The 121,896-nt window shown below is 54.0% G+C and overlaps 2 protein-coding genes and 3 long non-coding RNA genes across 10 annotated transcripts; 4 read left to right on the plus strand and 1 right to left on the minus strand.

Moving 5' to 3' along the window:
- Positions 1–5,360: 5,360 nt before the first annotated feature.
- LOC130157263 (uncharacterized) lies at positions 5,361–13,179 on the plus strand. 2 transcript variants are annotated; one of them, XR_008824758.1, is made up of 4 exons: positions 5,361–5,823; positions 6,036–6,126; positions 6,546–6,709; positions 11,591–13,179. It is a non-coding gene; the product is annotated as an uncharacterized LOC130157263 (long non-coding RNA). The 2 variants fall into 2 exon arrangements; XR_008824759.1 differs by lacking the exon at positions 11,591–13,179 and adding an exon at positions 7,537–8,352.
- Positions 13,180–18,639: 5,460 nt separating this feature from the next.
- Positions 18,640–25,227, plus strand: LOC130157235 (uncharacterized). Of its 3 annotated transcripts, XR_008824743.1 has the most exons (4): positions 18,640–18,816; positions 19,419–19,802; positions 21,468–21,631; positions 24,001–25,227. It is a non-coding gene; the product is annotated as an uncharacterized LOC130157235 (long non-coding RNA). The 3 variants fall into 3 exon arrangements; XR_008824741.1 differs by having other exon boundaries at positions 19,419–21,631; XR_008824742.1 differs by having other exon boundaries at positions 19,672–21,631.
- Positions 25,228–32,408: 7,181 nt separating this feature from the next.
- Positions 32,409–34,902, plus strand: LOC130157180 (uncharacterized). The gene is made up of 3 exons (XR_008824719.1): positions 32,409–32,509; positions 32,654–32,774; positions 34,344–34,902. It is a non-coding gene; the product is annotated as an uncharacterized LOC130157180 (long non-coding RNA).
- A 13,294-nt stretch (positions 34,903–48,196) lies between these two features.
- BRINP2 (BMP/retinoic acid inducible neural specific 2) lies at positions 48,197–63,095 on the minus strand. Its single transcript, XM_056356540.1, has 8 exons — positions 62,909–63,095; positions 55,555–55,922; positions 53,536–53,726; positions 53,198–53,388; positions 52,707–52,812; positions 52,126–52,362; positions 51,705–51,927; positions 48,197–51,358 (listed from the first exon to the last, which is right to left on the minus strand). The coding sequence occupies exons 2-8, from the start codon at positions 55,854–55,856 to the stop codon at positions 50,242–50,244; spliced, it is 2,367 nt and encodes a 788-aa protein (XP_056212515.1). The 5' UTR covers positions 55,857–55,922; positions 62,909–63,095; the 3' UTR covers positions 48,197–50,241.
- Positions 63,096–65,648: 2,553 nt separating this feature from the next.
- On the plus strand, positions 65,649–121,214 carry ASTN1 (astrotactin 1). 3 transcript variants are annotated; one of them, XR_008824734.1, is made up of 24 exons: positions 65,649–65,976; positions 86,487–86,674; positions 89,762–90,155; positions 90,976–91,122; positions 91,577–91,684; positions 92,750–92,899; positions 93,931–94,098; positions 94,300–94,384; positions 102,095–102,169; positions 102,664–102,801; positions 103,190–103,340; positions 104,061–104,227; positions 104,424–104,618; positions 104,943–105,070; positions 107,162–107,266; positions 107,439–107,627; positions 110,852–111,120; positions 111,373–111,506; positions 112,180–112,331; positions 112,678–112,813; positions 112,930–113,030; positions 113,675–113,858; positions 118,847–120,895; positions 121,002–121,214. XR_008824734.1 is itself a non-coding variant. In XM_056356564.1 (23 exons), exons 1-23 carry the CDS (start codon positions 65,694–65,696, stop codon positions 119,079–119,081), a joined length of 3,882 nt encoding a protein of 1,293 aa, XP_056212539.1. In that variant the 5' UTR covers positions 65,649–65,693; the 3' UTR covers positions 119,082–121,214. The 3 variants fall into 3 exon arrangements, 2 of the variants coding, with proteins under 2 accessions (XP_056212539.1, XP_056212540.1); XM_056356564.1 differs by having other exon boundaries at positions 118,847–121,214; XM_056356565.1 differs by lacking the exon at positions 91,577–91,684 and having other exon boundaries at positions 118,847–121,214.
- Positions 121,215–121,896: the final 682 nt, after the last annotated feature.

Below are 121,896 nucleotides of genomic sequence, written 5' to 3' on the forward strand. Positions count from 1 at the left end.
AGCTGGAGGCAGAAGGGAGGGCAGGTCCAGCCAGCAGCTGGAAAAGATGAGTAGGAGTCCTCAACCTCCTGAGGGAAGGAGGGACTGAGATCCTCCAGTTGTTCTCCTCCTCCTGTTCAGGACTGGGCCCAAACTAGAGCGTGGTTCTGACAAACCCTGAAGGCCTTACGGCACTCTAGCAGCAAGGATGGAAATGCAGATTTGTTGTGATGCACTGGCGCAACTCCTCAGGTGCTGCTTGTGTGAGCACCAGATGTGCTGCCTTTGATGTAACCTCTGCTTCGGTGGAAATGACCAAAGAAGAACCTGCAAAATCCCTAATGTTTCTCAGGAGTTTACCCCCAGATGTGAAAATAAATGCGTGTAACTGGCTTGTCTGACCTTTAACAGAGTGTTTTAGGTAATCATCTGTTTCTGGCTTCACGTGGATGCTGTTTGCACTCCAAATACTGACAAGCTCTGTGGGACAGCCCCATCTCCACCTCAAGCTCATCTCCTGGAGTCAGGCGATTAGATGAGACTCTCTTTCATCTAAGTGCTTTTTTTATCTTTCTGATTTGCAGAGGGACGCTGGCAGATAGCATCTTTAAAGGTAAGGAAAATGGAGCCAACATTTTGTGTTTCAGAAATCTCATTATTTTCCAACTAATATGCTGATTTTGGATGCTGGGCTTTGCCAGTGACACAAGGGTCATTGCTGAACAAAGCAGAAGCAGGTCCCTCCTGAAGAAGCCTGCGCAGGTAAAATAGGCATTTTCTATGGGTGGAAAACATGAATTATCTGGGTCATGTCAAGGAGTGAGGCACTGTGGGTAATTTCCCTTCGACTCTGACTTGATGGTAGCTTTCACAGGAGGAAAAAGTGTGTTTTAAGAACTTACTTGATACTGATCTGTCCGGAGTGCTTTTCCCAGGCTGGATTTGGGGAGGGATTATCTCAGATTTTCATTTAGTTCTGAAATCCTGCGTATTGGTTTTATAAACTAAAACCTCTTCGCAGCAGGTTACTGCTTCTGTCTTGTTGTTTTAGCTTGATGCATAGGAAGGAATTTAAATTTTCTGGACGGAGGGGGCCCGTACCTCACCAGGGTAAACTGGTATCGTTCAAATATTTAAAGGCAGGTGCATCAATACTGGCAGCTGAGGATCTGGCTGGCTTTGATTAAAATCTGATCAAGATTACTCAGCCTTACCAAGGGACTCAGATTACCAGTCTATAAAAAGAAGAGGAGAGGACATTAAATATAAAAATAATCCAATGAAGGACACGAAGCTAAACTCATTGCAAATTGAACAATAATGAAAACATCCTCCTTAAACAGGTGGAGGGCAGCAGGGCTTGCAGGTGAGCACTGGGCTTGGAGCTACGGCTCAGGCAGAAATATTGCTGTCGGGTTTCTTGTGGCTGTGGCCTTGTCTTTTAAAAGCAATTTTTTTTTTTTTTTTCAAAGGAGAGCCTTGCTCATTAGAAAATCCCCAAGGAAGTATTGCGGGAGGAGATGTGGGTGACAAATCCTTTGGAAAATCCTTGTCTCTGCTTCCTCAGGAGGCCTGGGCTACTGCCAAATCTCACTAGCAAAGAGGCGATTGAAGCTGAGGAACAGAAAATCAACTCTTACGGATTTCAAGATGTGAAATGTGCGTTTGTCTTTAGGGTTTCTTAGAGTGGTTGAACTTCAGCTCTCCCCTTCCATCACAGTATGTTTTCCCCTTGGTTCTTCATTCTTTTTTAAATATAAAGCATATTTAAGGAATACTATTATGCCATGTGATCAGACTTTATGGCTGACGACTGCTAGGGACACTGCAGCAAGCCCTTTGCTTGCTGAGTGGTCAGCAGTGGTGGCCTTTTCCAGGAGTCTGTCAAACCACTCGGCACTTGTCTAGCTTTCCCAAGATTCCTTACACATGCGGTCCCTAAACTGGGTGAAATCTGGTCTTCCCTGTGCTGCTTTGAGGTAGCTGTGTAGCTGCTGGTAGGGTAGGTAGACCCCCAAACCCTACTGAGGGCAGCAGATGTCTGTCTCCTCTTTGTGGAGCACACTGGCTTGCTCAGTGGGCTGCCTTGGATGGGAAGTACATCCCTTGCTGTTCCCCGTTGGAGACATGTGGAAGGAGATCTGTGGGGACTGCAGGGCTCGTGAGCAGTGTGTCCTTTTGTATCCAAGACAGGCAACGCTGAACAAGATGCATGGTGAGCTAGCTGGTCTGGGAGTCCTCTGGGGTGACTGGGAGATGCTTTGACTATGTGAGAGGACTCTGGAAGCCTGGAGAGTGAGACTGAGCGGACTTAAAAATACTGGTGGCTTAAACTGATGCATCTTAAGATGCCAGAGGAAAGGCAAGGGGCTGGTTGTGGGACCTCCTGGGCAATTATATACATGAATGGTCAGCGATATCGCCTGAATGCACCAGCAGCCTGTCCAGCTTTCTTTACTCGGAATTAGGGTCAGATGAGGATAAGATTGTGTTTTAATAAATATTTGCTAGCAAGAGCTTTCCCTTTCCCCCTCCCCCCTAATATTGTTAATTTTCCTTGCAGTAACATGTGCATTGTTCAGCTTCTGTTGCTCCATGTGTCGTGCTCCGTTACTCCATCTCACTCGCAGCCGCAGAGCGGGGGGAACGCTGCCAAGGCTTTTTCTGGGAATTTGCTCTGGTCCTGCTACTTCCCTGGGTGTGCTCAACTGATGTGTTTTATCTGCAGGGGAATAAAATGCTCAACTGTCAGCTTCTGAACGGACTATCAGAGACTAAGGCAGGGACCAGCTGCTCCTTCCTCTCTGTGCGTGGGTGCCCACATACACATCATGGCCATGGCAAGTTTGGGGTGGTGACTTTTTGGGAGAGAAAAAAGTTGCTAAGCAGTAAACGTGACCTTCTTGCCCTATTTTAAAAGATGTGAGACTTTGCTTAAACAGCCTTAAGATAAAGGTGCTTCCCCCACCTCAGTCCTTTCCTGGGTACAAAAATGGGGGCTACAAGCAGCTGTGATACCCTGTGGAAGGGCACCCCATTCTCTGAGATGTCTGAGATGCAGTTGTATTTTCACTTGGGCTGGGTGTGAAGAGCGTTTAAAAACATGGTTAATTGAAATGCATTGGTGAACTTTTAAAACACCTGCTTGCTTGTTGGAGACACGATTACACTTGCCCAGACTAAACCGCTGCAGGAAAGGTGGGGATGCAGTGCTCTCTGTGGCTGGCTGGGCTGTTCCTTTGTTAGCATGGGGCTGGATTTCTGATGACTCAGAAGGGAGCTCAGCTGCCTCTCGGTTATTTGCAGATCTGAAGATCAGTGATACTGTGGTTACGAAGCAGGACTCTGAGCATTGCATTGAGCAGAACAGGGACCAAAAGCCACCTCAGTCTCAAAGTGCGTAGAAAAACAAGCAGCTGAGGGTTCCCAAGTGTCAGGTTTGCACAGGGCACTCGCAGCCAAGTCCTAGAAAAATAATAAAATGGATGCTAGATATGGGATTGTTGCTGCTTGCCTCAATTTCTTTCAGGCCATGGGAGAGAGCAGGGGGAATTAAACATGTGAAGCTTCTGTTTGAACCATCTGAAATAGGTAGGAATAAGAGATTAATATTGTGCAAAAACAGGGGCTTGACTACCTGCAGGAGCTGGTGATACTGAGTATCTTATACTTTCTGCTTTGTAAATCTTTCATCGTGTGGAATCTTCTGTCAAATACCTTTGTACCTAAAGCCTGAGGAATATTTGACGGGAAAGCCCCTTTTCTTGTGGGACATGCCTGCGAGCCTTTTCTACTGTCTAACAACAACTGCAGAGCTCTTGGCCACCAGAGCGGGCCAGAGTTACACTGGCATAGGACTGATAAGCAGTGGTCACTAGTTTGAGTTGCTCCATGACCCCCTATGCCTGCAGCACCCAGGGTTGCAGAGCCTGTGTGCGCTCACTCACGATGTTGAACCTCAGCTCTGGGTGCTGTAGGTATCTCCAGGCCATGCTTTGAGCTCTGCAACTATCTTTGACCCTCTGTCCTCCCTGGGTTTCCTCTCTGAGGTCTCTAAGAGGTGGACAGGTCAGATGCCCACACCCAGCTGTAACACCCTTCCTTCTTGCCTTTCGTTTGCTTCCCTGAGAAAACAGCTTTAATGTGGTTTTGGCTCCTTTCTTGCCCACCCCTAATAACTTTCCGGCCTGATGGCTGATTGCAGCTGTACGTGCCAGAGATTTTAAAGATAACGAGTTCCTACCAGCTTGATATAAATAGAGGGCCAGGGAGAAGACTTCATCTTTGCCCCTCTCTGCCAAGGGAGTTCAATCCTTATCAGTCCAAGAGCATCTGTGTGTGAGAGAGCAAGGAAGAAAGAGATGTTGTGAATGCCTGTGGGGAAAACTGCTTGGAGCCGGTATCCTACCGCACCCTGGAGAATCCCTCCGTGATGTGTAACTCCATGGGAAATGGAAGTATTGCTGGCCCTGCTACAGGCTGAGCACTGTGTGAGACTTTCTGTTGCTTGCTTTCACCGCAGCCTTTCATCGGAGGCTGGAAGCAGCGATGTGTGTGGTATTGCTGGCCTGACTCGGAGCAGAATGCTCAGGAACAGGAGCCTGGCACTGAAGCAGAGGGTTGCAGCCTGCTTCCCAGGGGGATGTGGCTGTTTTAGGCTCTGGCTGGTTGTCGGGGCAGCTTTCCCCTGCAACAGCACTTGCTTTTTCTGTGCAATAGCTACCGTTTCTAGGGTGGTTCTCTGGCTCATCACCCAGCTCCTTTCCTGCCCTCTTTGGCTTCTGCAGAAAGCTGTTTAATCAAGGGTGTATCAAAATCCATCTGTCTACACTGGTGTCAACAACTTAGCTTCAGGGACATTTTAAATAATTTTCTTTCCACGCTTTATAATGGATTTCATTGCTGAGGGGATGGAGAGCAGGGCAGAAAAGGTATTTTAATTACATCTGTTTGTGGCATCTTGCAGGCTTGCCCTGTCGGTTGCTCCGGCACGGCACGGCACCATTTAGAGTCCACTTTTGCCAGCGCAGTCGTGTTAGCTGGGGGTTTACTGATCACAGAGGAAAATACTGATATTTTACTCCTGACATCACCTTGGGGCTGTGTCTTCTTTCTCTGCCTTGCTTTTGTGGCATCAGCTTCTTCCACGTTAGAGGATTCCAGTCCTTCCATATCATGTCACTTAGAAGCAGGAAAACACAGTCACCTGCCCTATAGTGTGGGACTCGTATGGGCAGAGCAGAGGTGCTTTCCTTGCTCTTACGAGAACCGGCCTTACTGCAAGGGAAGTGTTCCTTGGAACGCTTTCCCTAGCTCACATCTTGGTTTCACAGCCTGACAACATAAAAACAGCTTCCCTTTTTCTCATTTAAGCAGGGGAAGAATGAAACTCTGTCTCCAGCCAGACTATTTGGTGGAAGAAGGAGGGAGTGAGACAGGGGAAGCTGTTGGTCTTGCTGTGCTGAAACACCCTGACCAGACCCATGAGGCTGGATCAGCACGTGCAGTTAAGTCCTGGGACAGGCAGGAGGGCGGCAGGTGCACTACAGCACGTGTTTGGAAGCGCCTGCTCACCAAAGAAGAGGAACTCCAGCTGGGTGTGCATTGAAATGCCAATAACTATTGTACCTTTACATGGCTTCAGGTGTATTTTCACCAGCGCTAAGGGCTAGTGGTATCTGCAATGCTGCCTGCACGTTTTCTGGAGCATTCAGCCGGGAGCAGCTCCCAGTGCCCATACTCTGACCCATCTCCTTTTCAAACTGTTTAGCACGCAAGAGGCAGAAGCTGTTCAAATCTGGCCTGGGGTTTGGAAGAAGGAGAGTCCAATGAGGAGGAGGGCAGGTAATTTTTTTTCTGTGACTGATAATATGTGTTTCCATTCTTGCAAAAGCTTTTGGTTCTGATTTAATAGGAAACTTAATCCTCCATATCGACAATTTTTCAATGTTGGAATGTGTTTGTGTTCCTAACAGCACTCATCTGTGTCATTTCCTCCTCTTAATAGATATAACCTCAGCTGCAGATTAGCGAAGTGTTTTGTTTGTGATTCCTAGGTGCTCTACACTTGATGCATTGTCTTCCTACAGACGCAGGGCAAACTCTGCTCCTCCCTTCTGGCTTGGGTTGCAATGATGGATTAAGTAGGTAAGTAATAGAGTGGTAATGAGATAACCACTGACATCAAGCATTAACGTGGGAATAAATGAAGTTACCATCCAGAACTAATGGCCTGAACTATCACTGGGTTGTAATTAATGAATGTGGTGGCTGAGATTTACAAGGATATTTTAGGATGCTGCCTGCATGCAGCTTTGGGTTTTATGGCTTGGTTGGAGAGAAATCAGTTAATGCCAAGAACTTAATGAATGGGCAGAAGCTGTTCTTTGTCAGTTTGTAGTGCCCCTTTCGTGCAAGAGGCTAGACTGGCACATGTGGAGTATCTGCCTTTTCTTTACTTCAGCGGGTGGAAGAAGTTAGGATGCTGTGGCCTCTGACTAACTCTTTAGTGCCTAGTAGAGGTGTTGCAAGGTATCTTGAAGGTCTTGTTTCTTCTGTTTTATTAGGGCAGGGTAGCAGGTGTCTTGGTGGAAACAGTACATTTGAAATGAACCCTCACAGCAGGCTGACAAGCTTGTTTCTACATAGAGGAGACTGTGGGTGGTGGGGATTCTCCAGCCAGGACCTCTGAACTGTGCGATGACAAGCTGCCCTGTTCTGTCCCATGAAGGTAGGGAATCTAGTTCCTACTTCAGGTCTTCTCCTCCCTGCAGCAGTGGCTCCATCACCTGCATGTCACCCCCTCCCTCGCCCTGCGGTATCACTGTGGTGTCCCGTGTGGTCCGATGGCTGCCTGCACCCAGCGTGTGAGCCTCCTGGAGCAGGAGTGGAGATGTCCAAGCTGCATACGTGCAGTGTGCCCAAGCTCAAGGGGCCTTGTCTGGAGAGGTATCCCTCGCTCCTCACATCGCTTACTACACATGTGACCCTGCTAAACACTTCTCAGATGTGTGAATAACACTTTTTGTGGTGGTTGCTAGGCTCTTGCAGAAAACACAGCAGAGCAGTCAAAATTCTTCATGTTAATTAGAAGGAATACTCCAGCCATCTCACTGCTGCCTTCCTCATCTTTCCATGGCAACACTCTCGCTACAGCAGCCCAGGTGCTTGTGGTTGGATATAGTGGGATTTTTTGAGTCCTCTGTCTTCCAAATTGCCCCTTGGAGCATGGAAGGAACATCTGTATGTTTAAAGTATGGGCATCATGTGATACATCAAATAGCTTCCCTTGGTGTAACCATATTCCTTTTTTATGCTGTCAGGGACAGAAAACTTTGGAAACGTGCCTGAATCAAACCCTTGCAATTTCTTTGGTGGGAAGAGCTGTTGCCCTGTTTTTTTAATGGGAGAGAAAGGCGCTGAAAGAATCCTGAGTGTTTCTCTTCCTTCCCATTGGCCTGAGCCATCACACTTTCCTGTGAGCTGGAGAAAGAAGAGGGATCACAGGTCACAGCATCTGGTGAGCAACGGAAAGGACAATCTTTATTTCTCCTGCAGAGCCCAGCCTGGATGGAGCTGTGATGTCTCCTGAAAGAAGCCAAAGATGGTGGCTGGAAGGAGCTGGAGGTGAGAAGAGGGAGAGTGGACAGGAGAGGGAAAGCTCAGGCATTGCATCGTCCTCACCTCTGCTCCCTGCTGCGAAGGAAGGTGTGCGGGACACGTGAGACAGCACAAGTGGGGCCACTGCCTGCTGGGCGATGCTCAGCTCCCGGCAAGGGATGCGGTGTGCATCGCAGAGCAGAGGGCTGGCGTGGAGGCCAAGGTATTCTCTCTTCCTGCTCCCCACCTCTCCGAAACATTCTCCCTGTGTATTCTGGCACTGTTATTTCTTTCAGGACCTGTTGTACAGGCATTTTGAATGATTCTGGGGGAAAATGAGGCTCAGATGTCCAGTGATGAACCCAGCCCAAAGCTGCTCAGACACGGGGTTGCCGCTTTGCCTGGAATCGTTACGTTTCCTTGGCTCAGGCTCGGTAGTTCCCTTCGGAGCTGAACAGGAGGAAGAAATTTCCACCTGCTGGATCAGCGCAAACCAAGACCCAAACTGAACAAAGAAAGGACAGTGTGTTCAGGGATATGTAAATCCTCCTCCCCCAGCTTTGGGAAGTTTATTGCCCTCAACAAAGTACACAGTGTGGCTGTCATTCCTGAGGAGCCCAGGTGGGCCGTTATGTGACAAGGGAAAATTACCCAGGCTGTTCTGCAGAAGGCAAGTGAGCAGGAATTTTCCTCTGACCGGTTCAGGACAAAGTTAATGTAGGGGAAGCCATTAAAATTAATGCTGGTAAACAAGAATAAAAACCAGCAGGGTTGTAACAAAATTTGGACCAGATTGGGTTTCCCAGCTGTCGTGCTGCACGCCATCTTAAAGGCAGCAGGCGGAGGGAGTGGGAAAGCCGAGCTCAGAAAGCTTTTGTTGGAGGGGGCTGTGAGGTAGTGTTGGGGACGTCTGGGCTCTGGTGGCACCAGCTTTGTGGTCCAGTCTTTTTCTGGGAAGCAGTGATGCCATTTTGTGTGATGGTCATTACGTTTTGTATCTATTCACCTAATGGTTACCTGCTGTCCTCCAGAGGCTGCCCTCAACGTTCAAGCCCTGCTCCTGGCCCCTGGGAACGTGCCCGCGTGCGGCTGCTGGCTGCCGGTGTTTTGTGTGAGGATCTCTGGGAGCATACCCTGGGCTGTGACTCGCGCCAAGGAGCTGATCCTGAGGTCAGCAGGGAAAGGTGCAAAGGGGCACGGGGATTCCCCTCTCCGTTTCATCTGCCCCAGTGTGAATGGGAGCACGCTCAGGCTGGGCAGAGTGAGGGTTACTGGGGACATCGGTCCTCTGTACTGGGAGGAAGGCTCAGGTTTGTTGCCTTGCCTCGTCCTGGTGGTGGGTATGGGCTAAATGGGACCCGGAGCATCCCAGGGAAAATACCTTGGCACAGGAGCTGTGTGTTACTGCAGTTTTCTAAATAAATGGCTTTTTCCAACCCCACACATACTAACACAAGCCAGTCAACTTCTCCAAACCTCCTAGCACCAGGTAGTCATCTGACTTGATGCTTTTGAATAGGTCAAACCTAGTATAACCAAACCAAAATTTCTAGCCCTGGAATTGAAGTAATGGCTCATATTTTCAAGTGACCACTGATTTGATGGTGGTGGCAAGAAGGGAGAGGTCCAAAAGCAGTTAGCTGCTTTCTTGCAGTGCCTGAGAGACCTGGATAGTATGATTGAAAAGAAAGAAGGCAACAGCCTCATCTCTGAGCACAGCCACCTTCAGCACAGAGGAGCAATGTCAATGCCAACAGCTATAGAAAACTCCTGTCAGTGTAAACAGCAGCAGAAAGATCCTCTGGTTCCTCAAGAGGCATCATATACCTTGTATCTCCCTAGTGAGGCTGTGTTTGCTCAGATGTCAGTGGTTTTGATGGCCCTGACCTGGATGGTCAGGTTTTGCAGGATGGGTTCAGTGCTGGTGGATTCCCGGTGCAGCAACTTGCAAAACGAAGCTGCTGAGGTAAAGGTCTGTGGTACCTCCAGCCAAGTGCAGGGAACTAGGGCTGGATGTCTGAAGTCTTCCTCATCAAAGAGATGAAGAAAAGTCTGGGCAGGTCAAGACTAATGCTGGAATGGAAGGCAGCGTGGAGAGAGGCCCAACACACAAGTCTTCTTTTGGAACCCTCATCCCTGGGGGAATCCGCAGGCTGTCTCTATGGGGAGACATCAGCCCTTTTCTCCACTCAGCTGGCAGGTTGCTGTCTCAGAGGTGCTGTAGGTGAAGTGGGCAGAGATGGAGAGATTGCTTTTGTTTTTTGTGAGGCATCACCAAAGAATCAAGGTGACAGAATTATTTTTGTGGAAGTGACTATGAAATATTTTTTCATTTTGATTATTTGAAAACTGAAACTGTTCATGGGTTTTAAAATTCATGTCCCCTCCGGGTTGCTTTGTTTTGTTTTGTTTCTTATTCCCTCCGCCTTGCTCCTCAGAGGGAACCATCCAAACCTACACAGTGTGTTATTTCTTGAGGAAATGCAATCGTTTGCCAGTCAAACCTAAGCTGCAAGTGCTTCTGGTGATTAATTTGTCTGAGAAATTTAAAAAAGCTTAGATGGAACAGAAACCACGCTGGTTCAGGGAGAGCTTTCTTGTGTTTGAAGACCCACTTGAGTGGGGGAGTTGTTTCAAAAGCTTTTTATTTGAAAAAGAAAATTTTTATAGGCTTTGTTTGGGAGTCTTGGGCTCCAGCCATTCTTCTGTTGCAGCTTCTTGTAGGATACCAAGATCTGGAGCCTGGCCATCCTGGTTCCAGCTTCCCATGCCTGCCTCGTTGCACTGCATTGCTTCACTCTCTCACAGAGTCCTACGTCTGGAGTCCTTTGCTCTCTAGAGACATCACTTCTGCAGACTGGGATGGAGGTGATGCCGTCTTTGCCTTGACTATACTTTGTACCAAGTCTTCCTGAAGAGCGAGGGTCGTATGGGTGCAGAGCTGTGTCTCTCAAGTGCAGCAGGGACCTCCTGCTATCGCACAGTGAGGGGTCCAAGTCCCCCTATAACGTTCATCATTGTAGTCTGCTCAAGCTCCTCACCACCAAGAACCTCTTTCTGAGGTTTCCCAACATCCAGCAAGGTTCAGGGCCAGGCACCAGAAAGGCCGATTCAGTAGTAACCACCACAAAGTCCCCTGCAGAATCTCTCCTTTGACCTTTGGTTTCCCTGTCTATAAAACAAGAATGTTTTAATGGTGGTGTGCTCTTGGAAACATGGCTTTCTTTTCCTTCATACGACAAGGACTTGTGGAAAACCACCAGGCAATGACTGAAATCAGATGAGCTGATCTGCCACATCCCAAGAATAATCCTGGGTTTCAGGGCTATTATCTCCATGGATGGCCCAGAGAGCTAGCTTGATTTTGGAGGCAACATGCCCCATGGAAACAGGACTGTGCTGGAGAGGCTTGGGCAACGGGGATGCTTCACGTGGGACGGGAGCCGTGGCAAGTGCCTGTGGGTTTGGAAATAGAGCAAGAAGGGGGCCGGATAGAGGAGCCTACCTACTCCTGTTGCTGACTGCTCTGTGAGCTGCTGGCTCTGCTGCCTGGCGCCGGCCAGATCCACAGCGTAACTGCTCATCTCCAGTTCCTGCCTCCTCTGTGCCCCACGTGCTGCTTCTCCTATAAATAGCCCGGCGGGAAGCAGAGCACAGAGCCACCGCAGATGGCCCCCAGTTCCACGTGCAGTCGGGTGTGAGATCCCAGACAGGGGCTGTCAATTCCTTGCCTTGAGCCACCCATGAAACCTCATTAAAAATGGTGTCCTCTTCCTTAACCCCCGTCACCCTCCGTTCCCACTTCAACTTGCCTGCATTCAAGCACCCTTATTAAACATGCACTTCTAAGCAAGGAGCGCTGACTTTCCCTTAATTGAGGCATAATAATTAGAGCATTAACACATTAGGAGGGTGAGACAGCATGTTTAGCTTTTGTGATTAATTATCTGAGGATTGTAATAAGTTGTTAAGACATTAATTACTCTGGCATGTTTATTGCTCTTTATTGCAGAACAGACACTTGGTAGCAGCAAGTGTGGGTTCGTCTGGAAATACAGCGAGAAGCGGGCTGGAGGAGGGAGCCCACCTACTCATCCACGGAACAGGGAGCTGCTGGTGGTGGGGACATCTTCCTGGGTGGACCTTGGTGACCAACTAGGTTTATTTTACGTCCATCTCCAGGAGGCCGCAGATGGATAGAAAAGGTATCTGAGTCCCTTAGGACAATCTAGGATTTGGAAGGTCCTTTCTGATCTTTTCACCTAGATTTTTCTCCTCTTTCAAATGAAGTGCTTCCCTCCTGATGGTTTGAGCTCCTCCTCGTTTGCATTTTTGCATTTCCAAGTCTGGTCAGTGCGGCTCAGTCTCTGTTTGGAGCTTACCAGGAAAGTTGTCTGTAATAAAGACAGGCTGAAGTTCAGCATGTCAGCAGGGGTCAAGAAATGAACCAGGGCTCCAGTGCCCTCCCTTACCCCTCCACTGGATAAATTTTCTTCTGGAGAATTGGGACTTAGGTTAGGGAGGGGTGTTGCTCCAGTGGCAGGAGAGGTTTGGGCTGCCATAGCCTGCTCTTTACACCACAAGCTGCTCTGTGGCCCCTAGACAACTCCACGCTGGTGGGTCACATTGGGTCTAATGGCAAAATTCAGGCCTGGAGCGTGGGTAGGTCTTGTATGCTCCTGAAATTCTGAAATAGAAAAAGCAGCCAAATCAGTAGGAGGACATGGTGGGCCTGTTCCCAGCCTTCTGCTGTTCCCCTGAAATATGCATGGTGCCAGACCCTCCTTGCCCTAGCCTCCCTCTGCAGTTATCTGGGCAGGGGACAGCACAGGAGACATGCTGGCAGCCCCACCTACTGTCATGGATAAATCTGGGAAGGTGATGAAAGACAAGAAGGTGGGGAAGCTGCGGGTGTGGTACGTTGATACAGATTTCCTTTGGGACCCCTTGGACCTGATGTTCCTGGTTTTCTAGGCTGTCGCTTTGTCCTGTTACTGCAACACATGCTGTCTTGGGACAGCAGCTGATGGATGCAAGGGGCAAGGAGGGGGTCTTCTCTGTTGCCTTTTGTTAGAGTTAAAACACGTAGTGACAGTCTTTGCCTCCCAGGACTGACCCAGTGGTCTCTTTCCCTGTGGCTTCCACCAGCTTGAGCACCCGGTGTCACTGTCACTCAGTTGTCTGGGTGGCTGGGGAGGAAAAACCCCTTCCCTGTGTACAGGCTGGGATCCGTCTTGTGTCAGCTGAAGGCAATCTGCTGCCTTCAGCCCTCTGAAGCCCCTGCCTGCCTCTCACTCGCACAGCCTGGATTTGGCATTTGCTGTCAGGTACCTGCTTTCGGCATTCAGAGTATGGAAAGTGTCAGCCCAGCATTTCCCACTCAGCTCCTAGGGACAAAGCAGGTCATGACTTATGTGTTTTATCATTAAAAAGATAATTTCCTTTAGATGTGTGCAATAAGACAATGGCACTGACCTGTGATCTTGGCATTGTGCAGAATTAATGGTTTCCCTTTGCAGGTAATAAGCAGCAAATGTACACATTTTGGGGATATCTGAGTTGGCGCTTTTTTTTTTCCCTTTTAAGACTGCTGTCGTCTTAGGCCAGACTTAATTAGCAGACCTCATTATTTCCTGAAATGTAACTTGACTTCCATTGAATGAGAATTGTTCAGTGGATGGGGAGCAGCAGAGCGGTGCTGCAATATTCATATTGTTTTAATTGCAACATTAACATTTCATGCCGCTCTTGGCATACTTTCATGTGCGGCCCTTTAGCTCAATGCAACACTGAAAGGTTGGATCAGAACGATTAGGATAGAGTGACTGGATTTCTGGATTTTCTTTTATTTTTTTTTTTTTTTTAATGAACGCAAGCCTGGATTCAATCCCTATTACTCCTTTTGTGGGGCAGAGCAGGGAGTCAAGCACCCCTGAAGTGTAAATCCTTTTTTTGGAATAAAAGATGTGCTGTAGTGCATGTTTAAATTCTCTTTTTGTAGAGCTGAAGCCCCGCAGGTACGAGCGATATGTGATCCACCAGGCTGATGGCACCTCCTGGGACTTGACCTTTACCGGGTGAATCAGAGAAGTCCTAAAATGCGTCTGGCCAGCTGAGCCAGTGTCACGTTATGAGCTGGAGGGAAAAAGACTATTTCCCACTTCTCAGTTACTTCCAGGGCTCTGGAATGCCTGAGGCTGGAAATGACACGGTAAACAGATAATGACTGGGTCAGTGCAGATCCTAAATGAGCACAGGGATTATACCCTGCCCTGTCCCCAGAATGCGGCGTCAGAAAACACTGAAGTGCTGGGCTCAGCCTCAGCAAGCGCCGCTCCCCTTCGCTGCCTTGCTGTGCACCATTCTGTGCCATACGCTTGCCGCTATTCGTTCCAGTACCAGAGAGTGGTGATGAGTGATGGGAGTTCCTGTCGAGGGCAACTCCAGGTTTCACCCTGGAACAGCCCAATGAGGGTCTCCTAATCGGGTCACTGAAAGGAGGTGAGGAAGGAAGACCAGCCAGCAACTCTAGTAAATGGCTTCTTGGTGTTGCTCTCCAGAAGCTGTATCACACTGCACGACGTGGGCACTGCTTGATTGTCTTTAAAGGAGAACCAAGAGGCTGTTGTGTCCCCTTCAGCCTTTAGGAGGAAGAGGAAGGATCACTGGGGCTTCCTCTGTCCTGCCGGGGGAAGGCTGAGCTTTGCACCCATCCTGCTGCTTGCCAGCCCTGTGCTGGCACCAGCTTGCAGGTCTGTGCTGAGCTGGTGAGTGGCTCTGGTCTGCAGCGAGGACCTGTGTGCAGAGGAAGAGGCCCCCTCTCACTCACAATAACAAGTACCACTAATCAGTCAACCTGCTAATGAGTAGCTTGATGTCTAAGTGATGCTGCTGTGAGCTCCCTGGACTCTGGGCTGCCTTCCTGGTGGTTGCTGGCAGCAGCCCGTGGATGAAACATCTGGCTGGAAGGTGAAATCTCTGTGTGGTGCAAAGGCAATGGGAGGGTTGTGGGGGTGAGGGAGCTGCTCTGCCCATCAGTGCTTCCCCTCGGAGCTGGGCATGTCTCTTCCATGTCAGGGAATGTCTGAACTCATCCGCAAGCCTGAGATGGCAATTCATGCTGGACACGCAGTGGGACCTCAGCTTGGTCACGGGAAGAATGGCAAGGGAAGAGCACACAGCCTGTTTCCAAGGGCTTTCCCAAAGGCTAATGTGCCATCTTGGCTGGCTGGCTCTCCTATCAGCCAAGCAGGCTTGAAACCTTCTCCCAGTAGGACTGTGTGCAGTGGGTACATAGCTTGGGTTTGGGTTCTCTGGTGTCTAGTAAGCTGCTTGTGCTGAATGGAGCATCTCCCTTTAACGGGATATTTATAGCATCTCTCTTTCCCCCACGCAGATTGTCTGATGTCTAATAAGGGATGATACACTACAGTTGGGAAGGTGCTAATAATGTCTCTCCTCTGTTTGACAGTCTGTTTGCATGAAATTTATAGACTCTGACTGTCTCCAAGACCTCTGTCTGTCAGATCGGGTTGAAATCTGTTCGCGGTGTCAGAAGTTGCTGGGGAGTGGGCAGAGGACAGACTGATGCAGCGGGACTACATATGCTTTGCACTTAGGAAATTAGGCTGAAAACGTGCCCTGCTCTGTTTCCTGCAGATCTCGGGGGGGCAGTTGTGGCTCAGATCACCAAATTGTGAGTTTGGGAAAGCAAGCTGGTTGTGTGGGAGGAAGGCGATGAGCTCAGGGACTATCTGGGAGACCAAGTGCTCTGCCCCCAGCTGCCTTGTGCGGGCTGCTATGCTGCGGGCGCTTCAGGCACGTTCGAGCTGCCTGGGGTGACAAGCGCCAGTGCAGAGCGTGGCCTCTTGTGGAAAACAGCCCCTGAGGACAATAAACGAGCCAGCCCAGAGCTCCTGGCTGGTGTGAAGAATTGCCCGGCTAAAGGATAATGAATGCCACGGCAGGAGACAGAGCATTTCTCTGAGGCCATTCATCCCCTTTATCACCCCGCTAACAAGCCCCAGAGCAGCTTCAGAGAGACTTCTCCGGAGCAGCACCATCCCTCAGCTGTGCTGATGGCTGGGTGCTGGGGTCAGGAGTATGTCGGGTGGCAGGAGCGCTTAGCTGGAGCCACAGCCCACCCCCCACATACCAGCCCCGAGTTTGGGTGCCAGCGGCAGGGACTGTGCAGTGGCTCTGGCTTTGCTGGCGTGGAGGTCATGCCCTCCTTCGGGCCGTGTGTGGTGCCACCTGAGAGAAACAGACATAGAAGCCAAGCATCCATCTTTTTTAAACTACTTTTGGGCAGCAAGAGCCCTGCAGCACCCTTAGCAGGATTGCTAGATCCTGACTCCCAGCTTGTCTAAGGTTTAAGATTTATAAGATTTATACAAGACCCAACAGGAGTCTGGGGCCGCTGGCACGGAGGTGAGTTGGTTCTGCTTCACTTGCAGCACAGCTGAGTCTGTGCATGAGTCTTATGCGAGGAGGAGAGGGCAGGAGTGATGTGCTCTTCACAAGAGCTAATAAAAGCTAATTCATCCCTTTGCTCCGAGACAGTAGGAAGCATTAGCGGCTGGCTGAGTGCCTCCTCCACTGCGGCAGCGTGCTGGGTGCCTCCGCCTTCCCTGGCTGGGAGCAAAGCATGTCCTCCCGTGGAGGCGAAGGCGGCTCAGTCAGCAAGAGCTGCGCCATCTGCGACTGTCTCAACAGGCAGCCCATGGTGCTATCTGTAGCTGGCATCCCTCCTGGGGAGAAAAACTGGCCAGATAACCTGGGCAGGTGAGGCTGGGAACGAGGATGATGGACATCCCTTGGACAATCACCCACGCTAGGATTCAGCTCTGAGCGAGTACCTTCGCCCCAGGGCAAAGCTCCTGGGAGCAGAGTGTAGCACTGTCCCTGGTCTGACTGGGCTACAGGAGGCCCCCAGATTGTGGCCGTTTGTGCCCAGATAGGCTGGAATACCTTCAGAAGCACCCTGTGTGCTCACTGGTGCACTGTGTGTGCAGGTACGTGCTGTGCTGCCCAGCATGCTCACCTGCCGGAGCGGTTTGTGTCTGGGGCACAGTGCACAGTGGGTGAGCATTAAGTAGAGCTGATTGCCAGTAATTGGAAGATTTTTCTTTTTCCTCCTGTTTTCTTCATTTCTCCTCCTCCTCCAGGTTTAGCTGTAGGAGGATGCATTTTGTGTGGTTTATGGTAAGCATCCCACATCCAGTGCCGGTGGCAGGCAGGGCATGGGAGAAGGGAGGGAGAGGGGGAGGAGGAGAAGAGAAAGCAAACAAGGAGAGCCTGTGTTGCGTTTGGGAGTCCTCAACTAATGCTGGTGATTTGGTAGAGGCAAAGAAGGAAGAGAAAAGCTGCAAAGCTTTGCAGGTGGAGGGTGCAGAGAGTGCCATGATGGGTAATTGGGTTGTTCCAGCAAGGGCAGAAACAGCAGGAGAGCAAACAGCTGGCAGGGTTGGTTTGGAGTGTGTTTGCAGAGCAGTGGCTCTGGAGCAGAGGAGGGAGATTGGTGTGACATGGAGCCAGGCGTCCCCTTGAGTGTGAGCAGCACAGCAGCAAGAGGATTATCATCCTAATTTTTTCTCTCCGTTCTTAGTTGGTAGGTCTCTAGGCATTTAAAAGGAAGCTAATACCGCAGATTGGAAAACTTCACACCTCAGGGCTTCAGAGATTAGCTCAGAGCCAGCCCAAGGAGCCAAGGCCACCGCCTGTGAGTGCTGAGCCCCCGTCTCATGCTGTCCTCCTGGTCCCAAACAGGCTGCGCTGCGGACCTTGGCCTTTCTCCCAGGCCCATACGCTGGCCAGACTGATGCTGGGGAGCTCGTTGGAGGCCAGTCATGTCCCATAGGGTGGTGGCAGGACACGTTGCCTCCTGTGGCCACATGTGAGCAGCTGGACTGCTTCTGGGAGGCACGCACCATGGCAGGTGAAATGGCCCTTCGAAGCGGGGTTGAATTTACAGGGGTGTGCTCTGGTCCCAGGCTGGGAGGTCTGGCGCCTGCCGTGACCTCTCTCTGCGTTACGGGAGGAGTTCACTTACAATCTAGAAACATCTGGTGCTTTTTCTTCTTTTCCCAGCACCATTAAATGTCGAGTTGAAGGGAAACACAATACATCACCTTCTTCATGGGCTGCCATTCAGCCAAGAGTAGCAGAGATTAGCCTTCAATCACACGGGGGCTGGAGCTGAAGGAAACCTTCCCAAAGACACACTGGAGAAACATTTTCATTAGCGGAGGAGAATCTGACAGAGCTGAAGTGCCCCTTCAACCTCAGCTGCCGGACCTCTCCCCTGCCTGGCGTTAACAGGATAAGGAGATGCTAACTGAGGAGCTGGTGCCAGCTGCAACACTTTAAGTGCTGTCTGCATCCAGATGTGAGAAACAGCTGTGACAGCAAAGCTTTTATAGCCTGGTGGGAGTGGCTCTGGTTTTTCTCCTGCCTGTCCATGAGCACTCACTGCTGAAAGCAAGCTGGTGCTCTCCATGCTGTCAGTTGAATGGAGGATGTGGGTGTGCTAGATTTTGAGCCACTTACCTGAATGGGTACCCTAGCCAGAAAAAGATGTGCTTGGGTGACGAGATCCATAGGTCCAAGAGGCTCTGCCTCCTGCAATAAGTTTTGCAAATTTAACAGGGCTGCCTCTCTGGTAGTGGAGGCTTTAACTGCTTCGAGGAGAACTGTTCCACAGCCCACTGTTGCAGGCATCTGCTCTTAGTCAGCATCCCTCCAGGGCAGTCTCGATGCCCAGGATTCGCTTCTGCTATTGATGCCTCCTTTTCGTGGGAGAAACACACCCTGCACCCCAGCTGGGTGCCTGGCACAGATCTGTCTGTCCGAGTTACTGGGAATTAACCAGTAGCATCCCTGCAGTGGCGTCTGCCATCCCCCACCTCGCCTCCCTGGGGCTGGCAGTGCTCCTGACAGAGGCAGGCTCTGTCTCTTTCACTCACAGCTGAAGGATGCCTTGCCTGGTCCTATCTCCCAGGTTGGAGGGAAATCGTTTTAATTTGTGTGGCACACTCCTTTAGGGGGTGGGGCGGCGGGGGAAAAAAACCCAACAGAAACTGGCCATTCTGGGTATTTTTAGCTCTTTGCAAAAGACCACTAACATCTCTTTCTCTCTCCCTTTTGTTTTGTTTTGTTTTGTTTAACTCCCTGAAGACTGTCTGCTCTTTGGGGCTGCCTTCGATACTGCATCATTAGCATCACATCTCTGCAGTGAAGGTAAGCCAGTGCTCAGCACTCCCCAGGACTCTGACTCACAGGGAGACTCATCTCCTCTCCTTGCTCTCTGGGTGCCCAGCCCTCTGAGAAGAGACTCCCTGGCTGGGAGGGTGACGGGCTTAGAGATGTTCACATGTCCTGGGATGGGTTTTATCAGGAAAGGAATTTGAGCTTCCTGAGATGGAGGTGACACAGCCTGGCAGTAGGGCGTTGGTTTGGGACACAAAATTGGGTGGCTTCTGGTTTTGGAGCGTTCTCACAGTATGGTACCTCTCATTTCCCCCCTCCTCCCTTTCAGAATTGAGAACAGTCAAAATTAGAGGAAAACCTGGCTCCTGAGCATTTTTCCCCTCCGGTCCCTTCACCTGGCTTGTTTTTCTTGTTCTCCTACAATTTCAGCTGGCTGAGTTTCAGTGCCAGCCTATTGAAAGGAAAGGCACGTGCTAGCTTATGGAGGGAGAGAGACCCGAGACAGGATAAATCTGGAGGCAATGAGATTGGGGGGAGGCAAGTCAGCTGCTCTGACACTTTTATTATGGAGCCAGGCTGCTTGGGAATGAATCTTTGTTGAAGCATGTGTTGCTGGATGACATTTCTACCAGGTCTCGGCAGTAACCTTCGCCAAGCCTCACTGCCCAGCCCTGCGTTCGCCTGTTCCTGAGACGAGGGGAGCAATTGTCAGCTGGAAATGCCACAGGCAGCAGGGCTCGATGGTGCTCGATGTACCTCTGATGAGTCTGAAAGCACCTGGACTTTGGCACCGCAAACTCTTCAGGCTTTGGTGACTTCAGCTTACAGATACATATGTTGTTTTGCAAAGGAGGTGTTGGCTTCTGCATGTGTTTCTCATTTCAGAAATGGCAAGGATACAGCAGAGACCAAAATGAAATCCTCCTTATTGTCCAGAAGGATGGATAACTGCAAGGAAAGATTATTCCACAGCGCTGGAAAAAGAAGATCTACTTGCTCAGTGACCTGGTGGTGAGGTACTGGCTCTGCTTCATACAGAGGCTGGAAGCCAGGGAGATTTTGGGTTACAAAGAGGGCTGGGCAGCGTTTGCTGCCCTCCCTGCTCCATTCCTGTATCACTGTCAGCTTAGATTCCATATCAAGAGGGTGATGTTGTGGCTGGCGGCGACAATAGCAGAATGTCACTGGCGGAGGTGAAATCTTTCCCTCCATGAAGGTACTTTTTCCTTTCCCTTCCCCATGGCTTACACCAAGAGCCGCTGGCTCCCAGTGCCAAGCGGGACATGTACACGTGCTTCTCAAGGGACAGGGTATACTGTCCTGAGCATCACTTTTCTTGCTGCGTCGGCAAGCCGTTCTGTGTCATCGATGCCTCTTTGTGCGGTGACCTGGCACAGAGGGAAACCCCTCGTTACTGTCTGAGATAAACCGGGAGCATTGGGAGCTGCCGTGTCTGCCATCACGGCAGCATTGCACAGAGCGGCCCTTTGCCATGCTGGTGCTCTTGTGCCAGCGGGAGGTCTGCCAGGGGTGTCCCTTCAGAGGCCCAGGGGCCATCTGTGCTCTTCAGGGGCCAGGCCTGAACTAAGGCAGGGTCCGAGGGGCAGGCAAACGTGCTGATGGTTCCTATTCTCTGCAGGCTGTCTCTCACCTCCTCTGAACAGGAGCTAATCTTGTAGAAGAGCGCCTGTGCCCACACCCTTCCAGCAGCTCCTCTGCCAGCCTGCTGTCCTCAAGGGCTGGTTCAGCAAAGCCTTAGTGCTGTTCTGGGTCCAGCTTTCATTTTCCAGCGGGTTACGGAGGAAAGAATGAAGGTAGCTGCCGCTGCCAGGCCATGCTAGAAAACAGAGGCAGGGGAGACAGGCCTCTGTGCACTTAAAGATCCAAGAGCTTAATCTGAATCTGGTTCTCTATTAGACCTGATCCTGTCTTGCATCTTTTCCAGCTGATGCCTGAGCCTGTCTTTGGCTTGGTGTTTGTTTTTTTTTTTTTTCTCCTTTCCCCCTTTTTTCCTCACCTTATGAAAAATGGCTTTGCCATCTGCATCTGTCAGGAGTCCGCTGAGCTGGGTGTACGGCTCAGTGAATATACAAATGTGTGGTTGGATCACGGCCCTCCCTGACAGGCCAGAGATGAATACCAAACGTGCAGGGAGAAGAGTGCGTTCCCTTCCTCTGCTGCTGCCGCCTCTGATGGTTGTTTTTCTTATCCCAAGGAGGCGTAAGAATCGCCTTTGGGAGCAGTGCTTCCTTCTGCTCCTGTTCCGCCTTGCCAAGGATCAGTTCTCTGCCATCCGTCATCAGATGAGTCCTCTCCTTGCTCTCACATCTCAGCTGCTGATGGGAATGCCAGGGAAGGGGTAACTGGTTTACCCTGATTGATTTTTCCTACCACCTTCTTCCCTCTCCCTTTTGCATTCCACCACCTAGGCCGGTTACAAGGCCATCAGCAGGCTGGGGCTTGAGGACACTTGCCTTTGCTTGCTGGTCCAGGTGCTTTTTAAGAGAGATAAGGATGAGGTAGAGGGGAGGGGATTGTTCAGCTTTACCCATGTGGCTTAAAATGTAATTTTGAATGGGAGTGTTCAGCAGCGTCATGCATGACTCCACGTAAGATGTGCTGAGAGCACCCAAGCACTCCTGCATGCCTGGGCTTCACGGTGGCCCCTTTCCCTGCTGTAGGTGACCAGCGTGGTGGGGCTCTGCAAGGAGGAATGCTCCAGCTGTGAGATCAGCAGTTGCCGTCACTCTGCAGGCTCACTCAGGTACCCAAAGGGAGCTGACAACCTGCCTTGACCCCTGTGGATTTGCTCAGCTCCTCCTGCTTCTTGGATTTCTGCAGTCTGGTACGTGAGCTGCTTCTCTGGCCTTGATGTACTAAGCAGCTTTCAGCCAGGTGGGCTCAGAGGAGCGGGCAAGCAGAAAATGCAATGAGTCTCTCCATGCTCGTGCCACAGCTATCTGGTCAAGGAGGGGAAGTTTCAGGGAGGGCATACCCCTGCTTTGGCAGAAGGAGGTAGCAGGCAGCTTGAGCTGAGCTGGTTTTTTGACAAGCAGATGGATGTTCAGCAGGGGCCCAAGAAAACCCTTTTGCTTCAGGCTAGCTGTGCGCCCTCCAAACCACAGCATTGTGCTGATGCGAAAAAAAGCATCGCTCCGTTGACGCTCAGCCTGAATTACCTCTTCCGGCACCTGATTCAGGACTCGGCGACTGTCCCCTCCAGCCACCGGCTCCCAGCAGGAGCCTGTTGCAAGCCTGCAACCAGGCAAGGATGCAGCAGGAGCCGGTGAGCAGTGAGGAAGGCGAGTGATAGCAGATTCCTCTGGTGTCTCCACACCGCGGGGCTCTTGGCGAGTGAGCGCTCGGCTGCTTTGAAAGCTCTTAGTGCTCCTGCAGGTGGGAGCCAATTTGTCTGCTTTCCTGCCCAGGTGCCATCTGCTTGTAGGATTGCCTGCACGGTGGATGAGCGCGACGGGGATGGCAAAGGGAAGGGGCTGCTGGGGTGGGAGAGATGAGCGTAAAACTTTGCCTGGGTAACTTCAGCACTTCTGGCTGCCGTTGGGCCCCCTCCCCTGCATCGCGGCGGGGAAATCACAGCCTGTCATTTGCTGTTCCTGGAGCGTGATGGGGAGCTGAGGCACCGCTAATAGCAAGTTATCATTTTAATGCTAATTTCCTACCCTTAGCTCAGGCTGGGGGAGGCTCAGCCTGGGCGAAGGGAAACCGTTAGCAGATGGAGAAGCGGGGGCATGTGTGGGGATTGTTCTGCACCCCCAGAAGGGACTTCCAGCGGTCAGATGATTAACCACCACTGGGAAAACTGGTAGGCAGGTGCTGAGGTCAGTCATGTGGATAAGGGAGGGGAGCAGGGAGAGGGATGCTTTTTTCCAAATTTCTTGTAGGGATTTCTCTAGTGCTTTAGTCTTTGGCTTGAATTTGGTCTTTGCTGCTTGTTGCCAGCCATCAGTCCAGTGTGACCCAGGGGATACTCGGGCGCTGGCTGGGCTGCAGCTGGTGGCGTGGTTGCCCTTTTAACAGAGGAGCCGAGCAGGGGTGGGTTTAGCTACTGCCTTTTTGTGAGGAGCTCCCCAGTTCAGGAGCCTGGACATATGTGCTGGGCAACGGGCTTCAAAGCAGGGTAATTTTGAAGCCATTCTTGAGATACCCAAGAGCAAAAAAAAAACCAACTTACCTTTTTGCCATGGGAACAAGGTCTGCTGCCCCAAGCTGGAGAGCTGGCAGGAGAAACCAGTGGCTGAGTTTGGGGTCAGAGAGGAAACTGAACCATTTCCCAACCCTTCCCAGAGGTGGGAATTCCCACATCCAACCTCCTGTTCAGTCTCCTCTAGCCATGCTCACCAAGTGGAAGAGCCTGTGCTGCTCCCCAGGCTGGTGTAGTTGCCTGGGAGCTTCTGGGGAGTTTGAAGAGAGGTGACTGGTTGCAGTAGGAGTGTGGGGCTTGTTTGGGATTGTGTTGGCAGGAGTCAGGGAGGTTCTTCTACCATTTCTAGACCTGCTTGGACACCTTAGGACTAAAGGGACATGAGCTCAGATGCTGTGCCCGTCTGGGAAGAAACTGGTTGCCTGCTGCTGAGGGACAGCGTTGTTTTAAGGTAAGGGCCCAGTAGTCTCCTGGTCTGTGGTGTGACACATCTCCTGAAGACCCACCAGCCTGTGCTGATCTAGACCATTGGCTTCATAATTTCCTCTGAAAGGAATATGTGGATTTTTAAAAAACCCTTTCAAGACCATTTTAAAACTCTTTTGGCATCTGGTAGAGAGGCAATGGAGCGACAAAAGCAGCCATGATAAAGGGAAGGAAAACCAGCAACTGGTTAAATGGTGAAGGGATGGGAAGCCAGGAGGGGACCATCCTGCCAGGAGGACACTAAGGCAAGGCTGTGTTAGCAGAGCAGCATTGCTCGCTGTGGTTACCAACTATCAGATTGTGGGGTGGAGCATGACTCACTTTTTAAAGGAGTTATTTCCATCTGAAAAAATGGCTCCTATCTTTCTTAGAGCCTCTCCCCTGCCTTGAGTGAGGAGAGAAAGGAGAAAGCAAAGGGCTCCTTTTTCTTAGCTGAGGAGAATCAAACAAACTTTCCTGCGAGTAGCTCAGCAAGGAAATCAGTGCCTTACGTTTTGCCAAGAATAATACAGCCAAGTAGTGTGTGTGTGTGGGGGGAATAATATAAATTGTGTTGCTTTTCCCAGTTCAACACTCTGAATAATGAGCCTGCGAGCCAGAGGGAGAGCTCCCGGGAGAGGCGCCTGTGTTGCAGAAGGACACAACAGGTGTCTCGGATGGGCCAATATCTGAAGCGATTTCTCTCTAATTTTCTACATCAGTGAGAACACAGCACGGTGCCATCAATCATAGTCAACCTCCCCTCGGAAAGCCACCTCCTGCCTCACCGTACTGCAGCGTCCCCTCTCCTCTTCTGCCCCTGGTTGGGGGACCACAGGTGTCCTGGCCAGCAGTGCCTGGCAGGCGTCTTCTCTCCCGGGGTGGAGGGTTCTTTTTTGTTGTGTTTGACCCTGCTTGCGTTTCTGCCGTTCTCCTTCCTCCACCCCTGGCACGTATTCCTAGCCAGTGCTTTACTTCCAGGCTGTATCTCCCCTTCCTGGAGTCAGAAAAGGCCAAATACCCCTTTTATCCACAATGAGGAGAAGGTGTGGAGCTGCTTCTCCTGGGAGAAGCACTTCTCCTGCTGGAGAAGTGATGGGGGGTGGTTTTGGTGCCTGTACTGCTCATCTGGGGACGGGTCGGTTGGGCTTTACAGCTCCCCTGAGGCTGCTCCTGCAAGTAGTGACCATCAAGGCATGTTCTGGGATTGCTGGTGCCTGGCTTCTTCACCCCAGCCCCAGCTCTGGGCGTGGAACACCAAAGAGAGCCATCTTTCGTGTTGGACTGGTGGTGCGATGCAGCAGCTCTCGGTCTCTTGGTTTCTCCTTTTGTGAAGTCCTCTGCTCCTTCCAGGCCTGGCCATTTTTCCAGCCGGCCCAGGGGCACCACTTTGGCAGCAGTACTGGTGGTGGATGTCCTCCTGAGCAGGCCCGGGCCAGATGCGCTCTGCAGCTGGCCAGAAGGCTGGTGGGCCGTGGATCTGCGCTCGTGGCTTGCTCTTCTACTGGAGCATGGACATAGCTGATGGATTTAATGGCTCTTGCTTCTTCATCTCTCATGTGCTAGACTGGGTGCTCTTGTTCAATTGTGGTGGCTCTTGAACTTACCAAAACCTGGCTAACTGATGCCAGCTGTCATGACACAAAAGTGGTTTGCAAGTCCCGTTTCTGGCTCCGTGGGTTCAAGCACCAGCTAGAACCAAGAACGGTGCTTCTTTCTTGAGCAGAGCCCTAGACAGAAGCATCTTCTGAATAAAGCCATGCGTTGCCACCTGCCTCTCAGCCTCTTAAACTGGCTTCTGAGAGCTGCCAAGGATGCTTTCCTTGGATCCTTGGAAACCTCTCTTTCAGGCACGGTTTCCTGCATGTTTCAACCCTGCTCTGGTGCTGTGGAGCTGTTGCTGTCTTCTGTAATAGCTACTTTGTTTGCTTCCTGATTGCCTGCCCTTTCTGTAACGAGCTGTAATTCATCCTGGTTTATACGGTGCTCGGAGATACCTGGAGCAGGGAAGGTGTACCATTAAACCACCTTCTAGGCTGCTCTCTGGGCCAGGGTTGCTGATCTTCTGGAGATGTAAAACTGGGGGGACAAGGGGGACTGGATTGAAACGGGGAATAATTACCTAGCAGGGTAAAAGGGGCTGACTGGGCTGGAAGCTACTGGGAGCTGACACACAGGTGCAGATGAATGGCTATGGCAGGCAGGCAGGGCAGAGGGATGAAAGTCGATTTTTTAAAGCGTCTGCTTTCCCCTCTTCCTCTGCTTTATAACCTGTTTTTATAGAGACTGTATGAGGAACACATTTTTTTATTAGCAGCTTGGGAGTGGAGAGTAATAAAGATTAATTTTTTTAAATAATTCCTTGCATTATCTTTTAATTTCCTGTGGCAGGGTTTGACTTTTAAATCTCAAACAGAGTGAACTGCTAACGTGCTCATCAGTTTGGAAGCAGCAGCCAAAGGAGCTCGTGACTCAGTGAAGGTGGGAGAGGTCCGAGTTGAGCCTGGAGTCCTGGCCTCTCCGGGGCTGGCCACAGTCCATCCCCTGGCCAAAAGGATCTGTTCAGGTCTGCAGTGCCGGGCTGGATCTCCGTCCCAGGAAAACTTCAGGAGATCTAATCCATACTGCAGCTCATAGTGTCCATCTTGCTTCCTTCTGCTGATGGTAATGATGAAGGTCCCCGGTGGAGGAAGGAGGGAAATGTGATGGTCCTGCTGTGGGCGATGCATCCTTGCTGGCCTCCGCCCAGGACAGCGTGTGCTGCTGGGACCTGTGCTGAGCTGCGCGGGGCGGTGGGCCTGGGGGTCCTCCAGACCAGCTGGGATCCTTGGTGGTCTTGCTGGCATTCAGGGGGAGGTGGCTGCAGGACTGGTGGGGGAGGATTAGGAAGAAGTAACAAGGGAGCTGCTGGAGGAGAAGGGGGTGAGGTGAGAGAGAAGAGTGACAACACTTGTGACAGAAGAGGGCTCTCTGCCCCCTGCATCAACACTCTCCGTGAGCACAGAAGAACTGATGCTCTGCTGGGCTTTAGTCTACTCAAAGGACTGGCTGACAGTGGAGCTGGACTACCTTCACCGACCCAGGGGAGCTCTCACATGCCCCGTACCCATAGCCACGGTAGCACTGAATGTGGGCAGAAGTGGTGTCCAGCACGCAGACGCCCCAGCCCCAGCTTGCTTTGACCACTGACGACCTTTCCATAGCTTGTTCTTTTTCATATGGCCGTGCTGGCCACTCGAGTTTGCTCTGAACTGGTCTCTCTGGAGAGCAAGTGGTGGAGGCAGAGAGCGGCCGTTACGGAGAGGCAGCCGGTGTGGGCACGAGCGTTTTGGCTCACGCAGGTATGAAAGCAGCTGTAGCTCAAGTGCCTGGTGTGGGCTTTGGGAAGGCAGGGGGGGAAGCTGAGTGAAGAGGGGAGCACAGTGGCAGTATTGAAAAGTGTCCTGAAAAGGCATTTTACTGGATTACCTCACTCCTGTGTTGGAATCGGGACTGGGATGAGGGTACTTGGAGATGTCTGGGGATGGGGAAGAGCCAAATGGTGCGTGAGGAGCGCTGTGACCCAGACAGCTCCTGGCTCCCTCTGACAGATGCCATCTGGAGCAGGCTTAGTGCGTGCCTGGGCGTCTGTGCTTGTCCTGGTTCTGGCAGCCTTCTGATGGCCAGCTCCGCTGAGCCGGTGTGAGAAGACTGTGCTCCCCCTCCTCAGAGTGCTTCTCTCCATGGTTGGAAGGTCACCTCTGCATCATGGTCGAGGGGTTCCAGGCTTGATCCAGCCTCGCTTCTGCTCTCCCACATCTCCCCTTGCTGGTGGGGAGAGGAGCACACCTCAGCCCACCCCCAGCTGTGAAGGTTGGCTGTCCCATGCCAGGTCATCTGGGTTTGCTGGCGTTTCGCAGGGCAAAGCTGTCCCTGGCGAGGTCTGGGTCTGTGGGCACAGTGCAGATCTTGGTCTGCTTTTGGAGGCTGTGCGCTGCCTGGCACCAAGCGTCCTGCTCGCAGCAATACGTGTGGTTTGGGTTCTGGGCTCGTATTTTGGCAGCAGGCTGGGATCTTGTCCTGCTGGCCTGGCTTCATCTGACTGGATCCTCTGGTATCCAAGGGAGCGACAGAAAGCTTCGGTGTGTGTGGCTTGTGCATGTTTTGGGTGGGAAAACACATTCCTCAGTGCTCTCTTTGGATTCTCCATTTATTTCAAGTCTTGGACAAAGAAAGGACCATGCCCTCTGCCAGGAGAAGATGACAGAAGTGCCTTATGGATGTTCCTGATCTCAGGAGGGAAACCGAGGCACCAAGAGGTGGTTTGATGCCTGTACCACTAGCACCTTGGTCACACCTGCATCCATCCCTCTGTGCACGGCTGCCAGCCCCGTGTCCCGACATGCTACGAATGAGCACAGCTTCGAGTTGTGTTTCTCGGCCAAAAGAAGCATCATTTGCTAAAGTTATCAGGCGTCAGGAAAACCGAGGGGGCAGTTCCTGATTGTCAATATCTGTCCAAAAGCCGAAACCTCTCCTGTTGTGGTGGGTTCTTTTTTAGCTTCTGAAGTCTCAGAGAAAGATGGAAATAAAAAGCAGCAGGGAGAGAGCTGTTAAAAAGCTTAAAGCTGTCACAAGGCATTGGTTAGTTTATGTGCAGTGAAGTATACAAACAAGTTTTCAGCTTGTTGGTTGGAGCCAAAGAGCGTGTGTGTGGGGGGTTGTGTGATAAATATGTTTTATAGGTCTTTTATGGGATTTTTTAAAATGGCTGTCCCAATAAATTATTTACCAGGGTAATAAAAGATCAAGGAAATTGTTCCAACGGTATCGCTGAGCATCTAAATCCCAAGCTTTTACTGGGGGGGAAGGACCCTCTGAATTCCTGTGGCCTTATAAAAGATGGTCCAGGTGTAGTGCTCCTGGAGGCCGGGTCCCCAGCCAGCCCCAGTACTCAGCGTATCTCCAGGAGGTCCCGGAGGCTTGACACTGCTTTTCAGCCCCTCAGCATCTCCTCCTGGAGATGGATAGCATTTCCCTCCACTCCTGGCTCTCACAGCTGCAAATCTCTTGATAGTCTCTGAATATTTAAGTTTCCAAAAGGTCTCAGAAGCATAATGGTCCTTCCTGGTGTGAAATGGTGGGTAGAAATCACTTAGAAAGCAGCAAGGGGTTTGGAGAATGGCCTGAGCCCCTGCAGTACAGGCTGGAAAGGCTGCCCCATAGTCCTGCAGGTAATGGGGACCTCCTCCCACCGCAGACGTCTGGATGGGGACGTTTCTCCTTGCTTGGTATCAACCGCTGCGCAAGGGAAGGGCCGGGTTCTGCTCGCTGCTGGCCTGGCCTGCGTGGCAGACAAGCCCAAAATAGTCCTTGCAGAGGTGAAATAAAAAGTTCTGGCGTTCCAGCCGCAGAGTCTATAAATACATCTTTTGGGGCATGGGACCAGGCTTTAAGAAGTTCAGTCGCTCTCCTGCTTCTCCCAAGGGGACAGAGGAAGGAGAAGGCTGGGGGTCCTACTAAGGATCCCTGCCTCAGGACAGGGCAAATACTTTGGCTGCATCCCAGACTTTTTATAGTAGGCAGAATTAGGTTTAACCCCTGGTAGGGTTTAAAAGACATCCAGTTGTTAATGCGGTGGCTTTTGTAACGACTCTGGCTGAGAAAGATGCATCCCTGTGTGGTAAGCTGGTCATAAATAAATTCAGACAGGATTTTAGAAGCAATTTCTGAGGCTTGAAAGAGATCATTCTGGAGTGGCCTTCAAAAGGAATGGTGGGTGGGAAGGGACAGCCACTGTTTCAAGGTAGCTCTCAATATTCACGGGAAGGATTATTCACTGGGAGCCTTTGCAGAGGGGAGAGTTTTTGGGTATCTGATGTGTTGAAGGGAGGCTAGATTGATCTTTGTTTGTGCTGTCTTTAGCTTATGTTAACCCCACGCCTCAAGGTGTCTGCTGGCCTCTGCAGGGTCCAGGGAAGAATCCTTGCCTCCATCCATGTCTAATTTGGCTCCTGGGTTTGGTGATGGTCCTGGCTCTCTCTGAGGTCGTGGAGAGAGGCCACATCTGGGGACAGGGAGCAGTTTTCCTGGTCAGCCAACAAGGAGCACAGGGCTTTATTTGGCTTCCTTTGGGTGCCTGCAGGCTTCCTCAGATCTTAGAATTTTCTGAAATATTTCCTCTGCTGTTACAAGGCAGTAGGAAATTCATGAAGCCACTGATCTTCCTCATTTGCTTCCCATGCTGTGTTACAGTGGTGGCTTTTGGACTTTCCTTGGTCCGGTCCTGCAGCCTTGGGGCATGGCTGTATCTCCAGCCTCTTTGGTCTAACAGAAGCGCTGGGATGGAGATCCTGGGCAGCTCCTGGATGTCCTGAGCTGTCCTTCTGAGCCGTCCTAAGCCTGGGGAGAGGGCAGGCGGCAAAAAGGGGGCTTGTTCCTCTTATCTGGGAGCTGGGCCAGCAGGAACAGCCCCATAGCATCCTCTCCTTTGGCTGGTGGCTACTAAAATTTTGGGGCACGTTGGATGCACCCTAGAAATATCGGCGCTGGTACCCACCTCTGCAGTGCGTCCCCGGTGAGTGGGCTAAGCCGGGCTCAGAGCTCAAAGCCCATGAACCATTAAGGTTCTAGTCTGGGGAAGGTTTAAACTAGAGTTGTGTGTTTTAATGGGTGGTGTTTGCTGGTGTGGTTTGGCTTTTAGGCTGGTGGCTGGGGACTAGGTTTCAGAGCAGGCTTTCCGTTGCAGGGAGCAGAGGCCGGTACGGCGTCTGATGTTTGGCTTTAAAGAAAAAAGGATACATCTCCTCATGTCCCTCTTATTAATTGTCAACGTGTCTTGCCAGTTTGGGAATGGATGCCATAAATTTACATGAGGGTTGAGCCAGCATGGGGCAGGCGACAGAAGCCCAGATGATGTGTGTAGGCCAGGCTTAGCGTCTCTTCCCGCTCGCTCCAGACTGTGCAGCACGACTCCAGTGACTTCAGTGGCATTTCCTCCTGGCTTGCCTTCTCCTGATGAGAATTGGACTGCATGTAATTGAAAAGGATGGGGCACCTGCCAGCAGACTGTGAGCCACGTTCCCTTGGCAGCTTGAGATTGTTGGTGGAGGACAGGGGAGACAGGCTGGGGCAGACACCTGCGTCGGGGGGGAGGCGAGCCTCAGCATCACAGGGATCCCAAATCCATCTCCATCTGAAGCTCTCTGGATGCGGCTCCCTGTTGCACAGCGGTTGCCCATGCCCAGAGGGGGACTGATGTCTCCAGCTGCTGTTGCATGAGTAATAATTTGCTTTCGTTCGTGATCTCGCCCTCGCTGGCACCAGGACAGAAATGTGAATAACTGCTCCTCTGAGCAGCTTTCCTTTTCTGAACCAAGGACTTGATCTTGAAAAGCATTCTGTGATCTGGCCGGCTGTCGCTGACCCTGGGCTTCGCAGCACCGTATCTCCCTGCCTGAGCATCAGTCAAGAGAAGCTGAGGGAGGTAAAAGGCTCCCGGGGTTTGTGCTGTCCCGAACACTAACGAGAGCGTGGCGTACACAGACGGTACAGCAGGCCTTGGTGTAAGGCCAATGATCAAGATGCGAGGGCATTGTAAATCCGGCACCTACAAAGATGCGGGAAGCAAAGCAGGGCAGGATCTGCATTTCAAAGAGCGTTGTTTCTGTAACGGCACCGCACGGGGAGCAGATGTGCCTGCCTGCCGCCAAGGCAGAGGGATGAAGCTGTTTGAACTACGGTCTCAGGGAGCCCACAACCACCAGCTTCACGTTCAGGGCACGGTTAAAGGAAAGCTTCGTAACCCCGCACTAATTGCATGGTGCTGAGCCTAGGAGGTGGTGCCTGCTGGGCACGGCTCTGCCTAACACGGGCTGCATCAGACGGAGATGTCTTGAAACCAGGCTTTGCTTTCAAGTGTACAAGGTCCCTCACCATTTGGCTACTAATGCCAGAAACATTTCTGCTGCTGAATTGATGCTGGCCATGCCAGTGCTAGGAGATCCCCTTAGGGAGAGCCAGCTCCTACCTCTAAAAGCCTGCGACCCAGGCAGGAGAGACAGCTGTGGGAGCAGGAGGTGAAAGAAGATCCAGTGGTGATGAAATGATTTGGTTTTGTCTTCCAGTTGTAGCAGGGATTGAGTCGGAAGCGAGTGGACAGAGCCAGGGCTCTAGCCTGGGCACGGTCACCGGATGAGGTGGGCCCCCTTCACTGCATGTGGCTTCTTTAAAAAAAACACACGGGGTTGCTTTGGCTGTCAGCTGTGGTTGTTTTCTTTTTTTTTTCTTCTTTTTTTTTTTTCTTTCTCCTGTTGGTAATTTCTGGAAGGAGAAATTCTAGAAGGTGTGTAGTTTTGGGCAGCATGGCACAATTTCGATTTCTCTGTCTTGGCCAAATCTGTGGGAGATGGAGCATCTCCCCAGTGCCACTGGCTGCCACTACGCTCCCAGGGCAACTGTTTTGCTGGAGGAAGAGGGAGCATCAGCAAATCCTCATTTCTGAGTGACTCCAGCCTGCCCTGTCTGGCAAGGGGTTGTGACAGGTTCAGTTTGCCGATGTCCCAGGGTGGTGGATGAGCACACCTCTGCATTCCTTGGCAGGCCTGCCGACATCTAGACCCTCCGAGCTGAGACCAGGAGCAGGATCCTGATGCCTGGCTTGCATTGAGACCTTGCACGCCTCAAAAGGGCTGGGAGGAGGGGCAGTTGTAAGGGGAGATGCTTCTAGGAAGCAAAACAAGATAGTGCAAGGTGGTGGCTGGACATAGCAAGGAAGACAGCTTAATGCCCCCCTGGTTCACCAAACTGAGTGGGGAGCAAGGATGGCTTTTATGAATGAAACTGCTCTGTGTTTGTCCAGGTCAGTCACATGTCCTGGTCACCACTGTGCACTTATTTACACCTCAGAGGGCACCGTCAGGCCAAAATTAAAAAAAACAAACAAACAAACAAAAAGAAAGAAGCAAAATCCCATCTGTGCCACTCAAAACGCCTCAGTTCACTCGGGCTGTAGTCCAGAAAAGCACTTAAGCATGCGTGAACACCCCCCCGGGCGGCAGCGTGCGGCGGAGGCTTTGCTGTCCCCGTCAGGAGCCAGGCATCACGGCGAGGAGCCAGGTAGGACCTTGCTCTTGACCCCTGCCTTTGCAGCATCCTCAGGAGATGCTCGTCAAGGCAGACCCTCTTGGCGATTCCTGATCTGATTGCGGCTGAGCCTAGGCTGGGAAGTCACTGTGGTTTTACTTTTGTTCCTTAATTGAGTGACCTTGCCGGTGAGAAATGGAAACCTTCCTGGAAACAAGGACTTGCTCCTTCCTGCTGGGATGACTGGAGGCCTGCAGGATGTCACCCTGAGGCAGGACATCTTTTCTCAGACAAACAGGTACTTTGGGGTCGCTGGGATGTAGAAGTGAAGCCCTTTGGCGGCGGGTCTGACCTTAAGCCAGTCTCACTTTCAAGACTGCATCCATGAAGTCTTGCTTCTGGACCAGTGGAGACCTCAAGCCCGGTTGCCAGCACTGGGGTGGCTGTGGGACCTGTGTGAAGCTCTCCTGGGAGCACCAGAGCCTGCCTTTGGGGTTCCCCTCCAGAAACGCCCACATCAGCAGGAGGGTGGTGGGGTGGGATGGGCTTCTCCTATGGCTCAGTGGATTCCTACAGAGAGCAGAAGGATGGTGAGCAGCCCCCCATGGCTGAGACCAGAGCTGGACCCAACACAGAGATCTTAAAGGTCTTTTGCAACCTAAACAATTCTATGATTCTGTGGTCACCACCATTGCCAGGCTGCTCTGGTCTGCTGCGACAGGGCATGTGGCTGAGGACTGCCCCGGCCACCACCACCACCATGGAGACCTAGTGGATCCTACCTCACGCCGGCTGCTGGCATGCAGGGCATCACATCATCGGCACGCAATTTTGCATTTGCTGTTTTACAAACCTTGGCTGGGTCATTAACGGAGGAAGGAAATAAAAAAGCAAGGGCTCCAAATGGATCCCAGAGGGATTCCCTGTAGCAATTAGCTTTATACTTGAAAACATATTTCCAGTCTTTACTGCCTACTCTCTGTATTTGAAATAATTTTCTACCCAATAAACCTTAGTAGCCCCCAAACATAATTTTAGCGATGCATTAATTAACGACAAGGCGACCCAATGGTTCAAAAGCTGAGCAAAACCCAACGCATATATTAGGCAGCGAGGCAGTATTTTTGGGATGCTTCCTGGGGCACCGCGCGATGCAAGTGCTTTATGTTGGATGTCACCTAAGGCTTGGCTGGCCGGAGCAGAGGGCTGTCTGGGATCTCAGCTGCTGGCAGGCACCTTCCACATGGGACAACCGCACTGGATTTTGGGATGTACTTCTTTCTCTTGCAGAGCTCTTGTCTGTTTTGCAGTCCCTCGTAAAGAATGATTTTGGATATCTCTTAGGCTTGGGAAGGTCTCTAAACCTGACCCCCCCCCCCCCCCCCCCCCCCCCCCCCCCAGCCCTTAATGTTCCTGGTGCCTTGTGGCTGGGAGTTTCAGGGGTTAGACATGGGCAATATATACTTTGCGCTGCTGTGCGATCGCCCGCCTTCCCTTTGCTTTGATTCACGTCCCCGTGGGTGCATTAACCAGCAGGGCTAGCTGGAAATCCCTGGTGACTCCCTACCCACAGCTCCCCTGGCAGTAATTCATGCCGGAGGGAAGCACAAGCCTTGCGTGCCCGGTTGCTTCTGAGGTGCGAGCCACTTGGTCAGAGCCTGTGACAGCTCCTGGGCTGGGGAAGGCATCAGGCCAAGGGGGAATATGGACTCAGCGTGCTGTGCAGAGCTGGTGCATGTAGAGACAGGCTCCCCCGAGCCCAGTTAACCCAGTCCCAGGTCCCTCTGGGACCCACTCCCATCCAGCTTCTGCAGAATGTGGGCATGAGGAGGTTGGATCTGCTCATCGCAGGGCTTTACACCCGCAGGTCTGGAGCTGGCTGTGGGCTGGTGGAGGATGATGCACTGGTGTGATGCCTTCATCGGGTCTCAGCTGGCCACCAGGGAGATGGCCAGCTACTAGACCACAGTGACCATGACGGTGGGGACGCTGCTTGGCCGCCAGCATTGTGGAGGCCACGGTGGAGGCACCGGGAGCACCGATCCGGTGCCGCCCAGTCTCTGTATGCAGGGTAAGCTTGTAATCTCCTGCTTAAAAGATGGGAGGTAGCATTACAAGCCGCTGCCTCTGCCGGGGTTTTCAGCTATCGTGGGCTCATCCTGCTTTATCTGTTGCATGTGAAATATCCCATGTAAAGCTACGCAAAGCTGCAAAGCTACCGTAATCCTTCCTAAAGCCACCCTGCCCTTCTGTGCGAATATTATATTAGATGATATGCTTATTAAACTCGCTCAGCAGAAGTTTTACTTCCAGCCGGTGGTGATAGTCTTGAAATGCCATTAAGGTAATAATTATATCACGTTGTCCTTGATCCAGATCTTGGCTGGTAATTGTTCACGCCTGCTGCCAGCTATTTGAGTAATAGTAGGTGCAAGGGGAGGGTTGTGGCATAGCAGGTGGTGTGATCAACTGGCACCTTGGGTGGCAAGCTGGGTAATGTGCTGGGGGTGGGAGACCTGTGCTGGCTCCTTGGGGACGTTTTGTCACTGCTCTTTGCTGTTACGCTAGTCCCGGTCGGAGCATTGTTCCCAGGCCACCTCAGAGCTCCTCTAGCTTCTCCACTAGAATGATCTGGAACAGGGGGAGAAGGCATAGGGCTGTGTGGAGGTGGGACCTGGGACACCTCTCTGGCTCTCACGCTCTGGTGGAGGACCACTCCTGCCCACATATGAATCAGTGCCTCTGGCTGGGGTTGGGTGATGGATGGCAGGTTCCCCGTCCTGCCCTCACACTTCTGGGTTGTCCCCATGCCCTGGAGATTATGATGGTGCAATTTAATACCTTCATAAAGTACTTTAAGTTCTGCTGCCAGACTATGATGAACTTCATGAAACTTCATGCTCAGAGGAGGAGAAAGGGAAGGGAGGTCTTTGAAATGAGACTGCTGTGACTCATTCTTAATATTGATCTGGGTCCCTCTGGTTTGCCCAGTGTATGAAAAGCAGCTGGTTGGCCAAACCCCTGTGCTGGAGGTAAGAGACAGAGCCATGGATGCCTCTTTGCTCCTGGCTCCACTCAGATGGAAGGCTGAATTAACTTCAGTCATTCCTATGAAGTTTGTATGTTGTATAGAACTTATTTGTGTCAATTCCATGTAAATCCTTGGGCGGGGTTGTGTGTGTGTGTGTGTGTGTGGTGGAATGATGCAATTTAAAATTTAGCAAAATTGCCATAGGTGATTATTTTGTGAGTCAAGTGAACTCTATTTATCCTCCAGTCAGATGTAAGCCCGCTGCCTATCATTCATCCCGCCCCGCTCTGCCGCAGCCCTACCGAGATGATCTGTTTATCTGTAAGCCCCGTGAGCCTACAGCGCGTTGGTTCCTGGGTTATAATTGGATTTAGGAGAGATGAAAGCTTCCCCTCACTTTGGTGGTATCGAGTAAGAGCAGAGCACAACCTGACATCCTGGTCCAATGGGATTTGTAAGGCTAAAGAATCCAAAGACTTGTTGAGGTGTCTCCCTGGACTGCAATGGCCCTTCTACCAAAGAAATCGGTTCCGATTTTGCATGAAATGAGATTTCTCGGAGTGACTTGGGTTGCCAGCCCCAGCCGGAGCAGGAGGCATCCTCCTTGCTCAGGGAGATACCAGGGAGCCTGCCAGGCTGCTGGGTAGCTTGGAGAGGGATCCCGCCTCTCCTTGAACACACGTGGAGTGGAGGAAGCTGTGTGGCAGAGCCCTGGTGCGTTGCAGAGGAGGTTGGGGCTCTTCAGTGTTAAGAAGGAGCCCCAGGAGGACATGGCAACCCAACCTGGCTGTACCCCTCCTTTCAAAGATGGGATTGGAGTCTTTTCCCAGAAGCTTGTTCAGAGCAGCGCTCCAGCAAGGCTGGGTCCTGCTTCTGTGCTGTCTCGGAGCTGATGTCAGAGCATGGACGTGATCCCAACCACTATAAAGTCAATAAAGATCCTAGTCTCCTTGCTCGGAACTGGATCAGGAAATGAGATGCTGACCAGGGGGTTTAATGCCCCTTTTGAGAGGGTAAACCAGGAGTGACGACAAGCCAGGAGAATTCCTTATGGCTGCGGGAGGAGGTAGCACTTCATTCCAGAGGTCAGTGTGAAATGCTGCACACCTGTTAGCTGGTAGGAGCCTCTCTAGTCTATGGCAGAAGAAAATGAGCTAGTAATCAATTCCCAAAGGCAGCTGGCTGGGTGGCCACTGAGATCATTTAGAGGGCAGCTAGACCACCTTCCAGGTCCTCAAGCCTCTCTAGCACTGGTGGCTACGCAGCAGGTAAGGATGTCTAACCCCGTTGGCAAGGCCAGGTGGAAATGGTGGCACATGTCTCTAGAAACCTCTAGATGTGCCCCAGCTCAGCCAAAAGAATTAGGTTTGGGATCTTCCTGCCTTTGCCGATGTGTCCTCCTGCCTCCAAGGCTGAGCCATCGGCTGAAGGCGATTACAGAGAGGTGAACAGATGGACGTGCCACGGCCCCGCACTCCAGTGTTGGCCATCCCGTCCCCTGAGTTCAGCTTCCCACCTCTCTGAACCTCTGGAGAGCAAGGAGCAAGCTGCTGGCGGGCATCTGCCATCAGTCGTGGGTGCGGGAGGATCAGCTGGCTTAGCATGACACTGATGTAAATTTAAATCCTTCTTTTGCTCTCTCTGCTAGCAGCCCTGTATTTTCAGGAAGAAAGAGAATGGGAAACAACTTTTTTAATGAAGTAGAGCATTTAAATTCTCTTTATATTTAGTCCTATCTGGAGCTCTTTACCCAAATGAAGCAGAAAGCATTTACAGCTGTATTTTCCATCACACCAACCAAGGAATATATTCATTTGCAGTAACATGGCACTCAATGAAGTGGAAAATAAGCTCCCAAAATTGCTCTTGCTATGAAACGGTCTCAATGACTAGGAAAAGCCTGTCTGGATTCCACTGACCAGTCACTTCGGTTATGATAAAAATTAATTTGGTCAGACACCTGAGCTGGGGCAGAGTAGATGCTTGGCCCTGAGATAGCTTTGTCCGGGATCAGGCTTGGGGTGCCTCCTCCACCGCAGCTCCTGCCACCCCTGCTCTTGGCTTTGCTTGCCCAGGAGACCTGGCTGAGACACCAGTGCCAGGGCTGGCCATCGGCGGCACACGGATGCACGGCAGCTGACGCTCCATGCGTCCTGCTCCACATCTGCCACACGGCCGTCGGAGGGGACCGTGCCAGCACTGTGGCAGGGCTGGCCCAAGGTTGGTGGCAGCATCGACGCCCGTGGCCACCACGCACAGGCCAGACGTACAGGATTCCCCGTGAGCGGCAGGCTACGAGCAGAGCAGATGTAAATGGGTTCCTCCTTCCCTCTGCAGCGACCCGAGGAGGACGTGAGCGGAGTGTTAAGCAGGTACCAACTGAACACCAGCGGAGAGTTCTGCTAATTGCTTGTGATGTCTCGTCCAACTCCATCGGCACAAGCAACAATTGCTACTGGAAATGCAATTAATAATTAAGCACTCGATGCTGGCAGGTGTCAGCAGGAATCCGCGGGGCCTGGCATCCCCCGCGCTGACACCTCCCTCTGCCTGCATGGGAGCAGGCAGCGCCGGGCAGGATGCAGCCCTTTGCTGCCTGGATCAATACTGGGTAGGACGCTGATTTATGCCTTGAAGAAATAACTTGCTGGTGGTACTTCCACAGCGTGGACCATGGCTGCCTGCTGGTGGGGCTTTGGGCAGGGGGACGGGGGCCCAGCACCGCCTGCCCAGCCATTGGGACTGGTGCACAGTCCCCATCAGCATTGCAGTGGTGCTTTCCCAGCTCAATCAATCCCTGCCAGGGATGTTCTGCAGGTGTTTTCCATTCTCGCTGTACAGACGGAGTGACTTTGGGTGGAAACGGCTCGGCAGTGCTTCTCTACAGTGTCAAAGACTGGGAGTGTGTCCCCACCAGGGAGGGTGCAGCCACCACAGGGGTGACCAGGGTGTCTGGGCAGCAGGTGGCTCAACGGTGATGCTCTGTCATCAGAAAAGGAGGGCGCTGGCTCTGTCTCTGGCCAGTGTGTCCTCCAGCCAGGGACCATGGCACTCAGTGGAGCCATCCCAGTCCTGGCTAGCAGAAAGCAGCACCCTGATGCATTGAAATGTCTTGCTGAGATGTCCTGGCTTACTGCACCATTGGGACCCCCCTGCACCCCCACTTGCAGGCACAGCCAGCATCGCTTTCATTTGCAGCTCTGGCTGCTGCTTGTGATGACTTACAGCCTTCTTCAAGCTGGCGTTTGTTTTTAATTACATTTTGCCTCTGAAGATGGGCTGCTTTGCTGGTTTGGTTTTCCCCCCACCCCCCGCTCTTGTTTTTCTTTTCCCTTTTAAAGACCAACAGAGTTTAGGCTCTTTGAGAAATAGCTTCAGCTTTTAGGAAGGTGCAGAGCCTTTTCCCTGGGTAGCAAAGTGTTGATTTCCTACCACAGGGCTGAGTGATGGTGATTCCCTTATTAAACTGCACTTAGAGGCTGTGACTGTCAGGCAGGGACGGAGAGCTTCTCCGATAAGTTGGAGCTATTCATTATTAAATTATCTCCATTCACTTGAACATCTCATTTTCATTGAATTAGATGAAAAGTGCTCTAAGGCAGCTGCTGCGGCTGCTTGGAGGCTGCCAGGAGCAGCCTGCAAATATCACTGCTGGCCTTTCCTCCTGCGCTGGCTGCATTTGACCCTTTCCAAGGGGTGGATGGACCTTGCAGCTGGTGTAGATCTGCTAGAGGTAGCTGGGGAGTCGCACCAGCTGATGGCCTGACCTTGGAGACCCGGACTCACCACTCTGAGAGCTGCAGCTGCGGGGGATCAGCCTCACTGGGGAATGAGGTAGTGTGGCCCCAGGGCTGATCTCTGCCAACTTGGGAAGGGTGACCAAGGGGCCTGTCCCCAGTAACTGGGGCTGGTGTCACTGCTGGGGGGGTCTGCCCTAGTATTGCAAAGGTTGTATGTCCTGTTGTGGGGGGCTGCGACTGGGCTGGGCTGAGTTACGCTTTAAGCTTGGCTTAAAGGACCCGCCAGGGCATCTGAGGTCGCCTGAGGTGCCCAGGGAGCTGTGCTGGTGGCACAGCAAGAAGCAGGCAAGTAGCACAGGGTTGGCGGCAGGGACCTGGGCCTGAAGTGCAGGCAGCAGCGTGCTGGCTTTGCCTGCGCCCAAGGGAAGAGATAGTGCGTGGCGTGGGGGTTCATCACCTCCGTCACAGCAAAATGGATGCAGGAGCTGCCTGAGGCTGAGCAGGTCTCAGCCTGTCTAGAGGGGCTGCCTCTTGGTGGCAGGTTGTCCAGTCATCTTACCAACAGCAACAACCCCGTCCTTTGCAAACCCAAGAGCTTTCTCATCCCACCACCACTCTTCCCCCACTTTCACCCCTTTTTGTCACTCCCTTTCTTGGGCAGCGTGATCACAGTCCGGGCATAAGGGCATGGCTCGCACCTAAACGTGAAACCAGCCAGACTCTGGATGCTCTGGAGAAACACCAGTGCTGGCACCGGCTCCCTGCCTGCCTGTCCCTGCAGATGGCTTTACCCCTGCTCCTACTGCCCCCTCCCTGCCTGGGCAGCAGCACGTCCCCCCTCGGGGCAGCCATCGGCTGCATCAGGCCCAGCTTTAGCCCTCAATTGCAGATGAGCTGGTTTGAGTCCTGGTGGTTATTTTTGTGGGAGGATGCCATCTGGCTGCCTGATCTCTCCGCTTTCACCTTGGCATGAGTAGCTGGCACCCAGCCCCATCGCTCGGCACCAAGCCAGGGGGCTGCTGTCTGAGCTTGCCAGCCTGCAGCTCTTCAAGGGGTTTTGTGAAGCCTGGGCCGGTTTAAAGCTGCCCTCTAGGAATGGGAGACTTTTGTCTCGAGGCAAAAGACCTTGGACATGGCACACTGTGCCCAAGCATCGTTGATCTCTGTCCCAGTCGTATGCAAAGCTGCATCTTTCCCTAGGAGAGCTCAGAAGTAGGACATCTGGCTGCTGCTGTCCCCAACATCGCAGGAGCAGGCAGCATCCCTCTCACCTATGGCAGCCTCCAACCTCACCGCTCGGGGAAAATCCCTTTGCTTTGCTGCCCTGGGCCCCATCAAGCCCTTTGCACCCCCTACCCACAGCTACCATCTTCTTCCCGGCGAGGAACCACTGGCCCCTTGGACAAGCTCCTCAACAACTGTTGCTTTTCCTCGCCAGTAAATCTCACCCGAAGAAGCCGCTTTGATCAATGCACTTGGATTTCAGCCTTCAGCCTTGATCAAGGCAGGGGGAGGGACGAGAGCGAGTACTCCCAGGCTCTTTGGGGACAGTCTAGAAAACGAAGCTCATTCTCCAAGAAAAACCTGCTTCAAAGTAAGAGGCGGTGCTGTCAGAATAAGAGTGAACCAGGCAGGCAGAGGAGAAGGAGGAGGAGGACAAGGCTACTGGGTTGGGGTTGGCAGGGCCCCAGCTGGGCTAGGCCAGGTGTGGGTCCAGTGGTGATGGTGGCATTGCTGTGGGGCTGGAGCTGCTGCTGGGTGAGGGCAGGAAACCATAGCTTGGGAGGTGCAATGGGGAGGGGGGCCCTACACCTCCCCCCCCACCACGCTTGATTCTGCTGAAAACCTGGTTTTCTTTATGCCTGAGCTTTGTGGCTCTCCCACCTTCCCCAGCCCTGGGGGCCTGGTGTTGAGAAAGTTTTCTGAACTGAGAAGGGGCTCTGTTTGCTTCCTGGGGTCACTGGTTTCCTCCCAATCTTTAACTGGTGGGGACGGTGCTGGGAGGTCGGGTTTTACAGACCTGAGGACAGCTCTGGGATGGGAGCAGAGAGGACAATGACATCTTGTTGTTTCTCCTTGCCAGCCACTGTCTGACCGTCTCAGCCGTAAAAGCTCTTTGCATTGGATGAAGGGATTCGTAGACACCGCTCTAGGTTTGATCAGATCAGCGCTTCTGACTAATGGTAATTAATGGCCGGGAGGAGACCTCCGGGAGCTTGGCGCTCCTGTTCCCCCTGGGGTGCATGCGGGAATCCTGCATCAGCAGCTCCAGCAGGAACCCCTCCCCTGCGGGCTGCATTGCCTGGGAGGGGAGAGGTGCAGAACCTGGGGGTCCCTGTGAACAGGGGAAATCACCCTCCAGCACTGACCTTCCCCACTCCGGCAATCCTCCCTTCCTGCTCCCGCTGCCCCTTCTCCTGCTGCTTTCCTCAGGTGCACACACATGCACCTCCGCCTTTCCTTTCGGCTACACGTGGTAGGCAGGAAAAGCAGCCAGCCAGATGTGTTTTTCATAGCTCCCAAGCCAGGCATAACTAAACATTTACATTTATTACCAATTAGAGGGGAAACAGACTGTAGTTTTATGTACTGTATGTGTCTGGATATAATTCAGTTTGTGACCTTACTTATGCTCCCCCCGCCCCACCCCAGCAACTAAATCTCTCTTGGTTAGGAGCAAACCCCTGGAAAGCAGCCGTGGCACCGGATCCCATCCCAACATCCCATCTCCCTGCGATTAGGAGATGACGTGGGGGCTGTAGCAGCTCCTGGCACTTGGTGGGCACTGGCCACTTTGCAAGCAGCTGCAGAAAGCCTGTGCGGGGGTTTGCTCCTGGATGATGCCGAGCATGCCCACCCAGGGGCAGGGAGTGCCATGGTGCCGGCTTCCAGCAGGAGCCGTGTCCATCAGCCCATTACGGATTTGCACTCAGTGCTGCTGTCAATTCACGGCTGGCCAGCGCCTGAAGCCCGCGGCTCCTGAGCCAACGTCACAGCAGCTTTTTAGCGATGTTTGAGCCGACAGCAAAACCCAAATAAATCCATAACCAGGCTTCAGGCCTCGCTGAGAGCAGAAGAGGTGGAATAAAAAGGGCATGGTGGTGGTGGTGCTGGCCCAAGCTGTTACCAGCATGGTCACGAAGGGGCTGATGTCCGAACGAAGACCGGGCACTGCCTGGCGATGGTGTGGCCCCAGGGTGGTCACCACGGAGCGGTGCCATTGCACTGCTGCTTGCTCATCTCTGCGAGGCCAGCAGCTCACCCAGCGCTGCCTGAAGCCACAGGAGCTCAGGACAGCATGTGACCAGCTAGCCTTGGACCAATGGAGGGACTCCCAGTCATGTGGGGATGAGGACTTACTGGTTCTCTGGGGAGACAGGGGTTGCTACACTGGTTCACTAGCTCTCGATCCTGCCTCTGGGCAATGGTTAAACTGCAAAGAAAAAAAATCTCTGTCCCCTTCTTCAGGCCACCATCCACTTGACAGGAGAAGAAGGGAGAAATGTGCGGTGAGAGCAGGGCACGTTGGACAATGGTGTTCTTTAAACAAGGTTGTCCCACATCCACCCTGATGCTGGGAACGTGCCCACCCCATGCCACCCCCGCAGCAGCCCAGCTGGGATGCAGGATGCTGCAGCCACTGACTGACCCCGCTCAGCCTGCCCCTGCCTCCCCCACCCTCCCCTCAGCTCCTGGCAGGTACCACAGCCATCAAGCCAAGCTGCAACATCCTGATGCCTTCCTTGCTCCTGCTTTTTTTCCCAAGAGGGTGCCCTGAACTCTCTGGCAATCATGTCTGAAGCTCACCTCTGGCTGTGCTGCTTGGATCGCTGCACCCACCTCTGCTGTTGCTCAGGCAACAACCTCTGGGTTGGATGCAGGTTTTTATTTCCCTCCTCCCTCCAGGATGCTGCTGCTGGGGAAGCAGCCCAGATGTGGAGGGGAAGCCACAGGCGATGCCACACAGTGGCTGCGCGCATCCCTCCAGCTGCTGCTGGGAACACCAGGGGGGATTTATTCCATCGTGGCGGGGCTTTAGAAATACAATATTTTATTAGAACCCTATTAAGCTGTTCAAACAGGTGATTAAGAGAAGGGTGATGTTGTGGCACAGGGTGGCAGCAGATGCAAATAGAAGCAAGGTGGGGCCGGATTTCCAACCTGAGCAGGGAGAGACATGGCCTGGCACGGCCGGAGGGCCAAGGCCAGCCCTGTGAGGCCAAGGCAAGGAACAAAAACAGCTGAGAGGCTGGAGGCAGGTATGATGGGCTGCAGTATTTAGGCAGAGCTATTGGAGAGTGGAAGGGATCAGCCCTGATGTGGAAACGGTCCGACCCAACCTCAGTCCGTGGAGGACCTGTGGCTCGTTGCCCATCTCATGGGGGTGAAGCATCATCCTGCTTTCATTTAGGGAGGAGGCATGAAGTATGGGTAGGACCGCGGGTGCCACCAGCCTTTGGTCCCTTGTGGAAAGGAGCCGACACGGGATGAGGCTGCCTTGGGGAGCCTTTATCCAGCAAAGGCTGGAGAGGAGCAAGATGGCAGGTGTAGCATCTACAGCTTCATGCATGGATTTGTTCTATCATCCTGCTAATCAGTAAATGCAGGTGATCGTTCAGCTGGAGAGCTGGGTTTAGGATTGAAAAATAATATTTTTTTTATTCCCTCCCCTCTCCCTTAACTTTGCTGGAGCATGACAGGGTGGGAGCTCTTGGCAGCTGGGATATTAAATGTTTTTCCACATGGTCTCTTGATTATTAATGGATTTTAGTACTTGACAAAGTAGAAATTAGGAGATAAAAGCTATTAGAACCTAATTTGGATAATCACTGATTCTGTTCCCCCAGGAGCCTTTCTGAGAGCATTGCTCCCAATGCCACTGCCAAGGCTCAGGAGAGAAGGAAATCTCTGTTTAACTGAGCTTCGGGGGCTTCGGGGGAGCCCCTGATTTACAGCAGAAGAGGAGATGGCTTGGATGGAGCAGGCACGATCCGAACATCGCTCTTCTCCCAGCAGCCTCCAGGGATTTATAGGATTTCACATCCCTGGACACTATTTGGGGTGGTTTATATGCTGTATTTTTTTTTTACTGTTGTGTCAGTGAAACAACCCTAGAAACTAGTTTGGGAAAACAACTTGGGAGATAAATCCTCAGTGGCAGGGGCTCTTCCAGTGATGAAGTGGGCTACGGGTGGAGAAATTGGTCCCTGAGACCCTTTTCTCCTTCAATTCTCGTCTCCCTGAGTGGATTGATAATGCCAGGGGCAAGGAAAGGGCAAGGAACCATCGTGGGGAATTGTATTAAGAGAAAAGCGGGAAGGTGGCAACTGATGTAGTAACCACCGCTGGTTTCATGGCAGATCGGCTGGGAGGGTTTGTGCATCCTCATACGGAGCAGAGGCTGCCTGTAGGCTGGGAGAGCTCTTTTAAGAATAATTTGACTGATCTCTCTCCTTCTTTCTTTCCATCCAGTTGGTCTCTGCTCCCGGCACGCACAGTAGGAACAAAAGATGTCTCACAGCTTTGTCTGGGTTTTGGTTTTTTTTTTTTTTTCTTCTTTTTTTTTTTTTTTCCCCACAGAGCTTTGTCCTCCAGGGAGATCCCTCCAAAATTCACCAACCATCTCAACCTCAGTCCAGGAGCAGAGCCACGATGTCCCCTGGGAACCCTGTCCCGGGGGCAGCGGGGCTGGGGGGGCTTCAGGGTCCAGCTCAATGAGGTAAGTCCTGCAGCCAGGCTCCTGGCCATTAATCAGCGGTGGCCCTGGCCCCAGCACTGCTGATTTACGCTGGCTGTGGTGGCACCCCGGGGCAGGGCACGTGTATTTAATGGACGGGGGTACCGCTGCTGGCAGCAGCAGCTCCCAGCCCTGAGCTCAGGGCGGAGAAAGCAATTTGCCGTCGGCATCCCTGCTCCCCTGCATGTTTCTCCACCTGCAGAACGGGATGCTGTGAAGATATTTTATTTGATGGTGTCTAAAGAGGTCTTCAGGTTCTCCTTCAGAGCCGGGAGCAGCTGGAGGGCACTTGAGGAGGTCAAGGGCTGGTGCAGGTGGTGGGGCTGGGTGCTAATGGGTGGGTGAGGTTATGCTTCTCCATCTTTGCTTAAGGAGGAGTCAGTGGGGAGGGAAGAAGGGAGATGAGGAACTTAGACTGGAGCCTCCCAAGGTCCCCACCAGCTTGAGTCATCCCAGGTCCTCACCAAGCTCCTGGGGGGGGCACAGGAGGGTGGCTGGGACCTCTCCCGCATGCCTGGGCTGGCAGCAATCTGTCCCCCTTCTTCAGAGTCTTCTTCAGAGGCTGCAGCAGGAGGCTGAGGAGGAAAAGGAGGAGGGAGGAAGAAGCTGAGGTCATCATCATTTCAAGAGCCTGTTAATTGTTCCCCCATGCTCCCTAAGAAGTGGCCATTTACTGCAGGCCTTGTAAATCCTCTCCGGAGAGGGAATGCCACGGAGCACGGCATGGGAGGATGAGAGCCCTCGACAGCTTTGAAAGTGCAGAGAGATGGAGCAGAGAGGAAAAACCCAGCTCACCGTCAGCGAAGGGAGAAAATAGACCAAAACAGAGAGAAACTGAAAATGTGCTGAAGCAGCTGATGACAACCCAAACAGCAGGAGAAGGCTCCTGCCTGCCAATTAACGAGGCTCTGGTGCTAATTTGCCACCTTGACTGCACTTCTGAGCTTGTCAGGAGAAGGAGGGAAAAAAAAAAAAAAAGACAAAGCTAAAAAAGAGACAGCGAGGTTTTGGTCGCCTCTAGGCTGTGCAGATGTCACTGGGCTTTGGAGAGGTGGGGGAAGCAAGGGACACGCGTGGTGAGCCCCCCTCCCAAGCCTGGGGTGGGAAGAGAACAATGACGGGTCTCTGTGGGCTTGTGCTGGCAGAGCAGCTCCAGGCCACGGCACTAGCTGACCTGGGGATCCTGGCTTTCCAGGGATCGCCTGTCACAGCCTGCTTGTTTGCAGGAACATCTCCGGTACCTGTGGCAAAACTCCGTTCTAAGGGAGAAGCTGGAGCAGCCCCGTGCTGGGGCGGAGAGGTCCGCAGGCAGCTTGCCATCGCCTGCCTCCCCCAGAAATGCTGTCAAACAGCAAAACAGCTCTGTTGGCAGCTGCCTGGTGGTTATGTGCGGCTAACGAAGCCGGAGGAGCCCTGAGCAACACGCTCAGCGTGAAGCCTCCTGCCAAGCAACATGTCTGCTTTCTACTTCTTGCCCGCCCTGCAGCCCAAACCAAGAAGGCAGAGACCACGGGGATGAATTTCAAGCAAAATCTGCACCAGTGTGCCGTTCATGTGGAAAGAAAAGGAGAACCTGCCAGCACGGCGTGTTACCTGGAGCCTCCCCTGCACCCCCTCCTCCCCCGGGGATGTTTTATCCCCTGTGCATCCCATTCTCTTGGCAGGTAAAAGGGGGGAAACTGAGGCACGCTGGAGCAGGGCTGCAGGCAAGGATGCAGACTTAGCTCCATGGCCTCTGTCCGTCTTGGCTTTTTGTGTCAAAACTGTCCTTGCTATTTTGGCGCAGCCTGAGGTGGAGATGCTCTCGGCCATGAGGCCAAAGGCACCACCTCATGGCATGCAGGGCTGGCGAGTCAGCAGGTGCTATGGAAAATGGGTGAAAAGACAGGAGGAGAAGAAGAGTGCAGGTGAGATAGCTGGAGCTGTGAGCTGTTCGGTTCAGGTGTAGCCGATCACAGCCCGTCACCAGCTGTCTTGGGGCTGGGAGAGGGAGGTGGGACCAACCCACACCTGGAAGCCATGAGCCAGGATGCTGGTAGGCAGAGAGCACTGTGGATAATCCTGTCCTGCTGCCAGGGCTTGGGGCAAAACAGCCCAGCCTTTCCCCAGCCTCCTTTTCCCTGGCAGAGCTGCTAAACAAACGTGTCCGGAGGGAGCCGGAGTGTCTGCGATGAAGCGAGTGAGGAGCTCAGCTCGTTATTTAAGAGGCAGCTTTCTGGCTTTCATGCTGCGGAGAATATTGTATAAATGCAGGGGCTTGCAAGCCAACGCCCAGGTAAGGATAACCCCAAACGTACTTTTAAAACCTCATGGGTTTGACTGGGAGCTCCCAGGTCAGGGTGGCACGCTGGCTTTTGGCATCCAGAGGCCAGATGCTGCCAGTGCCGGGTGGCAGCGCATCTCCAGCCAGCCCCGCTGGTGCTGGTCTTTGCAGGGGAAAGTGCTGCAAGGTAATCAAATGCTGACCTCCGTTATTAACCTCGTCTTCTTAATCACCTCCATCGAGTGCCTTAATTGCTGAAGAGGGACAGGAGGACCTGGCTGCTTCTACCTGGGATTAACATGCAGCCTGGCAGTCCCCTCCCTTGGGGGGAGCACACTGCTGCTGCCACCTGTCCTGTAACTCGCCCACTTACCCCCAAAAAGGGTGGAAATGGTTCTCTCCCCAGATAAGCAATTTATCAGCGAAATTCAGGGAACCGCTCCCACCTTTTCCTCCACTCGGTTAAAAAGGTGATGCAGCCCCCCGGGGCGGGGAGGGTTCAGCATCACTTTTGCTCCTTGTCTGCTGGCACCCGTGTTGCCCGACGGTGGATAGTGTGCTTTGCTGGGAAGATGCCGTGCCAGCTGCTGGGCTGGGAATGTCACACACGGCCTCATTCCTGACGGGAATCAGCGACTGGGGCCAAACTCAGTGCTTTTGGGCAATACACAACGAAATCTGGATCTGGGGGGGGGGGGGGGGGGGAGTGTTGCAGGGCAGGGAGTCTGCCAGCCTGAGGGGCAACCACTGAGGATGCAAAGTTGATGATGCATCCCTCCAGCTGCCTACCTGCCCCTTTTTACCTTTTTTTTTTTTTTTTTTGCATTAAATTTAAAGTGGACAACCTCCATCTGCCTATGTCCCCCACATATGGGACTGTTATGCTCAGAGCATCACCTGCCTGCCCCTGGAGCCAGCACTGAGGCACAGAAACCTGGGCCTGGGGTCAGTCCCCCGCCAGTGGAAGCTGCTCCACCATATCTTGGTGGCTCCTCGAGATGCTGCCAGATGTCCCAACAGCTCTTGCATTCCCGTTCAGGTGGCTTTAGGATGTGTGACTGGTTCAGGGTGCTGAAAAGCATGGTAGGAAATGCTTGGTCCAGAGGAGGCAGAGGATGGAGCTGAGGAACATTACCCCGATGCATGGCCCACGTGACAGTGAGGACGAGAAGTGATGTAGTGACCCAGAGAGATGCATAGCAGAAGCTGAAATGGTCTTTCTAGCTGTGAAGCCTGCGGCTGGCCATCCCGCCTGTATCCTCCTCAACCCCAGGCAGATGTCTGCCGGCTTCCCCCAGGGAGCAGAGAAGATGGCTTTGACTTCTCGTTTCCTCCGGGTGTGTTTAATCGCCCGATTATTTTTTTTCCTTTAGGACAAGGGAGGAGATGTGGGCAGAGGAAGACAGATGTATGGAAAAAGAGAAGTCCGGGTGACAGGTTGAGGCATGCTATAACCACAATAGCTAGCCTGATGGATTGATAGATTAGACAGGGAATATAAATAGCAATCATGGTTTATCTACTCCTGTTTTATTTTTCTCTCACCTATCTCTTTATCTCTCCCAGTGTTATTTTCCTCCCGCTTATCTCTTTATCTGTCCAGCCCGAGAATGGAGGAGAGGGGGGGACAGGCGGGTGGCATAAGCGGGATGGATGAGTTTGGGTTACCACCGCTTTTGCAGCACCCAAGCAGGCAAGTTTTGCCAGCCGGGGAGAATTAGGAGGCGGACTCAGATCTACACACAGATATGCTTTTTCCGCTCTCCCCTTTTCCCTGCCCATCCCCTCTGCCTGCACCTCCTGCTTTGGGGATGCTGTGGGTCGGAGGGTCGGCTCCTTCCTCTCTTTACCCTGTTCTCTGCCAAGAAACGAGGGCAGCTGCCGAAGCAGTGAGCTCTGCTTGTCTGGATGCCCAGTGTTCCCATCCGACAGCTGGGCAGTGCCGCTGCTTGATATTCTGGTCAGGCACCCACCGAGCACAGCAGCAGCAGCAGGGAAGGAGGGAGGGGAGCCACACAGCGAGGGAAAAGCCAGGGCCAGGGATGACAGTAACTGTTCTCTTTGGGCTTTTTTTTGGGGTTTTTTTGTTTGTTTTTTAATCTCAGTTGGTTTTGGTTGCTCTTTTGCTCAAAAAAGGCATTTTTTTAAAAAATATATTAAACAGATACATTTTACTAAGATGTCTCTTGGCTGGAGCCACTGACAAGAAATGACACTTCCCCAAATAAATAGGCTTAAAAAAACCCCTCCCAAACAAAACAAATAAATACATAAATAAAACTTTTTTTTTCCTTTTTCTTTCTTTCATTTTAGGTTTGTGGGGGTTTTTTTGCAAGGAATTGCGGCCCAGAGGTCTCCGCCGGTGTCCGTGATGGCAGCGTCCGCAGGGCAGGTCCTTCCCACACAAGGGTTGACAATGCCTCGGTACCGCAGCAGGTGCGAGATGCTCATGGAGAGGCTCCAAGGGAAAATCTGCCAGATCTCGGGGGCCTGCAGGGTGGTCCCCCTGGCGCCGTGTGTGACGGCACAGCTGCAGGAAGGATCGTGGGGGGTGTGAAAGTGAAGGCGCCGGTAGAAACCTCTCTTAAAAAGACTACAAAAGTTGGGGCGCTGAGCAGGCAGCCACTGGAGGATCCTTGTGGCAGGTTGGGCATCTGCTCCTGTAGGACCACCAGTTGCCTCTGGCTGAGCCACATCACCCCCGCCCATCAGCACGTCCCTTCAACCACTGACGGGGTGGCCGTGCTGGCATTGTCGCCACGCTCGGAGCCAGTCTGCGGTGCCTGAGCCATCCCTCCTCCATAGTCCCGCTGGTGTCCTCCATCCGCTCGAGCCCTGCATCTCTTTGGCCAGTCGCTGGGGGTACCATGGAAGCACGTGGTTGGCACTAAGGTAAGGCCTTGATTTAATTTTTTTCGGGTGGTTATTTTCAACCCCTCCCAGGGAGTCCTTTCTCCCGCCCCCCTTGCTCTGAGATGCCAACAGCCCCGGCCGTTAGCTGCACAGCTTGCCCATCTCCTGCTCTAGTGCGTTGGGCAGCTTGGCGTTGAAGGCCCTCAAGGAGGACTGGATCCTCGTCACCTCGTTGTTGGCTAGCTTGAGCCTGTGGCGGAGCAAGCAAGTGAAGAGGTCGAGGCGGGTTTTGCCAGGGGGTGACAACCTGTTCACCCGGTCCCTGATCTCCAACAGCTGGAGCATGGCCGAGTCCTGGGAGCCCTGGGTGTAGGGGTAGTCCAGCTGAAGGATCAGGTCACGAATAGCGTCTGGTTCAAAGGGCAGGCTGTAGCCGAAGACTTGCAGACTGTTGATTTTCATGTACCCCAGGTTCTTGGAGGGATCTGCCATCTCCAAGGGTTCATAGTAGATTGTCTCGTTGGAGCTGTCATCCAGAGACTTGATGCGGCTCCGCAAGTAGACATGGACTGTTTCAAAGAAGGTCTTCCACTTGTTGCCCAAGGTGAGCGTCCAATTTTGGCACTGGGCAGAGGCATCTACGTTAGTCCTTTCCCAGTCTGGGAAGCTGCCCTCATTGATGGGCATGAACCAGCTCTCCGAGTGGCTTCCCCCAAAGGGGTTGACGTAGATGGCCATGACGGGCTCCAGCGTGCTGTTCTTGGTGAGGCAGATCTGCAGGGAGAGGGCCAACATCACGTGAACAAGCCCGGGCTTGTACTTGTTGCTCTTCAGGGTCAAGAGCATGCGTTTCCTCCAGGAGGGGTCGAACCAGCTCCCCAGGCGCATGTCGTTGCTGATGAAGATGGAGTGCACCTCGATGCGGCTGTCCCGTTTCTGCAGGAGGTACTTGAGCTCCAAGTCTTGCAGGTCCGTCTCCAGCCCCAGGTAGTGCTCCAGCGAGTCGGCCACCTCGGGGCGGCAGAAGCCTTGGGCGAGCACGTAGCCGTGGTTGCAGGTCCCGCAGCGGGTGCTGTTGTCCTCGGCACAGCTGGCGCAGGCCGGCCCCTCTCCCAAGGCACACGGTATGGACCCCTGGCAGGAGGGCTGGTCAGAGGGACATGTGCAGCTGTGGCTTTCTTCCAGGAAGGTCCCAGGCATGGTGGTCTCACTGCAGTACAGTAGCGACTGTGCACGGCTCCACCAGTAAGGGAGGGACCTGGTGGAGAAGAGACACGGGAGGAGAGATGCTTACATGGCATCTTTTGGGGTGTGATGGGCTTTCCCTAGGGATGGAAGAGCTGCCCACCTCGTTGTTCATTTTTCTGCACTGCTGGTGGACCCTGTGAACCCCCATTTTCCACCTCCAGCCTTGGACCCAATCTCTCAAGGCCACATCCCAGGGTGGCAGAGCAGCCCCTGCTGCCTGCTCGCCCCCCAGCATCCCTCCAGCCAGGTGGGAGCTCCTCCAGTCCCAGCCATGGGAGGCGTGCCGTGGGTCTGAGCCCTCCTCGGGGCTCCAAGCAGTGTCCTCGGCGTGGGATGGGGATGCCATGGCACCCTACCTTTCCTTCGGCAGTTTGAAGCGAGGTTGCCGGTGGCAGCGTTTACTGAGGTTGAAGAGCCGCCGGATAAGTCGGTGGGTTTTCCTGGAGAGCAGCTTCAGGCTGGTGCCCAGCTGCTGATAGCGGTGCTGGACATCCAGGTCCATGGCCCAGAAGTGGGAGATGGCTGTCCTGTTCAGGAAACGGTCCCCAGGGAGCCTTTTCACCAGGGCCTGAAACTCCTCTGTGTGGGGAGAGAGATGGCATCAGCAGACCCAGGAGAGCAAGCAGCGGAGGTAGGGCTGGCAGCAACCTCCCTCCACGTAAGCTCTCTTCACAGGGAGACCACCACCCTGGATGGAGCCTCACCACCCAGCCTGGGCTGCTCCCCAAGGAGGGTTTGCAGGGAAGGAGATGCTTGGTGGGGTCTTCCCAGCCTCACCTGACTCCTCGAACTGGCCGTGGTGGCTCTCCCAGGCTCGCTGGAGCTGGACCAGGCTGCTCTCCAGCGCCTGGACGTCGGCCTCGGGGCAGTTGCAGCGAGGGAAGGCGGGCTGGCACTGGCAGTGGCAGTCGCTCCGGTGGCACACCAGCTCCCCGGCCGAGCTGCAGGCGATGTAGCTGAGGGCAGCCGCCACGAACCTCTCCCGCAGGTAGGAGGGAAGCACCGTCTGCAGCCCTGCGAGCGGGAGACAGACCTGGGAGCATCAGGGCACCGGCAGAGCCCCTCGAAAACACCGCCCGGGTGAGGAGGGAGTGAGCCTTCCCCCGGCTCCCACCCTCACATGATTATCATATCAATTTGCTGTGGAGCCGCTTGTCTGGGTTCTGCATCGATCTTGGCTCCTCTTGGCAGACGAGCAACAACCTCATCCTGCCCAGCTTTGATTATTTTCATCCCCTCTCCTCCCCAGCCCTTAAATTAAAAGCAGCATCTCAAGCCAGCATCCTCCCCTGCGGCTCACTGCGCACCCGCGAGCATCCCACCGTGGCTCCTGGCCGTCCCCACCAGCCTGGTCCTACCTTGGAGCTGCACTTTGTTCTCAGGGCTCTGCACCAGGACGGAGCTCACCGAGTCCAGGTTGTCGTAGTTGCTGCAGCCGAGTGGTCCTGTCCGTGTTTCGGTCACCTAAGTGGGGGACCCACAGGTGGTCACATAGGAGGGGACCCAGGGCGCGTGCCACCCCACCAGAAGTGCTGCAGGTAACTCCTGGCCAGGCTTGCCATGCTCCACTCCTCGTGGCAAGGCGATGCTTGGAGAGGAGAACTAATTGCCTGCTAATTGGCTTGTTGACAGGCAGCAGCCCTGCCTGCAGCCCGCTGAAAAATGTGCCTTCATTAGCGTGCCCAATTTCCCATAAATAATGCGGATGTGTTACCTTTGCCTGCTGTTCCCCTTCGTCTCCCCTCCCCGGGGGATGCTTTAGGGTCTCGGCCAGGTTTGGGGGGGGCTGCTGGCGAGGCCTGGGGCCACCGTCTCCCCGTGCTGCCCTCTCCCTCCCACCCTCACCTACCTTGATGGCAGCCGTGGCGATCTGGATGTGGTGGAGCCGGCGCAGCGTGCTCTCTCGGTCGATGAAGTAGGAGGCTGCCAGCTGGTGCAGGGTCTCCAGCGAGACCCCCGAGCTGTTCCCAGCCCCCCCGGCAGGCTCTGCTCTCCGGCTCAGCTTGCGCTTGTCCACAAAAATGGTCAGGGACTCTTCTCCTGGGGGGACATGCAATGCTTTGGGGGGGCTGCCGGGCTCCCCCCCTCCCCCTTCTTGGCCATATTTCTCCTGTAGTGCTTATTTTCCCACCTCCCTCCTTTGCACGCTGCCTTGTGCAAGGGAAGCGAGCGCCCACCAGCACTCACCTCCCAGCGTGGCAGCGAGCAAGAAGTGGGTCCCATACTTCTTGATGAGGCTGTCGGTGATCTGCTGGGGGCTGGGTCGGCGTCCCAGCAGACGGATGTTGCGGATGAATTCAGGGGCCAGGGGAAGCGGCAGGCTGAAGAAGTCTTTCCTCTCCAAAGCCAAATTATTCACCTTCCAGCGAGCAAACTCTCTGCAGGAGGAGCGCAGCAGGACAGGATTGGTAGGCGGAAAAACTCCTGTTGGGACCATCCCGACCTGCCCATCACCGCAGCGGAGGTGAAGGACCCACTGCATGCACTTGCCAGCTATAGATCCAGCCAGGATGAAAGTGTCGTCCCTCCCTAAGCCATCGATGGCAATAATGAGCTACAAGCGGCGGAGATGCCTGATATTGATTAACCAGGCACCTCCGGCAGGCATTAATCACAGCCCGGAGCATGGCTAGAGCTTTTTCCAGCCCACTGGTCTGGATGGGACTCATCCATCCTCCATCCTCATGTCTATGGGTTCAGGTGAAAATCAGACATCTGGGGGTTTCATGGTTTTAAGTATTGGCAGCTTTCTGTAGGAAGCTGGAGGCATTGGGATGTGGCGGCGTTGGTGGCAGGTCCCCTCATAGCCCTGGAGGATGTGAATGAATGTGCCTCCCTCCAGCATCACCCAGCCCCCAGGTGGGGAGCCACCAGCCTGCCACTGCCTCAAGCAACCAATGCCCTGTAAACAACCAGCGGCCAATTTCAGCCTAATCTTCAGCATTTTGCCCTAATTAAAACCAGGCGGCAGCTTTCAGACAGTTTAATTAGGGCTGATTGGGAAAGGAGGGAGAGGGAGGGGTGGATGGATGGATTCAAAGCAGCTGGAGGGCTTGGTGGATGCTGTGTTGCCTCCCATCGTGATTTTTGGGCCCAGAAAGTGGGATGTTGGGGCCAGGAGCGGAGCTGGGGGTGAGGGAGGAGGGGATGCTGCCTTTCCCCTTGCACGCGTGCTCCCTGGGTGCTGGGGCATATGGAGCTAAGGGGCCAGGAGCCCTGCACCAGTACCCCCCTATCCCATCCTACAGAGAAAACAAGCCTGGAAGGCTGCTAGCTGGTTCTCTGCCTCAGAGGAGGTGCGAGCCAGCTGCTGTCCCTGCGGCTGCTCCTTCCTGTCCCACCACCGTCACCCGCAGCATCCCCAGAGGATGTGGGTCCCTCAGCATGGCAACGTCAGCGTGTAGGGAAGCAGCAAGAGGAGGTCTCCGGGGCTGCATTACAGGGCTGCCATCCTGGTACCCACGTCAGCTCCCCTGGGAAGCAGCGGCCAGGCTTTGTACCACTGCCAGAAGCCCCCGGGGCTTGGCACCAGTGAGAGGAAGAAGGGAAAAGGGCTCGTTAGCAGGAGGTGACAGTCCCACTTAGTGCCGAGAGGCGGTGGGGTGGGTTTCCCACACCGGCTGTCAGGGGGCAGCCCTTTGCCAGTGGCAGTGGACCCCACTGCTGCCGAACGTGGTTCTCTACTGGCAGGAAGGCCCCTCCAGCATTGGCTCCCATGCGTGTAGCATCCCACTGCTGCATGGTGTATGGTGACGGCACTTGGGGACATGCCAGGGGGTCAGTCGCGGTGGCTTTTTGTGAGCTTCTGCAGCATCCCAGCCCCAGATGGCTGGCAGCCCAGGGAGGCTCAGTAATTCGGCACAGAGGTGTCTTTGTGCACAGCAAAAGGACAAGGGAACATCCCTCTGTGCCTCCCATCGTAAGGGCTGACCAGACATCAACCTACACACGAAATCACTCCCAGTTCAGGGCAAATCCTGCCTGGAGCCCATCCCGGCCATGCCATGAGCACCTTGGGAAGCTGCTGTTCTATTCCCTGGGAAAGCAGCATCTCACATACACCCACCCACCATCGCTCCCGATGGGTAGCCTCCTCCTGCACGCAGGGGCCTGCTCGTACGGATTAGTGGGTCGGTCTCTGCTCCGCCGTGCCCCCCGCAGCCCCCCACACCACAGCTCCCTCCCGGGGTGCCCAGGGCCTCTCACCTGTAGATCCTGTACCTGGTGGTGAAACCCTGCCGGTAGCGCTCCATGAAGTCCACGTACTCCTGGGCTCGGTAGAAGGGTCCCCGGTCGGTGAGGAGCCAGTCGAGGGGTGCTCGGCCGGATGAAGAGGAGGATGAGGAAGAGGAGGAAGGGGTCGCGGGGGCAGCATGCTGCTGGGGCACTGTGCCGCCCGCCCCGCCGGCCACCCCCCAGCGGCAGCACGCGCTCAGGGCCAGGAGGGCCAGCGGCCACGGGAGCATCGGCGGTGGCCCGTCAGCTCGCGGGAGGTCCTGCCGCCCCATCCTGCTGCTGCCCGGCTGGCTTCTTCATTCTCTCACCCCACGGCGATCCTCCAGGACAGCCCTGCCCTGCAACGGCACCGCACGAAGCGGGGAGCCCCGTGAGGCCACTGGTACCGGGTGGCCACGCTGGACGAGGTGCCGGGGGGGCCAGTTCGGCATGGATCTACACCAGGTGCTACCACAAGCAAAGGAAAGGTGGGGTTTGATTTGGAGAGGCTGCTGCTGAAGGGAAAGCTGTGCTCTGGGGAGAGCCATGTGCTGGGCATGGACCAGTCCTGCCACAGGAGGTAAGAGTTTATGGGTTAGGGGTGCTGCCTGCTGCTGAAGTTAAATGAAATCCTTGCTGGTGGCTCTTTGAGAGAAATTTCTGGCTTTCTCTTTCTGTTTTCCTCTGCCATGCATCAGCCCAGTGAGCCAAGCTTGCTGCTACAGGGTGCCCACGTGGTGGGGAGGGTGGGCTGTCTCTGCACCTTGCACCTTGGGGATGCCCATCACAAGCATGTGTAGCTCATTTCAGGAGGGGTTAAAAAATAATAAGCATAGGAGACTAGGAAAAAATGAACTTCTCCAGGTATGGGTTGAGCCACATGTGGCTGATGTTAGACTTTTCTTTGCGTCCTGCTAGTGGCTCAGATGATGGATGGATGGATGGACGGATGGATGTCCACCTCAAAGTTAGATGGGATGATTGCAGTGATGTTTTGAATGCAGCTTGTGTTTATTTTAAGCCAAGACCTTTCTGCTTTTATAGCCCAGCATATGGCGGTATCTGCGGCAGTAAAGATGGAGCTTTGCTGGGAGCAGCAGCGCTGGGGCCAGAGCCTGAATTTGCAAGTGAAGGTGGGAGATGGGGAGTTGCAAGCTCTGGCAGAGCTGGGGCAAGGTGAGGTGTCCTGCCAGGCAGCAAGAGCTGTTTGCCTTAAAACAAAGACCCTGTCACTGCAGAGCTTCCAGGGAAGGTGATTTTTATTCCGGGAAGGTGGCTGATGGGGGCCCAGAGCCCAAACACTCACCCCTGCCAACCACACACCAGCCCTGTGTTCTCCCAAGTGGGGCTTTGCCAGATGAATCATCGTGCTTTAACATGTATTATTATTTTTTTATATTTTTTTTTCCTCCCTCTCTTCTATTTTTAAACCCTTAAGGGTGCACTTTGGTTACGCTTTCTCAGCTTCTCACTCAGCCCTCAAGGCTGGGGCCCTGTTAATTTTAAACAAAACCTGAGATTTTCACATCACCAGATTGGGGATGCCAGGGCAGCAGGGCAGGCAGGAGCAGGCAGAGCAGCATGCAGGGTTTTTTCTGTCCCCCCTCCTGCACCAGCTTTCCCTGTGTCACCCTGGTTTCTCCCAACCTTGCAGGCAGCCATGTAACACCCTGGTCATTGCCGTCCTCTCCTGGCATGTGGAATCCCCCACGACCACGACATGGCCAAATCCTGGCTCAGGTGAGCAGGCCCCTGTGCCGGGGGGGTGGGGGAGGGCAGGGGGACCAACAATATCAGGCTGGTCTCCTCACTCCGCACCTTGAGTGCAGGGGGCACCTGTCCCCCCTGCAACGCAGCAGGACCCGATGCTGGCTGCTCACGGAGCTGCCTGTGCACTGCCACGCGTGGGTGATGGCTGAGGCTCTTTGGCTGCTCTGAAACCCTCCCTGCCTGCAACCAAAGCTGGGCCGGGGGAAGCAGGCAGCCGAGGTGCAGGCAAGCACCTTGCTCTCCTCCCCAGGAATAGCTGCAGTTAAAATGGAGGTGGCCCAGGGACTGAAGCAGCGTGCAAGGCTCAGGATCAAACCCTCCCAGCCCCCCCACTGCCTGCAGCTGTGGGTTCCTGCTCCTGTGCTGTACAGGGTGACACAGGGAGCAGGGACAAACTGCCGTGCCCAGGAGGGCATGGTGGGAGCCAGGGCCTGGCAGCAAACCCTATGGATGGTTTAGATACTGACCATGGGCTACATCCTCCATGATTTGGTCCCTCTCTAACAGGCAGGAAAGCAGCGCTCTGGCTCTCAGCTGAGAAGCCGAGGTGAAAGCACTCCTTGAATAGCATCTTTCTAAACCCTGCTCTTGAAACGCACTGCTTGTAGCATTAAATATGGCTGTGCCAGCAAAACACCTTGCTTAAATAGGTGGTGTGCCAGCTAGCCTGCCTGTTGCACCACAAACAGGCTCGGCACGGCTGATGTCCTCGTCCACTGTCATTGTCTGTGGCTTTTAGGTGACTCCTGACCACCTCCAGCCAAGGTGGGGCTGGGCCAGGGGCTGCTCCCTGGCTGCCTCCCTCTGCCCTCTCCCTCCACCCAGGTCCGTACAGCCAAGGAGATGCTTTTCCAAAAGTGCCATGGGAGACTGGACTCATCCATCACCACTTCACACCACCACAGACCAGTATGAATGGTGTCACACTGGTCACCCTGCTGCCCTCCCTGGGGCTTTCCTGGTGTAAATCAGGAAGATATAGGAGTATCCTTCCTTTGATTCAAAGCATGGAAGGGATTCTTTTGGGGGACATCAGGCAGAGCACTGTCTCTTCCAGGAAGCCCTCCTGGGTGCTAACAGCTTCCCACCGGCATTGACCAGCCCCTTGCCACCACCAGCATGGGGGGCACCCCCACATGCCTTCCCCAGGAAGGGCTCCCCTTGCTGCCCTTCCCCTCCAAAGCCCCTCTCCCACCTCCCCACCCAGCACTGCAGCTCAAGGCAGCAAACCTCTTCTGGGTGACCATTGTGGGGACAGACATTAGGGATGGAGCTACCTTGGGCCACCTCTTCCTTAGGCTACAGTCCCCAGCCCAGCTAGAAACCACTTCAGCCTGCTCTGGTTCCTTCCCTGGGGAGCTTGTTCTGAGATTCCATGTTGGGCATGGGATGCTTACTTATGGCCACCTCATGTTTTACTACAAAGCAATAAAAAGTCAGAACTGAGTATTTCCAGCACTTGACTGGGGCAAACTGGCACAAACCCAGTGAAGGTCCCCTCCTGACGTGCAGAGTCCCTCAAGCAGCAAAGTTTCCAACCTTGCTAAATGAGCTCTTATTTACACCTGCTTCTTATTTACACTGTGACTGCTGGCACCTCTGAGGCGGGCTCTTGCTTGGGGACAGGTGCTGACGCACACGAGCATCCTTGCCAACAGCAGCTTGAAGCCCCAAGTCAAGCAGGAGCAGGCAAGCCACCACAGGCAGGAGAGCCTGCATGGGAGCTGCGCCGTGTGACATGGCAAACTTATCCCTGAGGAGCAGCTTTCCTGCACCATCGTTAGCTGGGCTAATTTATTTGCTCATATCGATCAGGGGTTATATAAAATAAGTACATGCAGAAATTGTTATAGCTCCATATAGTCCTTAAACCACACAGCTGGGGGGGGGGCCCTCAGATTTTGCTGGAGGACTGCTGCTGCTGCTCTACAGGGTTGAGGGCCATGCGTATTGGGGTGCACCCCCACCTGCTCACACCAGCATCTCCTGGGATGCTTGCATCCTTCCTGGGATGCTGGGGAGAGCATAGCTTTTTGGAAGCAAGTAACCCCCTTGACCTTAGTACTAAAGCTGGAAATAACTTTCTAATCACTTTTCCTTGATCCAAAAGAATGAAGATTTGATGAGAAGCATCTGACTACTCATCTATTTTTTTGATTTAGGGTTTTGCATCATAGAAGTTGGAAAAATTCCAGCTTGTTAATTTTTTTCCCTCCCCCTTCTATAAAAACCTTAAAGTGAAGGAAGAAGAGTGCAAAGGCAAATATTCTTGGCAAACTTTCCCAGGACCACAACCTCCTCCCTGATCAAGTCTTCCTGAGCTTGTTACAGCCCTCTGCATCACTGTTGCCTGCAGCAGAACACCCTGCTGTCCTTCCAGTGATGGCCGATACACGGCCCAGACTGTCACTCATCACAAGCTGCATCTTAAAAACAGCTTGTTGCAATTTGTAGAAGTGCCTTCCCACCCCTGAGATGGCAATGGGATTGCTTCCGTGGTGGGTGTCCTCACCCAAAATGGCTTGAGAGGCCGAGGCAGCTCAGCATGAGGTGCTGACAGCGATGCTCGAGTGCCCGGCAAGCAGCTCTACTGAGCTGCAAAAGCTTTTCTCTACTGCCCTTGGAGCAGACTGCAACAGTGGCAACATCCTGCGGAGTTATGCCAAGGTCCGGCTTGCTTCCATGCTGATGGCATCTCCGGAGCCATGCGCTCCACCACTAATTAGGCAGAGTTCAATAATTAAGACGTTAGCTAATTGTCAGGGACATTAGCATTGATTTCTGCCCTTTCATGCTGCAGGAAAAGGATCTAGAGATGTATAAACTGGGAAGTGTGTGCTGGGAAGAGGCTGCAGCGGTGTTTGCTGGGTGCTGTGGGGAAGCACAGCATTCCAGACAGACTCTGGCACTACCACTGTAAATGCTGAGCTGAACCTCAGAGCAAAAGCAGCACCCGATGTCTGTGCCAGGCAGCGCAATACCTGCTGGTGGCAGAGCTGTGGGACATGCCCAGCCATGGGGGGCTGGTCCCTGGGGCACAGCAGGCGCAAAGGCACATCTGTGCGGGAGCAGGGAGCGATGAGGATGGGTCTTGAGCTCCCCGTGGATGCCTTTTAGTGGGAATTAATGTCAAACTTAGCAGCTGAGTCACCTTCTCATTAAACGTGGGAAAGCTTTATCAAATTAAGGCCACTTAAAAGAGCCTGGGCAGAGGCTAAGTGCAGTTTAGTTTCTGAAGTGGATTGACTCAGCCGAACTGCGGCTATGTGAATTCACGCAGGCGCCCAAGGCACTCCTTACTCTGCCACTTGCACCCCTCAGGACAGCCGATCCCAAAGGGCTCAATCCTGCAGGATGCTCAGCTCCTTGCTCGAGGGCCACCAGCCTTGCTTGGTGCTTCGTGGGACCCACCTCCCTTGCAGCCAGCCCTGCCTCTGCCTGCCTGCGCTGCTGCCTCCTCAGCTCTGTGATGGTTTGCAACAAGCTGCAGCCACCAGCCTCGCGTCCGCACACTCCCGAGGAAGCGCCAGGGCCTCATTGATCTGTCGGGGTAATTAAGAGACCGAGCCAGGCACCGCCGGAGCGACAGCAGCATGGTAATCACTGGCAAAGTGGGCACGGCAGGGTGCTGTCAGCCGCCTGGCACCCAGCCTGCAGAGATGTGGCTCCAGGCAGCGAGCGTGGGGACAGCCACCTCCGAGCCTTCCATCCCTGCCTGAGCAGCAATGGTAAAGACCACTATGGCAGCTGTGAACCAATTCTCTCTACGCTCCTTCAGACCACCCTCTGTGCCTGCTCAGTCACTATTGCCAAGTGATTTCACATCGCTGCCTTCCCTCCCGGCCCCAGTTCATGAGAGTGGTTTTAAAAAACCTGCAAGTCTTGATGACTTGGGTTCCTTTTATTAGCTTTTCTCCACATCCTTGGGAGCAAGACTCTTGAAGACAAGACTAAAGGAAAATAGCAGAAAATCCCAGGACTCGGGGAGCTAAGGATTTGCATAAGACATCAAATGATATGAATCCTGGGCTGCCATCAGGGGAGATGGCAGCTGCGTGTAGCATGTCGCACCAGTGCCATGTGTCTGCCCTCTGGCTTTGCTCACCCGAGACTTTCACACCCACAGGCAAAAAGCTTCTTAAAAGAGCAATGTGCAGAATACAACTCCCCCCAGTGCGGCGATGGCAGCAGCAGCACTGGCTTCCCCTGCCTTGTGCCGAGCTCTCAGCCCGGAGCATCCCTGCAGCTGGGTCTCTGGGGCTGGGGGAAGAGCATCCCTGCAGTCCCCTCCCCAGACAGGATGTCTGCTCCCCCCCAACAGACCCCACAAGCTGAGTACCAACCTCATGTATAAGCTGGAAGCAGCGCAAGGTGAGGACCGCTCCCTCCCATCCCTCCCTTGCCTTCACACAGGTGACAAGTGTCACGGGTGGGCAGTGATGCATGGCAGTAGCTCAGCATTAGCAGCACAGGGTAAATAAAGCGGTGGGTGGCAGGTGCTGGGCAGGGAGGAGGAGGAGATCTGGGGTGTCACAGTGGGGCCACCCCCCTTCCCAGCACCCCGCTGCTTCCCAGGTCTCAAAACCTGTCCCTGACCGCCCACCAAAGCCAGCTCCGCTTGGAAAAAGTGCAGGGGCCTCCTCACGACACCTCCGGGGCTGGCAGGGACCCTCGTGGCTGCTGACAGAGAGGGGACACTGACACCTGCCGGCGGGTCCCCCCGGCCCCGCACACCGGGCTCGCCGTGCCCAGCCCCGGGACCGCGGCGGGGACAGCGCGGGCACACACCCCCCAGCCCCGCTCCGGGGCAGCGGCCGCCGGTCCCCCGGTCCGGGGCACGGTGAGCACCGCTGTGCCGAGAGCTGATGCTCCCGAGCCGGGGCTTAAAGAGCCAGAGTTTTGCTGCCTACTGAAAATATATATACACATAAATCAGCGTTTAGCGAAGGGACTCGAGCCCCGCAGCCGGGACCGCCCCCCCCTCCCTCCCAGGGTTGGTGACAGGGCACGGCGCTGGGAACCGCACCACAGCCTTGGAGGCGAGCAAACCCCCGGGAGAGCGCCGGCCCCGCAGCAGGGAGCGGAGCCCTCCCGCCCGCACCCGGGGCACCGGCTGCCGAGTTACGCGGGCCCGGCGCAGAAGTGCGGGTTCCGCAGCTCCGGGGGCATCTCCCCCGGCGGCTCCCCCCGAGCCGCGCACACTGCGCGGGCAGCGGGTTTCCAGCTTCCCGGGCGTCTCGCTCCTTCAAGTACCCGGTTCCACCGGGCCGGTCGCAGCACCCCCGGGCCGGCCCTGCTGGCCGCCGCAGCTGGGCACTGGGAAGGGCTCGTTGCTCTCCTCTACACCCGTCCTAACCGGGCGGGTGGCGAAGCGAGCCCGGAGCGAGGCGGCAACTTGACCAAGGTCACCGAACGAGCCGGCGGCGGCCGAGCCGCCTCTCCACCGTCGCGCACGGCGGCACCCGGGATCCCCGCCGTGTGGGGTCACGGCTCCCCCCGCAACGCTCCTTCCGCCTCCCGCCGGCGGAGTCTCTGCGCCGGCTCACCCCCTCCTCCCCCGGCCCCGCACACTTACCGCAGGCTCCGGCTCAGCGCCGGCGGGGCGCCGGCCGCCTCTCCGTCCCGTGCCGTCCAGCTCCGCTCCGCCTTAGCGGCCCCGGGCCCTGCCCCGCCGCCTCCCGGCCCCCCCGCGCCGCCCCATCGCCGGGCGGGCAGGCGGCCCCCGGCGGCCCCGCCACCATCCCGCGCCCCGGCCCCGCCGCCGCCGCTGCCAGCCCCCGCCGGGTCCCGCCGCGCTCCGCGGCCGCCGCCGCCGCCGCCCGATAATATATGCAGGGGCTGCAGCCAATAAAAGGCGCCGCTGGCCTCCCCGCGCCTTCCCATTGGCGGGGCCGCCTGGCGGGGCGTGGCGGCGCGGCGCGGCGGGGGACACGCGTGGAGCGGCGCGGGGGCCGCGCTGCGGGGGCGCTCGGCTCGGTCACCGGCCCGCCCGGCCGCGGGGGGTCCGAGCCCTGCCGGCCCCCCATCCGCCTGTCCCCTCAGAGGGGCTGGGGGCTTCCCCTGAGGCTGGGGGGGGGGTGCTGGCACTGGCCTCCTCCGAGCTTGAAGGGGTCCCGGTTGGGCCGGTTGCACCATCGATGCCGGTAAATGATTAGCGAGTTTCGGGATGCGGATGCCACGCGTCGGCCCTTCCCAGCACGCTGGGTTTACCGTTCTCCGCTGTTTTCTTTTTAAATTTTTAATTTCTCTGTCTGTATTACTGGCGCCTCCTCCCAAGCCCTTCCTTCGCTCCCTGTCATGTGGTGGTAGGTGTTACAGGGGCGCTGCTCCTGGGGGTGCTCCCTGTTCCCAAACGGGAGCTGGAAGGACCTTCCTGGGGACACTCCGACTAATGCAGTTGCACCTCTTTTTCATGAAAAACCCCTCCTTTTATATGTCCCCTTGGTGAATGAAAAGCAGTGAAGGAGCCTGCTGGAGGCTTCCCAAAAGAATTTCCCCTGTGCTCCCAAAAAGGAGGGCCGTGCCCCATCCCACAAAGCACCGCTGCTTGTTTTTCCTAATTTTTTCTTATTTATTTATTTATTGTTTCTACTGGCAGCTGCAGCCGGTTGGTGCTGGAGGGGGACAGTGCTGCTGAAGCACACCCTGCTGCATCCGCACCATTCCATGCTTAGTTCAGTGCTTGGCTTTGGTCACCAGTGAGGCTGGTGTTGAAAATAGGTAGTTCCTGGTGAGCGTGGTTTTTCCTTCCTAAAATATAGCGGGCGATTGGGAGGGTTATTATAAATCAGAAAATCTTGGGGATAAGCACCCAGTGTGGTGTGTTTGGGACACAGCACTGTCCCCTCGCTGTGCCCGTGCTGGGGCATGTTAAGCTTCACAGCTGGCACGAATGAGGAGGAGAAATTTGAGGAAGGTGCTGCAAGGTGAGGGGGAAAGCTCTGTCAAAAAAAACCAAAAAAACCAAAAAAACCACGGTTTTTTTTAAAGTAACGGTTATCTAGTGTGTGGTTTTCTTTGGAGGCGCCAGGCGGGATGGAGCCATGCCCAGCACAAGGAGCCAGCATGGAGCTGGGGGGGGGGGGGAGCTCCACTTCCAGGGCAGCGATGCTTCTGCACCCCTCCACTCCAAGGGGGAAAACCAAACCGGTGTGGCCGTGGCTGCGTGTTTCTGCTGGCGTGGGGCCTGGGTCTTTCACCCCACACTGGGAGGGGAGAACATTTCCCACCAGAATGTTTTGGCTGCAGAACCACAGGTCTCTGCAAGAAGGTTTGGTGTTTGGGCAAAAGCTGCTGGTGCTGCTTTGAGTTCACTTAAAAAGAGTCAAAATAAAATGCATCCAGTGCAAAAAGAACCAGCAAGTTTGGGGCCAGCCCTTATGCTCTATTTTTTTTTTCTTTTTTTAAAAACCACACAGGCTTGTGGGCTTTGGAGGTTCATGATTTCTACTGGGATTGGGAACGTCTGTGACTTCTGCTGGGAGTCTGGTGGTCTGGGACTTTGGAAGTCCATGATTTCTCCTGAGATTTTGGATGTCCAAGACTTTGGAGGTCCGTGACTTCTGTGGGGATTTTGGAGGTATGTGATTTCTCCTAGGATTTTGGAGGTCTGACACTTCTCCTAGGGCTTTGGGGCCTGTGGCTTCTGCTGGGATTTTGGAGGTCTGGGATTTTGAATGTCTGTGACTTCTCCTGGGAGTTTGGATGTCCAAAAACTTGGAGGCCCAGGTCTTCTGGCATTTGGGATGCCTGAGACTTCGGAGGTCCATGACTTCTCCTGGGATTTTGGATGTCTGGGACTTGGCAGCCCATGACTTCTGCTGGGATTTTGGAGGTCTGTGACTTCTCCTGGGAGTTTGGATGTCTGAGACTTTGGAGGTCCATGACTTATCCTGGGATTCTGGAGGTCCGGGACTTTGGCGGTCTGTGATTTCTCCAGGGGGCGGGTACCTGTAAATTAACCTCAGTGCAGAAGGGGGCAAAGGTAGCCGGGCTGGGCTGGGCCGGGCAGCACCGGCACCCCTCCCGCCACCGCAGCCCTCCCGGGTTTCCAAGGGGTGCGGGGAAAAACGGGGCAAGCGGAGGCGCGGGGCTGGGGAAACCGTGCCGTGCCAAGCCGCACGGGGAGGCGCGGGGTCGGGGAGCCGTGCCGTGCCGTGCCGTGCCGTGCCGAGCTGCGCGAGGAGGCGCGGGGCCGGGAAAACCGAGCCGTGCCGAGCCGCGCCGCGCCGTGCCGAGCTTGCCGAGCCGTGCCGTGCCGTGCCGAGCCGCACGGGGAGGCGCCGGGCCCGCGTCCCCGCCCCTCGCCGCCGCCGCCCGCCCGGCCGGCCGGCGCTGGGAGCGCGGCGCGGGGCTCCAAGATGGCTTTGGCCGGGCTCTGCTCGCTGCTCGCCGGCTGCTGCCTGGCAGCGGGCAGCGGCCCCGCCGAGGCGGCGGCGGAGGCGGCGGCCAAGGAGCTGGAGTGTAAGCTGAAGAGCATCACGGTGTCGGCGCTGCCCTTCCTGCGGGAGAACGACCTCAGCATCATGCACGGCCCCTCGGCCGCCGAGCCCAAGCTGCTCTTCTCCGTACGCAACGATTTCCCCGGCGAGATGGTGGTGGTGGATGATCTGGAGAATACGGAGCTGCCTTACTTCGTGCTGGGTGAGCCTGCGGGCGGCGGCCGGTCTGTCCCCCCCCGTTCCCCCCCGCCGGCAGCGGGCCCCGAGCATCCCCGGCTGCCGGGCTCCTCCCTGCGGCACCGGCGTGCGGGTCCCCTGCGGCTGCCCGGCGGCGCTTGGCCCCGCTGCAGCGCCTCGGCACCGGGCGGGGGCCGGGGGGATGCTGCAGGCCTGGGGTGCTCGGTGCACCCCGCCGGGGCTGTCATCCGCGGGGGTTGTCCCCAGTGCTGGCAGGAGGCCCCTGGTCTGCCGCCAGCCTGGAGGTGAGGCTTTCTGCTTTGTCTGCCCCCGAGCAGAGGAGCAGAGTCACCTTTCCCGCAGCCAGCTGGAAAAATACGCCGGTGCCCAGCACTTCCCACCCCGCCTGTGCTGCTGCCTCCGGCGCTCCCGCTCCCCGGGTCCGAGGCTTTGGCCTGCACACGGCTGGGGTGGCTCCCACCGGCTCTAGCTACCGGCTCTAGCCAGGCCTCGGCGCTTCGCCTGCTGCGCCAGGCTCCCCTGCCCACCTCCAATGGGTTTCTGCAGTTGTCTTTCACCAAAACCCGCTGAGAATTTGCCCCGTTCTTTACGCTGGGGTCAAAGCAAGGCCTCTGCTGCTTGTGCACGGGGACCCGCTTCCCTCCTGGCCACCTGGGACAAGTCACCAAGTTTTCTAATTTTCAGTAGCATCGGTGCAGAACACCCTTTTCCTACCACCGCCCGCATGTAACCCCCTGCCCCGCGCAAATGCCACCGTTGCTTTCCTGGCAGCCCTGCAGTGGCAGTGCACACCCCCTGCAAGCTCTGCCCACCCGTCACTGCTCTGGCGGCACATTGGGTGCCCTGAAATGCCACCCTTGTCTGGATGTTGGCCCAAAAATGAGGCGCTGGCACATTGCTTTGTGTGGCATCGCCCCCTCTGTGCCACCCTTGTGTGTGGGCAGAGCATAGCGGTGGCCCCCGCCTGGGTCTTTTCCCTAGTGTTTCATCGCCTCCGTGGCCCCTGGACTCCTCTGTGCACAAAAATGCCCCCAGCCCACATGCAAAAAAGCCCCTGGCCCTGGGTGCTGCGTGGGCTGGGGGCAGTGCTCACTGCTGCCTGGCCATCCCCCTTCTCCGGTGGGAAAGGCAGAGGCAGGCAGGGGGCTGTTGATGCTGTGGGGCGGGGGGGGGGACACCCGGTGATGGTTTGCTTGAGGCTGGGGGGCTGTGCAGGAAGGGGGGCAGCTGGCTGTGCTGTTTCTTGTCCCCTGGTCCAAGCCCTGTGCTGCGGGATGCTGCAGCAGAGGCCGGAGAGCGTTGCTGTGGCAACAGGGCGGCAGCGCTGCGGATGCAGGGGGACGCGCAGGCATGGCTGCCAGCCCCATGCCACCTTGACGCCCCAAAAGCCACCTGGCCACTTGTCCCTTGCCTCCTGCTTGGACCCTCTCCCAAGGAGTCGGACCCCAGTGGGCCCTGGGATGCTGCCAGTGGGGAGCATCTGGGTGGGAATGTATGGCTTTGGTTGGGCGGGGGTCCCTGGGCATGACCCCTGGCTGGTACTGTGGGGATTTCCCCGAGGGTTTTTCAAATCCACGATGTGCCATGTGCTGGGCAGTGCAGGAAAGCCCCCACTGCACCCAGGGCTTGCACTGATGATGCCAGGCAGGGGTTTGCTTTCGCCTCCTTCTGCTTGACCTGCCATCAGACAACTAACAGGACAGCTGGCCCCATGTCAGCAGACCCAGATGTCCCTGTGGTGGCTGGGCTCTCCTGGGCATTGCCACCTGGGACGTCAGTCCCCGGGAGCCTGTGGGTGCGCAGGTCCCAGCATGCAGGGGTTTGGGCTTTGGAGGCACAGAGGTGGTCCCAGTACATGTCTCCCCACCCAGGATGCTGGGGCTGGGTTGGCAGGAGGGGACACCTTACAGCCCCCCTGTGTGCCAGGGTTTTGACTTTATGACTCCTTGGAAATGCTGTGATATATCTCCCTCCCTCCTGCAAGGTAAGGGCTGGCCTTTGAAGCTGCCATGGCCACTTTGCCATGTGTGCATATTATTATTGTTGTTATTGTGCTGCTTTGCCATTTGTGGGTCATATTATTATTATTATTATTAGCCTGGGCACTGCTTTTGCATGGCAGAAGCCCTGAAGTGCATAGAGGGCTTGCAAGACTCAGACTTGGTAACTCAGGGGCCGCATCCTCTGGAGCTGGAGAGCCCCCAGCCCGAGGAACCAGAGTGCATCACTGCTGGCACTGCATACTTGGTGGGGACGTGGCCATGCTGGGTCGATGCATGGAACCAGTGTCAGCAGCTGTTTGCATTTCCACAAGCTCTGGTGCGTGGGTTGGAGGGTGCATTTGAGCATCCTTCCAGGAACCTGGCTTCACGCGGTGCTGATTGCACCATCCCTGGCAAACCCCAGACCCATTAACTGTGCCCACCTTGTTGAGTTCAAACAAATAATAATGTGTCAGAGCGGTGAATAATCTGCACACCCACATCTGTGCCTCTGAGCCCGGTTCAGTGTCTCAGCCTGGGGGAGCTGGGCAGCTGTTCCTTCTGCTTGTGATGGTTTCCAGATCCAGGGCCTATGTGCCAGGAAGGGGTTCCTGAGAGGAGGGGAGCTGCCTTGCTGGTTGGCAGGGGCTTGGCCCAGACCCCAGGGCTGCCCAGGGGCCTGGGTTTGGGCTGGGGGCCCCATGAAGGGCAGGCGATGCTGCACAGTTACTCCTGGCAGTGGCACCTTCGCTCTGCCACGTGGGCTCTCAAGCAATTCCCTCAAGGTTGCACCGTGACTCAGTTTCCCCGCAAAGAGGATAGGAGCATGCAGGGAGCTGGCTGTGGCAGGCTGAGACTGTGGCAGGGGAAGGGGCAAGGGGAGCCGCTGGGAAAAGGTCAGATAGGGGAGCCCAAGGGTGGCTGGGTGTCACCCCCACCAGCCCTGGCTGCTCCCCTCAAAACCACTGCAAATAATTCAAGTGCTTTCAAGCTCGGCCAGCATTGAGGGAGACTGGCATGAGTGGTCTCTCCTGCCTGGCTGGCACCTCCCTGCCATGGTGGCCAAGCTGGGCATCCCGTTGACGGGCACGTGGGTCAAAGCTTTTTCCCCCAGCTAGAGATGTGCTGGGGTCTTTGGAGAGCCACGTACGGTGCTTGCTAAAAATAAAGTGCCAGGGGTGTGTGTTGCACTGGGCACCCCAAAACCAGCTGTCACTCCTGACCCCTGATGAGGTGCTCTGGTAACATAAATCAACTTAACAATGAGCATGGAGGTTGTGGGCATCTCCTCGTTGCTGGTGGGTAGTGTGGCAGGGACTTCGATGGACCCCTCTGCTGGGGTTTGCCTGTGCCAGTGGGGATGATGGAGAGGCGGGGGCTGTCCTGCCTGACCTGGGGGTCTGTGGGGGGAAAGTCACTCAGGAGGACTGCTGTCCTTCCCCTTCACGCGTTTGCTTCTCCCTGCTGCGGGTAGCGATGAGCTGTGACTCTGCTGGGGCCTTGGGGGGATGCGCTTGCTTTGGCTTGCCTTGATCCGCTGCCCCACAGCTTTAGCTTTATATTTGTCTTTACCCAAGAGGGTGAGGCATTGCTTACTGCTCGCTTTCCATGCACCGTTTTGGGGTCTCATATCCCCCCCCTACCACACAGCCGTCCCGGTGCCAGAGGCAGGTGTGCGGTGCTCAGCCCTGCCAAACGTTCCCGTGTGCCTCCAGAAGCAGAGGGATCGTTTCTGGGATTATTACCCCTGGTTTAAGGAGGGGGGGAGGCACTCGGGCATCCTTTCAGCTGCTTCGTAGCTCCCTTTGCTAATGAACGGAGCATGTTTTAATTGTGCTGGCCACCTCCTTGTGCACGTGCTGCCTTGCTGTCTGCGTTTGCTCCGGAGTGGCTCGCACGCAGTCCCCACGTGCGTCGCTTTTCATGCTTGTGTCCATAAAACCCCACATTGTTTTATGTGCCTGTCTTCAAAGGGACTCTGACACCATCCCCCTGTTTTGCTGTGGGGTTTTTTTTTTTTTTTTCCCCACCTCCTGAATTTTTGGGAAGTGGTGAGGGCATGGGAGCCAGGATGAGGCTGCTCGCTGCTGCGCGCCGGGCTGCCTGCATTTAAAACCACCCATTTTCATCCTGCTTTAAATCAAGGAAACCTCCATTTGAAATGAAATGGTTGCCTTTCATCTTGTTTTGTGTTTGTTGCACTAGCTGTACTTTTTCCTGAAGGGAGGCTGAGTCTCGCTAGTCGGTGGCCATTAAGAAATGCTAATTAGCAGCTCAATATTCCCTGTCCACTAACCTTCACACCCCCTTCTTCCTTGCTGCTTGGCTCGGCAGCATCCAGCTGCATTTGATATGTCATTAACTGGATTCACACTCCTGCGGGCTGCTAATTTTTTTGGGCCTTATCCTTCGCAGGTTATAAACTGGTGAGCAGGGTATTTATTAGCATCCTGGCTTCCCACAGCCCCTCGGGCTTGGCAGAGATTTGCGATGCAATTAAAAAACGCGCAAAAGACGGTGTCTTTGACTCCTTTGCCTCTTCTGTAATGCACTAGATATTTAAAAAGTGAAGTCTTGAAATACCTTTTTGCATGTAAAAATCGACCTGAGGAATGAGAAAGCGGAGCCGATGGGTTGAACCCTTGCTTTCTGGGTGCCAGATGATTCAAGATCTTGAAATACTGGATGGTTTTCTGTGTCCTGGTTTTTGTTTTTTTTTTCCCTGAGTGTGGAGGAGCCGAAGGAACTTTTTCTGCCTCACTGGGTTCCAGCCCAGCTGCCGTGCCATGAAACGGGGGCAGCACAGCCCCTCTCCCCCCAACTCCCCCCGCTCCCCATCGCCCTCACGGGAGCCTTGGCAGCAGAGGATGGGAGAAGGTTCTTAACTTCAATGACTTTAATAGATTATCATAAACTCAGGCCTTAATACAAGCTGTCATGATTTCAAATTATCTTACTTTTAAATTAAATAGATTCCTTTTTAAATACAAAATCAATTCTAATTTTTTAGAGGGGTGAGATTTTTCAAAGGCACCGGTGAGCTGGGCATATTCAACTGCTCTTGAATATCTCCCCGAAATATCTAATCAGGTTTTTTTTGTTAAATCTCAGCTAAGCTCTTGGCTCTGCTGGTGGATGCTCTGGCCATGACTTCCCTGGGTTAATAATGGGATTGCACTGGGGGGGGGGGAATGCGAGACAGGCCACCACGGGGATGTGGGCTGCCACTAATCAGGGTGACGGGCCACCGGCACGCCTGCCCGCCCCAGCTCTCCTTCCAGGCTGCACGGGGAGGCGGTGAGATGTGACACCTGTCGGCTCTCATCCTCATCCCACATGTCTCCCCGTTGCCGTGGACTGTGGGAGGTGGTGTCCCCCTCCCCGTCTGCCCTCACCCCCAACTCCTAAATGACCCTGGAGGAGGGAAGCAGGAGCCAAGGGGCTGCAGGGTTGCATTATCCCTTTTTTTTGTTTGTTTTTTTCTGCTCCCACTTTCATGTCAAGTGAGAAGAACGTCCCGTTGGGTTTTGGTTGGGGATTGCTTGGTTTCGCTCCTCTCATCTGGGTCTGGGTGCTGGTGGCATGCAGGGTGGCTCTTTGGTCTCGCCTTTCCGTGGTAGGAAAGTGTTTCTTGGGGTGTTGTGGAGCCAGTCCCCAGCTTGACTCAGTGACACCCCAGGATCACTGGCAGAGCCCCTCTTGCCTGTCACACTTCACCATCTCGTGAGACCAGGACAGCATGGCAGATGGCTATGGTGGGGCTCGTCCCACTGTGGGACCCACAGCATCGCTCCAGTGTGAACCTTGCACCTGGAAATAGGTGTAATGGCAAAATAATGGAGCAAATATTAAGAAATTCTTAAGTACCTAGAGAATAACCAAGTTAAATTATACCAGAGGAGCTCAATTGCCTTGCTTAGATTGATTGAATTACTAAATGAGCCTGACTAATGGAATGGAGTGGATATATCGGACTTTTACTCAAGATCCTGAAATAATTTCTCTAATAAGATTGTGAGCCATTAATTGAACTTGGCTTTGATCCTGGACACTGTCACATGCACTGAAACCCGGCGGTATGATCTATGCTCCCGTGTGCCTGGACGAGGGGGAGGCTGCTGGCACCTCCCCGATGGGTGGCTTGGAGGGCAGCCAAGGTTTTACCAGGGGGTTCCCAGCTCACCCACGCCAGGACCTGTGGTGTGGAATGGACCCCAAAACACCCTGTCTTGGAAGCCCTCCTGCCCCTTGGCAAAACCCACCCTGCCAGTGGGATGTGCTTCGTTCCCCTCTGCTGCCAGCAGCTGATCGCCTGGCCAGGGTCCTAAACCCAGCTCCCGTTGCCGCGGGGTGAATTTGAGATGGATGCTTGGGGTTTACATCTACTGCAAATCCAGGAGAGACACCTTCTTCCTACATCCTCCTGGAGTGGTTGCTGTGGTGGTGGGACATTGTCTGTAGCATCCAAGGTGCTGCTGGCTGCCCCATCTGCTGTGTGAGATTCTTGCCACCAAGGCCCAGGGGCTTAAGGAGCTTCCAGCAAAGTGGAGGGACCTGCATCCCTCCATGCATCCTGGAGCACCTGGTGGGACAGGACAGGCTCATCTAATAGGGTTTGGGTACAAACCATTGGTGGGACCTTGTTCCTGCCCTTACTCTTGGCCATGCAATGTAAACTGGACCTCTCCACAACCCTTTTCCAGCTGAAAGATGAGGCCAGAGTGGATGAGGTGACCTGCTCAGAGCCACGGAAGCACTGAACGTGCTCCCATGCCTGGTCACTCCCCGTCCTGCAGGCAATGGAGCCCAGCACCAGCCCCAGCTATGAGCAGGGACAGCCCTTACAACCCAGCAGCCAGGATGGAAAATGTTGCAGGGAAGTGGACAAAGTGCCCCTCAGCTGAACAGGAGGTAACTGGTGCTCAGGAGGGAGGCACAGGGTGCATGTCCCCATCCTTATGGACACCTTGCCCCCATGCCGTGCCCATCACCAACCCACTGTCTTACTGGGAGCAGAGGTTTCGGTGGCACAGCGGATGTAGAAGGCCTCTTGTATATTTTTTCCTTAACCAAGGAAAAAAAATAAGAAATAGGGATTTTGTCTCTGGGAACGGGTTGCCACAGCAACCATGCATCCAGCTGGCTCCAGCTGCAGCGGGACTGGGAGGGGATCTCGCTGACCCAGAAAGCAGCAGGGGGGAGCGGGCCGTGGGGCTGCTTGGTGTATCCGTGGTGGGTACTGGGGTCTGGCAGTGCCTGGCAGGGCAGGCAGAGGACCAGCCCTCAGCCAAGGGGGCTGCAGGGGGCCTGGCCCCCTGTTTTGGCTGGATGTGCAGAGCGATGCTCCCGGCTCCCTTTAATCACTCGCAGCCTTAATTTCTCAGACAGCATCCAAGCAGGGGTGCTCAGGCTCATTCATGTTCCCACCCTAAGACTTGTCACAGTTTTGGGAGATGGGCTGCCTACACGGGTGCTCCTCAAAGACCCTCAAAGCTTTGCAGCATGTTTTACCCCCTGGAATTGGCTGTGGTCCCAGGGGTGAAGGGGAGCCTCGGGCAGCCGTGCGCCTCAGTGACGCCGCTATTTTTTACCTCTGCCCTTCTCTTCTCATGCCGGCAGCATTTGCTTCTGGGCTGCATCTCATTTCTTACTGTTTTATTTTATATTCTATCTTATTTTTTTAATGGTTGCTTAGCTAGCTAAACGGAGGCTCTGAAATTGACTCTTTTGGAGTCTTGCTGCAGAGCAGTCCTTCAAATAAAGGAATTTTAGCCTGGCAGGATTAAGGCAGTGTCTGGATGGTGACGGCTCTGTCATTTAAGACTGGTTGTCCTTTTGCTTGCAAATTGCCAGGCTCTGGGTTCTCTGCAGCCAGCCTGGCTGTGGCCGGTGGCTCACCCCAAGCAATAGCACTCCGAAGGCTGGGGGATTTGTCTGGATGAGAGAAGATCTTTTGATTGCCAGGTTCTGGCTGCCCTGCTATGGCTTAACGCTGAGAAAGCACCCGGAGGAGGGAGAGCTTCCTCCCTTCTCATGGGCCATGCTGGTATTTCTGATCTTGTTTTGCTGCCCTGCAGCGGGGGGATGCTAGGGATGGATGCTTACACCACAGCGGCGGCGCTGGGCTCTTGGGGGTCTGGTTTGGGATGTGATCTAAGCTGACCCCGTGCTTTGCTTTGTTGTGAGGTCTTGTTTGCTAGTGTTGGGTTTGGACAGAGGACTGAGCCCATCGCCTCCACTGTGTCCTGTCTGCAGAGCCTGAGATCTGCTGGGGAGCAGGCAGGGGCTTTTTTCACCATTTATAATTGAAGTAGGGCTAAAGGATCCTTGAGGGACCCTCTAGCTGGTGGTGGCACATCAGTCACAGAAATTTGGCATCTGCAGCCCCAGTGCAAGAGGAGACACAGTCCCTTTCCTGGCCAGCTCTGAGGCATTTCAGTAATTAGGATGACTAACGAGCGTAGCAGAGCAAGCAGCTATGGGGAATGCAGAGAGCTGGCTTTGCTCCCGCAGGGAGCTGATCCAGCTGAAAACTAACCTGGTGGAGGAAAGAAGTCGGAGAAGGAAGCAGGAGATGTTAAGGAGACCCTGCCTGTGCCCTTGCTTGGACACATCGCTTCTGCTCAGCCTGGAAAGGGCTGTGTTGCCTTGGGAGTGCTCCCCAAATTGGGTCTGCGGTCCAAGCAAAACCATGGCTTGGTCGCCAGAGCCCTCTGGTGTGGAGATCTGCCTGATGGGCAGGGGAAACCAGGTACGGGCAGGACGCTGAACTTATTTTTTTGGAAGTGGCACCTCTTTTCCTCTCTCCTGCACCCCTACCCTCCTCCCCTGCCAAGAATCCCGGCCACGATGTCACCGTCACAACACAGTGGCTGCTTGGGAAAGCAGATATTAGCAATCCTGAAATATCCCGGGCACAGGCTCTTGTGTGATGGGAGACAGTTACCATGGAAACCTCCTTCAAATAAAAAAAAAAAAAAAAAAGAAAAACCCCCGAAATTTAAAGCAGCCCTTGTAGCTCAGAGGAACTGTAGACCTTATTATGGGTTTTGGCACACCCCCCCTTTTCTTTTATTTGTTCCAGCTAAAAGCTCCGGGAGACAAGGCAATTAATTTGAGCATCCCAAGGGGAGCAAGAGAGGGAGGGCACAGCGCTGGGAACCAGCTGCCTGGGCTGGTGGGCTCCCGGTGCTTCCCAGCGCCGCTGCCCCACAGCTGCCAAATGCCCTTCCATAACGGTGATCCTCCAACACGGAGGATGCAGCAGGGTGTTTTTTCAGAAGAGGTGGCTTAAGGCTTAAAATCTTTCCAGCTTTGTAGGTGGAGGGTTTGGGGGGAGCGTTAGTGCAAGCAAAGGGTTCATGGCACGGCAGGAGGAGTGAGGATATGGGAAATGACTACAGGGCACATCTCCAGCTCGGGGACAGGTGGCTCAGGGCAGGACAGGGTGATTTGTCTTTAAGTGTGTGGCATCCGGAGGGTAGTGCCCTTTCTCCTGCTGAGAAGGGCAGCGTCATGGCAGGGGGGCCTCTGTGGGGAGTGGTCGAGCTGGCTGGCTTCAGTGGGGAAGGGGAGATGCCTGGGAGAGGAGACACTGTGCTCCCTAATTCTCTCGCCAGGGTCAACTCCGCAGCTGTGGCCACAGGGTCCTGGGGGTGCTAAGTCTGGCTGAGTGCACGCTTTAAATTGCTGCAGTGCTGTCAGCCTGCCTTCTCCCCTAATGATGTCCCCAGTGTCCATAGCCACTGGGAACTCTCCTGGAAACAACAAGTTTGGACTGGAGAGCCCGCCATGCCTCCCACTGCCCCGGGCTGGCCCTGGGCTCCTCTGGCCACTGCTTTCCTGCTGGCAGTTGTGCCGGTGTGGAACTGTTTTCCCATCCCAGAGCTGCATCTCCCCAAGCTTTCCTCTATTGCTCAGCCAGGAATAGCTGGGCTCTGGCTGTCACCGCTTTGGGAGGGCTCTGGAGAGGAGCAGCGGTGGGACTCAAGAGCTGACACACTGCCGTGGCTGTCTTGCTGGCAAAAGGGACAAACCAGGGAGTTGGTCTCTGGAGATGTGGCACACGTGGCCTGGGAATTTGGGGGAATTACAAATGTCTCTGCTGCCCCATGAGTGGGGAGGTGCAGGGGTCTTGTCCCAGCTCATGCCATGGCACACAGCTTTAGCTGGGCTGGCTGTGTGCCCAAGCATCCACAACAAGACAGGCATCCACAACATCCTTCCAGGCAAAAATCAAACCAATTTTATTGGCTTTTCAGCAGGAGCCGCTCTCTACCTGTGTGTGCCATGCTGCTGGCGAGCTCTGACCTGGTGGGCAGGAGAAAGAGCACAGCCCCCTCAGGAGATGGTGGAAATGCCTGTGAGCCGGGGAGGGGAGTGCATCGAGCCTGCTCAGTCAACCTTGGACCTGGGCTGGCTTCCACAGCTTTTTATTGTCATTTTCCCCTTTTTCTTGCTTGTTGAATAAGACACATTGCTGGCTAACAGCTGGAGGACTCAGCCTCAAGCTGCCAGCCCTGAGCATCCCCCCCCAGTCCCCCCACACCTACTGGTAGAAACTGAGGTGAAGGGGTACCCACAGTTACCGGGGCTGGGGGCTGAATGAGTGATGTGGAGGTCGCCAGGATGGACGTGGTGCACATCGCCCCATGGGATGATGGTGGGGTGATCAGCCCGAGCTGGAGCTGGCCTCCCTGTAATTAAAGCCCAGCGCTGGGGAAGAAGGGCTTTTCACGTGCTGTGGGGCAGAAGGCACCATGAATTTGAAACACAGCCGTGCCAGCACCAGGAAAGCATCGAGGTGGTGGGAGGGAGACAGGAAAAGAAGGACCATGGAGTGGGAAGAGAGGTGCAATGGCAGGAGATAGTAAATAACTGGAGGGACCACACGAAAGCTAAGGGGTATTGGGAGCAGTGGTGGAGAGTGCTGGTGGAGCCGCTCAATGTGGGTGTGAGCCGCAGCATCCCTGGTGACTTCTTGAAGCTGCCATGCATGGAGCCCAATGAAGTGCCCTTTGGTGCTGATTGCAGCAGGAACTAACTACTGGTTTTGCAGCGGGTGGCAGCACCTGTGTCCTGGGAATAGCACTGCAGGGGCCATGGCTGTGTGTTCAGTGGGTTTCTGGCCAAGGAAGGGCGGAGGTGGCAGACTGGCTCACTGAGCCCTGGTCTTGGCAGCAGCCAGAGCCTGCAGGGTTAAAGCAAAGATCTGGCCATAAATGCAGGAGTTTGCAGTTACGCTCTCGAGATAACGAAAATCCAGCTCACTCCTTGCCTTGATTTAATTTTGTTTTCTTACAGAAATGCTGCTTATTTGCTAAAATGGGATGCTGCTTTCCTTTGGCACAAAAGGAGCAAGAGGCAGCCACCTCTTGCTCAGAACCATCCCCACCCTGGTCACAGGGATGCTGTCCTGACTGGGGCAACCCTCAGCACTTGGCTGGGTAGGAGCATCCCAGCTCCATCCCTTTTTTATGGACGTCTGAGATTTTGGCACTGGACCAAGAAAATCACTAGATTTTCCTCCTTTTCTTTTTTTCATGCAACTGCAAGGGATCTTTTTGCTCATGGTTGTGACATTGGTGTTTCCTTTTCCCTACCAAGGTTGTGAGCCCTGCCTGAAAAGACAGGCAGGTAAACACTGGCAGGGCCCTGCTGCTGTGTGATCGCGTTAAAGCTGATGGGTGCTGAAATCGAAGAGCAGCGTTACATAATTTGGACTGCAATGCAGAAGTGCTTGCTTAATTTTTAATTATCCAATTGCCGCACATACGTTGTGCTCGACCTGGGAAGCAGGTTGACCCATGGGCACATGGGAGGGGGCTTGGCTGGCAAAGATGATGGGAAAGCCTTCCCTGGTGTTCCTGCCCTTGCCGGCACGGTGGGAAGAAACGTGTCCCCGTGGCACTGAGGCACAGCAGGAGCAGGGCTGAGCTGTGGTGGCTGGGAAGGATGCTCTGAAGCCACCCCAGGGACCAAGGGGTGTCCCACTGAGCGCTGGGAGAGGGGATGCAGGTCTGCAAAGGTTGTTGAGGTTTCTCTGGTCCACCGTGTTAGATAAATGGAAGACATTGTGGTTGATTTGCATCCAGTTTTCCTATAGCTGCTGGTAAAAGAGTCCCAAGTGCCTCCTGGTGTGGGTTTGTTGGGATGTGGGAGAAATGGTGAAGGAGCTGTCATAGGCCTCAGCTGTGAAACACTGCTTCTTCCCCTCCCTATTTCTCCCCCTCTTTCAAATCCCTGCTCTGCACTTTCTATTCTTCCTACAAAGGCAGCTGCCTCGGAGCACCTCAGGCTTCGAAGTTCCCAAAATAACAAAGGTTAAAATAAATAATAAAAAAAAAAAAAAAAAAAAAAAAAGAAAAGACTTGTCACAAGAGCAAGTCAGTGCCCCACTTGCATCTGGGCTTGGAGCTTCAAAGTGGCTGCAAAGAGCCCCTCACAGCATCCGTGGTCGGGCATCTCCATGCTCGGAGTCCCATCTTCATCCTCCTGAAGTCACAGGAGATTTTGCAGTAGCCGGGATGAGGCTGTAGGTAATTGTATCCACTGAAAACGGCGGGGGGTCCTGCTGCTTTTGCTGCTTGTGGGGGCACTCTGGAGAAGGTCTTTCACGGAGGAGAGGGTTGTGGTGGCTGCTTTGATGGGCAGGTCCATTCGAGTGAGGTGGGTGTCCCTCGGGGATGCGTCCTGTGGCTACCAGCCCTGTCTCCTGGCCAGGCAGGTGGGCAAACAGCTCATCGGCTCCGTGCTCAACGTAATGCTTTGTGCTTTTGCTGGCTCCGCTGATTTATATAGATCATCAATATGACAATTATATACACCTGCAGATTTAATTACCTCCATTTTTGTCAGGCGGTGCCAGATTTATGCCTCTGTTCAGTTCCTGTAAATCTGAAACAAGCTTGACTAGACCCAAAAGTCCTCCCATTGATCACTGTGCACTTGCTGGGCTCTGGCCCTCTTGACAAGCTCTTCTTTCAAGAGTGATAAATTCAAGATGCGCAGTTAACTTTTTCCCCTTCTACATCTTTCTTCCTTCTTTTTTTTTTTCTCTCCTTCTCCCTGTTATCTTTCAAAGCCTCTCCACAAACTTGAAAATGGAGCTTGAAATCAGGTAGGAGCTCCTAAGCACTGAGGGGTTTGTGACATGAGGCTGCAGGCGGTAGTAGTCCAAGCCTGGCTTTTCCATCCCAGTATGGGGATGGAAATGACGACGATCCACTGGTGAGGATTCGTCCTGCCCACAAGACCAGCATTGTTCCCTCCAGGGGAGACGGGAGGAAGAGGACTACTACCTCTTGGGAAAACTCTTGGCCCTGCTGTTGGCAGGAGAGCGGACAGGGTTATTTTGTTTCACCCCCTAGGAGGGCCACCTTGTACCTCCCATGGCCCAGAAGAATTGCAGGTCCTGGCTCTCCCCCCAGGAGATGAGCAACGAGCAGTCGTGCTTGTTTCCTGTGCTGAGCGTGAGAATGCCAAAATAATGTCTAATTTCCCTGACCTCTTGGCCTTGGTGCAATAAGCACTTAAACAAATTAGTCTGCAGGAGCAGGCTGAAATTTACCCTTGAAGTGAAGTCCGTGTCATCATATAATGCGTCCCCCCCGCCTCCCCTGCCTGTCCCACCACCGCCGCTGCCTGACCTCGCCTGTACGATATGCTCCGATGTCTTGCTAAGTGCCTGGCAGATGGGCTGGAGTGGCTGGCCATTACCCTCCCTGCCAGCCCACGATGGATATAAATAGCCCTTTGCCTCCCCATGAAAATCGCTGGCTGGCTTGGAAAGCTGAAGGTAATCTGGGCAGGTGTCTTGGGTCTGTAGGGTCTGACAGCGTGGAGGGTGGGCATTTGGAGAGGGTGAGTCGCCGGCTGGGTGTTGAGAGGCTGTCTCAGTGGAGGGAGCTGCCTTGGGGTCTCCTTCCCGCGGCGAGGCAGTGCCTGGAGGAGCAGGGGTCTCAGCTGCTCCTGAAGGGGCATGTGGCTGCGAGATGCATCCTCGAAGGGTGGCCTGGGGAACGCCTAGCTGGCTTTGCAGCCACCCTCCGTCCCCAAAAGACTGGGCAGTGTGGAAGGCAGTGAGTCTGCGGTCCCTTGGCATCTCCAGCCATGGAAAATAGCTGTTAATTTGGGGAAAAAAATGTTAAAAAGGCAGCTCATGTGGCGTGGTCCTTTCCCTACTGCTGAGGTCTGTGCTGCAGGGATTCCTCCAGCTGGGATTTACCTCTGGGCTGTCTGGCTTGATAGGCACTGGTGGCTCCGTCTTCCCTGGGTTCCTTTCTCAGGGCTTTCACACTCTACGGTGGATGAAACAGGGCCCTTTGTTAGGTTTTACATGCCTAATCTTTGCAAAGTGAGAAATGGTGAATAATCATTGCCTTTCCCACCACTCCACTGGCTGCATGATTTTACCTGCTTTTATCATGTCCCTGCTCAGTTATTTGTTTTCCTTGCTGAGGAGTCCTAACGGAGCCCATTTCTCCTCTCTACAAAGTTGTTTGCAGCATCTCATCTTCCTTGTACCCCTCCTCTGAACCTCCCAAGCTTCGTCTCCCGTGTTAGGAGATGGCTGACCTGAATACCGCTTGCAGGATTCGAGATCAGCTTGCTTTCACCAAAGTTGAATTTCACCTGCCCACTTCCTTGCCCACTTTCCTCCAGCACTTCACAGCTTTAGCTTTGAGGAGTCTAAATTTAGCGTTGGTGACCAACTTTATCATTCGCCTCCACTTCCAGAGCATTTCTGAACAGCCAAGGTCCTGACAAAGATCTCCGTGGGGCTTCTTGGTAACCTCCTTTTATTGTGAAAACTAACTTCTTACTCCTCTCCCACCTGGTGGGCTTCAAGAGGGCTTTCCATCTTATCCCATCCCCACTTCCACATTTTGGGAAACTTTGAGGGTGGATTTTGACAAGAACTCTTTGAAATGAGTCCACCAAACTGGATCACCCTTATCTACTAGCTTACAGTGTTGAGCGACCCATATTTACCCACGCATCGACCGGTTCCTCTAACAAAGTGTCCAGTGCAGAAGTAGAATTTACTGGTCTGTAATTTACATGATGCGCAAGAGCTATTTTAAGAGCTTGGGGTCTCCTCTGCTGGCTTTCGCTTCTCTGCTTGCTCACCCTTTCTGAGCGATAGCTGTCGCATCGGTGGAGTTCAGCTGCTGTCCTCCTCTGCTGCTCATAGGTGAGCACCATCTGGGCCGAGGGCTTCGTGCTCTCCAACTCACTGATTTGCTTGGAGATCATTTAGCCAGGACAGTAATTTTCCATGGCTGATTGGGAGCTTCTCCATCATTTGGGCTCTTTCCATGGGGACCTGGGTTTCCCTCTGGAAGAAGTGATGTGATGGCATTGCAGGGTGGGATATCAATTACAAATGTCATCCTTTCTGGGGTTTACATATCAACCTTGCATCTTGTAGGTTTTTTTTACACGTTCTCTTTATTTTGCTTTTGCTCACCGTCATGGTGTGGGGCTTTAGGTTTTTCTTTTTAACATGACCATGTCTCCCAAGTGTTGGTCCAGGAGGTGGATTTGCTTTTCTTTCCACATCTCCTCTGTAGTTCACGGTTGTGGCAGATAGGACCAAACTAACAAAGCAGGAGCAAAAATCAAACCAGGAAACATCCCAGCCTGCCCATTGTTTTTCCCAGCTTTTGGTCAAAACTGACATACGTGGTGGAAAAATAACCTTGGAGGGGATGTTGCACAGGTGCAGTTGGGCAAGTCTTTGTGTCTGCAGGGAAGAGCAGGGCAATGGGGCACATCACGCTGTAAGGTCAGCAGCTGCAGAGCAAACCTGGTCGACTCAGGGCTATCCATGATGAATCAGTGTCCTCTCTGCTCTGGAAACAGCCACATGGCACAATGTCACTCCCAGAGTGATGAAGGGGTTTGTTGTTAAAGAAAGGGATGGATTGGGGCCGTGGCATATTCGGGACAAAAATCCCAGTTCAAGGCTAAAGCTTTGAAATGACGCTCCATGACGACCTTCCCAAAAGCAAAGGCACCCTCTGTTCCAAGCAGAAACCTGGTTAGCTGTCAGCCTGCCCGTGACAGCTCATGGCTTCATGTGCGCCAGCCCCACGTGCAGACGTTGCGGTGGGGTGATCTCTCTGACCTAGCCAGAGGGTGGCTCCAGGTACAGCAGGTGCCTTTTCCTTGAGCCTTTAGGTTCTCCCATGTCTATGGGTGTTTTGGAAATTTTGCCCAAGGTGCCCTCTCCCATGAAGCATGTTCCTAATAGGTAAAGTGAGGTTTGTGTTTGCTGGTATGGAAAAGTGCTGGTATGGAAAAGCTGGATTGTCTTGAAAAGGCAGAGTGACCTACAGAATGAGCTGGTTTTCCTACCTGAGATTGGAGACAGGGAAAAAAAAAAAAAAAAGAAATAAAATACAAATAGTCAGTGATGAATGGGATTTTTTAAAACGGGCCCATAAAAACATGAATATTATCTCATGAAAGATGTATCACTAAAACCTTGGAAGTAAAACCGAGTTAAATATCAGGCTATATGCTTTGACATCTGAATTGATAGGAATCAAGGCCTGAGGTCCCAGCAGAGTGTGATTGACTTATGGTGGGAAGGTTTCCTGAGTTACTCCAGCCACCGGAGACCCTTGGAGGAGTGTGAGGCCGGAGCTGGCTTTGGCTGAGTTAGAGCCCTTTAAAGGATGTGCGAGGTTTAGATACGGAGCGAAAGCCTTAGCTAACGGGGAACTTAAATAAAAACACAGTCAGGTTCCGGATGGAAAATAAGCCAGGTTTAAATGTTAACGAGGAAATCTAAGTCCAAGTCAAAATCTGCGCTCTGCTGTCTGAAATGGGTCTGCAGAGACTGGCATTATGGCAGAGTTCATTTGACTAATCAAAGGCGTCTATTAGTGCAAAACGCTTCCAAATGGAAAGGGAAATTGTTTTGCTGGGGTTTTGTTGGGTTTTTTTCCCCATCAAAATGCTAGTGTGCATTTTTTAGAAGAGTTGCTCTCTTTGTGTGCCACAGTGCCGGGTCTTGCCAGGGGGACGAGGACACAGGAGCGGGTCCATGTTGGTGCTGGGCTCGGGGACTACGGGTTCAACATTGCACCCAGTCAGGTGCAGAATTGGGCTGTGACAGAGCTGTCCCCTCCCCAAACTGGGAGATGCAGAGGTGCTGCCTCCAAAATCACTGGGTTTGCTTTGCGTGGGGCAGCTGTTCCTAGGGAAATGAGGTTATTTGGGATGATCAATAGTGAAGCAGGTGTAAACCCACCCACCTCCAGCAACTTCATCTGGACTTTTGTCCTCTGCTCAGTTTGCTCCTCTACAGCCTTTCCTTCCCCCATCCACTCCCTCGCAGATGGTCTGGGAGGAGAGTAGCCATGGCCGTTATGTTGAAAGCATCAGCCGGTGTCTTTTGGGGCTGCTGCTCCTGTAGATATGAAGGACCTGGGCCACGTTTGATACCAGGTGAAGGCGGCACAGCCTAATTAGTGGTCTCCTACTGTTATTAACCCCTGACTCAGGCAGGCTATTTTTTAACAGAGGTGCAAGAAGTTAATGCTAGCACTAATGGCTTCATATCCAAGGCCTTAATGAAAGCCATGCTGGGACCAGGCCTGTCATCAATATCTTTCAAACTTTGAACTTGAAGTTACTCTCTCCCACCCTGCCCTTTCTTTTTTGGCTCTCTGCCCACTTCCCCACCTCCTCTGGGGTCTCCTGGCCTGGCGGTACAAGCTGGCTTGGCACGGGTGGCACCTGCCAGCCCCATGGCAGAGCTGAGCCCCTACGGCATCCAGATAAACGGCCCCACGGGTCACTGTGGTGGCTCCCACCAGGCGATGAGATGTTTGCTGGAGAGCAAGACAAAGATACAAGTGGAATGCAGTGGACTAGGAGAAGAGAGAACGAAGAGATGCTGTGTTAGGGTGGAAGCTTGGTCTTGGTCTTGGTCTTTGTGTTGTCTTGGTCTTGGTTTTGCTTGAGCCAAACCGCAGGAGAACTTCACAGGCACAGGAAAGCATTTGTGCGTATAATTTTTTCAAGCAGAAATGGAGTGGGGTAGGGGCAGGTGGTGTGTTGCTAAGACTGTCGAGGAGAGGAAGGGGAGGTCCAAGGATGAAGCTCACTTATCTGGGTGCTGCCTCAAGAGCCTTGCCCCAGGGCAGGAGGAGAGATGGTGGAGCAGCCTTGTCCTGTCGTGTGATGGAGGGGTAGTAGCCTGCCAGTCTGGGGTGGTGGTGGTTGATTTCTGGGATGTTTTGCTCCATTTCTAACACTTTTGACTTGTGTGTGATGCAGCTGCAGGGTCGTGTCGTGATGTCTGGTGGGAGAGGATAATGCGCTCAAGCTCTGTGGCTGGATTGTGCTCTTTTTAAAACAAGAATCCATTTTTTATGGAAATACATTTTACTTTTTAAAAATAAGCTGGTTTAAATAATTTTGAAATTATGACAACCTATTTTAAGGCTTAAATTTACTATAATCTATTAATCATTTAAATAACTTCCATCAAGGAGCCCTCCTCAAATATTAATGAGCTGAAGGGTGCTGCTTTTTCAATGATGTGTCAGATCAGGGGGAAAACATCTTTAACTCTAGCTTTCTAAATGTCACAATGTCATATACTTAGTATCTATTATTTTCACTCTTTACAATGGAGCAAATGCTGGTATTTACATTTTTCCAAATGTCAGTATGTTGAGTTCCTGTTGTGCGTAAAAGCTCTTGCCTTAATTACTCCTAATTTCACGTTAGCAGGCAGGTGCGGGGAGAATATTTTCTTCTATTTGAGCTAGTTCATTTGAAGTCAAGAAGCCGTGGGGAGCTGGGGAAGCAGGAAAGCTTGTTTTCCCCTTTCAGCCCATGAATAAAGACCAGGTGGGAGAGGAGGAGATCTGCTTTTTCAAACCCTCCCGGCTCCCAGAACCAGCTTTTCAAAGGGATCTGTGTGCCTAAACACACAGCTCAGCGGTTAGAGGGAATTTCAAAAGTGCTTCTGGCTTCCTAGATGCTTTAACTCCTCCTGGTTTTACTTCCCGGTGGCATGGAGGAGAGCTCAGCATCTCTCTGCTTGGGACACTTGAAGCACACTGATTACCACCAGAAATACGGCCCGTGCTGAGCAGAAACAATCTGCCAATTCACTTGCTGCAGCTAATGTTTCTTTTGATTAATAAAATCACTTTGGGAGGATGAACCTGGTTCCTGATGCAGATTCCCCCCGGCTCCCCCCTCCCCGGTAGCTAGCTCACTTAAAGGCAGCCTAATGAAATTAATTAACAGTAAATTTAAAACGTTGTTTTTCAGCACTGTAATTGAATTCCAGTTTTCATTTGAAGGCAGCATGAAACAAGCAAAATAAAGATGACAATTTGCAAATTGAGCCGGGCTCTTTCCCCTTGCCATCCAAACACTCGGCTACAAATGGGATGGAGGGGATGGGCCTAGCTGGACCATTCTCACAGGGCAGAGACAGGAGGGAAAGCTGCATCTCACTGGGAAGCTCATCCTATTTATAATAGTCATTCCAACAAATGCAATTGAAACTTGTATTTTCAGGAAAAATAACTAACAGACAAACGGCAGGCTCAAGGTGATGGCTGAGATCAAGGTGATCCGAGATGGTGATCTGGTCTGAGATGGAAGTGGTGGTTAAAACCCCTCTTTCCTAGGGATGTGCTGGTGTCACCCTCCCTTTTGCTAAAACCCAGCTGTAGGATGTCCCCAAAATGTTGGAGCTGGCCAGGTGAATTCAGTTTGATTTGGCATTTAGCGCCCTGCAGCATGTGTTGTGTTCCCGTTCTCAGCTGCTCCTCCTGCCTGGGTGTCCTCTGCTGCTGTCACTCCTCAGCCCAGCTCTGTCCATCTGTCCCACGATCCCCAAACCCTGAAGCTGAAGGTACTTAGGGGAAGTTGGGGTGTTTGGGCAGAAAATGCAGTATGTCTGCAGATCTCAGGGCTGGGTTCTGTGTGGGGAGCTGTAAAAAAATGGTTGGAGATGGAAAACCTCTGAATGCACCTCAATCAGAGCCAGAGCTGCAGGTGCAATTGCAGCCACGTGCATGTTTCTCCATTCACAAAGGATGGGAAATATTTTCTGTCTGCAATAATTTGCAACATGATCCCCGTGATCCCACTGGTGCCGCTGAGAAGTTGTCCTATATCCTCTGCTCCCCGTGGCTGGAGCTGCGTTTAACATGAAGCACGCTGGTGTAACCCATCCAAACTAGGGCTGGAAGGATGCTGCCGGGCTCCCTGGCTGTGGCTGTGAGATGCTGTCAATAAGTGCTCTGTCCCTGCATCACATCTGGATTTTTTTTGAGGGGCACACATCTGAATTTTACCTAGAAATATGATTTTACTCCACTTTCATCCTTCAGGTTGTAGGTTGTGTAGGGGCAGCTGTGATGCTGGCGGGAGGTGGCCGGAGGGTGTCTGCTGTGTGTCCCTTGGTCCCTCCACCCATTTTTTGGGACAAGGCCAATCTCCATCAGCCCCCTCCTCCACATTTCCCACCTGGCTGGCTTTGCTTTTGCAGAGATCTCAGGCAACACGGATGACATCCCACTGGTGCGCTGGCGGCAGCAGTGGCTGGAGAACGGCACGTTGCTCTTCCACATCCACCACCAAGACGGGGCCCCCAACCTGCCTGGCTTCGACCCCACGGACGAACCCCAGACTGAGTCAGCAGAGGAGGAGCTGAGGATCCTCCACATCTCTGTCATGGTATGTGATGGGAAGGCAGCCCCTGATTAGGTGTACAGAAGCCTGTAGAAAACATAGGGACTTTTGAAAAGCCATACATTTCCCTATCTGATTCAGCTGCCTGGGACGGGGAACTGAGCCCACCTTCAGGGGCTGGTTAAGATGCCCCAGGCACCTCTCTGAACGATGCTGCTTGCAGGGTGCTTTAACAGCAGGCTGCTTTAAACCTCTCCCTGTGTTTGCATCTCTTTGCAAATATGTTTGCAGGGGTGCCTTTGTCCCCGGGGTGTGCTGGGCTTTGAAGGTCTCAACCACCTTAACCCAGGGTTAATTCACATTGACTTTGTCAGGAGCCCTTTGCCTGGCGGATGATGCTGGTGCCTGCTGCTCTGGTGCGCGGCGGGTGTCACGGTGCCACTGGGCACTGTCACCGCCGCTTTTATCAGCGCAGCAGCCCCGTGGCTGCAGTTTCGCAGCATGCAGTAAGCAAGAACATTCCATGTGCCGAGGCTGCATGGCTCTCCTCCTCTCCCCAGATGTGCCGGGATGAGGTTTCGATGGCAGAGAAAAGAAGGCAAGACAGAGATCGGTGTGTCGGAGGTGGATCTGTGGTTTGTTGGTTGTGGGGGGTTTTTTTTGTTATGTTAGAAAAATTTTGAAGAATTCTACGATTTTTGTGCCACTGGAAGATAATTAGCCGGAGACAATGTGTTGCCGAGGCTGCAAACAGGCTGTTTAATGGTGCCTACTCTAATGAGAGCATCAATAGCTCTTCCAGATTGCAGCCCCAGGCCAGGTTTCTCCTCCATCATTTGTGCTTGATTAGTCTCGAGGAAAAGAAAACAATCACTGGCAAAACCACCCCCAAAAACATTTTGCACAGTTATCTTTCTTTTATGGTCCACTCCCAGCTGCTCTTGAAAGGGTGCATCACCTCGGGAGAGGCTGGCTGTGCTCTGCTTCTTCATCTTGGTCTTCTTGGGTACCGCTGAGTCCCAAGATTGAGACAGGAGTGCCTGCAACAAGGCTTGTTATTGAGCTGATGACAAGGATGTCTGCAGCTCATTGCTCATACCAAAATGTGTAAATACAGAGTGAATCCTCCCTCTCCCCCTTTTCCCCCATCACTCTCAGCTCCACTCCGGCGGCGTCCTCACACCCTGACAAATAGAGGGTGGCTTTTATGCCAGGAGTCAGGATCACGTGGAGTTTTCAAGGCTGATTTTCTTTCTCTCTTTGTGTGGTTGCCAAGAGAAGTGTGAGCGAGGGGCTGTATCCATCATGACAGAGGTCTGCACGTGGACCGCGTGAGATGCGCTCCCATGCCCGTCCAGTGCAGGGCTCCTCTCGCAGCCATCATACGAGTACCAGGTGATGGAGGGATGAAGGCAGGGTGGGATTTCTGTGCTCCCGGGGTCTGAGGCGGTGGGTGCCCTGACCCCATCCAACGAGCAGTGAGTGGAGGGGACTCCAGTGCTGGTTTTCATCCTCCCTCCGGAGCCTCTTGAAGTCTGGTGGCCACAAGCTGCTTTTCCTCAGGGGCAGTTTGAGCTCTCAGACTATCAGGGCAGAAGAAATACAATTTCAGTTAAATAACAAATTTGTTTTGAGAACCCGCAGACGCAGTCCTACACAAACGGGTGGCCACCTGACCTGAGCTCCAGCTTGGGCTCCCGTGTTTCCTAGCACAGGTGTATGGCAGAGCTCCCTGGTGTTTGGGGGATTTGATGTGCGTACAGAGGGCAGCAAAAGAAAGCCAGGAGTGCCCCAGTATTACTCCCACCTCCTTGTCACCCCATCTGCAAATGGACCCTTCCTCAGGGTGATGGAGAGCCATACCATGGGAGGCCTGTGGTGGGGATGGGGATAGCCCTCACTTATTTATGGATCAGAGGAACTCAAAGGGATTTGAACGTGATAGAGAATCGGGCCTGGACTTTACCACTAAAAATGCAGCATGAGCATGGCCAGGTATGAAGCCAGTGCCAATTTCAGCCCCAGAGAGAGATTTCCCATCCTCCTGGCTGCAGGCTGCTGGCCAGAGAGATGCCGTGTGCCAGCCAGCCCCCCTGCCTCTGCTGGACTCCTTGGCTTCTTAACCACTGGAGTTTCTTTGCGTTTTCTTTGTAGTTTTTTGTGTTTTTCTTTTTTAAAAGAAAGTTTGGAGAGAGTCTTGGAGGGTGCATCGCAGCTCCATTATCCCAGGAATGAAAGAGGGTTAAACCATAATGGCCGTTAAAGCTTCTTTTCCAGCTGGCTTTCCTGCTTCTCATTCAATAATTCCCTTAATGTTTTATCCTAATGGAGCCGATTATTACTATTTTTTTATTTTATCAAGATCACCTATTGCATGGAAAAGAGGAAGGGGGACCAGAGCTGCGGATGGACGTGGAGCTCTTCACTCTATTATTATTATTATTATCATTATTATCATTATTATCATTATTATCATTATTATTATTATCAGACTGGGCATGAGGGCTAGCTTGGGCTTTCGTCTTGCTGCCTCTGTCTGCGTGCAGTGATGATGTCTCCGCAGGAGGGTGACCTTGGGGATGGTGGCGAGGTGGCAGAGCTGGATGCGGTTTTAGGGTCTGTCTCTGCGGGGCAGGAGCTTTTTCAGTCTCTTCCCCCCAGGCATTCCCCAAACCATGCTTCAGTCATCTTGCCGTCTCGAGCCTTGATCTCCTTTAATCTGTGCTGCAATTTCTGCTGGATACCCTGGGAAAATCTCCTAAGATTGAGAGTGACAGCACTGAAACCGGTTGGAAATGGGTCAGAAAAAGTTGCCCGTAGGAGCATTTGCCTGGAATAAATCTGATCTCTGCTTTCAAAGACGTGTTGCGGGAGAGCGAAACAGAACAGGCTCTGCTTTAAATACTGCTTTTTCATGCCTCACTCGTGACTTCAAAGCTCGTCCAGCTCGAGGCAGGCTTCACCTGGGAGTGCTTGGACAGCGCTGGGTGCCAGCACCTCTTATCGGTGTGACCAGGCTCCTCACCGTTGCCTTCACTTTGGCCCCCCCAGAGCATCCCCGGGGCATTTGCATCCCCGGGGGGTGGCTGGCGCTGGTCCTTGGCTAAGCCCTGCTCACGTTTGTGCCCGCAGGGAGGGATGATCGCCTTGCTGCTCTCCATCCTCTGCCTGGTGATGATCCTCTACACCCGCCGGCGGTGGTGCAAGCGGCGCCGGGTGCCGCAGCCCCAGAAGAGTGCCAGCGCCGAGGCGGCCAACGAGATCCACTACATCCCCTCGGTGCTGATCGGGGGCCACGGGCGCGAGAGCCTGCGCAACGCCCGCGTGCAGGGCCACAACTCCAGCGGGACGCTCAGCATCCGTGAGACGCCCATCCTGGATGGCTATGAGTACGACATTACCGACCTGCGGCACCACCTCCAGCGTGAGTGCATGAACGGCGGGGAGGACTTCGCCAGCCAGGTCACCCGCACCCTGGACTCGCTGCAGGGCTGCAACGAGAAGGCCAGCATGGACCTCACACCAGGTGGGGATGGGGCAGTGGGGCATGGGCTGAGCTTGGTCCTTTCCAAATCATTTTCTCTCCATTGCTCCATATACACGTTTTCTCTTGAGCATTTTCCCTGTTTCTCTGAGTCTTTGTTGCCTGTGAGATGTTGGTGGCACTCTGAAAGCACTTCCATTGCTGGGAGATCTTACACCCAGTTGAGAGCAGCCCCTGCTGAGTGGGATGTGGCTGGCAGCTTGGAGGGGAAGGGCTTTGGTTCCTGCGGCCTGATGGAGAACCAGAATGGTGTCCTCTCTGAGCTACCCTGTGGTGACCTCCAAAATTCCCTTCTGTGTCTCAGGATTTCCAGTGTCTTATTCAGCTGAGGTTTTTAGTAGTAAAACTATACTTGCCATCAGTATGATTCAGAGTTAACGCTGTCTTCTGATCACCAGCAGGGATTCCCTGAGGCTTGTAACACACTTGCTTGTGGGCCATATTACTAAACAAGCCATCCAACTGGAGCTTTCTCAACTGAGACATGGTTTGGGAAGACCATGGTGTGATTCCTAAAGCTCTCCAGGGGTTTTCTTTACAGACCTGAGTACATAGAAGTGCCCTGAGAGGCTGAATGTTAAATCTCAGCTTTTGGCTAGCTTGGTGGAGGTGCCGGTCCCCCTCAGGCTTTGAGGAGCTTGTGAGGGTGCACTGGAAGCAGCTTGGCCCCATGGCCACAACACCCTGGTTGCCTCATACAGATGCTGGAGATGGATCTGGGCAAATCTCTCTCTTTCTCACCTCCCTCCTATTTTAACATCTTTATCCCTGAAAGATTTTGCCTTCAATTCTTCCTGCTCAGGGAGTGATAATGCCAAGCTGTCCCTGATGAACAAGTACAAGGACAACATCATTGCCACCAGCCCCGTGGACTCGAACCATCAGCAGGCGACTCTGCTGTCCCACACCTCCAGCAGCCAGCGCAAGCGCATCAACAACAAAGCGCGAGGTAGGGGGTGTCCCTGGGATGGACAGGGTGCTCTGGGCTCCCACCCACCCACGGTCCAGCAATTTTCCCCCTCCTGGGATGGAGAAAGGAGGCCAGTGTTGGGTGAGAGCGTGAAAAGGAGGGTTTGGGTGGGGGGAAGCAGAAACAGTGGTGTCTGCAAGGGTGCAGATGATGTTGGGTTGGTTGGATGCAAAGATGCAGAGGGTGTTTGCCACAATAAATATTTTATTATACTGGCGTGGCCACAGGGAAAAGTTGCAAACTAATGGGAGCCATGGCAGGGGGCATGGCTGTGTGTGGTGGGAAGGGGAGAACACACTATCCCTGCTGCGCCTGGCAGACAAGGCTCCTGGTCTCCAAGGCAAGGCTTGCCCTGAAGGGGTGATGCAGGATGTGATGGCTCAGGGTGGCATGGTGCCAGCCCTGCCATGACCACACTCGGTGTCCCCTGCAGCCGGCTCAGCATTTCTCAACCCTGAGGGGGACTCGGGGACGGAGGCAGACACCGATCCCCAGCTGACCTTCTACACAGATCCCTCACGGAGCCGGAGGCGCAGCCGAGGTGGGTGCGGGCACGGAGGCGGGTGGTGAGCCGTGGCCCCTCTTGCCTTGTTTGCCGTTGCCTCTCCAGGTTTGGAGACTTTCCATCAGCAAAAGATGGAAATCCAAGCATGATCTGGGCTGCCGTGGGCAGGTGCCGGTCCCTGCTCCCACAGCGGGCTGCTGCTGCTCTCCGGTGGAGTTTCTCAGCAGAGGAGGAAATTTATTCTGATTTTTTTGCTGGAGGCTTCTGCTGGGCTTTGGTGTGTATTAATGAGTAACATGCTTCAGAGGCTGTCCCGTGAGCTCCCGTGCTGCTGCTCAGCGTGGTGCTGCTGCGAGTTTGCTCCAGCATCATGCATGTGTGAGCTGTATGTACAGTGGAGGATGGGGACAGGCTTGTTCCCCAGGCAGGATTCTCACCCCACTGCCCTGCACCATCCCTTTGGGAGGTTTTCCATCCCTTTGGGAGGTTTTGTCCTCTGGGGAAGAGAGTTTGTGTCTATTTTCCCTTTTTAAGCCTTGTTTGCTGGATGGTGCTTTGTTTTTCTGGGAGGCTGGTTCAGGTTTTGTTGCCGCAGGAGATACCCACTCAGCCCCCAGCCAGCTTTTTCCACTCAGCTTCTTCAGCTGAGAGATTAAAAGTCAAAGACCTGTGTGCCCTGAGCAGTTAGGGCTCTGGTGCTTTTTCAAAGGATCCAGGAGGCTGTTGTCATGGCAAAATTAACCTGAGAGAAATGCCGAGGAGGGAGGAAAAAAAAGGGATATTACCTTTCTTCTCAATATCTCTGCTCTGCTTTAAGTCCTGATGCTGCAAAGGTCTTGGTGTGCTGCAGTGCAGGGGTATGGAAGAGCCCAGGCTGCCAGGTTCTGGGGAGACCCTGGTCGCAGCAGACTGGAGGGAGGGTCCTGCAGCAAAGGCTGCTTCATGCTTTCGAAAATCCAAAGCAACTCTGCTTGGTTGGATTGATGCTGGATTTCCAGGGGACTGAGCAGGGACTCTACACCCTGAGATCCCCTGGCTGCACCCCAAGATCTTCCTGGGTCCCTGAGGTCACAAGTTTGACTGTGCTTTCATGTTTTGCAGTGGGGTCCCCCCGGAGTCCTGTGAACAAAACCACACTGACCCTCATCAGTGTGACGAGCTGTGTCATCAGCCTGGTGTGCTCTTCCCACATGAGCTGCCCTCTTGTTGTCAAGATCACCCTCCACGTCCCTGAGCACCTCATTGCTGATGGTGAGCACCCACCCCATGGTCTTACCCCCCACTCCTGCCCCGTTCTGTAAGCTGTAATGGAGGAGAGGAGGGAATGATGGAGAGAACAGATGCAGGATGGGTGTAGGTTGGAGGGGACAGGCATGGATTGGAGGGTACCAGTGCATGACAGAGGGGATGCATGGGATGGAGGGGATGGGCACAGGACAGAGGGGATGGGTGGAGGACAGAGGTGGCTGTTGTGGGATGGAGAAGATGGCTGCAGGACAGAGGGGACAGGTGTGAGATGGAGGGTACCAGTGAGGGAGTGACGGATGGAGTGGTACCAGATGGAGGGCATGGGTACAGGACAGAGGAGACAGATACAGGATGGAGATGGTTGTTGTGGGACAGAGGTGATGGGTGCAGGATAGAGGGGACAGGCATGGGATAGGGGGTATCGGTGTGGGACACAGGTGTGGGGCACAGGGCTTGGATGCAGGGTGGAGGAGATGGGCGCAGGACTGAGGGGACCATTGTGGCGTGGGGGGGACAGGCATGGGATGTAGGGGATGGGGATGGAATGGAGTGAACCATCAGGGGATGAAGGACATCACTGTGGGATGGAGGGGACAGGTGTGGAGTGGAGATGGCTGTTGTGGGACAGAGGGGACAGGCACAGGGGTGGAGGTGGCTGTCACAGGATGGAGGATAGGCATGGGACAGAGCGGGCCATCACAGGGCAGAGGAGATGGGCATGGGTCAGACGATTCACTGTGGAACAGAGGGTGCTGCTGTGAGACAGAGGGCACTGTCTCAGGATGAAGGGGGTGGACAAGAGATGAAGGAATCCATCATGGGATGGAGGGGACCATCACGAGGTGGAGGGGACCATCATGGGATAGAAGGATCCATCACAGGATAGAGGGGACCATCATAGGATAGAGAGATCCATCACAGGATGGAGGGGTACCATCGTGGGATGGAGGGGTCTATTATGGGATGCAGGGGACCATCATGGGATGGAGGGAACACCAGCGAGTCACCGCTGCTGACTACCCTTTTGCTGGCAGGGAGCCGGTTCATCCTGCTGGAGGGGAGCCAGCTGGACGCTAGTGACTGGCTGAACCCGGCACAGGTCGTCCTCTTCTCCCAGCAAAACTCCAGTGGGCCCTGGGCCCTGGACCTCTGCGCCCGGCGCCTCCTCGACCCCTGCGAACACCAGTGTGACCCCGAGACTGGTAGGTGGTCAAGCAGTTGGGTGGCTTTGGGAGGTCACCTCTGCTCAGCCCAGCTTTGGTGGGATAATGCCTTCTTGCCTCACTCCACGTGCAACAACGGAGCTGCTGGGTGCCCCGTGTGGCTGCAGGCTGGGCTCAGCGGGGAAGCACGTGGAAAGCTTTGTCCTCCCCTGTCCCTCCTGTCCCCCCCTTTCTCCATAGGTGAGTGTCTCTGCTACGAAGGTTACATGAAGGACCCTGTGCACAAGCACCTCTGCATCCGGAACGAGTGGGGAACGAACCAGGGGTGAGTGCGCTTGCCGCGGTGCGCCCGGGCTTGGTCCGCCCTCGCACGAGCTGCTGGGCTTCAGCAGCCATGTAGTGGGGCTCTGGCAAATGCTCTTGGGGGAAAGAATTAGAAGCATCTGGGTGAATAGTAAGGCCAGCGTACGGCAGGGCTCTGCAGCAGGTCTGCAGGAGGCGAGGTCTTCTATTCTTGGAAATAATCAGAGATGATGTGGAAGGGGCCATTGCTAGGTTTCAGAGTAAACACCCCCTGGCGAAGATTGAGGCTGCTTCTCTTCCCCTTGCGGGCACTCTCCTCGGCATCCTGCACTTCACGGGTCTTTCAGTGTGGGTGTGCAGGGCATCAGAGGAGGGCTGAGGTCAGGCTGAGGTCCCCGGTGGAGGATGGAGGCTGCGGGCTGGGGACACCCCATTGAAAATTGGGCAAATTAGATGGTTAGGTGCCATGGCCTAGAGGGAGCAGAGGAGTTGCCATCTGCTCCACAGCTTTGCACTCATGGAAGTACAAAGGGAAATTTTTCTGATGTTTTGGCAGCAATTTGATGGGGGATCCCAAACATTCCCATCTCTCTGTGACCCTTGGAGGATGCCCCATCTGGTCCTTAACACTCACGGATCTCTGATATGCAGATGGGGACTTCCAGGGATGGCTGGAGGTAGTGTGCAGAAAGCCAGGACACCCCCAAAACCAGAGGCCTCATGTGTACCGCCACCTTCAACCCCCTTTTTCCCCCCATTTCATATTGTTGTACCACAGCTGGATCTGCGGCAGCGGCAGCCCCGCACGTGGCAGGACGCCCTCTCTGAAGTTATTAGTCTTCACAGCGGGAAGAGAAAATCATCAAAGGCTGGGCTTGGCGGCACCCCTGCCGTGCTGCTGTGCCAGGGGATGGCAGCTGCGGGGAGCTGCCTGCGCCGGCCAGCCCTGGCTGCATCCCTTTGAACTGGGGCCCAGGGAGAGCACTGCTGCTCTGTCTCCAGCCTCTTCTCTGTTTTTTTAATTTTAAAAGCAATTTAGCAATTAAACCCAGTGCGGAGCACCAGCCGTGGGAGACAAGGGCGGCTGTTGTTGTGGGTGCCCTGGGCCAGGCTGGGGATGAAGTGATGCTCATGGCACAAGTGGCCCCATGCTGGGGATGTGATGGGTGGTGTGGTCAGGGTCCCCAAGCCACTGTGAGGTATTGCTGCTGGGGTGGGAAAATGCAGGCAGAAATACAGCTCCCTGCCCTGTTCCCCGCCAGGGGACGAGTGTCCAACAGGGATGTCCCCAGATCCCCTGTGCCCAACTAATCAGAGGAACTGAGCCATGGGACTGGGCTGTGGGAAGGAATATTCCCCTTGCCAGGAACTTGCCTGTTTTGGGATGTGTTGTGTTTAGGGGTGTCTCACAGTGGGTTGGAAAGAGTCCACGGCCACCCACAACTGCACATGGCTTTGGTGCCAGCCTGTGCCTCAGGCAGATTTGCAAGGTCATGGGTCCATGACCTTGCAAAAAGCAAGAAGGCAAATGACTTTGTCCATTGAGGCAGGTAGTAAAAATGGTTAAGCATGGTGGAGAAGCATTTGCTCCCTTCCCCTGTGCTTTTCCTTTGCTCCTGGGTGTGGGTCTGCATCTTCACACTTTTCCTCCAGTGCACAATGCTCTTCTCTAGCTTCTTCTTCCTAATCTAGCTGCTCCGGCGTCTAAAGGGAAAGTGGAGAAAAAGCTGCTTTCAGGTGAATTGGGACGAAACATAGATGGTAACAAGAAGGAAAGAAGCCAAGGCCAGGAAGGACAAATCCACTCCTGAAGCCCTCTGGACCTGTTTGCAGCTCCGGACCTAGCTTTAGTCTCAGCAATGCCAACCCAAAGGGTGCTCAGGACCCACTCTGTTCCTCCAGGGGATTTAGAGTTGCTTTTCAGACCCAGCTCCACCCCAGTGCCCCCATGGGGGCCTTCTGCTCATGCTTGAGCTCTGCCTTTCCTTCTGCAGCAGTGTTCATACCTGGCCAGGATACATATTGTCTTGGGTCTTATCTCATACAGCAGAGTTGGCTACGGCAAGTTACACGCAGTTTCCAACATACTTTTCTGTTTGGAGCAGAGAAACCTAGCAGGTCTCTTTTTCTCCAAAGTGCAACACAGCCCTAGACCATGGTGGGGCCACTGAAGTCCTTCTGCCCTTCTCTGGGCTCTTGAGAAGGCTCTGACACTGCAGCATAGGGGCTTTTTCAGCACCACCCTTTCAGAGCTCCTCTTTTGAGCTGTTTGAAACCAGGGTTATGTTGTGTTTCTTCCTTGAACTTGTCAGGTTTTTGTTTCTGAAAATGGCAGCAGCTGAAACCACACTTCACCACCACTGCCTGCAGCTTCCACTGTAGATAGGGGCGCTTGAAAGCATGCCCACACTAAGCATTGTGATGCAGAGGCCAACCTGATGTTTAATGTTTTTTTTTTCTGCGCTGTGATCTGTTCCTGATGTCCAGGTGCTGCTTGGTGCAGCTCTGCTTGCAAGGGCTTGTGATGGTGGAGGTATCTTCTATCTGCCTAAAGTGTCCCCTGTGAACCCTTGGCCTCCACAGGGTCATGTCTGTGATGAACTCTCTTTGGTCCAGCAGAACTGTCTTGCCAGAGCCTGTTTAACTGAACGACTTGTAGCTTTAACCTGGTGTTTACGTTTTAGGGGGTGGAAGTTGAGCTGCCGGGCTACGCTGTCTTTTGTTGCCCTCACCAGCTCGCTCCCAGCTCCAGCCTAACCGGCTTGTCCACAGGCTCACCTGGAAGAGCTGTCTGCAAATCCTCTACTCTCTCCCCGCAAATTCCAAGGCAAGATCGACTGTGCCTGAATCGCTTCTGACTGTTTGTCTAAGACGCTCTAACCCCTCCAGCACTGGAGCGATGTGCTGCAGGGTGGCACCAGCAGGCAGCAAGTCCATCCCCAGAGAAGCCACGCTAGCTCTTAGCAAGGGGGAGGTCACCAAAGCAGGACCTGGGGGCTCTGCCAAATCCCTCGATGTGCTTGGGAGCGATGCAGACTTCCTAGGGTGGCATTTTGATCTGAAAACTCATTTCAACCCTTTGGTTTAGATAGGTTTGCCACTGGTTTGTTTTTATTTACAGCGATTATGGGTTGACTGGGTGTCTGTTCAGTCAGCAGCATCTAATTTTGCTCATGGAGGCGAGCTCATCTTTGAACTATTATTGGCGATGGCAGTGAGTCTTTGTGTGTTGTGTGTATTTTGGGTACCGTGCTGAGATCCATGCCTCTGCGGTACGTCTTTTACCCAATGCATCCGGTCCCTAAATCTTCATCAGTTTTTCAAAAAATAAAATCTTTTTGATCATAGGTAGCAGATACATTTGATCAGCTGGGGTGTTTTTTTTGTGCTGCTCTTCAGCTGTTTTAAACAAATCTGGCTGGTGCTGTTTGTGTGTTCACAGCCTGTCTTCCTACTTTGATATGCATTGTTAATTAGCTGCTTTTTGGCTCTTACTCTAATGTTTCCCAGGTAGGATGCAGTTTCCAGCAGCCCAACCAACCTTGCCTCATCTTTGCTTATCAAACCAAATTCCTGTGGTTACTTCATGGTATGACTTGACCAAAAGTCTCATCAGCTCATTCTGCCTTTAGTTAATAAGCCGTTACCTGCCCGCATTTGTACTTCTTCATCTCAGCCCTTAGATCCATCGTGCCATGGCCCATGACTCATCCCCATGTGCGGTTCTTGCCTGGGTGTCCTTTTCAGACACCCTGATGAGATTTAAGAGGGTCTGCATTTAAGGAGTCTTTCTCGACATGCCCTTTCAACTTGTAACGGGCTTCACCCCAGCATGGGGAGCTTTTAGGTCACGTTAAGGCAATTTGTTGAATGTGTCTGGCTGGGCGCTTTCATCCTCTTCTAGCAGCTGGCAAGCGAGGGCCACCCCAGCCCCACTCCCAAGCAGGGTGAGTTACCCTTCTCTCCACCCCACAGCCTGGCATCCTGTTTTTCCAGCAAGAGCCCATGACCTGCTCACCTACCTCCCCTTCCCACAGTGCTGCTTCTCCTCTGCATGCGGTTATCCCCCTCCCTGGCCATGCACCTGCTCCTCCTGTCCCAGCCCCACGCGCTATCCACTCCCCACCCCACAGAAGAGGCAGGGACATGCTGAAATAACAAGGACAGCACTTTTCCTGCTTAGAGTCTTTTTTTTCTCTCCTTTTCCCTTTTTTCCCCCACCCCTTTTTCTATATTTTTTCCCCCTCTGCCTCTCTCCATCCCCTGCTGTGTGCCTCGGCTTTGCGAGCTTGAAGGACAGCCAGATAAAAAGCTCCTCTTTCTTTCAGATCCTTTCACCAAACCACCCATCCGCCTCCTCCTCCTGCCTCATTCTCCTTGCAGATTTACGGGCAGCCCAGGGAGAAAGTGCTGGCATTAGCATTTTTAATAAAGAGCTGCTTGGAAGGGATGGCAGGGGGTGGGGAGGTGGGAAGGGGAGAGGCATAGGCAGCTGAAACCCAAGCAAAGACATTGCAAAGCAAAACAAAGTCAGGGAGGAGCCGGGATGGACGTCGCTGGCATGAGAAGTTGGCAGTTTGATGCTCATGTCACATCTGCTCTCTGCTCGCCCCCCATCAGGGTGGTGTTGGGTCTTCATGGGTCCCCACTTTATTGTGGGGAGTGGATCCTGGGGCTGCAGAAGGGGTGCAGGCAGCGTCGGGATGCTTCTGGTCCATTCACCCTGGGCTTGAACTCCTGAGCCACCAGCGAAGGGATGCGGTGAGCACATTTGTCCACGCACTGGGAGCTGGTGCTTTGATGCCATGATGGGGTTCAGCATGGCCATCTTCATGCTGCTCAACAGGTGGAAACCCCCAGGAGCACAGGGGGTCAGGCAACCAGACATAAAGTCGCATATTTCATGTGTAACAGCCCATCACCTTCTCCTCCAGTGGCATTTCAGCTGCACTCAGGTGCAGTGACTTCTCAGTGCCTTCAGCAAAGACCGTCTCCTGCAGCCCCTTCGACCTCCCTTGCCAAACCAGCTGCTCCACATTAGTTGACCGTGGTCGCATCCTGCAGGCACCAGCCTTTGATTCCTCATCCCACCCATCTTGTCTAGAAGAGCTTTGCAGGGAGCAAGGACCAGCAGGAGCACAGTTCTTAACGCTGGAAGTCAGTCTGGCTTTGTCCCCTTGGGGATGCAATTCAAGCATGGCCAGCATCCTGTTGAGGTGGGTCAGAGCATCACCAGCAGCATCAGGTCTGGAGGCCTTAGCAGGTATTTCGGGAGCTTCCACTGAAGCCCAGATCTGGAGCAAAGCATAGCTGATGGTCCAGCTGGAAAAAGCAGAAGCCTGAAGATCATCCTGGGAATGCACTGGCAGCGCTTTGGCTGTGGGAACTTGCTGACTGAGTGTGGGGAGTTTGCTGGTTCTCAGCTGCCCTGGTGTTCCCCTGTGGTGTTGTTTCAGACACCTACTCAAGTGCCAAGGCTTGCAGGGAGCTGAGAGCTGTCATTTCTGGCCCATTTAATCCAACCTGACGAGGTGCAGAGCTGCTTCTGATCAGTCCCACTTTCCTTTGTGAGCTCTGAAGATCATGCAACCAAAATACCTGCCAAGAGCAACAAAAACCACAGCAGCGAGGTGCCTCCAGTGATCACAGAAAGCAAGGAGGGAGACAGCCGTGTGGGCACAAGCTTGCATGCATGGGAGAGGGAGGAGGAGGTGAAACAGCGGCAGAGGCACAGCGGGGAAAAGGCAGTGATGGAGGAGGTGAGGTGTGCCTGGGGGAGGAGATCTCGCCCCATCCTCTGCAGCAGAAGGCACAAGTCAGCAAGGGTGCATGGGTGGAAATGTTGGCACTGAGCTCTTGAAGAGCCTCCTCGGAGATGAGGATGGGTAAGTGCCTCTTGTTGAGCTGGAGGTCTTGTGTGGAGACTGTCTCGGCTTACCCACAGAAGGTACCATGTCCTCGAGGACTTGGTGGTGCCTGGCAGCATGAGTTGTCCCCTGCCTCCTAGTCATGCAGCTAAAGGCTGAACATCCCTTTTAATGGGTCTTTTTTGATCCCAAGCAGAGGCAAAGTGGGGCCGGCTGGGGAGATGCCACATGATCCCTTCCTGGAGCGTGGAAGCTTTTTCCCCAGCTTAAAGCCATCATCACGCAAATTTTAGCCACGGTTGGAAATTGCACCCTGGGTTGATGCAAGATTGCTTGGGCACTGATTTCCACCCACCAGGCAGGTCTAAGCTCACCACCTAGCATGTCCTGGAGGTGTTGGCATCCATGGGCTGCCAGATGTGCCATCTGGCGAAGGTCCAGCAGCCGTGACGCTGTCGCAGTGCCTTTCCCAGTGCTGAGCTCCGCCGCAAGCCCAGAGCTGCTCTTCATAACTGCTTTTCCATCCAAATCAATAGGGAACAATACGTTGCCTCTGCTTTTGTTCCCTGCCCGGTGTGCTCCCGAGAAGCAAGAATAAAACCCATCTGCGGGAACGCTGGAAGGTAGAGGCGCGAAGCATTCAAGGTATTGGTGAGACACAAGGAGCACATCGCTTTCTGGCTGAAGCTGACCTCATTCAGGGCAATCCGATCTGCGGGCTGAATGTAATCCCCGCTCCCAGCCAACCGGACGGGAAAATGGCATTGTATCCCAGCGAGGAAATGAGACGGTGCGCTGTAATCCTGCAATCAGGATTTTTTTATTTTTTTTTTTGTCCTTGCTGAAATAACTTCAGATTAGAAATTAAAGTGCTTGTGCAGGAGAGCTGTAATTGCCTCTGGAGAAAATCCCTGGGCTTGTTGGCGGCACCTGATACTCTCACCCTGAATTCTAACAGCGGCAATGTGACAGGATGGAAAAATCTCTTTCTTTCCCCAGCTTTGAGCTCTTGCAGAAGGGATTTTGAGCTTTAGGGTTTGGGAGTGGGGTTTGTGTTGCCTGATTGAAAGCCTACCCATGGTCGGGTCTCTGTGCCTCCCCTTGCTCTGCTTTGTCGGCCTCGCTCTGCAAGCGATGCTCTGCCAGTGGGGCTGTGCCGCTGGGGATGCATGTCCTGTGGTATCATGGCCCTGGGTGTCCCAGCGAAGGGCACCAGCCACCGAATTGTGGTGGCACATCACCTTGTGCTATCTAGGGTGGCAGAGATGGAGGAGATGGGGCGATCAGCTATCCAGCCTCCTGCTTGGCTCCAAGCTCCCAGCTTGTCTTCCAGACCCCTTTGCAAAGTCCCACAGGGGCTGAGGCTTGCTCAGCTCCGCTCCTGGAACAATGAAACTGAAGGAGAATGAGTCAGGTGGTGAAGCTGCTGCCCTGGTCCTAACATGCTCCCTTCCAAAAGCCTCACAGAGAGGGTTCAGCTGCTTTTTGGTTTTATTTTTCCATTTCGATGGCTGTGACACAAATCACTAAAACGGGGGCTGGCAGGGCGGTACGCAAGCATGCAGAAGTGTGAGGCTCGTGAATGTGGGGGCGACTGGAGTGCACTGTGCCCCAAAATAAAGGATGTGATACACCACTGACCCATTGGCAGGTTGGGGCTGGGCGAGGATCTGATGTTGCAGAAACCCCAAAATTAAGATCTTGGATGTAGGGCTGTTTTATCACCTTGTCCTGGCTTGGTTTGAGCTGTCTTGTCCCAGGACCCCTCTGCAGGTGAGCTGTGGGCTAAGCAGGGGAAGCATTTTAGGCTGTGAGTGGCAGCAGGGACATGATGCTGGTGTGATGCTCTTTAGTTTCTCTTCCAGGCCTTGGCCATACACCATCTTCCAGCGTGGCTTTGACTTGGTGCTGGGCGAGCAGCCGTCCGACAAGATTTTTCGGTAAGTGGTAAAAGCAACCTTTGGAGCTCCAGAATACAAGTCAGGGCATATTGGCAGGCTGGTACCTCAGCTGGCAGTGCTAAGCATGGCTGTCCTGTGCCACCTCCTGGGGACATGCAAGCAAGGCTGGGAAGGCCCAGGTGCCATGTGGGATGCTGGATGCCCAGCAGCTAGTTCCTCCTCTCCGTTTCCGTGTGTGGTGAGTGAGGTTTAGGCTCTGAAGGAGGATTTCTACTGAAAAGGGAAGTGCCTTTCTGTTGTTTAGTTTTGTTTTGTTTCAGTTTGGTTTTAAATTACCTAAATTACACGTGCTTTTTGGGTGTCATTTGGGTGCATTCAGAGGAGCCACCCCACTTTATGCTGCCCATCTGGCTTTGCTCAGGCTGGCATCCCTGCAGGGCAGGAGAGAGTTTCAAGGGCTTGGGTTTGGGTAGAGGCAGCCCTATGGGCTTGGCATTTCCCTCCATGCCAGCCTTTGCTGCTCTCTCTGCCAGGTTCACCTACACCCTGGGGGAAGGCATGTGGCTGCCGCTGAGCAAGAGCTTTGTCATCCCACCAGCCGAGCTGGCCATCAACCCCTCGGCAAAGTGCAAGACTGACATGACGGTGATGGAGGATGCAGTGGAGGTCAGGTAGGTGCGATGGCGGGGCAAGGGTGTTTAGGAGGCATTTCAGCAAATAAACCAGTGGTGTGTCCCTGGAGTGAGAGGACCAACCCAAAGCACATGGAAGTTGATGACAGCTGGGACCTCCACCCCACGTCTTGCAGGTGGAGATTAGTATGTCCATTAACCTGCCTCTCTCTGATGCCTGTAAAGATGAGCCTTTGGAGGTAGCTCTCTTCGTCTCAGCAGCTCCTGCATGCCTCTAAAAACTTGGTAGCTATTCAGTTTGCTGTCAGCCCAAGGGAAACCTGAGCTCCACAAAAACTCATGCAGCAGCTGTGGTCACGCACACATTTGCAATGTCGCACTGGAGCAGTGACACACCTCCTCCTCCTCCTCCTCCTCCTCCTTGCAGGGAAGAGCTGATGACCTCCTCCTCCTTCGACAGCCTGGAGGTCCTCCTTGACTCCTTCGGCCCTGTCCGGGACTGCTCCCGGGACAACGGGGGCTGCAGCAAGAACTTCCGCTGCATCTCGGACCGCAAGCTGGACTCTACCGGCTGCGTGGTGCGTGGCCCCCAGGGACCTGCCAATCTCCTTTGGTGTGAGCACGGAGGGGGGAGGGCGGAAGGGGAAGGGCTGCATCCTTCCTCCCTTCCCATTGCCTCGGGATGGATATTTTGGGGTTGGTTTTGCAGTGGGAAGAGATGTTTTCAGGCTGGCATCTCCTTCATCCCTGCCCTGGCTGCACGCACACAGGTGGGAGCAAGAGCGCATCTGCTTGCTGGCTTTCTGGGAGGTCCCACATCACTCATGTGTGTCCCCTGTCACTACCACAGCCACTTTGCTGTGCAGGGAAGGCGTACACCCTGAAACAGAGTGGGGTGTGGGGCTGGGGAGTCCTGCTGCGATGCCACCGGAGCTGGACATTGGGGTGGGGAGGCTGTGAGCGTGGGGCACATGGTGGGTTTCGAAAGGGTAGCATTGCTTTGGTGGTCACCAGAGCTGGGTGCTGGTGAGTGGGGTTGATGCCAGCACATTACCTTGGTGGGGGAGCTTGGGGGGGCTCCTTTTCCAGGGGCTGCACTGTCCCCAAGGGCTGCAAAGAGGCTTTGGTGCAGGAGGAATATCTGCAGCCATGGGCGATGTTGCTGCTGTCTGTCCTGCAGCCATCCAAGCATCGCTCAGGCTGCGATTTCCAGTGCTGGAGCCCTCCCCTCTGCCTCAGCCCCAGGGCCAGGTTTCTTCCTTGGGGGCTTCACCTCTTGCTTCCCCCACCCCTACCAGTGCCCGACAGGACTGAGCCCCATGAAGGACGGCACAGGTTGCTATGACCGTCACGTTGGTGTGGACTGCTCAGATGGCTTCAATGGGGGCTGCGAGCAGCTGTGCCTGCAGCAGATGGTCCCCCTGCCCGAGGAACCCCTGCTCTACAACATCCTCATGTTCTGCGGGTGAGTGACCCATCACCGCCCTGCCCACAGGAACATCCCCGAAGTGCTGCTGTACCTTGCCGTTGCCAGCCTGAGCTTGTAGGGTTGGGTGGGAGGGTCTCCTCTGTTCCCAGCATCCCTACTGGGGTGGCCTGGTGGCCCCAGTCCCTACTGGTGGGGGCTGCAGTTGACGGTGTACCCTGTGCTGGCTTCCCAGGTGCATTGAGGACTACAAGCTGAGCACGGATGGGCGGTCATGCCAGCTTATCTCGGAGTCGTGCCCTGAGACGGGGGACTGCGGTGAGCCCCGTGAGATGCCCATGAACCAGACACTCTTCGGGGAGATCTTCTATGGCTACAATAACCACTCCAAGGAGGTGGCCGCGGGGCAGGTGCTCAAAGGGACGTTCAGGTGAGCTGGGGACATGGGGAGGTGACCCCAGCAGGGTCAGACCTCACCATTCTCTCCAAGAAGACATGGGAAGCAGCCTGAGACCGGGCCTTAGCAGACTGCCTGGTGCATCCACATCTGGCCAAGCTTTGCAGGAGATGGAGGGGCTGGTGAGGAAGGCGCATCTGAAGCTTTCCATCTAGAGTAGACATCTCTGTAACCTGTACCCAAAGGAAAGGCTTGGTGCTGGGTGGCTTTTTGGGTTGTGTCTCCAGCTGGTGGGGATGATCCCAGGCAGTTCCCCAGTCCTCTAGCCCTTCCTTCCTCTCTGCAATTAACTTCCAGGCAGAACAACTTTGCCCGGGGACTGGAGCAGCAGCTGCCAGATGGGCTGGTGGTGGCCACGGTGCCCCTGGAGAACCAGTGCCAAGAGGAACTCTCTGACCCCACACCCGACCCTGAGTTCCTCACTGGTGAGTGAGTCCAGCCAGACCTGTGCTTCTCCCAGCAGGGTGGCTGCTGGCATGCCTGGATTCAGCACCTACCCCTCCCAGGGGATATATCTACCATGGGATGTACTTCATCTGGCTTTAGCATCTCTTGCTCACCTGCAGCAGCAGCAGTGGTAAGAGCAAGGCATTAAAAATGAAGGAGAGGGAAAGGCTGTAAATTAATTGTACAGTGTAAAAGCTCAAGTGTCCATTGGATATTTTGGGTATTTCAAAGAGGATTTTTTTTTTTTATTCAAGGCAAAAAGGTTTTCCAAATACTTTTAATCTGATTTCCAAATCAGAACCCCCTTGCTGGCATAACAAAGCATTCAAACCCTGCTGGAACAAAACTAGAATGTTTTGGGTTGTCCTGCCAGAGCATCATGGGCCATGAGCAATAGGGTTATCATGGATTCCTAGACAACCTTCAAGGACATACTTTTCTTCCACCGCTTTGCCAGCACCCCTAAATAGCCTTTGTTTCCTTGGTACTTTTACTGTTGGCTGAAATGGCTGAGGACACCAGGCAGCTACTAAGTGAGGGATGTGGATAGTAAGGTCTTTTGGAAGGTGTCTGCTGGGTGGTCTCATACAAGACCTTGTGCATTTGCTTTGTTTGGCAGAGCTCCCAGGAGGGTTTTTGGGAGCACCCATGGGCTGGACCCAGGGTCTGGTGGGTGCTGGTTGCCCTGACCAGGTGCATGGCGAGGTAGCCCTGTGCGTAGGCAGATGCAGGCAGGGAGGAGGGTGCTGACAGGTCCCAGCAGGGCTGAGCTACCCCAAAAAAGACGTGTTGGTGGGTCACCCCTGCAGCCATGGGGATGCTCAGCCCTGGATGGAGGACACCTGCTTCCTGATGGGGCTGTACTGCCTTTGACGTGGTTACCTGGATGTAACGAAGGCACTGCCACTGGGGCCTCAGCATCACAGCAGGATTGGTGGGACTGGGACTCCACTGGCAATTATGTTGGTGAGGCAGAAGCCAGTAAATTACCCTATTCATTTCCCACTACTCTGCTGGCTCTTTGTGGCTGATTAAGGAAAAAAAAAAAAAAAAAAAAAAGAAAAGAAGTAAAATCTTCCCTGCTTGTTGGTAAGTAGATCTGGATATTGCTGTCAGTACACGAGAGGCAGAGCTGCTGAGTAAGGAAGGGCTGGTTTTGCATAAACACTTTGCAGTGAAGAGCTGCTGGGAGCAGCCAGCACCAAAGGGAGAGGCACTGGAAGGCAAAGGATCTTATCCTGCTTATCCTCTGCCTTCGTTTCTTGTTACGGAGGGGGAAGGTGCCCGTTGTCATCCTCCTGAACTCCTGCTGCGTGGCTGTTTAGCAGCAGTTTGCCACTTCAGCGCCGAGCAGAGGTGTGTATGATGGCTGTACGGCAGCAGAGCTGTGAGGGAGGAGGTAGCTGTGTCCTGGCATCCTGCTGTGGCACACCAAGGGATGCTTTGATCACCAAAATCAGAGCCGTGGGCATCCTTCAATTCCTTTTCTGGGGCTTTGTCCAAAGCTCAGTGGCCTCTTTATCCCTCATGGAAGCTGAGCTGCCATGAACCTCAGCTTGTGTCTTGGGCAGGACACAGTGGCCGGCCAGCCTGCTCTCCATGAATTTCTGGCTCTCATAATGGCCTCTTGGTTGGCCATGCTTGGGCACATGGGGCATGATGGTGACCATTCCTAGGCCTGCAAACAGCTCATTAAAACATGCAACTCTCATTAGTGAGATAATTAGCACACCTGGGCATGTCTTGGGAGCTGGTGGTGGGAAAGAAGCAGGAGGGGATGCAGGAGGAGGCTCGTTATCTTCTGACACAGAGCCCCAGACGGCAGGATGAAACAAACCCATGTGTTTTCCTTCAAAGCCATGATTTTAATTGCTGGGGAGCAGCTGACCCTCAGCTCCGAATGCCTGGCTGCCTCCCTGGGGGGTGTGGTGTATGCACAGTCCTTTCCCCTGGCTTCTTCCCCCCTGCTGGCTGTGCTGCCCCAGGCCCAGCACGAGGGGCTGCAGCCATCCCGGTGGTGAGGCATCCCTGAGCAGTGGCGCTGACCCCCCATGTCCTTCCTCTGGCAGGGATGGTGAACTTCAGTGAGGTGTCCGGGTACCCCCTCCTGCAGCACTGGAAGGTGCAGTCAGTCATGTACCACGTCCGGCTCAACCAGCTGACCATCTCCCAGTGTAAGTGTGCGGGGCTGGGGGGGAGAAGGGAAAAGGGGTGGCAAGAGGACACACAGCCTTCTTCTGGCAGATGATGGGCTCAGAGGCTGGTTGCCCATCACAAGCGTGCAGGGAGGTGGCAAGGGCTTGGGGTCCTTTGGGATCCGAGCATCAAATCCCATCTTCTCCCCAGCCTTCAGCAATGCGCTCCACTCTTTGGATGGGGCCACATCCCGTGGAGATTTCGTGGCACTGCTGGACCAGTTTGGCAACCACTACATCCAGGAGGCAGTGTACGGCTTTGAGGAGTCCTGCTCCATCTGGTATCCCAACAGGCAGGTCCAGCGGCAGCTCTGGCTGGAGTACGAAGACATCAGCAAAGGTAGGAGCCCTGCTCATCCCCAGGAAGGGTCTCCACAGCCACCCCATGTGAGCAGGACCTGGGTTTGCTTTCGGCATTGCAGGGAAAGTGCCCAGCCCGTGTCAGGGCTGCATCCCATCTCATCCTCTTATTTACAGCTTGCTCTTGCACCCTTTAATGCCGGCCAAAGGACTCCTGTGGACTACAGCACTTGTTAGTCCAGGCCAGAAAGGAAGATAAATACCCACTTCCCTAGGGAGATGAATGCACTAATCCCACCAAGCCATGCTGCCTGATTCTGGACTTAACTGTTATTTGTCTTTAATCCCGTTCCTCCTTTCCTTTTGTCTCCACCATATCTGCTCTCTACCACTTGCATCCTGCGGCCAGACTTTTGTCCTGCTAATGTGTTTTCTTCTCCTAGTCTGTCAGTGCTGCGCTTTTAATGTCCGGAAACCAGTTATGAACTGGGAGGTTCACTGTGGTGCAGGGGACATCTGGCACTGCTGCATCCCCTCCGGTGCCCTCACTACAGCGAGGTGTGACAGATCCCCAGTGGAAGGGGGTTTTGCAGGGAGGCAATGGCTGGTTTGGATTGAGCTTTCCAAAAGCAGAGGCAGCCCAATGCCTGCCTGCTGTCACCAGCACATCTCTTGTGCTTGCCTTTGCAAAGTTGCCTGCAGGCATTTTGCTGCCTGTGCTGGGGAAGTCGGGTTGCACCACCAAGGCTTGAGCAGCAAGCAAAAACCAGCTCCCAAGCCTGGACGTGGGGGATGCTGCGTGGAGCTGCTTCTTTTTAGGTGACCTTGGTTTGCTGCTCCCTGCCCAGGAGCTACCAGGTGCAGACAGCATGAGCTCAGAGCTCACAGGCACTGTGACCACCACATCATCTCCATTATGAAGCTTTATAATTCTCAGTATTGGCACCAGCCTTTGGTGCTGCTCTTGCTGTGTCCCGGCTGTGGAGACATTTGTTCTCTCTCCAAGGTTCTTGTGTGGGAAAAGCTTCTTTCTGAGCCTGAGTCTGGATCCTGTGGGCTCAGACCTCCTGGAGTGTGGACTTCTTCCCAAGCCCACCTGCGAAAATACAGACCCGTGGCTGTTTTGCTATGGGCTGTCTCCAGATGTAGCATCTTTTGATTGCAAGTACTTTTTTTTTTTTCCCCTCCTGCAATTTCCTCCTCTTTGATTTTTTTCCTGCCTGGAGGCTTTTCAGGTCTGGCAGTCTCTTTCCACCCACAGTATCACATTTCGGTTTCGCTCTGGCACCTGCCACTTTCCCTCCTTTGCTTTTTGTTTGCAAACATCAGGAGCTGGATATCGATTGAGAAATTGCAAGAGACAAATCATTCCCTAGCTCTTCTGCCTTTCCTCAGTGCCTGCTAAGCTGCAATTCACAGCCAGCTCAAAGCGATGTGTTTCCAGCTTGCTGGGGGTGTGGAGCAATGCTCTTGTACCCCGGGTTTTAATAGCCTTGCTTTCTTTGCAGGACTCTTGAGGATAGGCTAGTGTTGGCCCATTTCTCAGCAAACCCTTGCAACGAGATCTTCCCACTGAGCCATGGACGTGCTCTCCAGCAGCTCCCTGCAGCAGCCAGCCCGTACCAAGCCACCACCAGCGATGCCCTGAGCCTGCCCAAGGGGCAAGGCTTTGCCTGGGCATCCTTCAGCTTCCTCTGACACCACCAACCACCATCAGTGGTCCCTCTGGGCCGTTTTTTCTTAGGTGTAGAGCCAGGGACATCCTTTGGCAGGGATTTTGGGTGAAAAGCACCGTTCCCCTGCATGGCAAGGCTCGCAGCGGTGGGGTGATGTGAGCCAGGGCACAGCAGTGATGGGCAGATTCCACTTTCTTGACTGCTGTGCCAGGACTTTTCCCCTTGTGTCAAAATATTTCCTGGTATGGGAGCACTGGAGAAGAGCCCATCAAGTGCACAGTCTGGCTCACTGCCCCATGTGGCAGGGACACGGTGGCAGTCAGCATCGGGCAGCTTGGCACGAAGCTGGGAAAAGCGTAGACAGCGGCAATGCTTTCCTGCTGTAAATCTGAGCCTGCTGGACTGCAGGGTTGCCTGAAGGCTGGCAGGCTAAGACCTGCAGATATTCCCCTGTGTGCACAGGGCCTTCAGTCTTGTCACAGGTTGGCTGGGGGTCTGTGGTCCTGATGGATGTACCTGCCTCCACAGACTGGTCGGGGTTGGAAGGGACCTCTGGAGACCATCTAGTCCAATCCTCCGCTAAAGCGGGTTCACCCAGAGCAGGTTGCACAGGGTCACATCCAGGCAGGTTTTGAGTGCCTCCAGAGAAGGAGATTCCACAACCTCTCTGGGCGGCCTGCTCCATCTCTCCATTTTATTTTGCTTTGTGATGATGCTAAGCCCTTAGGGAAATACCCTGTTTCCTTGCCTAGCTGCAAGTTTGCTCACCTCCATTATGCCCCAAGACAGTGTGAAGAGACACGATGAGCCAGGCTTGAGCCAGCTTCTGAAAGGGAACCCTTTTCCATCTCCTTTCTCCTGCTTGGGGACTGAGTACAGGAGGGGCAAAGCAACTGAAGAGGGGCTTGGTGGCTTTGTAGCCATCTCAGGAGCTTTCTAGGCATCTGGACATCGTGAGGCACTTGCAAGTCTTCCCTGCTCATTCTGAGCTCTTTGGTGCTGCTGGCTGCAGACCTTTGGGCAGGGAGGTTAACAAGTCAGCATCACTCTGTGCACCTCGGTCTGATGCTTGTCCTCTCTGGTCTCCAGCACGCTCTGTTGCATCACCTTTGGTGCAGGTCCTTGGGAACCGGGGGAGCTGGGTGAAGAAGGCAGCTGTTGGACCAGGAGAGCTTTTGCAGCAGAGTGGTTTGGCAGGGGGGTTTGGTGGGGCATCAGCATGGAGTTAAGGTGTCCAGCCAGGTCCTTCCCGAGTCTCCAGCCGTATGAAGGAGGCTCCCTCTCGTGGAGATGTGCCGCAAGGGTGCGTGTCCCAGTGCCGGGTGAAGGGCTGGGGAAACTGAGGCATGGGGAGACAAAAGGACATAAGACAGCAGAGGCCAGGGTGGACTTTTTGGTCCCGATTCCTCCTCTGCAAACCAGTGAGTGTTTCATCCCTACAGAGCAAATGGGGAGCTCTTAAGGATACAGAGGGTCTCTAGGCAGCACTGCCTCTCTCCTGGGTAGAAGGCAGGGCTCTAGCCCCCTCACATCCCCTTATCGATGGCTTGGAGGCCACCCTGGTGTCCCTCTTTTCCCCCTTCTCCAGGTAACTCCCCCTCGGATGAATCAGAGGAGCGTGAGCGGGACCCCAAGGTGCTCACCTTCCCCGAGTACATCGCCAGCCTCTCCGAGTCAGGCACCAAGCGCATGGCAGCCGGCGTGCGGATGGAGTGCCAGAGCCGCGGGCGCTGTCCCTCCTCCTGCCCGCTCTGCCATGTCGCCTCCAGTCCCGATATGCCAGCTGAGCCCATCCTGCTGGAGGTCACCAAAGCAGCCCCCATCTATGAGCTGGTCACCAACAACCAGACCCAGCGGGTGAGAAACCACTGCCTGGGGGTGGTGGGGTTGGCATGGAGGTGGCAGGACAGCATTGGGGTGGTCTTTGCAGGCAGCTTTCCCGGGTAGCATTATGTCAAGCTGTGGCAGCCCTTGCCTGTTGGCCAGCCTTGCTCTCCAGGGTGGATGGACCATGCTGAACCCAATGGGGGATGGATGAGCACTGACTCAAGTGGTGGTGAGATGGGAGTTAACCTGCCTGGGTGCTTACCCAATTTTCATCTCTCCTAGCTCTTGCAGGAGGCCACCATGAGCTCGCTGTGGTGTTCGGGCAGCGGGGATGTCATTGAGGACTGGTGCCGCTGTGACTCGAGTGCCTTTGGGGCTGATGGGCTGCCCACCTGTGCGCCTCTCCCACACCCCATGTAGGTCTCCATGCATGTCCAGACTGGCCTCGTGGTGTGATGGGACGGGGAGGAGCTGGTGGCAATGGCCAACGGCATGGTGGCAGGAGGTGGTGGGGCTGGGGTGGATTCGTGGGACAGGTTTGCAAGTGGATGGGGGACCTGGAAATCAGACAGTGTGCAGAGATGCCGTGTCTTTTCTAAATTCAGCTGAGGACTGGGGAGCTCTTTCTGGATCCATCCCCATAGAGCAACCCCAGGGAAGGAGCCCTTTGGGCCAGCATGCCCAGAGCCATGGTGGGAGAAGGGGGAATTGCTCCTCTCCTGAGGTTGCTCTCTCCCATGAGTTAATGGCTTTGAAGCCCTTCTTCTGCGACAGAGTAACGCAAAAACAGTCCCTACAGACTGCCCTACAGAAGCCAGCTCGTTTCTGGCGCGTTTGCATGTGGTCCGCACAGCAGAGCGAGTGGCACTAGCAAACACACTCATGCTGCCTTTTGCACCATGCTGAGGTTGTCCTCAGCATCATCTCCCATACTGTGTGCCTCAGCCTAGTGGTTTTGTTGCCTTTTGAAGGCACAAAAGTGCAGCAAGGCGGTGATAGACATGGGTGAAGGTGAGCATGGGTGGGCAGTGGGGACAGCTGGTAGACCTTGCCCTCCTGAGATGCTGACTGGCTGGCATTGCCTCCCAGCTTGCGGCTCTCCACCGTTCACGAGCCCAGCAGCACACTGGTGGTGCTGGAGTGGGGGCACTCGGAGCCCCCCATCGGGGTGCAGATCGTTGACTACCTCCTCCGTCAAGAGAAGGTCACCGACAGAATGGACCACTCCAAGGTGGAGACAGGTGAGGGGGGACTCCGCTGGTTCTCTCTGGGGAGGGTGGGATGGAGATGTTGGAGGAGAGCCTCTGCCTCCCTTTTTGCAAGGGGATGCTGCAACATATCCAGTATTCTGTGGAGGAGAAAGCAGCCCCTCTCCTGCCTACCGTGCTGCAGAAGTGGCAGCTCCATGCCATGGTGATGAGCCTTGCTGGAAAAGCAACAGGTCCATCTCTGCACCAACCTCATGCATGAGCCTTGGTCCCCCTCAGCGCCAGGCAGCATGGTAGCGGACACAGACCTCGGCGGCTCTCCACAGCCCCGGGGACACCTGTGTCATCACCCGTGGTACGTCCTCCCCTCTCTCCCTAGAGACGGTGCTGAGCTTCGTGGACGACATCATCTCTGGTGCCAAGTCACCCTGCGCCATGCCGGCCCAAGTGCCTGACAGGCTCTCCTCCACCATCTCCCTCATCGTTCGGTGCCTGGAGCCCGACACCACCTACATGTGAGTCACCTTCCCTGTGCCATGGCAGCGCCCTTCCCCTGACTGTGGTGCTCCTGCCTGGTGCTGCCTGTGTTTGCATGGTAATCCAGAGCTTCACCTTCCTCCTTCTCGTTCAGGTTCACGCTCTGGGGAGTTGATAACACAGGCAGACGCTCCAGGTCTAGTGATGTGACGGTCAAGACCCCCTGCCCTGTGGTAGATGACGTGAAAGCTCAAGGTGAGATGGAGGGAGCTTCTGGACTATGATGCTTGCGACAAGCAATAGGGAGTTCCCCCTTCTAGCATGTCCCTACACAAGTCGCATGAACTGGCTGTAACACCACCTTCACCCATGGTGGCCCAAGTGCTGCTCAACATAGTGTTGAGGGTTGGTGTGGAGGGCAGCAGGACATATACATCCTCTCCACAAACAAGTGCAGAGCTACTCTGTGCTGGTGGAGGGGTGGGAGGGTGGGTGGGGGGGCAGGCATTCAGGACATACCAGGATAGCCAGGAAGACCTGCCTGTCCTGCCTAGAAAGCAACTGGGCAACTGGCAGCGTAGGTGGTGGCTGTGCTCAAGAACCCCCAGTTGTGTGCCTGCTCATAAATAATGGTGTTTCACTAACAGTACCTGATGACGCCACCTGTTTCTCTTCCTAATTGGACCAAACTGCAGGAACCTAACCTGGACTGAATCTAGGGAATGCCATCTACTCTGTTGCTCATCCATTGGGACCTTGTCTTGATATGACATAACTCATAACTCAAGGAAAAAATCTTGGCTCTGGTCTTTGTTTCCCTAGAGCTGAGCTTTAGCCTGGTGGGCTTTGTTCATGCCTTTCCTTGCACCTCACTGAATACCCCATGTCCTTCTGCCCAGAAATAGCAGACAAGATCTACAACCTCTTCAATGGCTACACCAGTGGCAAGGAGCAGCAAACGGCCTACAACACGCTGCTGGACCTGGGTTCCCCTAGCCTGCACAGAGTCCTTTACCACTACAACCAGCACTACGAGAGCTTTGGGGAGTTCACCTGGCGCTGTGAAGATGAGCTGGGGCCCAGGTAGGCTTGGGAGCTGTTGGTCACCAAGGAAGGTGGCTGTCTGGCAAATCTCATGAATTTGTTTGATGATAGAGCTTAGAGTCTTACAGTGGGGCTCCTGTTCTGCTGGATGTTGTGCATATGTTTGAGGTCCAGCCATCTCCCCTGAAGAACCATAAACATAGGACAAGGTGGAAGGCAGTAGACCATTATCAAGCCATCATCTTTGTCCATCCCACCAGCCCTATGCCATCTCTGGAGTTTTGCCTTGTCTGTTCATGCTATACAAGGTGGGAAGGGGATGGGATTCTCTCTTTCCCTCAGTAGCTGCTGCCGCAGGAAAAGAAACAGAAGGTCTTGGGGAAAAATAATGCACGTTTGAGGAATGGAGGTTGTTGTGACTGAGAGGGGGAGGGAGTGTGGTTGGAGAACCTTGTTAGGGAAGGGATCTGGGCATTGATGGAGGGAAGAAGCCACAAGGAGGTGGTTGTACCTTCAAGCTTGCTGGAGAAGGTGACACAGAAGAGCTTGGTTGTGGAAGCTGCTGGATGAAGTGCTTGCAAACACACATACATGTGCTCAGCCATACCAAGGTCAGGCTTGGCTTTCCTCCTTTTCCTGGGCTTTGGCTGGAGCTGAATGCATTTCTGTGTGTTGAACTCACTGTCACTTGTGGTCCAAGGCAGGAAGTGGATTGACCTTGGGTCTGAGTTGCATGTGATCCCTCCCTTTTGATCCATGTCTGTGGTTGTGTGCGGTGATCTCAGGGACACGAGTGGTTTTGGTGCCCAAGCAGTGCTGAACTGCCACAGCGGGTTTTGGAGGAGGTTGCGCTGAAACAGCCTGAGTGAGCACCGTGTCCTTTCCCTAGGCCAGGTCACTGCAGCCCCCACAGCTGTCTGGGGATGGGGTACCTCATGCCCGGGGCTTCCAGAGGCAGCCAGATGTTCCTTTCTCCCCCTGTCCTTCGATGTCTGCTTTTGTCTGCGTAGTTTCCCGGTAACGTGGATGTTTCCAGTCAGTTTAGCAAGCTGGGCTGGGAGATTGTGTGGGCTGCAGTGGTGTTTCATAACATCTGGCCTCCAAAGAACCAGAGCCTTGAGCCCATCTGGAAATCAGGATTACTTCAAATGTACATCAACAACAGCTCCTACCTATGAAATGCATGGCCTCCACCTTACTCCCCTGCCCCACCCCTCCTCTTGCTGGTCTCGCCGCTAGCTGTCTTCCAGTTCTGCTTCTCCAGATGATCAACTTGTGGATTTCTAACAGAGGATTGGAGATCCTCCGTGTACTTTGTCTGTCCTCCAAACCTCTGCTAGGTGGTCAGAAAGATTCAGCAAATAGCTGGTAGCTGTCTTGCACTTAGTGTCTTAGGTGTGTCTCCTAGTTCATCTTTGGTGGGGAACTCCTAAGAGATCCTCCATTCCTGGGGCAAAGCCAGGGTCTCTCCTCTTTCCCCTCTTCCCACTTGTGTTCTAAGAAATGTGAGCTCTTTTGAGGAACAGCCTCAAAGCTCAGCAGTGACATCCCAGTGCGTCGAGTCTTGTTAAGACTGAGGCTCCCACCAACTCCTCTGCCCAGGGTCGCTTCATTCCCATGACACCAAGTGGGATCAGCAGGCTTGGACTTAATGTCTCACCTTCATCTCAAGCCCAGCTGTGGTGATGCCACTCTGTCTCCATTTCCAGATGTGAAATCCAGCCCCAGTTTGCACAGACCATCTGACATCTGTTGTGATGGTTTGCATGAGGAGTACATAAAATTCCTTACGTGACAGACTGGAGTCATCCGACAGCCATCGACGAGGCTGAGCATGGCTGTTGCTGCCTCAGTGAGGAGACCAAGGACCAGCCACAACACTGGGTGGAAACGGCCTCCTCCAGCCCTGCGAGGCAGAGGTACATTGGCACGGAGCAGCCAGAAATGCCACTGAAGTGCCCAAATGTTACCGTGTGCTGTGTGAATCTACGAGCCAGAGGGTTAAGTCCACCCTCTGGAAACGCTGGAGCACTTAGGCTGGGATGACGCAAGTTGCTGATGAAGTGTTTGCAGCTCGCGCTACTTGGAAAGAGGCATTTAGGCAGCTGCGGAGGGTTCTGGTGATGACAAATCTTGGAAAGCAGACCTCCTGTTTGATCGTCTGCGAAGGCAAAGCATCCAGACTGGTGGTGACAGGACAAATCACTTGCAGATGACATTATTTAGCCAGCAGACAGAGTGTTTGTTTGACTGTTGCTGATGCTCCTTTGAAGTCGTGGATGTGGACCCACGCAACTGACTGACTCTACCGTGTCCCTCCTCCTCCAGGCAGCCACGCTGCCTGCTGGATCTGCTTGTTTGGGGTGTGCTCACCTTCCTTCTTGGTGACGCTGGCTGTGGACTGAGGGAAGCGAGGGTGTGTGCACATAACTTTTCTGGGGTTTCCAGTCCAAGAAGGGCTGCAGAGAGCCCTGGATTTTGCATGAGGAGAAGAAATGGAGGGAAAGGCAAGTCATTTTCTAGCAAGTAATAAGTGACAGTAGGATTTGAAGTAAAGTCTGGTTGGTGTCTATGGGCTTTGAGCCAAAATCTGTGGGAACGTATCCAGTGTTCCTGTCAGGGTACCTGTGAAGCTGGAGAAAGGCAAGGTGCCCCAACTGCCTTCCTAGGTGTCTAGATGTGAGGAACCAAGACAAGTGAGAGACTGGCTACCTTCTCGTGGCTGGAAGACTGGCCAGCATGTGTGGCTTTCTCCAGCGTCAGCACCATGCTAAGTGCCTTCATCTCTCTGCTGGGCTCTGGATGTGAGCCCTGGGGCTTCAGTTGTCATGTGGCTACAGAGCTGGACAACCTCTTGGTGGCTCCAGGCTGGCCCCTTGGAGCTGCAGCTACCTCTGTGAGGGACCTCTTGAGGTTTTCCTCTCCAGAAAAGCCCAAGGATGGCTCTGGCTGGGCCTGTAGTAAATTAATTCTTCTCTAAGCAGCTCTCCCGTGGTGCAGCTGGCTTAAGGAAGGTGTGGAGAGGTCATGGATGTTCCTTCACGGTTGGTACATGTACCATTGGTTTGACAGCTCAATCACAACACAGCCAGGTGCTCCACACACAACCCCTGCTTATCCAAGTAAGAATGTGACAAAGAGGTTGGTTTTTCCCTCTGACATCACGATTTGTGCCTCTGCTGCCTGTTCTGTGCTGGACAGATGCTGAGTTAAAGCTATCAAGGGGATATATCTTCTCTTCCCTGTCTATACTCACCCACCAACTGACCTTGAAGCTGGCTAGGAAACTTACCCCAGTTCCTGAGACCCAAACTTCTGTCTGGGTTTGCAGGCACATGTGCTTCTCACCTTCAAGACCCTTCATTTGAATCCATTACCTTCACATCTGCCAGGTTCCTTGGAGATCACCCAAGGATCACGTTTAAAATAAGCATAATGTGTTTTATCTGAACAAACTGATTTTCTTGATAAAAGCATTAGAAGCACAATTTTAAAAGAAAAAAAAAACGTGAAGAGAGCACAATTTAGGTCATATTTGGCCAGGATGCTCTGTGCCCTTCTGATACGTCATCCAACATGAGGGGTCGGTAATTTAGCACTTCTTGCTACCAGGACCCACACCAAAGCTTGTTGCCGTGGGAGTACTGTGTGTCTGTCTTCTGATGATGATGGATTCTCCCTGGTCTTCCTCTCCCTCTGTCACCTGGCCACCTCTCCCAGCTTCCTTGGCTGGGTTGTGGCTCTTTCCGAAGCGCTGCTGCCATGACCCGCCTTTCCTTGTTTTGCTCTCTGCAACTGGAAGATGCAAAATGCACGTGCGAAGAACTGGGGGCCTCTGCCACATCCTCTGCTCTCCCAGAGCTTTTGGGGTCAAACCTATGTTGTATGCCTCTCATTTATTCCTTCTCATTTGCATGCTGTTTTGTAGGATGTTTCCTAAACTTTTGCTAAACATTCCAAGCCGTGTACCAGGGCTACATACATTGTATCACTGCTTGCGATACTGAATTTTATGAGGATTGTAAATTTTAGCTCACCTTTAGCTTTCCACACAGACCCCTGACAAGCCAGCTCTGGTATTTTTAGGTTGGGTTATTTCCACACACACACACACACCCCACCACCACCCCTAAATCTCCCTCCTGCTCAGTGACGTCCTGGCTTGCTGGTTCCTAACTGTGCATTTCTTCTCTATCGCGTCCCCTTCAGCCACATGATGTCAATGACGTGATGATCCCAGCAGGCCTGCCTTTTCCCTGCCCTTCCTCCCATGTCACTGCAGATGTCCTACACCAAGCTATGGGTGACCAGCAGAGTTCCTAAACGTGCAACACATGCACTTCATGGAGAGGACACACGTGGTGACACTGCCCTGGGCTGGCCACACATGTCATGCCTGACACTTTTCAGCATTTCTCCCAACTGCCTGCAGTGCTTTTGGCTCCCACTTTTCCATCCTGTTATGTCTGGGGTCTAGTGGCTGCAGCGGTGACTGGTGATGCCATTTGAGTCACTGGTGATGTTCATCCCAAGGGGTGTGGAGGGGGTCACAGCTGCACCTCTGACTGTCCCCTCACTATACCCTCAGCAAACCTGGCCTTGTTGTGGGGATGATACAGGGTGGAAGAAGGGGGCACAGGGAAGTGTAAGGTGAGTCCCAAGACCAGTGCAGCAGGTCTAGCGTCACCGTGGTAGCATGGGCATCTCTGACCCAGGCAGGGGCTGTCCTCACGTGCATTAGACTTGCAGTGCTGCCACGGGGCTGGAGTGTCCCCCCAGCCCTGCTGTCCCTCCTCATCCCGACAGCATCAGGCTCCACTCAGCTGCTGCCCACAGTGCCCAACTCTTGGTTATCTCTCCGCACTCCAGGAGCTTCTGAGTTGTCTTTAACCATCTTTGCTTTTCTCTCCTCATACGCTCCTCCTACCCTTCCCACCATCCCCCCCGTGGTGTCTGCATCACCCCCACCGCCCCCTTTGCCCGTCCATCCGCCCCCTGGCATCTCCCCTCGCCCACCCTCACTGCAGGAAGGCTGGCCTCATCCTCTCCCAGCTGGGGGACCTCAGCAGCTGGTGCAATGGCCTCCTGCAAGAGCCCAAGATCAGCCTCCAGCGTTCGTCCCTCAAGTACCTCGCCTGCCGCTACAGCGAGATCAAGCCCTATGGGCTCGACTGGTCGGAGCTCAGCCGGGACCTCAAGAAGACATGCGAGGAGCAGACGCTGAGTGTCCTTTACAATGACTACGGTGATAAGGACTACTGAGAGTTGCGGGCGCCCGCTCTCACGCTGGCCTTCCCACAGGCGTTTGTGAGGGGTTTATACACAGACCCATGGCGAGGGAGGGTGTCGCTGATGTTTCTGGAGGCAAAAATTTGTACCGGGGAGCAAAAGCAGCTGCTCTGTGCAGGACTGACTCAGTATTAGTTTCTTCTTTGACTTGGCCAAAAGCCTTTCTAGTTAGAAGTCTTGTGGGACCCAGTTTTCTTGGTTTTGTTTTATTCATTTTGCCAAGAGGTTCCTCAGCATTGGTGGAGAGGGCAGATGGGGAGGGCACAGCCCTCTCCTCCTGCCCCATCCCTGCCCTGACTGTGGGGACCATACCTAAGGGTGGGGGACACTGATCACCGGAGAAACGTGGTGACACAGGCAGGATGAGAGAGCAGGTGATGCAGGATTGGGAAAATGGAGGCAGGGCATGCAGGTTAGGTTGAGATGCTAGTAGTTATGGCTGAGAAAAACAGCCTCTGGATGTCTAAGAGGGTTGGGATTTTTTATATATATTTTTTTTTTAGTTCTAAAGCATGAGTCTGGATGAGACCTGGCCAAGTGATGGTGCCATTGCAGGGCAGGGCTGGTGTGGGGTCACCAGCTGGGGTGAGGAGAAAGGGGCATTGATAAGCCCATCTCCTCAGGTTCTTCTGTCATGGTCAAAGGCCACATCTGCTCCAAGATGCAGAGTCCTCCAGAGCAAAGGCAGCTTGGCCTCAAGGCCAACTTCATGAGCTTTCTTCTTGTGGGACCACATTCCTAGGAAGTCAGCTTTAAAACCCCTTCCATCATTGTTTTTTACCCACCATAATAAAGACTTTGAAGCAATGTCGAAGTACTGCTCAGGAGAGCCCCAGCCAGGGAAGCAGCAGCCAGGTGGCACAGACGAGGCCACCTTCTGCACCAGCCACCCTGTAGCTATGGAGTAGCCCAGGCTCTGCATGGTGAGGGGAGCACAGGGTAGCATATCCAGATGTGGTGGTGCAGGGTGGTCCTGGAGGTCCTGGTCCCAGAGAGGGCTCGGTGACACAGTGAGGTGGGCAGACTTCTTCTCAGAGTGTTGCTTGCCTGTGTTCAGGCTCACATCTGCAACTCTCACTGGTGACTTTTTTTTTTTTTTTTTTTTTTAAAAAGAACAGGGGTTGTCCTGGGACACTGAGCTTGTTTCAGAGCACACTGTGCTCCAAAACCCTGTTACTATTGACAGTGTTGGAGGCAGCAAACGGCTTCCTTGCAGCTTCAGCTCCTAGCCTGCTCTGCAGAGGAGGCACCTTCGAACTTGCCAGCTGTGCATCTTTGATCTGGACAAGCCAGGAGCCCTACAGTGGAATTTTTACAATGCCTCTTCAGAGAGAGAAATTTCCTTTTCATTTTTTCAGTCTTGGCAGGACCAATCTTCAGCTTGTCTCTTATGATTTTCTGCCTCATTCCTCCCCTACCTGCCAAGGACATGGCTCGAGTATTTACAAGGTGCTGAGAAGGAGATGGCTCTGGTCCGCAGCGGGTCACAGCTGACGATGCTGCATCACGGTGTTTGCTCAACAGCAGTTCAGTATCTTCCTGCAGGACCACACAGTGCTTTGCTCTTCCCTTCTGAAGGGCAGAGCTCTCCTCCAGGGGCAACTGGCCTGGACTGGGGAGCTGCTGGGAGCAGCCACTGGCAGACAGTATTACCTGGGCATCCCCGTGAAGGAAGTCTGCTGGATCTTTTTGGCTTTTTCTCACATGTTTCTGCTTGTATTTTGACGTGCCTGATGCTGTCAAGGGCTTGGGGCTCAGAGCAAGACCGGTGCCGTCTCCATGAGCAGGTATATGTGGGCAGGTGATCTGTGCTGAGCTGTTGCTCCTTTTCCTTTCAGCCACTGGCAGTCTTGGCCAATATGCTTTGGTTTATCCATTTGCTTCTCCCAGCAGATGCTGAGACAACCTTTAACTTCCAGCCGGGCAGCCATCCAGGGATAGGCAAAGGGCACCTCTGCTCAACGCCTCAGAGGGATGCTTGAAAGAAGGCTGCTCTGGCAAGTTGGTTACTCGCCAAGTAATACCGCTTACACGGCCTTGATATGAAACGCAGGCTGTTTTCCTTTGGGTAGCAGCCTCCTCTCTTTTATTGCTCACTAGGTACAGGAGCAGTGCAGTCTGCCGGCCATTCGCTGCGACGCTGCCAGGAGAACCCTGGACACCTCATGCATTCACACCTGCCTAGGTTACTTTTTCATCCAGCCTCAAGATTTGCTCTGTGGCTCTGCAGATATTTCTGTTCTGCTTCTGCGCTCACATTTCAAAGCCCTTCAACCCCACAGTATCATCTGCTGGCTGAGCTGGACTCTGCTCCCTCAGCACCAGCTTCCCCATGGGCTGGGAGATGGACCATCGTGGAGGGTGAGGGGAAAGCCACACATCCAAAGTCCTTCAGCAGCACCCTTGCACTGTTGGATGGGACTCGGCATCCCCATCCCGTGACGGACCACGCAGTCTGCTGGTGGGGCTGTGCTCTGCCTGGTTGACTGCCATGGTGTTGCTGCACCCACTGTGCCGGCAGATCCTGCTGGCATGGCATGTCTGCGGGTCCATTTTCATGATGGTCCTGGCTTTGTGAAGGCTCCCTTCGTTTCCTCACTTTGGCTTTGCAAGTCAGAATTTTGCCCAAACCTGGATCTTCTTGCCAAAATGTCTCAACTAAGACATGAGCCCATCTCAGACAGCTGCCAGCAGCCTGCCGTGGGAGCTCAGACCTGGGCAGGGGGTTGCACCATGGCTGAAGACCTAGCCTTGGGTGAGATGTATTGCATAGGGCTTGCTCACCCAA

This window comes from Falco biarmicus, chromosome 11 (assembly GCF_023638135.1).
Source record: "Falco biarmicus isolate bFalBia1 chromosome 11, bFalBia1.pri, whole genome shotgun sequence".
Taxonomy (NCBI): domain Eukaryota; kingdom Metazoa; phylum Chordata; class Aves; order Falconiformes; family Falconidae; genus Falco; species Falco biarmicus.

Coding starts and splice junctions, on each gene's coding strand:
- BRINP2 (XM_056356540.1), bottom strand. CDS start 55,856: ATGGGGCGGCAGGACCTCCCGCGAGCTGACGGGCCACCGCCGATGCTC. Junction 53,389..53,535: donor GCTCGCTGCCACGCTGGGAG/GTGAGTGCTGGT, acceptor ATGTCCCCCCAG/GAGAAGAGTCCCTGACCATT. Junction 52,363..52,706: donor GAACAAAGTGCAGCTCCAAG/GTAGGACCAGGC, acceptor TCCCGCTCGCAG/GGCTGCAGACGGTGCTTCCC.
- ASTN1 (XM_056356564.1), top strand. CDS start 65,694: ATGGCTTTGGCCGGGCTCTGCTCGCTGCTCGCCGGCTGCTGCCTGGCA. Junction 94,099..94,299: donor CCAGTGTGACCCCGAGACTG/GTAGGTGGTCAA, acceptor CTTTCTCCATAG/GTGAGTGTCTCTGCTACGAA. Junction 111,121..111,372: donor CCAACAACCAGACCCAGCGG/GTGAGAAACCAC, acceptor CATCTCTCCTAG/CTCTTGCAGGAGGCCACCAT.